Genomic DNA, 140,913 nt, shown 5'->3' on the forward strand with positions numbered 1-140,913 from the left:
CAACCCGGTTCAACATAACCTTAAGAGGTCAATGGATTGAGGATGGAACACTCCCAAGCACTGGCATACACAAACATCATGTAGCATTTGTACTTTTTCCGTTTGATACTGTTTTATTTAACCAGATAAAAAAATTATTGAGATTAAAATCTCTTTTTACTGTAGTAGAATTTAAGCAATCGGAGGCAAATGACTTTCAGAGGAATACAGTTTTATTAAGATAACAAAACCGGAGTTAATCATGCAGATAAAACCGAACAACATGAATCACACATCATGTTTTATACCATGATGTTCTGAATACACCTGCTATGAGACACAACTCTATTGATCCAATAATTGCTTCCCGTCTCTCTGTCAGTGGCTGTGTCCATTAGTGATGGTCTAGGTCTAATCTCCATTAGACTCCATTAGAATCATCGGCTGCCCCCTCCCCTCCCTGAATGACTTACACAACTCCCGCTGCCTCAACAGAGCAAAAAACATTACAAAGGACAGCTCCCTGGCTTCCACCTGTTCGACCTGTTGCCATCGGGCAGGCGTTGCAGGTGGATCAGAGCCAGAACAAACAGGCTCAGAGACAGTTTCTTCCCCAGAGCCATCACCATCCTGAACTCTAACATGCACTAATAATTCACCTTTCCCCCTCCTCCCACACTGCAACATCCTGATGTGCAATATCCACAGTGCAATACCCACCCACTACTGTCTGACACTGTGATTGTTATTTTAATTTTTTTTATCCACTTTTTCTCCTTATTTTCTATTTTTCTCCCATCCCAATTTCGTATTTCCAATTCTCCCCTCCCCTGTCTTGAACGTTGCTCGACTATGCCCCCCACTGGTCGGTTGTAGGGAGGATAGAAGCCTTACATCACGTGTCCCCTCCGGTACACGAGGAGGCAGCCTGTCACATCTTTTCACCTGCCAGCGTGGACTCAGTGGCGAGGTGTAACGCATGGGAGGCTCACACTACCCCCGCCATTTCCTGTCTCTGCTGTGCAGGCGTCCCCCAACCGACCTGTAGGAGTCGCTGTCCACAACGTCCAAATCCCCACCCATCGACTTCCACCCTCTAACTCTGCCAATTGAGTTAGTATGACGGCTGGCCCAAGCCGGAGGCAATGCTGACACCCGGATTCGAGACCGGAGTCTCTTGCATTGGTGACGAGCGCAATCTCTGCTGTATTGTTATTCTGTATATTGTTGTTATTTTGTATATTGTACAGGACTGTAATATTGTCTTATTGTATACGGTAGTATTTAATGTTTCTGTATAGTATTTTATGTTTCTTGTATAGTATTTAAGGTTTCTGTATAGTATTTTATATTTCTTTTATTACTTGTGTGATTTTATTATTGCACCTTAAGTCTCAAATCTCATTGTATGCAAATATAATGACAATAAAGTACAATATATCTATCTAATCTATGTCCTCTCTGTGTGACAGCATGTACAACAGTGCTGTATATACTGCATATATACATTTATATTTACTGTATATATATATATACTGTATATCCATATCTGTCTGAATATACCTGCATATAATCCATATTGTACATATCTGTAGATACTATATGTAGAAGCTAAAACGGACATATTGGAAGTTGTATAGGCACCCAAACATTTTTCCTAACGGAGCAATAGGGAAGACGCAAAACTGTTCTGTTCTCAACCATCATTTTCTTTGGATAATAAACCTTACAAATCAGCTGCAGCCTGGACATTCAATCTGTCAACATCCACAACTTCTTTTGTTACCCGAGTAGAAGAACATCTGAGTAGGTGCATCATGGCCCTGGGTCAATTTATTAGGGAATGACAATCGGCCACTACACTATATCTATATCTGTAAGTATCCCTTACCTACTCTTACTAGTTACACTGCTGGCCAGTATGACTACTATACCATACTGTCTTTATACCTGTGTCTCACTGTACATATTATACTACAACTCTGTACATACATCTGATTAGCACTGCACTCAATAGTACTAATTTGTATATTTTGTACCCAGTTTAATCACCTGTGCATTGTATATTGCTGTTGCACTTTACTGCTACATTTGCACTCTGGTTGGATAATAATAATAATAATATTTAAATAAATAATAATAATACTTACTTACTTACTTACGCCTGCTACCCCTTCTGGGGCATAGGCCGTCAACAAGTGATCTCCAAGCATCTCTGTCTTGAGCTGTTCTCTCCAGTTGGTTCCAGGTCATCTTCATGGTCTTGGTGTCTGCCTCCAGGTCTCTGCGCCAGGTGTTTCTCGGGCGGCCCCTTTTCCGCTTGCCCTGCGGGTTCCATGTTAGGGCTTGTCTGGTGATGGTACTTGCAGGCTTTCGCAGGGTGTGGCCTATCCAGCGCCATCTGCGTTTCTTAATTTCTTCTTCTGCTGGCAGCTGGTTTGTTCTCTGCCAGAGTTCGCAGTTGCTGATGGTGTCTGGCCATCGGATGTTGATGATCTTCCGCAGGCAGCTGTTAATGAAGACCTGCACTTTCCTGATGGTTGCAGCTGTAGTTCTCCACGTCTCTGCTCCATATAATAGGACTGCCTTGACGTTGGTGTTAAAGAATCTGACTTTGGTGTTGGAAGTCAGTTCTTTTGAGCTCCAGATGTTCCGTAATTGCACGAATGCTGTACGTGCTTTCCTTATTCGTGCTCTAATGTCAGCATCTGTGCCGCCCTGCTTGTCAATAACACTGCCAAGGTAGGTAAAGGCTTCAACTTCTTCCAAAGCCTCGCCATCCAGCATGATTGTGTTGGTGTTGTTTGCTGCATTGGTCTTGAGGATCTTAGTCTTGCCTTTGTGGATGTTGAGTCCCACTTGCGCGGAAGTGGATGCCACGTTGTTGGTCTTCTCCTGCATCTGTTGTTGGGTGTGCGACAGTAGTGCCAAATCGTCAGCATAGTCCAAGTCGTCAAGTTGCGTCCAAGGTGTCCACTGAATCCCGTACCTTCTCTGTGCTGTGGAGGTCTTCATTATCCAGTCAATGGCCAGCAGGAAGAGGAAGGGCGAGAGCAGACAACCTTGTCTGACCCCGGTCTTCATTTGGAATGCCTCTGTGAGCTGCCCTCCGTGGACCACCTTGCATGTCAGTCCCTCATAGGAGTTCCTGATGATGGAAACAATCTTGGTCGGCACCCCGTAATGTCGGAGAAGCTTCCAGAGGGTCTCTCTGTCTAGGCTGTCAAAGGCTTTCTCATAGTCCACAAAATTTATGTACAGGGGCGAGTTCCACTCTATCGACTGCTCCACGATGATGCGCAGCACTGCAATTTGGTCTGTGCAGGATCGGTCCTTGCGGAAACCAGCTTGCTCATCGCGGAGTTGTCCATCGATGAGGTCCTTCATCCTGTTCAAGATTACTCTGTTAAAAACTTTCCCTGGCACTGATAGCAGTGTGATCCCTCTGTAATTTGCGCAATTGCTAAGGTCGCCTTTCTTTGGGATCTTGATGAGATAGCCCTCTTTCCAATCTCCTGGCACGTCTTCTTCCTCCCATATCTTCATGAAGAGTGGGTGGAGCATCTTCACCGTGGTTTCTATATCTGACTTCAGTGCCTCCGCAGGGATGTTGTCTGGTCCTGCAGCCTTTCCGTTCCTCAGCTGCTTGATAGCCTTCCTAATTTCTTCCCTGGTTGGTGCGTTGCAGGCTATGGGTAGGTCTGTGTCAGCCTGTGCGATGTCTGGTGGGTTCTGTGGTGCTGGCCGGTTTAGAAGTTCTTCAAAATACTCCATCCATCTGTTCTTTTGTTGCTCCTCTCCCGTTGTTATCGGTCTTCCCTCTTTGTCCTTCACAGGTCGTTCTGGTTTGCTGTACTTTCCTGCCAGCTTCTTGGTGATGTTGTACAGTTCTCTCATTCTATTTAAATAAATAATAATAATAATAACCTAATAATAAATAAAAATAATAAACTTAATTTTTTTCCCCATTAGGATCTAACATGAATGAATGAATGAAAACTTTATTTAACAAATTGCAGAATGGGTACAATACAGTACGGCTCAATAAATACACACAATTGTTAAGGGGATGCAGACCAGAGAAAGACGTTTGTCTTGTTTACATCAGGGTCCCCCATTTTCAATTCATAGTGACATTTATGACATACACAACATACATGACATTTACGGCATAGGGACATACATGACATTTATGGCATAGGGACATACATGACATACAGGTATTTAGTACTGTTACATTTGTGACATATACGATATGCAAATATACAGTACTGTTACCCATAGATCCTGACAGAGTATATACATATGATGGGGAGGGGACTGTACATTAGGAGGGGGTGGGTGGGTGGGAGAGAAATATACATACGGTGGGGAGAGAATATATACATACGGTGGGGAGGAGACTGTACATTAGGAGGGGGTCACCTTGTTTATGGTTTGATTCAGTTTTAAATAGACAATAATAAAAAGAGTAAGATCAAATAGTGCAATAGTGCAGTGCAATAAAATAGTAGAATAGAATAGATAAAAAGATTTTTTTTTACAGTGCAATAAACTAGTTCTGGATTACTGTTCAACAGTTCAAAGTCGTCTTTACTTTCTCTGTTTGGTATCCACAGTTTAAAACTTGACAGTCTTCCTTCCTGTTTTATACCCACTTTGACCCTTCGAACCTCCCACTCAGGGCAAACCTCCCTCTCAGGGCGCAGTTCCCTCTCTCAGGGTGCAGTTCTAGGCCTGGGTCCTACACCGTTTTAAAGCCTGACAGTCTCTTGTTTGATACCCACACAGTTACCTGACAGTTTTGAACCTGTAATAAAAAGTAATAGACAGAGTAAAATAATACAGTGCAATAAAATAGTAGAATAGAATACATAGTAAAATGATGCAATAGAATGGACAGAGTAAAATAGTGCTACAGTACAATCAACAGCAGAATGTTGTTATGGTTTGTAACCGACCCCAATCGCACAACACAAGACAGGTATGAGAGTAAGCCAAAACAGGGCAAATCTTTATTATAGAACAAAAGGCGGAACAGTCCCTTTATGGGAGAACACAAAAACACTAGTCAAGGAAAACTGGAAAATGCGGCACTGTGCCTTTAAGAGGCGAACAGGCTAAGGGACTAGGGCTAAGGGACAGGGCCAGGGCTAAATGTCAAGGACCAGGACCAGGGGCACTGGAGAGGGGAACAGGGGAGAACACAAAAACACTAGAGTCAAGGAAATAAGGAAAATGCGGCACTGTGCCTTTAAGAGGCGAACAGGCTAAGGGACAGGGCTAAGTGTCAGGGACAAAGGCTAAGGGCCAGGGCTACGGGCCAGGGCTACGGGCCAGGGCTAAATGTCAGGACCAGGACCAGGGGCACTGGAGATGGGGACAGGGACAGAGGCCCGGAGAGGCGGGCTGAGACAGGGACAGAGAACAGGGTTAAGGCCTTGGACAGGGCGAGGGCCAGAGCTGCTTACAGGGAATGAGGACAGGGTTCCGACGGCGGAGGCCTGGCAAGGGGACAGGGGCCCGACGGCGGAGGCCTGGCACGGGGACCCGACGGCGGAGGCCTGGTACGGGGACAGGGACCCGACGGCGGGGGCCGGGCACGGAGACAGGGGCCCGACGGCAGAGGCCTGGTACGGAGACAGGGACCCGACGGCGGGGGCCGGGCACGGAGACAGGGGCCCGACAGCGGAGACCGGGCACGGAGACAGGGGCCCGATGGCGGAGGCCGGGCACGGAGACAGGGGCCCGACGGCGGAGGCCGGGCACGGAGACAGGGGCCCGACAGCGGAGGCCGGGGGGAAGAGACGCCATCCTCCCGTGGAAATAGGGAGCGATGGCGCGCCGGCTTGACGTCTGGAGTGGGAACACTGGCAACCTCCCGTAGAGAATTAGAGAGCGAAGGCGGTGTCCCACTCCAGGCACGGAGATCCTCTTCCTCCTCCTCGGGGGGGGCCGGGCACGGAGACAGGGGCCCGACGGCGGAGGCCGGGCACGGAGACAGGGGCCCGACGGCGGAGGCCGGGCACGGAGACAGGGGCCCGACGGCGGAGGCCGGGGGGAAGAGACGCCATCCTCCCGTGGAAATAGGGAGCGATGGCGCGCCGGCTTGACGTCTGGAGTGGGAACACTGGCAACCTCCCGTAGAGAATTAGAGAGCGAAGGCGGTGTCCCACTCCAGGCACGGAGATCCTCTTCCTCCTCCTCGGGGGGGCCGGGCACAGAGACAGGGGCCCGACGGCGGAGGCCGGGCACGGAGACAGGGGCCCGACGGCGGAGGCCGGGCACGGAGACAGGGGCCCGACAGCAGAGGCCGGGGGGAAGAGACGCCATCCTCCCGTGGAAATAGGGAGCGATGGCGCGCCGGCTTGACGTCTGGAGTGGGAACACTGGCAACCTCCCGTAGAGAATTAGAGAGCGAAGGCGGTGTCCCACTCCAGGCACGGAGATCCTCTTCCTCCTCCTCGGGGGGGGCCGGGCACGGAGACAGGGGCCCGACGGCGGAGGCCGGGCACGGAGACAGGGGCCCGGCGGCGGAGGCCGGGGGGAAGAGACGCCATCCTCCCGTGGAAATAGGGAGCAATGGCGCGCCGGCTTGACGTCTGGAGTGGGAACACTGGCAACCTCCCGTAGAGAATTAGAGAGCGAAGGCGGTGTCCCACTCCAGGCACGGAGATCCTCTTCCTCCTCCTCGGGGGGGCCGGGCACGGAGACAGGGGCCCGACGGCGGAGGCCGGGCACGGAGACAGGGGCCCGACGGCGGAGGCCGGGCACGGAGACAGGGGCCCGACAGCGGAGGCTGGGGGGAAGAGACGCCATCCTCCCGTGGAAATAGGGAGCGATGGCGCGCCGGCTTGACGTCTGGAGTGGGAACACTGGCAACCTCCCGTAGAGAATTAGAGAGCGAAGGCGGTGTCCCACTCCAGGCACGGAGATCCTCTTCCTCCTCCTCGGGGGGGCCGGGCACGGAGACAGGGGCCCGACGGCGGAGGCCGGGCACGGAGACAGGGGCCCGACGGCGGAGGCCGGGGGGAAGAGACGCCATCCTCCCGTGGAAATAGGGAGCGATGGCGCGCCGGCTTGACGTCTGGAGTGGGAACACTGGCAACCTCCCGTAGAGAATTAGAGAGCGAAGGCGGTGTCCCACTCCAGGCACGGAGATCCTCTTCCTCCTCCTCGGGGGGGGCCGGGCACGGAGACAGGGGCCCGACGGCGGAGGCCGGGCACGGAGACAGGGGCCCGACGGCGGAGGCCGGGCACGGAGACAGGGACCCGACAGCGGAGGCCGGGGGGAAGAGACGCCATCCTCCCGTGGAAATAGGGAGCGATGGCGCGCCGGCTTGACGTCTGGAGTGGGAACACTGGCAACCTCCCGTAGAGAATTAGAGAGCGAAGGCGGTGTCCCACTCCAGGCAAACGGCGACAGGTGGTGATGGCTGGCACGTCGTCTCACGCCGGAGACGCGGCAGGTGATGGTAACGTACAGGATGGTAACGTACAGAACTCCATGAACACAGAGTGAACACAGATACAGAACGACCCGACCAGGACTGGAAGGGAGGTCCAGGTATATAAAGCCCTCAGGGGCGCTAATCACAAACTATGACAGCTGCGTGATGGTAATTGAACAAGAAAGTCCAAGGGTGGGGGCTGGTGAAGAGTAGAGGAGAGTAAATCATCGCAAGGGTGGGGGCTGGTGAAGGAGAGTAGACAGGGAAAAGTTCAGGGAACAGGCGAATCCTCACAAATGTATTAGAAGGCTATGGTGAAGAGGTACGTTTTTAGCTTATTTTTGAAAATATTAAGAGATCTAGCTTCCCTAATGTCCATAGGTAGTGTGTTCCATAACTTTGGTGCATAGTTTGCAAAGGCTGCATCCCCGATTTTCCTTAGACTGTGGCTTGGAACCTTCAATAGACCAGTAGTAGATGATCGCAATGTTCTAGGAGGCACATAGTTGACTAGAGAATTTGCAATGTAGCTTGGTCCTGTTCCATTTAGTGCTTTGTATATAAGGAGGAGGACCTTGAAATCAATTCTAAATGTTACCGGAGGCCAGTGTAGGTTAGCTAATACTGGACTGATGTGGTCTCTCCTCTTGGTTCTAGTTAGTAGCCTAGCTGCTGAGTTTTGAATGAGTTGTAGTCGTTCTGTGGTTTTTTTTGGGAGGTCAGTGAGGAGTGCATTACAGTAGTCAAGTCGGCTTGAGATAAAGGCATCGATCAGTTTTTCAGCATATTTTTTATTTATAAACGGCCATACCTTAGCTATGTTCTAAGGTGGAAAAATTATGTTTTTGTCACCTTGTTGATGTGTGATTTAAAGCTTAGGTCTGAGTCTATAATAACACCAAGACTTGTAACTTCGGGTTTGATCCAAGGAGTAAGTTGCTCCATATTGCTCTGTAACATTTCTCTTTTTGTTATAGGACCGACTAGTAGGATTTCAGTTTTGCCCTCATTTAATTTTAGGAAGTTGTTCGTCATCCATTTGTTTATTGCTAAGAGACAGGCGTAGATGGAGTTAATAGCTGTGTGATCAATTTTGGTTCTGTCATAATCACGGCGAGAGCCTTCCTCACCCCTCCTCCTTCCACACCATCACGGCGAGAGCCTTCCTCACCCCTCCTCCTTACATTTACATTTACATTTAGTCATTTAGCTGACGCTTTTATCCAAAGCGACTTACAAGTTCTGTACGACAAGCCATCAGGAAGGGCACAACTCTATCAGCTGAGTAACAATGTTCATCAAAGTGTTGAGTGCTACAGTGTAGGTTAGTTTATTAGGACAAGTGCATGACAGTATGGTTAGTTAGGGTTAGATTTTATTTTTATTTTTTTATTCAGATAATGGTTGAAGAAGTGCGTCTTTAGTCGACGGCGAAAGATTGGACGTGTTTCGGCTGTCCTAACTGGGGTGGGTAGTTCATTCCACCATTGTGGGGCAAGGACTGAGAATAGGCGACTTCTCTTTGATGACCCTCCCGGAGCTTGGATAGGAGTAGGTCTGAGGCGGCCAGAAGATGCAGAGCGTAGGGGTCTTGAGGGTGTGTAGTTAGAGACCATTGACCGGAGGTAGGCGGGAGCAGTTCCCTTTGCCGCACGGTATGCTAGGTCGAGGGCCTTGAAGCGGATTCGTGCAGCATCCACACCATCATGGCGAGAGCCTTCCTCACCCCTCATCCTTCCACACCCTTATATGGGCAGCATCCGACCCCAGCATTCCCATGCTGCCAGAGGGACATCAATCAGCGTGGCTGTGAGGGATTCCCTCATCAACAAACCCCTACATCAGCCCACGGATTCTGCAGTGTTAGCCTAACAACCTAGGTACGACAACACACTCTATAGCCTTGCTGCTCTTTTTCCTTGTTGCCTGCCTTGTCCTAATCTTGTTCTCCCTGTGCCCACGACCACCACTCCCGAGACACCACCCACCTGGACGCTCCTGTGCTGCACGAGGAGTGCACCTGCTCGCGCCTATTGCACATTCCTGTAAATTCATACCTGTCTGCTTGGTGCCTTCATTAAAACCAACATAAAACGCTCCATTCTCTCTCCTCCTGTGTTCTGCTATTGGGCTCCGCCACTGCTGCCCTAACAGGTTCAGCGGAGATGTACAATTGTGTGTCATCTGCGTAAATATGGAAACATACATTGTGTTTTCTAATGATGTCTCAGAGTGGCAGCATGTATAGTGAGAATAATAATGGACCAAGGCAGCTCCACTGTGGAACTCCGAAGCAGGTGTCACGTTTCTCAGAAGAATGATCTCCAAGCCTGATGTAATATTTTCTCCCTTTGATATATGTTCTGAACCAGTTTAATACATAGTCAGAAAGACCAACTAACTTTTCTAGACGATTTATTAGGATATCATGGTCGATTGTGTCAAACACTGCGCTTAGATCTAATAGGATGAGAATTGAGACTTTGTTTGCATCAGAGTTTATTCTGAGGTCACTAATTATTTTTGTATGCCAAACTTATTTTCTTTGTACTGGACTTGTGCTGTATAATGACAATACATCTTAATCTAATTTAATTTAATCTAATCTAAACTATGTCCTCATGGTTTTATTTGATTTCCAGCAGGACATTTGACATCTTAGTGCTGAGATGAGGTCAGGTTGTTGTGTTCTCTTGCAAGTGGTCACACTAAACTGAATCACACAGATTTGGGTGGTTTTGACATAAACCAGGATATTGAACATCTCTGTGTGCATTCTCCTGACAAGCAGTCACAATTATGATGAATCACTATACAGGTGTCGTGAAGTGTAATTTGAATATATGCAATCATTTATGGATATATGTACAACTATTATAGATTTTCCACCACAATACTTACATGCATTCAATATTAGATTAGATTAGATTAAAATGTATTGTCATAGTCATAGTACAGTACAACAAAAATAAGTTTGGCATCCAACCAGAGTGCAAACGTTCACCGATCGTGAAAACCGATCGATGACACGCGCGAAAAACATGATCCAATTCTCAGCGGAGTTCTCACTCGCTGTCTCTCTTGCTCACAGCTGCTGCTGCTGCTGCACGCCTTGCCCCTCCACTCCTCCCCCTCACAGACCCATGTCAACAAATGCTCCGGAAAGTGTCGAGTGCACCTCGAGTGATACTAGCTAACTTTACTGTTTAAACAAATTTACCCAGTCAACTATTCACTTTAGTTTAATACATGAGGCATTGTCTAACGTTATCTAGCTGGCTAGCCACTGATAGCTCCTGATATCAACGTCTGATATCATAATTTTGGCAATTGTTTTCGTAGTAGTTGGCTAGTGTTGGCTAACTAGCTAACATTGTTCCGTGAGCTAACATTAGCTACCTAGCTAACGTTACTGTTTAAACAAAATTACTCAGTCAACTATTTACTTTAGTTTAATACATGAGGCATTGTCTAACGTTATCTAGCTGGCTAGCTACTGATAGCTCCTGATATCAACGTCTGATATCATAATTTTGGCAATTGTTTTCGTAGTAGTTGGCTAGTGTTGGCTAACTAGCTAACATTGTTCCGTGAGCTAACGTTAGCTACCTAGCTAACGTTACTGTTTAAACAAAATTACTCAGTCAACTATTTACTTTAGTTTAATACATGAGGCATTGTCTAACGTTATCTAGCTGGCTAGCAGTAGCTACAGATAGCTCCTGATATCAATGTCTTATAACATAATTCGTTTTTCCAGCTGTTGGCTGATTAGCTATCGTGCTTCATAGCTAACTGAACACTGAGGACATCTTATAAGTTTCAGTTCATAGGAAAATACTTTGACTATAATGGTCAGAAGTAAATGTACTTAGATACTGTTATGCTCAACACCCAGTACTATTCACTTTACTTAATTTCTAAGATTAGATTAGATAATTTAGACAGGACTTTGAGAATGCCTGTGTTAGACCTACAGTATAATACTGCCAGCTGCTATAAGAAAACCAAACGATCGGTATCGGCAGTGTATCGGCCGATATGACTCATAGACGATCGGTGATCGGTATCGGTGGCAAAAAAACGTGATCGGGGCATCCCTACCAAACACCCCACACATCAATCCCCACCACATCCCCATCCAAGACGCCCCCCTGATCATGACCAAAGAGAAACACAAACAGCCCGAATACACCCGGACCATTCACCAAATACAGACCAAACATGAAACATCCCTGTGTGCACAAGCATGTGAACCCCCGGGATCCAGCAGCCGCTGGCACCCACGGCCCCAACCAAACCCCCCCAGACCTCCCCCACGGCCCCAACCCATCCCCCCCCAGATCTCCCCCAGAGCCCCAACCAATCCCCCCCCAGACCTCCCCACGGCCCCAACCAAACCCCCCCCCCCCCCCCCAGACCTCCCCCACGGCCCCAACCAACCCCCCCCAGACCTCTCCTGCCCCGACGGACCCCGGCCAGTACTGAACAGGCCACAGAGCACACGACCCCCCCCCGCCCCCCGGCACGGCCACAGAGCACACGACACCCCCCCCCCCCCCGGCATGGCCACAGAGCACACGACCCCCCCCCCCCCCGGCACGGCCACAGAGCACAACCCCCCCCCCCCCCCCCCCCCCCGGCACGGCCACAGAGCACACAACCCCCCCCCCCCCCCCGGCCACAGAGCACACAACCCCCCCCCCCCCCCGGCACACGGCCACAGGTCATGGAGCACACGACCCGCCACCCCCCCCCCCGGCACGGCCACAGGTCATGGAGCACACGAACCGCCCCCCCCCCCCCCCCCCCCTCCTAGGATGAGAGGAGATAGTAGGATGAGAGGAGATAGTAGGATGAGAGGAGATAGTAGGATGAGAGGAGATAGTAGGATGAGAGGAGATAGTAGGATGAGAGGAGATAGTAGGAGAGGAGAGAAGATAGTAGGAGAGGAGATAGTAGGAGAGGAGATAGTAGGATGAGGAGATAGTAGGATGAGGAGATAGTAGGATGAGATGAGGAGATAGTAGGAGGAGAGGAGATAGTAGGAGAGGAGATAGTAGGATGAGAGGAGAGGAGATAGTAAGAGGAGAGGAGATCGTAGGAGGAGAGGATATAGGAGGAGGAGAGGAGATAGTAGGAGGAGAGGAGATAGTAGGAGGAGAGGAGAGAGAGGAGATAGTAGGATGAGAGGAGATAGTAAGAGGAGAGGAGATAGTAGGAGGAGAGGAGATAGTAGGAGGAGAGGAGATAGTAGGAGAGGAGATAGGAGGAGGAGAGGAGAGGAGATTGTAGGAGGAGAGGAGATGAGATGAGATGAGATGGCCTATAGAGCCAACAGGTCCACGGAGGACGCCATCGCCACGACTCTCCACTCTACCCTGTCCCATCTGGAGAGAGCGGGGGGCTACGCACGGCTGCTCTTCGTGGACTTTAGTTCTGCATTTAACACCATCCTGCCTGACAGACTAGTGCCCAAACTCATGGACCTTGGACTAAACCATCCCCTCTGCCGGTGGTCTAAGGACTTCCTCTCTGACCGCCCCCAGAGGGTCAGAATAGGCCCCCACACCTCCACAGCCATCAGCCTCAGCACCGGATCCCCCCAGGGCTGCGTGCTGAGTCCCCTTTTTTACTCCATTTACACCCACGACTTCACCGCAGTCCACCCCAACAACACCATCATCAAGTTCGCTGACGACACCACCGTGGTGGGCTGCATCACAAAAGGTCACGTATCGCGATGAAATAGAGCAGCTGTCAGCCCTGTGCAAGGATAACAACCTACAGCTGAACAAGCTAAAGACCCAGGAGATGATCGTGGACTACAGGAGGAAGAAGACCGACATACAGCCCCTGTATATCGACGGGGGATGTGTGGAGAGAGTCTCGGTCATCAAGTTCCTGGGTGTCCACCTGGAGGATGACCTGACCTGGAGAATCAACACCACGGCGATAGTAAAAAAGGCACAGCAGAGACTCTACTTCCTGAGAGTACTAAGAAACTACCATCTCAGACAAGACCTGCTTGTGTCTTTTTACCGCTGCTCCGTGGAAAGCATCCTCACCTACTGCATAAATGTGTGGTTCCTCAGCTGCACAGCCGCAGAGAGGAAGGCGCTCCAGAGGGTCGTCAACTCGGCCCAGAAGATCATCGGCTGCGCTCTCCCCTCACTGGAGGGACTATACAACTCCCGCTGCCTCAAAAAAGCAGTAAAAATACTGAAGGACCCACACCACCCGGGCAACAAGCACCTCGTGCGGCTGCGCTCGGGCAGGCGTTTCAGCGTCATGCCCACCCCGACTAACAGACTGAAGTTTAGTTTTTACCCCAGGGCCATATGTGCACTAAACTCAGCTAAATTTTAAAACAACAGCCTCCTTGCACCCCCCCCCCCCCACCACGCACACGCACACACACACACACACACACACACACACACACACAACATTAAGAGATAGTGCAATTATATTTTATACCCCCCTGTTTTATTAATGTTATTTACGCCCCACCCTGTTTTTATATTTAACACTGTGTTTAGGACTGTTTTTATTCTTATTTTACTAGCACCTAGGGTTGCATTTTTTTTAATTTCGTTGTAACAACTGTAACAATGACAATAAAGATCTATTCTATTCTATTCTATTCTAGTAGGAGGAGAGGAGATAGTAAGAGGAGAGGAGATAGTAGGAGAGGAGAGGATATAAGAGGAGAGGAGATAGTAGGAGAGGAGAGGATATAGGAGGAGAGGAGATAGTAGGAGGAGAGGAGATAGTAGGAGGAGAGGATATAGGAGGAGAGGAGATAGTAGGAGGAGAGGATAGGAGATAGGAGGAGAGGAGATAGTAGGAGGAGAGGAGATAGTAGGAGGAGAGGATAGGAGATAGGAGGAGAGGAGATAGTAGGAGGAGAGGATAGGAGATAGGAGGAGAGGAGATAGTAGGAGGAGAGGAGATAGTAGGAGGAGAGGAGATAGTAGGAGAGGAGAGGAGATCGTAGGAGAGGAGATAGTAGGAGGAGAGGATAGGAAATAGGAGGAGAGGAGATAGTAGGAGGAGAGGAAGTTTCTTTAATAGTTGTCATACAGAAGTACAGAATACTTTTATACATTTTTTGTTTTTTTTTAAACAAACACAAACAAACATGATAACATAAAATTAGATATACAAGCATTAATTAACAGTGCACATCCAATGAAATCACCATTTAGATAAATGTCTTATACAAGATATACACCTAATACCTGCTATCTAATACCCTACACACATATGCTCTCGCTCGCTCCCCCCCCCCCCCCCGGACCCCCCATTGGATAATCCATCCATTATCATTCGCTCCTAACCAGGCACTACCATTATATGCTAGCTTTTATTCTCTCCACCACTTCTAACCATATTGTCATTTTGGATTCATTGAGACTCAAAATTCTTGCTGTAGATATTTCTAGATAAATCACATCGAGATATGCAAGAATCCAGACCTACCGGCACATTTTTTCCGGTTGAAACCATCGTGATGCTATCAGCTTTTTAGCCGCTGTGATACCAGATAAAACCAATCTCTTTAGCTGTATAGGTACTGCACACTCAAAAACATCATTCAGCAGTAACACAGAGGGGTGTACAGGTATATTCAGGGTTAAGAGATTTGATAATTGCTGGGTCACTTCTTTACAGAATATCTTAACTGGTGGGCAGTCCCAGTATATGTGCATAAATGTCCCCTCGTCCCCATTTGTACATAAGGAGCATTTGGAGTCTTGTTTAAGACCCATTCTGTTCAGTCTTATAGGAGTCAAGTATGTCCTATGAATATAGTTTGATTGATTTGATTTGTTGATGGTCCGGGTTCCTTGATGCAAGTCGAACATTTGCCCAGGCTTCTTGCCAATCAAAATCTATTTCCAGGTCTGGTATATCCCTCCTCCAGACTGAGTCTAGGTGGAGGATTTCATACGAGGACGGTAGTAATTGATGATAAAAATCTGATACAAAACCTCTCGATGTCTCTCTTTCATAGAAGAATTTGTGGTATCTGTGGTGTACAATTGGTATCCTTAATGGAACACTGTGAGCCTTCAAACATAACAATAACTGTGCGTAAAAATAATATGTGGAACTGGTGAGATTACATTTTTGCTGCTTCTTACTGTTTTTTTTTATCCACTTTTTCTCCCATTTTTCCATATTTTCTCCCATCCCAATTTCGTATCATCCAATTCAACCCTCCCCTGTCACGAACGCTGTTTCTTGCCTCCCACAAGCCGGCTGCAATGTGGACTAAGTCATACATAGCACAAGTCCCCTCCGGTACTTGAGGTAACAGCAGTCGCATCTTTTCACCTGCGCAGCTCGATCTCTCAGTGTCGAGGAGTAATGCGTGGGAGGCTCACGCTGCCCCCGACACTTCCTGATTCTACTGCGCAGGCGCACCAACCGACTTGTAGGAGTCGCTTGTTCACAACGTTCGATCCCCACCCTTCAGTTTTCCCTCCCCGTAATACGGCCAATGTGTATTACTGCGGACGACCAGCCAAACTGAAAAACAATGTGGAGAGCTGGATTCGAACACGCGAATCCTAGCGTCTCCACACTGGTGGCGTGGCGCGGCACCCTGGAGTAGTTGGCCTTAACGTCCATTCACTCGTGTGTCTTAACAACGATCCTTCCCTTAACTTCCATCCACTCCCTGTTTACAAAACCATGTATTATTTTGGCCACTAGTGGCGCTGTTGCGAGTTTGTGGATGGCTGCTGCGCCGCTGTATCCACATTTAGGAGAAGAAGAACAGAAGAAGAGATCCGTTTGGCAGAGCTGGAGAAAGTAGCGTTTTTTATTCAACCTGTTAAAGTTTGAAGGTGAGTTTAAACTACTAAATAAGATCCGATTCCTAAACACTGTCACAACAGCAGTCATATTGTATATTTTCAACAATACGTTTGTTTACCAATAGGTTATTTGGTTTGTGTTGCCGCTGTTTAAAGAGACTCCAATTGAATTGATTTACCGAGTGACTGAGTTCGTTTTTTCTCAAATGTAAACTACAGTATAAGATCCAACAATGTCACAACAGCAGTCATATTGTATATTTTCAACAATACGTTTGTTTACCAATAGGTTAAACTGTTTTTTAGCGTTTGTGTTGGCAGTTTCAACAGTTGGATGTACTCTGTGAAGCTGACTGAGTCGTGTTTTGTTTCTGATCTATCTATCTCTATCTATCTGCTATGCTTTTATTTTTTACTCCGTTTATTTGATCAGGGACAGTGCATATCAATCAACAGTTATACATTTATAAATGAATACAAATTAAAAACTGTAAATATGCCAACATTAGCAGGGTTGCTAGTTTTCAGTTGTAGTCCCTGGGCCAGATGGTTAAAGCCCAACCTCCAGGTTAAACCCTACTGATCAATTATGGGTAGTTTACATCAATATACATTGGTATATAATTATATATATATCTGTACATATCTCTTACCTACTCTTACTAGTTACACTGCTGGTCAGAATGACTTACTACCATAGTGTCTTTATACCTGTATCACTGTACATATTAATACTACAACTCTGTACATACATGTAGTACTCATAGTACTAATTTATATATGTTATACCCAGTTTAACCACCTGTACAGTGTATATTACTATTTCACGTTACTGCTACATAGTCACTCTGGTTGGATGCCAAACCTCTTTTAGTTGTACTGTACTTGTGCTGCATGATGACAATACATTACAATCTGCACTGAATTAGTCACAGAATGTTTTGGGACTAGAAGGTTTACAGGGTTAACCGGCTGTCGTGTGGCAGTGAAAGGGTTAACCTTCTGTGTATTGTTGAAGGTTTAGTCCACATTGTTTATTGAACAAAAATACAACATGAAGGTTGGCCTTTAAGCCAGAAACAATAGTACTGTTACGTGACATACGATATGCAAATATACAGTAAGGAACCTGACGCAAACTTTGCCATCACAACCATTGAACTATTATAATAGTTAGGATCTATGGGTAACAGTACTGTATATTTGCATATCGTATATGTCACAAATGTAACAGTACTATATACCTGTATGTCATGTATGTCCCTATGTCATAAATGTCATGATGTCATGTATGTTGTGTGTGTCATAAATGTCACTATGAATTGAAAATAGGGGACCCTGATGTAAACAAGACAAACGTCTTTCTCTGCTCTGCATCCCCTTAACAATTGTGTGTATTGAGCCGTACTGTATTGTACCCATTCTGCAATCTGTTAAATAAAGTTTTCATTCATTCATTCAGTGAGATGCTGGAGAAGCAGCAGCAACAACAACAGCGGCGCCGGCTCCCCAAGAGGACACACACCTGCCTCGCCTGTGGTCAGCCAAAGTCCCGGTTCCTCAGAGATGGCTCCACCATCCACTTTTTTTTTTATCAGACTGGAGCGGTGAGATACTGTACTTCTACTGCTCCACTAAGGTCTTCCAGACCTATGCAGCAGAAGGACTCACCAATCCCAGGATGCCATTCCAGGACTTTGTTGAGACAGAGTTTTTTCAGAGGGAGTTGGAGGCCTGGAGGGATGTCTTTATTCTCCTTTATTTTATATATCAGAGGATTTTATAGTATGTCTGCACTTTATGTGCTCATTTCATCATTCATGTATTTTACATTCTACTAAAACTGAATCAAACCATAAACAAGGTGGCCCTAAAGGATGTTAGATCCTAATGTGAAAAACTGTGATTTTATATGTCTGCTCATTTGACTTATTTCTCCTTTTATCTTTACGCCCCACTATCTGCTGGGTGCATACTATAACCTTATCATGTTTTGTAACAGATTACAGAAGCATATTGGAACGTGAGGTTCTGATATGAATTGATTAATATATCTGCATTATTTTATCCCACTTTATGCTTTGCTCTTGCTGCTTGTTTTACACTGATTTTATGTTTTATTTCTTACTGATGTAAAGCACTTTGAACTGCAATCCCCTGTATGAAAGGTGCTATACAAATAAAGTTATTATTATTATTACTGAGACACAGTTCTTTCAGATCGTTTTTAAACCAGCTCAAAGCCGTTTTTCCAAGACCTATATGCAGCCAAGCCTCTGCAGTAATGCGTGATCCACAGAGTCAAACGCTTTAGACAGATCAACAAACAATGCTGCACAGTGTTTTTTCTTGTCTAGTGCTTCAATTATGTCATTTGAGACTAGCATAGTCGCTGAAGTACTATGGATCTGAAGCCTGACTGAGACTTGTTAAGAATATTATGGTCAGCTAGAAACTCTTTCAGTTTGTTTACAAGAGATTCAAAGACTTTGGCCATTACAGACAATCTGGAAATAGGGCGATAATTATTTAGGTCAGAGGGGTCTCCGCCCTTTAACAAGGGGAGAACCATGGCCGACTTCCATGAGCTAGGTAATTCACCAGATATGATATGAACATTTCCTGATGACGCTGCCATTTTAGCTCTAATTAAGAATGACAGTGACCTAGCTGACTATTATTTGGAAATCCAGTGGTTTGTAAACTGGTGCGACAATAACTGTCTGGTTTTAAATGTTAAGAAGACTGAGGAGATGGTGTTTGACCCCAGAGGTGTTGGGGACCACAGGCCCGTGGTCATCCACACACAGTCCTGTGCATAAATTAAGAAACATGATTTAAGTTGACAAAAACCTCTGCCGCTACAATCTAATGATAATCTAAATATGTGCAACAAGGAGAGACGGGGACAGAATTAATGAATGAAAACTTTATTTAACAGATTGCAGAATGGGTACAATACAGTACGGCTCAATACACAAAATGTTTAAGGGGATGCAGACCAGAGAAAGACTTTTGTCTTGTTTACATCAGGGTCTGCCATTTTCAATTCATAGTGACATTTATGACATACATGACATTTATGACAGGGACATACATGACATACAGGTATATAGTACTGTTACATTTGTGACATACGATATGCAAATATACAGTAAGGAACCTGACGCAAACTTTGCCATCACAACCATTGAACTATTATAATAGCTTTACTATTATAATCTAAATCTGTGCAATATTCATGTTTATTTAGTGATATTCATGTTTATTGATTCAACATAGCTGTTTATCTTTGATAATGTATGACAGGCTTTTGCCCCGACCGGGATTCGAACACGGCTGCACGAGAGCAGTTCAGCTCCTTGGACAGCGTGACAAATGCACCCATTTCATTGGCTGTCAGTCTGTTACACCTATACACGGCTGGCCGCGCCGGAGTGCCTTGCCCACTACACCACCTAGCCGCACTGCTTCTTACTGTTACGCTCCAGAGACTGTGCTAGACAAGATAAGTATGAAATAAAATAGTATAGCATGTAATAGAAGTAAAAATAGAAGTCAGTGTTCAGTATAGACATATGTACAATGTTCGATGCAGAATAGAAGTAACTGAGTTACCATACAATATACAATATACTATGCAATGTACTAATATACAATACTATATAGTGCAAAGCAGAAATGGGATGAGGTACAATTTAGGTACAATTTACAGTAAGGTGTACGAGTTGTAGTGCAAATCCTTTACCAATAAATATAAAGTGTGTTTAGGTGATATAAAGTGTGGAGAGTGGGTGCTGCAGTGTGTTTGTTTAAAGTGAGTGTGCACGTGTGGATGTGTGTGCTGTGTGCATTTGATGGTTGTTGCATAGTGTTTATTGTTCGTTGAGCAGCCTGATGGCCTGGGGATAGAAGCTTCTTCTGAGTCTTTCTGTGCTCACCATGAGACTCCGGTATCGCTTGCCTGACCGCAGCACTGAGCACTCACTCTGATAGACTGGCTTACTGTCTGATTTAGCTATGAAGAAAAGTAAAGTTAGTAGTAGGGATGGGAATCGATGGTTCCTAACTGGGTTTTGGTCATATGCTCCCGAAATTCTCCCGCTGTTTGGCTGCTTCTATGTGCAGTGAAAACTACTCGAAATGCTTTAGAACCTAGTCATTGATTTAGTTCAGGGTTAGCCGCGGAGCTAACGTGAGCTAATCAAGCTCACAGAGAGAGATAAACAGCTGACAGCAGGTAGTACAGGTACAAATACAATAAAACAAGGGGTGGGGGCTGTTGTGTAAACCTTGTACTCTTTAGTTCACATATAATAAGAGACGGGGGGTTGACTGTTTACTAGTAGGGAGCATAGATATATATATCTATGGTAGGGAGTCCTAGGGACCGTGCAACATACAAACAGGTCCGTGTAGCAACACGAGCCCATAGCTTACAGGACAGGGGCCCGGGGAGGGAGCTCTGTGTGTGTGTGTGTGTGGAAGAGAGAGGGAGAGAGAGAAACAGAGCATGATTTAGTGTATGTCTTAGAGCAGGCGGCTGTGTTGCAGTGTGCAGCAGATACTGACTATGAACACTGTTAATACTGTTATGGTTTGTAACCAACCCCAATCGCACAACACAAGACAGGTATGAGAGTAAGCCAAGAACTGGGCATTTATTGAATACAACAGAAAAGCGGCACTGTCCCTTTAAGGGAGAACACAAGAATACTAGAACAAGGGAAAAAAGGGCAATGTGCCTTTAAGAGGCGAGCAGGCTAAGGGGAAGGCTAAGGGAGAACACAAAATACTGGAAGCAAGAATTAGGGAAAATTGGCACTGTGCCTTTAAGAGGCGAGCAGGCTAAGGGGCTAAGGCTAAAGGACAGGGCCAGGGCAAAGGACAGGGCAGGAAACAGGGGCACTGGAGATGGGAACAGGGACAGAGGGCCGCGGAGGCGGGCTGGAGACAGGGACAGAGAGAACAGGGTTAAGGCCTTGGACAGGGCGAGGGACAGGGGCACTGGAGAGGGGAACAGGGACAGAGGCCCGTGGAGGCGGGCTGGAGACAGGGACAGAGAGAACAGGGTTAAGGCCTTGGACAGGGCGAGGGTCAGAGCTGCTTACAGGGATGGAGTAGGAGCGCGCAGGCTAGACGTCTGGAGTGGGGCGCGTCGGCTTGGAGAACGCGCCGGTTCGGAGAGCGCGCCGGCTCGGAGAGACGCATCCTCCCGTAGAGAATTAGAGAGCGATGCGCGTCTGGAGTGGTAGCGCGCCGGCTAAACGTCTGAAGTGGTGCGCGTCGGCTTGGAGAACGCGCCGGTTCGGAGAGCGCGCCGGCTCGGAGAGACGCATCCTCCCGTAGAGAATTAGAGAGCGATGCGCGTCTGGAGTGGTAGCGCGCCGGCTAAACGTCTGAAGTGGTGCGCGTCGGCTTGGAGAACGCATCAGCTGTAGGAGCGCGTCTGGCGCGGGGTCTGGAGTGGAACACTGGAATACCTCCCGTAGAGAATTAGAGAGCGCAGTACTGTGTCCCACTCCAGGCAAACGGCGACAGGTGGCGAAGGCTTGCACCTCGTCTCACGCCGGAGATGAAACAGCATACAGACAGATAGGGAATCTCCCGTAGGAGCTTACAGATAGAGAACGACCCGACAAGGACTGGGGGGGAGATCGAGGTATTTAAAGCCCACTGGGGCGCTAATTAGAACACACATCAGGTGCGTGAAGGTAATTGATACTTGACTAGAAGTGTGTGTTCGGCACGGACCAATCAAACACATAATGAAAGATAGTCCAAGGGTGTGGGCTGCTGAAGAGCAGACGAGAGTAAACGAACGCGAGGGTGGGGGCTAGAGAGGTGAGGAGACAGGGAATTAAAGGTCCAGGGAACAGGAATTAAAGGTCCAGGGAAGAGGCGAACCTCACAGTAACGACAACGCGAGGGTGGGGGCTGGTGAGGTGAGGAGACAGGGAATAAAAGGTCCAGGGAACAGGAATTAAAGGTCCAGGGAAGAGGCGAACCTCACAGTACTCCCCCCTCCACGGGAGCCACCGGGCGACCCAAAAATACAGACAGAGGGGCAGGGGACATAAACAAGGCAACAAACAAAAAATTGGGCCATGCTAGCGGGGAAGCTACACCAAAGTGGGGCTAGCAAAGGGACAGGGTAGCTGAGGGGTAACTAGGGTAGCTGAGGGGTAACTAGGGTAGCTGAGGGGTAACTAGGGTAGCTGAGGGGTAACTATGGTAGCTGAGGGGTAACTAGGGTAGCTGAGGGGTAACTATGGTAGCTGAGGGGTAACTAGGGTAGCTGAGGGGTAACTAGGGTAGCTGAGGGGTAACTAGGGTAGCTGAGGGGTAACTATGGTAGCTGAGGGGTAACTAGAGGAGCTGAGGGGTAACTAGAGGAGCTGAGGGGTAACTAGAGGAGCTGAGGGGTAACTAGAGGAGCTGAGGGGTAACTAGAGGAGCTGAGGGGTAACTAGAGGAGCTGAGGGGTAACTAGAGGAGCTGAGGGGTAACTAGAGGAGCTAAGGGGTAACTAGAGGAGCTGAGGGGTAACTAGAGGAGCTGAGGGGTAACTAGAGGAGCTGAGGGGTAACTAGAGGAGCTGAGGGGTAACTGCCAGGGCACTGATAGCTACAGGGCCTATGCTAGCTGTAATGCTACATTAACATAGAGGCTGCGCTAGCTGCCGGAGCCAGGCTAGCAGACAGGGCTGGACCAGCATGAGAGAACAAGCTAGCTGGAAGGACAGTCCTAGCTGTGGGGAAACTGACCTTGCTAGCTGAAGGGGCAGTCCTAGCAGTGGGGAAAACTGACCTTGCTAGCTGAAGGGGCAGTCCTAGCAGTGGGAGAAAACTGACCTTGCTAGCTGAAGGGGCAGTCCTAGCAGTGGGAGAAAACTGACCTTGCTAGCTGAAGGGGCAGTCCTAGCAGTGGGGAAACTGACCTTGCTAGCTGAAGGGGCAGTCCTAGCAGTGGGAGAAAACTGACCTTGCTAGCTGAAGGGGCAGTCCTAGCAGTGGGGAAACTGACCTTGCTAGCTGAAGGGGCAGTCCTAGCAGTGGGAGAAAACTGACCTTGCTAGCTGAAGGGGCAGTCCTAGCAGTGGGAGAAAACTGACCTTGCTAGCTGAAGGGGCAGTCCTAGCAGTGGGGAAACTGACCTTGCTAGCTGAAGGGGCAGTCCTAGCAGTGGGAGAAAACTGACCTTGCTAGCTGAAGGGGCAGTCCTAGCAGTGGGGAAACTGACCTTGCTAGCTGAAGGGGCAGTCCTAGCAGTGGGAGAAAACTGACCTTGCTAGCTGAAGGGGCAGTCCTAGCAGTGGGGAAACTGCACAAAAAGTGGAGGCCAAGCAGAGGGACCGGGTTAGCTGCCTGGGCATGGCTAGCTACAGGGCCTATGCTAGCTGCAAGGGCTGCATTAACATAGAGGCTGTGCTAGCAGCCGGGGCTAAGCTAGCAGACTGGGGCCATGCCGGTAGTAGAGGCCTGGCAAGCTGCAGGGGAGCTAACGAGGCTAACAGGGAAGCTAACAGGCTAACAGGGGAGCTAACAGGGAAGCCAACAGGGGAGCTAACAAAGGCTAACAGGGGAGCTAACAGGGGAGCTAACAGGGGAGACTAACAGGTTAACAGGGGAGCTAACAGGGAAGCTAACAGGGGAGTCAACAGGGGAACTAACAAAGGCTAACAGGGGAGCTAACAGGGAAGACTAACAGGCTAACAGGGGAGCTAACAGGGAAGCTAACAGGGGAGCTAACAAAGGCTAACAGGGGAGCTAACAGGGAAGCTAACAGGGGAGCTAACAAAGGACAAACTCAACATACACTGTCTGTGCTGGCTGGGGTCGTCGACTGGTCGGGTCGTACTGTTATGGTTTGTAACCGACCCCAATCGCACAACACAAGACAGGTATGAGAGTAAGCCAAGAACTGGGCATTTATTGAATACAACAGAAAAGCGGCACTGTCCCTTTAAGGGAGAACACAAGAATACTAGAACAAGGAAAAAAGGGCAATGTGCCTTTAAGAGGCGAGCAGGCTAAGGGGAAGGCTAAGGGAGAACACAAAATACTGGAAACAAGAATTAGGGAAAATTGGCACTGTGCCTTTAAGAGGCGAGCAGGCTAAGGTGCAAGGGAGAACACAAAATACTGGAAACAAGAATTAGGGAAAATTGGCACTGTGCCTTTAAGAGGCGAGCAGGCTAAGGGGCTAAGGCTAAAGGACAGGGCCAGGGCAAAGGACAGGGCAGGTAACAGGGGCACTGGAGAGGGGAACAGGGACAGAGGCCCGCGGAGGCGGGCTGGAGACAGGGACAGAGAGAACAGGGTTAAGGCCTTGGACAGGGCGAGGGTCAGAGCTGCTTACAGGGATGGAGTAGGAGCGCGCAGGCTAGACATCTGGAGTGGGGCGCGTCGGCTTGGAGAACGCGCCGGTTCGGAGAGCGCGCCGGCTCGGAGAGACGCATCCTCCCGTAGAGAATTAGAGAGCGATGCGCGTCTGGAGTGGTAGCGCGCCGGCTAAACGTCTGAAGTGGTGCGCGTCGGCTTGGAGAACGCGCCGGTTCGGAGAGCGCGCCGGCTCGGAGAGACGCATCCTCCCGTAGAGAATTAGAGAGCGATGCGCGTCTGGAGTGGTAGCGCGCAGGCTAAACGTCTGAAGTGGTGCGCGTCGGCTTGGAGAACGCATCAGCTGTAGGAGCGCGTCTGGCGCGGGGTCTGGAGTGGAACACTGGAATACCTCCCGTAGAGAATTAGAGAGCGCAGTATTGTGTCCCACTCGCGTGAGACAAAGGCTTGCACCTCGTCTCACGCCGGAGATGAAACAGCATACAGACAGATAGGGAATCTCCCGTAGGAGCTTACAGATAGAGAACGACCCGACAAGGACTGGGGGGGAGATCGAGGTATTTAAAGCCCACTGGGGCGCTAATTAGAACACACATCAGGTGCGTGAAGGTAATTGATACTTGACTAGAAGTGTGTGTTCGGCACGGACCAATCAAACACATAATGAAAGATAGTCCAAGGGTGTGGGCTGCTGAAGAGCAGACGAGAGTAAACGAACGCGAGGGTGGGGGCTAGAGAGGTGAGGAGACAGGGAATTAAAGGTCCAGGGAACAGGAATTAAAGGTCCAGGGAAGAGGCGAACCTCACAGTAACGACAACGCGAGGGTGGGGGCTGGTTAGGTGAGGAGACAGGGAATAAAAGGTCCAGGGAACAGGAATTAAAGGTCCAGGGAAGAGGCGAACCTCACAAATACACCGTTATCAATGAAAGAAGAAATGTTTGCAGCTGTGGTAATACGAAGTTCAGTTGGTTCATTATAAAAGATACAAACCTGACAACAAAAGCACTTAAATGTTAAATAAAAGGACCACAGTAATGAGGCAGGAGGAACATATTTTTTTGCACTATAATGGTAAAATAGTTATTTAAAAATGTGCCCCTAAAACATATTTTTTGCCCCTAAATTTCTAATTTAGGGGCAAGTGTGCCCCTACTGAAAAAGCTTAGCGTACAGCCCTGCCACTGTGTATGTGTGTACAGCTAACTTGGCTAGCGTTATCAACAGCAGAGGTGGGCAATACGGTCCAGCTGCAGCGCCGGACGGCCGGAGTGCAAGCGGTGTGACGTAATTGGCAGAATCGACTGTCAATCAATGGTCTACCTGACACGCAAACTCATAAACAATGTTTCTGTACTGGAGGTGTACAGTATTTCAATAGGCATCCCTGAAAGGATTATTTTTCTAGAAGAGCAACACTAGCCAAAACATAGGCATTGTATGCATAAAAGGGGCAAAAGCTAAAGTTAAGTGACTGTTAGTTTTGTAGCAGTAGTTTGATTTGATAGTTTATTTGATAGGGACAGCACATGTTAATGAACATCAAGTACAAAATACAAAATGTAAACATGCAGGGTTGTAGCAAGAGCTAATTTACACCAGGAGACAGCAAAACTCGTTCAATAAATAAATAGCCTGCTTAGGGTAAAAGCATTGTGACAATCAATGATAAAAACAACAATGACACTGTTAACCATTATGAGCTGCCCAGTACAACCACAGTCTGACACTGTTAACCAATAGGAGCTGCCCAGTACAACCACAGTCTGACACTGTTGACCACTAGGAGCTGCCCAGTACAACCACAGTCTGACACTGTTGACCACTAGGAGCTGCCCAGTACAACCACAGTCTGACACTGTTGACCACTAGGAGCTGCCCAGTACAACCACAGTCTGACACTGTTGACCACTAGGAGCTGCCCAGTACAACCACAGTCTGACACTGTTGACCACTAGGAGCTGCCCAGTACAACCACAGTCTGACACTGTTGACCACTAGGAGCTGCCCGGTACAACCACAGTCTGACACTGTTGGCCACTAGGAGCTGCCCAGTACAACCACAGTCTGACACTGTTGGCCACTGATGAGCTCCACTGGAGCAGTTGGGGGTTAAGTTCCTTGCTCAAGGACGGAATAGTGTTATTCATTCACTTCGCTGTCCATATTTTTCCGGCCTCTCCTTGGGATCGAACCGGTGACCTGCCGGTCCCAAGCCTGCTTCTCTAACCTTTAGGCCAGGCTGCCCCTAAATTGAATCCCACTGGACTAGCATGTACCCATAGCTTGCAGGTTTCAACAATATTCATTTTGTAATGGGTAAAGAAAAATGGAGGCTTTCTAGGGCAAGACACTTGCAGGTGGATTCAACATTGAGATAAACCAGTTATAACATATAACATCTGCGGATGGATTTCACTTTGCTGCATTTCAAGACCCTCAAGAGTGTGGCTACATCCATAGGAATGGTTTAAAGTGTATAGGCTTTACAATCTAAATGCCTCAGTGCAGAGTTCCTTCAACGGTTCCTCTCTGCCTCATCGCTTCTTTTTTTTTATCCACTTTTTCTCCTCCTTTTTCAATTTCTTTCCCATCCCAATTTCGCCTCGCCAATTCTCCCTTCAATTCTCCCCTCCCCTGTCTCGAACGTTGATAGACCATGCCTCCCACTGGTCGGCTGCAATGTGGACGAAGCCTTGCATCCATGGCCGCCTAGTTATAGTTCAAAGTGGGGGTGCATTTTTTTTTGTAATATTTTTTTTTTTTTTTTTTTTTTTTTTTTGTGACAGGTTGTTTGGAGGGGGTCCGGCACGGCCCCCTCCATAGCAATTTTTTTTTTTCATTTAATGAACCTGTACGTGCAATTTCCTGCAATATAGAGCCTTAAATCTTGACCAATAAAGGTGCTCTTTTCACTATAAAACTCAGTTTATATTGCAGTATGATAGCCAATTACTATAATAATAATAATAATATAGACTATATATAGGGGGGGGGATATATAATCCAAGTATTTGTGTCTTAATTTGTTATGTTATCCTACACTTTAAGCTGTCTGAAATGTCCATTACCTGTAACTCTTGGGTCTCTTTCTCTCCTTCTCTGCCTCCATCCCGGGTCTGCACAGTCACCATATCATTCTACATTAAGGAGAGCAATACACTTATGAATACACTGAACCGGTTTGAATACACAATCTTTATGCTAATCTGTAAAGAAAGGGAGAGAGGGGGGGGGATATATAATCCAAGTATTTGTGTCTTAATTTGTTATGTTATCCTACACTTTAAGCTGTCTGATATTTCCATTACCTGTAACTCTTGGGTCTCTTTCTCTCCTTCCTGAGTCTGTACAGTCACCATATCATTCTACATTAAGGAGAGCAATACACTTATGAATACACTGAACATCATTATGAAACATTTCTATTGCACCCTTACTTACAATTCATTATGAATTGAAAATGGGGGACCCTGATGTAAACAAGACGAAAGTCCTTCTCTGGTCTGCATCCCCTTAACAATTGTGTGTATTGAGCCGTACTGTACTGTACCCATTCTGCAATCTGTTATTGATTGATTAAAAATGTTATTAACATATTGCAGAATGGGTACAATATAGTACGGCTCAATACACACAATTGTTAAGGGAATATTTGAAATTTATTTTTTGAAATTTATTTGAAGGATAAACCCCTTGAGATATGCTATCTCGTTTTCGAGGGGGTCCTTAACATAGGATACAAAACATACAATACAATACATAACAAAACAAAAAACAAGACAACAAATGCACTTATACACTGACAGATGCTCTCCCAAGCTCACTCCCACAATCCACACTGATTCCTCCCAAGAGGATCACCAATAAATATATATATGTTCCCTTATAAAACACAAACAAAATTATAATTTGATCTGAAACGACATTTAAGCCCTCAATAACAGGTGCAAGTAGTCTGTAGATGAGTGAACAAAGATATCTTGAATAACCGGTAAGAAGTAAGAGATCTGAGTGAACTAGGCAGTTTGTTCCAATCAGCTGGTGCTTTATATTTAAAGGCAAGTCGACCGATAGCTTTAATGGTTCGAGGTATACTAAAGAAAGGAAGATCCGTGTGTCTTAAATTATAAGTTGAACTATATGGTGTTAAGAACTGCTTTAGATAGGGGGGATAATTAAAGTAAATACATTTGTAAACAAAAAGCAACCAATGAAAATGTCTTCTGAATTGGGGAGAAAGCCAGTTTAACAACTCAAACATAAGACAGTGATGGGTTCTATAAGGACACCTCAATATAAATCTGCAAACACTATTATAGGTAACATTTAAAGGACGGAGATTTGTTAGTGTGGTGTTTTGATAGACTATGTCTGCGTAATCCATTATTGGAAGTACCAGCTGTATAATGATTATTTTCCTAACCTGAAGAGAAAAACAGTTAATAGAACGATACAATATTCTCAGGCTACAATTTGTTTTCTTCATCACAGCATCAATATGTGACTTGAAGGTGAGTTGAGAATCAAGCCAAAGACCCAGATACTTATATTCATCGACATTTTCAAGAGGAGCATAATCTAAAAACTTAATCGACAACTGATTTGATATTTGCACCAGATTTGATCTAGTACCAAACAGCATACTATAGGACTTCTTCTTATTTAATAAAAGTTTGTTAATAGATAACCATTTCTGGACAGCATCAAAATGAGTCTATAAAGTGTACTGAATTTGTTGAATATCAGACTTAGAAGAATAAATCACTGTATCATCAGCATACAATTGAGTAAGACAGTCAGATGGTATCAGGGTGAGATCATTAACAAATATAGAAAATAATAATGGTCCTAAAGATGATCCTTGAGGAACACCTTTATCCATAATCAAAAAATCAGACTGTTTACCCTGATATGATACACATTGACGTCTCTGGTGGAGATAGGAATTGAACCAAAGTAAAGAATTATTAGAGACACCAATAGCACACAGTTTGTCAAGAAGAAGATAATGATCAACCAAATCAAAAGCCTTTGTGAGATCTATAAATATTGCACCAGTAACCATGTTATTGTCCATTGCTGAGTGAACATCATTGGTCAACTTCAGAAGGGCTGTAGTTGTGGAATAGTTTGAATAGAATGCAGACCAGAGAAAGACTTTTGTCTTGTTTACATCAGGGTCCCCCACTTACAATTCATAATGAATTGTAAGTAAGGGTGCAATTAACACCGTGCAATCCATTATTTGTGGAGCCCGCCCTTCTTTGAGCCTTTGAGCTATTAGGCTACTAGGGTTCTTACTTTGCATTTTGGTGTACTGAAAAATGCTCTGATGTCTGTATTTTTTCTTTTTTCTGCCATGGTACCTGGTTGGCTGGACACACACACACACACACACACACACATTTTCATTTCAGGTATTGTACCTTAAGATAATTGAAAATCTTGATTTACCGTAAATCCTCAAATATAGGTATTCTATTTACCTCAGCTGCAAAGAGCACCAGGCCTTTATTAGAGAGACTTGTTATATAAGGGGCAGGCCTTAATTTCTAAAACTGACACTCATGGACATAATCCCATCATTTTCAGACTTTTATTGCATTATTATTATTATTATTATTATTATTATTATTATTATTATTATTATTATTATTATTATTATTATTATTATTATTATTATTATTATTATTATTATTATTATTATTATTATTATTATTATTATTATTATTATTATTATTATTATTATTATTATTATTATTATTATTATATTTTTAATGCGTACATTGTCTGTCTACATTTATTTAGACTAGCATTGGTATTTAAATATTGAGTGCAGTTGAGTAATTGTGGGATTAACATAATTCACACACTGAACAGAGAACAGAGATGGAGGAGAACAGAGAACAGAGATTATTATTATTCTAGATAATATGACACGTTAGCTAGCGGCTAACGCCAACGTTATATTATTATTATTTATTAGTTACGGACTTACGGTATGACCAGATGGCATTTCGGACCGTGAAACACTTTTATTGTATTGCGTGGTAGATGTTCTACCACTCGACATGTCTAACATAATAGTTTGTTTGAACAACTGAACTTACTTAGTGGAAAATCCTGCTGTTGTTGTAACTTGTGCGTTGTGCCTAAACTAGTGTTCACGAATCACGCTGCCTGCCTGTGTACCAGCTTACTGTTACACCTGGAGTGGAGGCTGCAGGCAGCGGCGCGCTGTGCAGACTGGAGTGTGAGCCGGCAGGGCTCCACTCTGTCTGCGGGACTGGATCAAACCATATCGGGCAGGGGGGTGTCGCAATCTTTGGAAACTTAAAAACTTGCTATTAAGTGTCATTGCGTATTATTAATTTGATTGAAATTACGTAGTTATGGTTAGATAAGATTTATATATTGGGGGGGGATATATCATATGATCAAAAAGTGAGGGAGCAAAGAGACAAGTTTGCTCCCCCAAGTTCAATAGTCCTGGAGCACGTGCATCGCCTGCTCCGTTACGTAGGCGCCTATGCTTGCATCACGTGTCCCCTCCGGTACACGAGGAGGCAGCCGTTGCATCTTTTCACCTGTACAGCGCGATCTCTCAGTGGCGAGGAGTAACGCGTGGGAGGGACACGCCGCCCCCGTTGCTTCCTGATTCTGCTGTACAGGCGCACCAACCGACCTGTAGGAGTCGCTGTCCACAACGTTCAATCCCCACCCACCGGCTTTCCCACCCCTAACACTGCCAATTGTGTTAGTATGAACGACCAGCCAAGCTGGTAGCAACGCCGAGAGCTGGGCTCGAACCCAGCATCTCCTGCGTTAGTGGCGAGTGCCTGGCCCACTGCGCCACTTAGCCGCCCTTGCCTCATCGCTTCTTAAGATAAGATAAGATATTCCTTTATTGATCCCCTTGGGGAAATTCAGCCATCATAGCAGCATGGGGGGGGGGGGGGGTACAGGTAGTAGAATACATGGTACAGGTCATATAATTATAGTACAGACAGAAGTACAGTACAGTGGAGAAGTAAAAATAAAAATAGAATAAATAAAAGGCAGTGTAAACAATATAACAATATAATTAACTCTGGACATATGGGCAACAAGGTGCAAGATGAGGGTATGTATGCCCTCTCAGTAGAATCATTATGACTACCATTTATGGCCCTTTGCTCCAGCCCCAATGACATACAGTATATTCCTTAGATAATTATGGTCCTCAATCCTCCCATTGCTCTTATGCAACTTCACTTATCTTCTCACTGTAGGTCGTTACGTCAACTGAGTTCACTTCTGTTGTAATACTAATCAAGGGGTTTTTCATAGATTCTTTCCTCTGTAGGTGAAAGGTTAGCCAACCATGTTTGTATTTTAAATGGTAAGTTCAGAATTATTTTTGTATTCTATTTCCTACTTGCCAATGGTGTTGTCAATATTCATACTGGATACCCGACAATAATGGATGAAAGGAAGGCGGCTGGACAAGGCGCTCGTCACCAACACAAGAGACACTGGTATCGAATCCAGCTGTCAGCGTTGCTTCCGGCCTGGCCGGCCGTCATACTAACACAATTGGCAGTGTTAGCGGGAGGGAAGCCGGCGAGGGTGGGTCTGGGTCGTTGTGGACAGCGACTCCTACAGTTCGGTCGGGGCGCCTGCACAGCAAGGGAAGGATCTGGGAGAGGTAGTGTGACCTTCCACACGTTACTCTCCCAATGAGAGTCCGCGCTGCCAGGTGAAATGAAGTGGTGGGCTGGCTACACATGTGTCGGAGGAAGCATCTGATAGTCTCCGCCCTCCCAGACCGACGATAGGGGTAGAGTGCGCAACGACCAGGAAGGGGACTGGGAATTGGCATAACGACTAACATTGGGAGGGGAGAAGAACGGAAAAAGGAGGGGGAAAAAGATAATTAAAAATATATATATAATGGATGAAAGGAAGTACAGCGAAGTGTCCAAAATTCTGAACTTATACCATTCAATGTGCAACCTTGGGTAGCTGATTTTCTTATATCCATTTCTGAAATGGGTATTGTACAGACGGTTAACGCTTTCACTACCACACTACAGAAGGTTAACCTTTCACTACCACACTACAGAAGGTTAACCTTTCACTACCACACTACAGAAGGTTAACCCTTTCACTACCACACTACAGAAGGTTAACCTTTCACTACCACACTACAGAAGGTTAACCTTTCACTACCACACTACAGAAGGTTAACCTTTCACTACCACTACAGAAGGTTAACCCTTTCACTACCACACTACAGAAGGTTAACCCTTTCACTACCACACTACAGAAGGTTAACCTTTCACTACCACACTACAGAAGGTTAACCTTTCACTACCACACTACAGAAGGTTAACCCTTTCACTACCACACTACAGAAGGTTAACCTTTCACTACCATCTACCACACTACAGAAGGTTAACCTTTCACTACCACACTACAGAAGGTTAACCTTTCACTACCACACTACAGAAGGATAACCTTTCACTACCACACTACATAATGTTAACTTTTCACTACCACACTACAGAAGGTTAACTTTTCACTACCACACTACGTAAGGGATAATGTATAGCTACGAGGTCATTGTCGCAAAATAATTGACCGACACGGAGTTTAAAATACCGAGCCGCCTCGGCGAGGTGTTTTAAACGTCAGTGAAGGTCAATTATTTTGCGACAATGATCGAGTATAGCTATACATTATCCCGCTTATTACATGGCTAACTTACTAACAATATACCTAATTCATTTTACATCGACTCGCAACACTGGTTCTGGCTCCGCTCGTTGCTCCGCCCTGTCATCGCTGGCAGCTTCCCCAGCTGCCGGCAGTTAACCTTTCACTACCACACTACAGAAGGTTAACCTTTCACTACCACACTACAGAAGGTTAACCTTTCACTACCACACTACAGAAGGTTAACCTTTCACTACCACACTACAGAAGGTTAACCCTTTCACTACCACACTACAGAAGGTTAACCTTTCACTACCACACTACAGAAGGTTAACCTTTCACTACCACACTACAGAAGGTTAACCTTTCACTACCACACTACAGAAGGTTAACCCTTTCACTACCACACTACAGAAGGTTAACCTTTCACTACCACACTACAGAAGGTTAACCCTTTCACTACCACACTACAGACGGTTAACCGTTACAAATTTTAAAGTGAAAGTGAAAGAGTTAAAAATGTTTACAAATATACAAAGGGTCAGATTAAACCGAATATATATATTTATTACTTGAGATATATTGTATAGTATTTGTATATCGTCTGATATCCCTTGTATATTCTTTGTATATATACACGGAATATCCCTTTACCTAGGTACAGGCCAGACCATAATATTCGTTCTCCTATTGGACAGCGACCCCTAGGCGCCAACGGCCATACCCCCAATGGCAAGTTCAAAGCCACCGTCAAGACATGTCTCAACATGTCCAGGTTTGCGCAGTAATACGAGACAGAACTGAGGTTGGCACTAGATTATTCACCTTACGTATAAATACGTCGCAGGTGGATACAGAAGCACTTAGACCAAAACGTTGAAGCCTTCACCACGATACAACGTGCCGTGAAGTGGGCCTCTTTGCCCCTAAATAGAGCCTTGAGAACCGCGTGCGAATAGATAGCTAAAGTGTCAGAGTTTAACGCTGTATCGTCGAGTTCGACTTATTCTATTGTAAAGTAATAGTCTTATTTATAGTGTATTGTGCGGCTACCGTTCTACAGTGACCATCATTACCACCGGTTCGTCGTACTCTAGCTAGTGCACTTATCCAGGCTGGGCGGCCTAACTCGCGCCGCCATCCGAGGAGTCCTAGACGAGAACCGTTGGATATGTACACCGGAGAACCTACACCGACGAATGCAGAGCCTTTTCCGGTTGGATTATATTGCTTTGGTACTGTGGCTGCTGGAGCAGAGAACTGTCTACCCCACTGCTGTGTGGGATCTACCCTGTGATGAGCACCATCGAGCCCGCCTCTAGGACCCACAGAGGCTGGCTAGCTTTCATCCATGCTGACGTGCATACTGGAGTATAGCTGTTGCTTTGTCTACGGACCAAGGGATTACTGCACTGGCTCCTGTATCTGGAGCCTCGTTATTCCTCGTTGATCCAGACTTTGCTCCCGAACATTCCTCTCCCCTGCTGGCTTACAACCGGAGGGAACCCCCTTAGTATCTCCAGCTGACTACGAGTGTGCCTTATGTAATTCTTATGCTACAGGTGGCGTCAGTTATACCCATCTTATTATGCTCATGGACTTACGCTCTTGACTTACTTAAGTGTTCTTCGCCTTACAAGCGCGACCAATAATTCTCATTCTGTAACCTATCGTTGCTGCTCTAATAATAAATACCTCTAAATAGAACTTTCTTTGTCAAGCCGTATTCTTGTGTGGGTGTTCACCAGATATACCGTGTACTGTATGGCCAGTAATTAAAGTACATAACTAAGTAGTGGTTTAATGATACCATACTCTCAATACAGTCAGGGAATTGTACCCCTCAGTTACACTAACACTGGCACATTTACTGTGCAGAAATGTACATTGATGTGCATTGTCTGTAAAAATAAAACAAAAAAAGTTGAATATAAATTGTATGTATATATTTGTTCAAATTATGCCTCAGTGGTATTACAGGCAGGCTAGAGCAAGCAGTCAAAGATAGTTGATCAAAATATATTACTTAGTATATTCCCTATATAATATGAGTATACATCACTTAGATAAAAGCACCCATGAGATTGTTATGTTAAAAAGCACACATCATTTCACTTGAGTCAGAACTAAGCCACAAGAACTCCATTTAAACTAAATCTTCCTCACAGCTCTCAAAAACAAAACCCCAAAATGATCCATGTAGGAAAACAACAGATAATCGAATGCAATCAGAGAGGCTCATCACGTCCAGTGCTGACAGAGACACGTCTTTGCGAGGGTTTGTGAAACGCTTCACCTTTGGACTTTCACCTTTGGCCTGCCACAAGGACTGCTTAGACTGGAAATCAACACATTAGCATCTCCCATTGTACTCGTGCAGTAAGATGTGAGAAGTATAAAAGCCTCGACAACAGTCTTCGCTAACACAAGGACTCCTATCCACAGACTTCCGGAGCTTATTCAAACCCATCATGGGGGGAACCAAGCTCTGCCTTCTGCTGATGCTGGGCACCTATGCCTTGGCTCGTGAGTAGTGTTGTTTGTTTGTTTATTCCTATTCATAATTTTGTTGTTGTTCTTAGCTCTATTTATTTTACATTACATGTACATTCATACCAATTATTTGCCTGTTCTATTCTCCATCCATCTATCATCCATTGCAACACTATATTATCACAGATATCCAGTTGGGGGATCCCCCCTTTGAACAGCCCATCTGAGGTGTCTCTCCTCCACGCCGCCTGTAACTGAGGGGTACAATTCCCTGACTGTATTAATCAAGTATGGTATCATTAAACCACTACCGTCTTATGTACATTACTGGCCATACCGTACACAAGTATATCAGATGAGAACTCCTCCACAATGAAACGGTTTCCACACAAATACTTGTTTAGAATATTTATTACAGCAAGAATATTATATTACATTACTTAGATGCGCTTATAAGGCAAAGAATGTGCGTAGGCAAGTCAATATGGATATTAGGAATTATATCTCTGGTACTCTGGGGAGATAGCTGGAAAGGGGGGTACTACCGGTTGTAAGCCAGCAGGGGGAGGCGATGCTCTATGCAAAGTCAATGGGTTCCACAGGGACTTCAACAAGGCACCTGGAGACGGTATATTACTCCCTGCAGCAGCGGATGAAAAGGCAGCTGGTCCCAGTGTGCGCGCCGCACAGATGAAGCCGTGGAGTCTCTCCTTGAGACGGGCTCGAGTGATGTCCTCACGGTAGGTCTCACACAGCAGCGGGGTAGACGGTTCTCTGCTCCAGCAGCTTGGTCAAAGCAATGAAGAATAATAATAGTAATCCTGCCGGAAAGTGGCTCTACTGGCGCCGGGGAGATCCTCCGGTGCGCGGTGGTCCACGGTTGAACTTGACGTTACTATCCTATTAGCACGCGGCAATAAGTGCTCTATGTAGACACACAATTACCCACTTCACGTGGTCTTTGACTCGTAATGAAGGCTTACTAGTAAATAGCGAACGATACGTTGAACAAACGTAGTAGGATAACACGACTCTATTTGAGGCAATACGAGCCCTACTCTACCGCACGTTGCATAGTGGGTGAGACGTCACTTGGGTAACTGAACAAGACTGAACTTCAACTCGAACTGAAAAGGCGAACTAACTCAGTATTCACCTACGCCATATTTATATGTACGGGGAATAATCAAGTGCCAGCCTGCTCACTGTCTCGTAGCCCTGGGCAGAAGCGGGCATGTTGAGACAAGTCCTGTCGGTAGCTTTCAAGTCGGCTCTAGGGGCTCGGCACTGGCGCTGGTGGCACGCCATCCAATAGGAGAATGAAATATTATGGGCTATAGTAGGCTAAAGGGATATTCCGTGTATATGTACAAGGAATATACAAGGGATATCAAACGATATACAAATACTATTCAATATATATCAATAAATAAATATATATATTCGGTTTAATCTGACCCTTTGTAACACCGCCTGTGGTGCTTTTTTTCCCCTATTGCTAGGTTTTTAGTGAGTCGTTCCTTATCTTCATTGGGGAACGTCTGGGAGTGTCACTTTTTGGATTTTATGGTGGTTTTTGTTCTGGATCTATTGTGATGTTTCTTCTTGACTTGTACAGCCCATGGGGGCTATTCCATGTGATCGCGGGCGATACAAATACATTTGATTTGATTCATTAGCTGATTTGAAGTGGTTAGAGAAAATACCATTGGTCGGGTATCTTTAAAGGAATTGTGGGAAATGCGCTTCTCCAGAGTCAGACAAGAAGATAGATACTGTCCTCTCTGTGCGTTCAGTAGAAAGCTATCCAGCTGCAAGCTAGCCTAGTAGAAATTCAGTAGAAAGCTAGCCTAGCTTAGCACAAATGAATGGAAGTAGATACGGATCAGCCGGACTAGCTTAAAACTCCGGGAGGGGTGTTTTTGGCCAACAGCTAGTCTAGCTGATCCGTGTCCGCTTCCATTAATTTGTGCTAAGCTAGGCTAGCTTTCTACTGAACGCACAGAGAGGACATTGGTATCTATCTTCTTGTCTGACTCTGGAGAAGATGGTAAGTGCATTTCCCATAATGTTGGCGTGTCCCTTTAAAATGATGATGGTTACCGAGTTTTCTCCACACAGACCATACAAATGTAACCAACAGGTCTAAAGTGTGTCCTCAGTGGGGATGCAGTCATTGTCTGATAGAACTTTTGGAAGTTGTATTAATTACACAGATTGTTAAAACCTGTGTACAAAATAAAAATACATGTTTTTAAATTACATTTTATAGAAATTGTCTATAGAAAAACAGTGAAGCAATTTAGTATTTTACTGCTGAGATGATCATACTGCTGATGGTAAAATTAACAACAGCTTATCTGAGCTCAGCCATACAGCGCAATAACCGCAATTTAAATAGAATTTCATATAGGTTAAGTAAGTAAAGATAAAGTAAAGTAAAGATATTCAAATTGAGTTATGTGGTGTTTTAAAATCTACTTTTCTCATTTACAGAGCAAGCAGTTGGAAATGCTGATGGACAATCTCCAACATGTTTCTGTAAGTTACATATTTATAGTTCTTCTTGTGATTATTATCTTTTCTAAAGGTCGTTTATGCTTTTCATGAGAAATACTGATATTGCAAAAAGGAACAATGAATAGGGACTGATTTCATGTCCTTAAAATACAGGTAGGCATAGGAAAAGTGATTGAGATTTTCAGGATTTTCCCCAAATTTAACTTTTAAACTGAACTTAAAGGAACATACTAACATAGGCGGCTGGGTATGGGCGGCTAAGTAGCGCAGTGGGCAAGGCGCTCACCACTAATGCAGGAGATGCTGGGTTCGAGCCCAGCTCTCTGCGTTGCTTCCGGCTTGGCTGGTTGTTCATACTAACACAATTGGCAGTGTTAGAGGGTGGGAAAGCCGGTGGGTGGGGATTGGACGTTGTGGACAGCGACTCCTACAGGTCGGTTGGGTGACGCCTGCACAGCAGAGACAGGAAGTATCGGGGGCAGCGTGAGCCTCCCACGCGTTACTCCTCGCCACTGAGAGTCCGCGCTGTCTGGTGAAAAGATGCGACAGGCTGCATCCTCGCGTATCGGAGGGGACATGTGATGCAAGGCTTCTATCCTCCCTACGACAGACCAGTGGGAGGCATAGTCGAGCAACATTCAAGACAGGGGAGTGGAGAATTGGCAATACAAAATTGGGATGGGAGAAAAATAGGAAAATAAGGAGAAAAAGTGAAAACAATAAAATAAAAGGAACATACTAATATTATGGGAAATATCAATTTCCTCTCTGTGCACTCAGTAGAAAGCTCCCCGGCTGCAAGCTATAGGCTAGCTTAGCACAAATGAATGGAAGTTCAGCCGGATAGCTTTCCACTGAACGCACAGAGAGGAAATTGGTATCCATCTTGTCGTGTGACTCTGCAGAAGACTGTAAGCGCATTTGCCATAATGTCGGCATGTTCCTTTAACGAATGCGTCCTTCAAATGAAATATATTGCCCAGTCTGACTTTGCTCCCTCACTGATTAGATCTCCAGTCAGTATCAGGTCATCTTTTAGTCAACGGTGTCCTGCGTGTCGATGGCTGTGGATGTCCGATATTATCGGCCGATATCGGCAGTAAAATGTGATATCGGAAAATATCGGTATCGGTAAAAATAAAAAACAATAACAATATTTTTTTTTTTTTACATTTATTTAACCTTTATTTACCCAGACAAGCAAGTAAGAACCAATTCTTATTTTATTTATTGTCAAAAGTATGCATGTTGGTTTAATTCAACAACAAGATATATGTAATGTTAATTTTAACATGATCATATTTTGCACAGATAATGCTTACATTTAGAAAGCCTTTTGAATGCATCCAGTGAAATTATTAGTTACCCGGAAATTATTCAGTTTTTTTGGGGGGAAACCCTGCATATATCGGTATCGGTTGATATCTGTATCGGTATCGGAAATTAAGAGTTGGACAATAACGGAATATCGGTATCGGTAAAAAAGCCAATATCGAGCATCCCTACTATATACCCAAGTCCACAGTTTCTTTTCTCAAGCGAAGAGAGAGCCTTTATGGATATCAAACTTTATTATTAAAAAAAGATGTATCCTATTTCCCAGCCTTCTAATGTCTAACTCTTAACTCAACCCTCTTCAGTGGGCGAAAGGTTCCAGAACTTCAGGAGGTATGTGTACCAGTATGAAGCCCAAACCTTGAGCGGAGTGGCCGTGGCAACCGATGTCAAGAATGGTCCCAAAGTGTCCTGCAAGGTGAGCCTCGTGCCACCAGCACCCCTACCATGTCACCTTAACCCTTTCACTGCCACACGACAGCCGGTTAACCCTTTCACTGTGACAATACAGAAGCACCCCTACCATGTCACCTTAGAGAAAAGTGACAGATCTAATACCATTCCCTTTTATCATTGAACTTTTGTTTTATCCTGGTTAGTGAGATTCAAGATCTCTTTTTCAAGAAAGACCACATTAACATACCATGGATTACGAACATACACACATCTGAAAACATCCATAAAATATTCTTCACAAAAGAAAAAGAGAGACCTGTCCGAGAAGGTTAGCAGTACACATAGCTCCAAAACACAACATAAAACGTATATATATATATATCAATATAAACACTCAAGCTAATAGCGCAAAAGTATAACAAAAGTGCAAGGGGAAACAGGAATGTACTTTCTTTGTTGTACAGGTTGAAATCGATGTGCCCCGAACCTGCAGCTTCATCGTGCGAACAAGCGAGTGCTCTCTGAGCAAGGTGGTCAACATGGAGGCGGGTGCCCCAGTGTTTGGTGCCGTGGATGCTGGAGCCTTCGAGGCTGCCATGGCAAAGTAAGTCATCTTACAGTAGCTATGTCACAAGGTAGAGCTAACTCTTGGCTGAAGAGCTACTTGGAAAACAGACAGCAATGTGTGCAAATTAATGACACTGTGTCAGGATTTAGGAAGGTCACCTGTGGAATACCCCAGGGATCGGTGATAGGTCCAAAGCGTTTTATACTTTATATGAATGATATTTGCAATGTTACTGAACTGTTCAAATTCTTTATTTTTGCAGACCATACAAATGTATATTGCTCAGGAAGTAATTTAAAGGAACTTCTGTTTAATATTGAAAGTGAGCTGTAAATTCTCAACGTTTTTTTTAAAATTGTCTCTCAATATTAAGAAAACTACATTTATGGTACGAAACAAAATTGATGGGGATATCATGTAAAAAATCTGTGGTGTTAAAATTTAAAGAGTTTGAGATAACATTTCTAGGAGTAGTTATTGAAAATGAACATGGAAAGAACATATTAACTATATTCAAGGACATTTTCAAAAAAGGCAGTAGCAATCCTGTATACATGTAAGGATATGAAACTATAAGGCCTTGTACATAATTTACTGCTCACTTATACTTCCTTACATATCATACTGTGTGGAAGTATGGGGGTCGACATTTAAAAAGACTAAACTAAAACCAATAATCTTACTGCAAAAGTGGGCAAAAATAATGCAAATAATGTGCAGAGCTAAAGCAAAGTTACTCTCGGACTGTGTGCAACGTCTTTTTTTCAATACATGAAAGAAAATGTGATTTGAAAGACATTTGTAAAATTACTGTTCAAAAAGCTAAGAAAGGGATTAAAAGGAGATGTATTTCTATTGTTGGGGAACGTGTGGAACAATGCTGATGAGTATGAATAGTATGAATGAGTAATTCATTTTTGGTTTAAAAAAAAAAACGGGTTGTATAGCTATTTTTTAAGCTTACAAATGTGAATAATTCTTATTTTGTTATTCTTTTGTTTCTGTTTTGGAGGCTTCATTTGATAGGAATATTGGTCAGGCATGTATAAGCATTGCTTGGAGTTAAGGGGCCAAGAAGAAGATGTATCAGCATTATGCTTCAGCCTGTACCTTTTCAGTCACTGTAAAATCAAAGACCGTTGACAGTCTGAGATGATTGTGCCTATTGTATTGTGTGAGATGACTGAATACAACTACTACTACTACTACCCCTCCCAACAAATATTCTGGGATCTCTGGTACTGCTCGATGATCCTGGTATTCTGGGATCTCTGGTACTGCTCGATGATCCTGGTATGCTGGGATCTCTGGTACTGCTCGATTATCCTGGTATTCTGGGATCTCTGGTACTGCTCGATGATCCTGGTATTCTGGGATCTCTGGTACTGCTCGATGATCCTGGTATACTGGGATCTCTGGTACTGCTCGATGATCCTGGTATTCTGGGATCTCTGGTACTGCTCGATGATCCTGGTATGCTGGGATCTCTGGTACTAATCGATGATCCTGGTATTCTGGGATCTCTGGTACTGCTCGATGATCCTGGTATGCTGGGATCTCTGGTACTGCCCGATGATCCTGGTATTCTGGGATCTCTGGTACTGCTCGATGATCCTGGTATGCTGGGATCTCTGGTACTGCTCGATGATCCTGGTATGCTGGGATCTCTGGTACTGCTCGATGATCCTGGTATTCTGGGATCTCTGGTACTGCTCGATGATCCTGGTATTCTGGGATCTCTGGTACTGCTCGATGATTCTAACACTTGAGGCATATAAGCAGGGATGTAGAGGGTTAAACCCACCTAAACTCAGTTAACCCACCTTTTTAGGATCATATAAAATGCGATGGTTGAAATTCTATAGTATAGATATACTGTATTAATATCAGATTGATGCAAGGTATACGGAAATATGGTATTTTCTTAGGGAAATAAAAAAAGACTATTTTGAACCAAAATGTATATACTACAGGTGATTATTGGTGTTCCTGTGATCATCGATCCGAGTTCATAGTTTATCCTCGTTTCATTTTGCCGATCGATCTGCCCTCCTTGTTCAGGAACCCTAACCCTAACCCTCCTTGTTCAGGAACCCTAACCCTAACCCTCCTTGTTCAGGAACCCTAACCATAACCCTCCTTGTTCAGGAACCCTAAACCTAACCCTCCTTGTTCAGGAACCCTAACCCTAACCCTCCTTGTTCAGGAACTCCCTGAAGGTCACAGTTGAGGGACGGACAGACGTCAAGCTCTTCCCCGAGGCCGACGAGCCCGTCCACATCCTGAACATCAAGAGGGGCATCATCTCTGCCCTGGTTGTGCCCGTCCTGGAGGAGGAGAGGAACCAGCGATCCTCATTCTATCCCCCTCGTCATTGGCAGGCCACCGTGCACGGAGTCTGCGACTCCGTCTACACCGTCAACGCCGCAGAGGACATCGCCACGGATGTGACCATTACCAGAGACCTGTCTGGATGTGACCGCTTCATTGCTCAGAGGGAACACACTAGCCCCCTGGCCCTCATCTCTGGCATGGTAAGAGGGACCACACTAGCCCCCTGGCCCTCATCTCTGGCATGGTAAGAGGGACCACACTAGCCCCCTGGCCCTCATCTCTGGCATGGTAAGAGGGACCACACTAGCCCCCTGGCCCTCATCTCTGGCATGGTAAGAGGGACCACACTAGCCCCCTGGCCCTCATCTCTGGCATGGTAAGAGGGACCACACTAGCCCCCTGGCCCTCATCTCTGGCATGGTAAGAGGGACCACACTAGCCCCCTGGCCCTCATCTCTGGCATGGTAAGCGTTTACACAATGTCAGTGTTCTAACAACAACAAGTGCATTTGTTTATTTGTTTATTTATGGATCCCCATTAGTCTACACCCATGGGTGAAAGACTATTCTTCATGGGGTCCTAACACACAACCTACAACATTACAGTACATTACATTTCAGTAACAAAAAAACTATAAAAACGTAACAAACACCTAAGCCCTAAGCACATTCTCAACATCTTCAAAATCTCACCAAAGAAAACTCACAAAGGCTCCAACCACAAATACTAACTAAACTAAACTAACAATACTAACTAAATAAATCAGTAACTCAACTGTATTTCACCATTCATAACAGCATCCTTAAACTAGGTGTTACGATTGGGTAGGTGTGTTGGACTTGGACCCAATTGCAGAGTTGAACATAGGAGGCGGAATGCGATAGTTGTTCTTTCACAATTAAGCAGTTTCTTTACTGTGAACAGGAAGCATAACACGATAAAGCAAATACTTTGAAATAGGCAAATCAAAGGGAAGACGTAAGTCTCCAAAAACGAGGAAGTAGTTCTAAACTCGAACTGAGAAATGTTTGTAGGGAAAACATCCACACGATAATACATTAATTCATAAATTGAATACTAAATGTACAAAGCACGACACCACTCTTTGTATCACCATTATGCTCCCGACATGAGCGATAACAAATGCTTCAGGTACTGAAAGATAAGTGTTTCTAGTCTTTGTTTTTTTTTATATTTTTTTTATTATTGCAAAACAAAAATTATTAAAAGTCAGTACTCAACACACAATGCATAATGAAACTTTCAGTAAAGGTGGTTAAAATACATGCAAGTACAGAAACAAGATAAAACAAAAATAGTCTATAATAACATTTTAACCGTATACAGTGTATATCCAGCGAAATTACAATTATATAAATGTTAGTATAGAATATACCCCTAATACCTATTTTCTAAAACCCTACACACATATGCTCCAGCTCGAACCCCCCCCTCCCGGACCCCCTCTTGGATAGTACCTCCATTATCCCTCACTCCTAACCAGACACTACCATTATAAGCTAGCTTTTATTCTCTCCACCACTTCTAACCACATTGACATTTTGGATTCATTGAGACCCAGAATTCTTGCTGTAGATATTTCTTGATATATCACATCGAGATATGTAAGAAACCACACTTTTCGGCACATTTTTTCCGGTTGAAACCAACGTGATGCGATCAGTTTTTTAGCTACTGTGATACCCGATAAAACCAATCTCTTTAGTTGTGGATTCACTGCAAACTCAAAAACATCATTCAATAGTAATACCGAGGGGTGTACAGGTATATTCCAAGATACGAGTATTGATAATTGTTGGGACACATCTTTCCAGAATGCCTTAACTGGTGGGCAGTCCCAATACATGTGCATAAATGTTCCTTCGTCCCCATTTGTACATTGGGAGCATTTGGAGTCTTGTTTAAGCCCCATTTTGCACAGCCTTATAGGAGTCAAGTTGTGAGGTTTTGCCCGCTGCTCACTACCTTTTCTCTGTTTCTTTAAGCCTATACTGTTTATTTCCCTTCTATACTGTTTATTTTCCCTTCTCACTCACTCTCTCTAGCCCCCACCCTCTCGTTCCTTACCCTTAGTGGCCACACCTGTTCGATATTCTATTATCTCTCGCACCTATGGTGGCAGGCTAATTAGTCCCCCTGTGGGCTTTAAATACCAGGGCGCTTCCCCTCGTTTTGGCGTGGGGTCGTGTTGTATACTTGCCGAGTCATATTCTCTAAACTTCTAGACTCTTTCGGGAGATCCTCTGTCTGCCTATGCTGTTCCATTCTCCGGCGTCGAGATGTTTGCTCCAGCCTTCGCCAGCTGTCGCCGTTGCCTGTGGGGGAGACTGGTCTGCGCTCCCTGTACTTCCACGGGAGGCACCCCAGCGTTCCACTGCAGACCCCCGCGCAGCTGTTCGTCCTGACGCACATCCAGACCAGCGCAGACGCTCTCCAGTCCTCAGCGCGCAACGCGCATCTTCCAAGGACGCTCGAGCTTGGCACGCTCTCCAGACCAGCGCGCAACGCGCATCTTCCAAGAACCCTCGAGCTTGGCACGCTCTCCAGACCAGCGCGCAACGCGCATCTTCCAAGGACGCTCGAGCTTGGCACGCTCTCCAGACCAGCGCGCAACGCGCATCTTCCAAGAACCCTCGAGCTTGGCACGCTCTCCAGACCAGCGCGCAACGCGCATCTTCCAAGGACGCTCGAGCTTGGCACGCTCTCCAGACCAGCGCGCAACGCGCATCTTCCAAGAACCCTCGAGCTTGGCACGCTCTCCAGACCAGCGCGCAACGCGCATCTTCTAGACCTTCGTGCTTGGCACACTCCTCCTCGCAGACGCACCCCGAGGCGTCTCTCTGTTCCGACGCGCACACCAAGGTGTGGCGCACCACTCTGTTCTGCGGCTCCGACAGTCGGCTACCCGGTGACGACACCTTCGCCACCGCCGCCTGTTCCAGCACCACTCTGTCCTCGGCTCGGACTGCCGGCTCCCCGGTGGCGATACCCTCGCCACCGCCATCGCCACCGCCGCCTGTTCCAGCACCACTCTGTCCTCGGCTCGGACAGCCGGCGCCCCGGTGGCGACGCTCTCGCCCCGCTGCCTGTTCCTGCACCACTCTGTCCTCGGCTCGGACAGCCAGCCACCCGGTGGCGATGCCCTCGCCCCGTTGCTGTCCCCGTACCATTACGCACACGCCTGGGTGAGTTTTGATTGTGATGTCACTCACCCAGCGTAGTGTCCTTGCCCCCGTTCCCGCTGCTGTTTCCTGTACCTTTACGCATACGCCTGGGTGAGTTTTGATTGTGATGTCACTCTCCCAGCGTATTGCCTCTGTTAGTTTGTTTGGACATTTCATCTCCCAGCGTATTGCCTCTGTTAGTTAGTTTGGACATTTCATCTCCCAGCGTAATGCCTCTGTTTTTGGTTCTCACTTAGAATAGTATTTTTTGGACTTTACATCTCCCCCTGTGTGTTTGTCACACGAAGATATTATTACTTTGTTCACTTTGTTATTTGGACTGTTCTGCACCTGCTCTGTTTTTTCCCTTTTGTGCATTAACTCTCTCCTCTGTCCTGCAGAGCGGCCCAGATGTTTTCCCACCAGTCCCCAGTTCCTCCCTGTACCCCAGCCCGCCTCCGCGGGCCTCAGTCCCCTCTATCCCTAGCTCTCCTAGTCCCTAGTCCTCTTTCCCTAGTTCTCCTAGTCCCTAGTCCTCTATCCCTAGTTCTCCTAGTCCCTAGTCCTCTATCCCTAGTTCTCCTAGTCCCTAGTCCTCTTTCCCTAGTTCTCCTAGTCCCTAGTCCTCTATCCCTAGTTCTCCTAGTCCCTAGTCCTCTATCCCTAGTTCTCCTAGTCCCTAGTCCTCTATCCCTAGTTCTCCTAGTCCCTAGTCCTCTATCCCTAGTTCTCCTAGTCCCTAGTCCTCTATCCCTAGCTCTCCTAGTCCCTAGTCCTCTCTCCCTAGTTCTCCTAGTCCCTAGTCCTCTATCCCTAGCTCTCCTAGTCCCTAGTCCTCTCTCCCTAGTTCTCCTAGTCCCTAGTCCTCTATCCCTAGCTCTCCTAGTCCCTAGTCCTCTCTCCCTAGTTATCCTAGTCCCTAGTCCTCTATCCCTAGCTCTCCTAGTCCCTAGTCCTCTCTCCCTAGTTCTCCTTGTCCCTTGTTTACCTAGTCTCTAGTTCCTCTGTCCCAAGGCGTTCCCTTAACCTTCCCTTAGGCGTTCCCTTACCTTCCCATAGTGTTCCCTTTTTCCTGCCCGCCTCTTAAAGGCACCCTTCCTTCCCCTCATATTATATTCCTGTATTTGTGATTCTCCCTTAAAGGGACAGTGCCCTTTTCCCTGTTTTTCCCTGTGTTTCAATAAATATCTGTTTCTTGGCAAACCATCATACCTGTCTTGTGTTGTGCGATTGGGGTCGGTTACAAACCATAACAGTACGACCCCACCAAGTCTACGACCCCAGCCAGCACAGACTGTGTATGTTGAGTTTGCCTTTTTTTTTCTTGTCCCCTCTAGCTCCCCTGTTAGCCCTGTTAGCTTCCCTGTTAGCCCAGTTTAGCTTCCTTGTTAGTCCTGTTTAGCTCCCTTGTTAGCCTGTTACTCCCCTGTTTAGCCCAGTTTAGCTTCCCTGTTTAGCTTGTTAGTCTCCCCGGTTAGCTCCCCTGTTTGCTTCCCGTTTTGCCCTGTTGGACCCCCCTGTAGCTAGCCATGCCCTGGCGGCTAACCCAGTCCCTCAGCAGAGCCCCTGTCTGCTAGCCTAGCTCGGCAGCTAGCGCAGCCTCTATGTTGATGTAGCAGTACAGCTAGCATAGGCCCTGTAGCTATCAGTGCCCTGGCAGCTACCCTTTCCCTCTGCTAGCCTGGCTCCGGCAGCTTGCGCAGCCTCTATGTTGATGTAGCAGTACAGCTAGCATAGGCCCTGTAGCTATCAGTGCCCTGGCAGCAACCTTCCCTCTGCTAGCCCTTTCCCGGTGCTACCATGGTTACCCCTTTGCTACCCTGCTTGCCCCTCAGTTCCTCTAGACCAGTTCTCTAGACCAGTTCTCTAGACCAGTTCTCTAGCCCAGTTCTCTAGACCAGTTCTCTAGACCAGTTCTCTAGACCAGTTCCTCTAGGCTTGTTCTCTAGACCCAGTTCCTCTAGACCAGTTCCCCCAGTTACCCCTCGGCGACCCTGTTTCTTTTGCTAGCCCCACTCTTGTGGTGGCTTCCCCTGCTGGCTTGGCCAGTACCTCTTGTTTTGCCCCCTGCCACTCTGTCTGTATTTGTTTTGGGTCGCCGGGTGGCTCCCGTTGGAGGGGGGGATACTGTGAGGTTTTGCCCGCTGCTCACTACCTTTTCTCTGTTTCTTTAAGCCTATACTGTTTATTTCCCTTCTATACTGTTTATTTTCCCTTCTCACTCACTCTCTCTAGCCCCCACCCTCTCGTTCCTTACCCTTAGTGGCCACACCTGTTCGATATTCTATTATCTCTCGCACCTGTGGTGGCAGGCTAATTAGTCCCCCTGTGGGCTTTAAATACCAGGGCGCTTCCCCTCGTTTTGGCGTGGGGTCGTGTTGTATACTTGCCGAGTCATATTCTCTAAACTTCTAGACTCTTTCGGGAGATCCTCTGTCTGCCTATGCTGTTCCATTCTCCGGCGTCGAGATGTTTGCTCCAGCCTTCGCCAGCTGTCGCCGTTGCCTGTGGGGGAGACTGGTCTGCGCTCCCTGTACTTCCACGGGAGGCACCCCAGCGTTCCACTGCAGACCCCCGCGCAGCTGTTCGTCCTGACGCACATCCAGACCAGCGCAGACGCTCTCCAGTCCTCAGCGCGCAACGCGCATCTTCCAAGGACGCTCGAGCTTGGCACGCTCTCCAGACCAGCGCGCAACGCGCATCTTCCAAGAACCCTCGAGCTTGGCACGCTCTCCAGACCAGCGCGCAACGCGCATCTTCCAAGGACGCTCGAGCTTGGCACGCTCTCCAGACCAGCGCGCAACGCGCATCTTCCAAGAACCCTCGAGCTTGGCACGCTCTCCAGACCAGCGCGCAACGCGCATCTTCCAAGGACGCTCGAGCTTGGCACGCTCTCCAGACCAGCGCGCAACGCGCATCTTCCAAGAACCCTCGAGCTTGGCACGCTCTCCAGACCAGCGCGCAACGCGCATCTTCTAGACCTTCGTGCTTGGCACACTCCTCCTCGCAGACGCACCCCGAGGCGTCTCTCTGTTCCGACGCGCACACCAAGGTGTGGCGCACCACTCTGTTCTGCGGCTCCGACAGTCGGCTACCCGGTGACGACACCTTCGCCACCGCCGCCTGTTCCAGCACCACTCTGTCCTCGGCTCGGACTGCCGGCTCCCCGGTGGCGATACCCTCGCCACCGCCATCGCCACCGCCGCCTGTTCCAGCACCACTCTGTCCTCGGCTCGGACAGCCGGCGCCCCGGTGGCGACGCTCTCGCCCCGCTGCCTGTTCCTGCACCACTCTGTCCTCGGCTCGGACAGCCAGCCACCCGGTGGCGATGCCCTCGCCCCGTTGCTGTCCCCGTACCATTACGCACACGCCTGGGTGAGTTTTGATTGTGATGTCACTCACCCAGCGTAGTGTCCTTGCCCCCGTTCCCGCTGCTGTTTCCTGTACCTTTACGCATACGCCTGGGTGAGTTTTGATTGTGATGTCACTCTCCCAGCGTATTGCCTCTGTTAGTTTGTTTGGACATTTCATCTCCCAGCGTATTGCCTCTGTTAGTTAGTTTGGACATTTCATCTCCCAGCGTAATGCCTCTGTTTTTGGTTCTCACTTAGAATAGTATTTTTTGGACTTTACATCTCCCCCTGTGTGTTTGTCACACGAAGATATTATTACTTTGTTCACTTTGTTATTTGGACTGTTCTGCACCTGCTCTGTTTTTTCCCTTTTGTGCATTAACTCTCTCCTCTGTCCTGCAGAGCGGCCCAGATGTTTTCCCACCAGTCCCCAGTTCCTCCCTGTACCCCAGCCCGCCTCCGCGGGCCTCAGTCCCCTCTATCCCTAGCTCTCCTAGTCCCTAGTCCTCTTTCCCTAGTTCTCCTAGTCCCTAGTCCTCTATCCCTAGTTCTCCTAGTCCCTAGTCCTCTATCCCTAGTTCTCCTAGTCCCTAGTCCTCTTTCCCTAGTTCTCCTAGTCCCTAGTCCTCTATCCCTAGTTCTCCTAGTCCCTAGTCCTCTATCCCTAGTTCTCCTAGTCCCTAGTCCTCTATCCCTAGTTCTCCTAGTCCCTAGTCCTCTATCCCTAGTTCTCCTAGTCCCTAGTCCTCTATCCCTAGCTCTCCTAGTCCCTAGTCCTCTCTCCCTAGTTCTCCTAGTCCCTAGTCCTCTATCCCTAGCTCTCCTAGTCCCTAGTCCTCTCTCCCTAGTTCTCCTAGTCCCTAGTCCTCTATCCCTAGCTCTCCTAGTCCCTAGTCCTCTCTCCCTAGTTCTCCTAGTCCCTAGTCCTCTATCCCTAGCTCTCCTAGTCCCTAGTCCTCTCTCCCTAGTTCTCCTTGTCCCTTGTTTACCTAGTCTCTAGTTCCTCTGTCCCAAGGCGTTCCCTTAACCTTCCCTTAGGCGTTCCCTTACCTTCCCATAGTGTTCCCTTTTTCCTGCCCGCCTCTTAAAGGCACCCTTCCTTCCCCTCATATTATATTCCTGTATTTGTGATTCTCCCTTAAAGGGACAGTGCCCTTTTCCCTGTTTTTCCCTGTGTTTCAATAAATATCTGTTTCTTGGCAAACCATCATACCTGTCTTGTGTTGTGCGATTGGGGTCGGTTACAAACCATAACACAAGTATGTCCTGTGAATATAGTTCAGATTGATTTGTTGATGATCCGGGTTCCTTGATGTAAGTCGGACATTTGCCCAGGCTCCTTGCCAATCAAAGTCATTTTCCAGGTCTGGTATATCCCTCCTCCAGACAGTGTCTAGTTGAAGGGTTTCATACGAGGACGTTAGTAATTGATAATAAAAACCTGATACAAAACCTCCCAATGTTTCTCTTTCATAGAAAAATTTGTGGTATCTGTGGTGTTCAATTGGTATGAGTAATGGAACACCGTGAGACCTCAGACAAAGTCGTAACTGTATGTAAAAAAGCCATGTGGACTCGGTGAGGTTAAACTTTGTGCATATTTCGACATAACTACAGAGGCCCTGGTTATTAAAAATATCCCCTAATGAGTGTATGCCTTGCTCTTCCCATATAGGGAATCTTATAGGGCGTTTTCCCATTAAGAGTGCATTGTTATTGAATATGGGAGTGTGATTATGCCATTCTTGAGGGTTAGGATATTTCTTTTGTGTTTCCCGCCATGTTCTGATTGCATGGGTAATTATTGGGCCAAATTCTCGCTCACAATGCTTGATTGAAAGTTTAGTGTGTGCTATGTCTTTCAGTCTCTGTGGGGCTACTATGTTTTCTTCTAATTATCTCCAAGATACCAAAGCCTGGGGGTCAAACCATATCTTCAATGGTCTTAATGTGAAAGCCTTAAAATATTGTAAAAAATCTGGAACTGCCATGCCACCGTCTGCTTTATTTCTCTGTGCGGTGGATCTTTTTATGCGAGGTGGTTTGTTATTCCAAATAAATTTGTATGTGGAGGTTTGTAATCTTTTCCAGTAGCCCTCTGGAGGAGGTAACGGAAGCATTGAGCTGAAGAAATTGATTCTTGGTAATACATCCATCTTAACTATTGATACCCTTGCCTGTACTGAGTTTTTAAGTTTTGCCCACCTGTCCAGGTCGTCTTTGATTTTGTTCTGTATTTTTGTGTAATTGTGCTTCACCGTTTGTCTTATGGTGGGAAATATTTCCACACCCAAGCATCTAAAATGTTTGACCATGGGTATCGCACCTGGGAGGGTTGTGTCTTTTTTTGCACTGATGTTAAGAGGAAGAAAAGCCGACTTCGGCCAATTTATTTTAAATCCCGATAAATCACCAAAGTTCTCTATCAACTTGAGTATATGCGGCAATGTGTTGTTGGGGTTTTGCATGAACAATATTACGTCGTCCGCATATAAATAATTTTATGTTGTGTGCCCTTGATTACTATTGGTTCTATGTGTTGGGATTGTCTTATAAATTGTGCTAAAGGTTCTAATGATAGATCGAATAGTCCGGGACTAAGAGGGCAACCCTGTCTGGCTGAGCGTGATACCGGAAAGATATCGGAGATGAATGTGCCTGTTGTAATCCTGGCCGATGGGTCCTTGTATAGTACTTTAATCATATCAATGAATCCTTTTCCTAACCCCATCCTTTCTAATACTGCCCATAGAAACGACCATTCCAACCTGTCAAATGCTTTCATAGCATCCAGGGATAGCATCGCCTTAGGTGTGGTGTCCTCTTTGTCTGCATCTAGTACGTGCAGTATTCGCCTTATGTTATCATTGATCAGGCGACCTTTTATGAAGCCTGTTTGGTCCGGATGAACTAAAGACGTCATATGCTTTTGCAATCTGATGGCTAATATCTTAGAGTACAGTTTGACATCGGTTCCGAGGAGGCTTAAAGGTCGGTAACTACCGCACTCAGTGGGGTCTTTGTCTTTTTTGTGAAGAACTGAAATGAGTGCGATATTTTGATGTTTATGGAAGCTTCCCTCTTTGACTGAGTATAAGATCATATTTAGTAATAAGGGTCCAAATATGTCCCAGCAAGAAATGTACATTTCTGATGGGATACCGTCAATTCCCGGAGCCTTACCGTTTTTCATTCCGGATATGGCCTTCTTGAGTTCTTCTAATGTGATCGGTGCTTCTAACTGTTTAGCGTCGTCCTCCGAAAGTTTAGGGAGAGTAATTTGATTAAGATATGTGTCTAATTTGTCTTGATCAAAGGTCGTTTCTGAATTATACAAATCGGAGTAGAATTCTTTGAATGTATCGTTTATTATTTTGGGTTCTGTTACTAGAGCTTGTTGTTTCCTAATGGCAGTTATATCTGCAAATTTTGCATTAATTCTTAATCGCATGGCTAATAGGTGACTAGGTTTAGAACCTTGGAAGTACTGCTGTTGTCTTGTGCTGCGTATTTGCAATTCCGATTTTTGTCTGTATATTGCTTTGATCTCTGTCTTTAGAATGTTAACTTGGTTTTCTAGTCTAGTAGAGTTGTTGTATTTTAAAGAATTAAAAAGCGTTGAGTAAAGCGTTTCCATTTCAGACAGTTTTGTGCATTGATTTTTGCGCAATATGGAGGAAAATCTATCCGTGAAATCCTTGATCATACCCTTTACCGACATCCATAATATTCTGGGATCTTGCTCCGCGTCTGCATTATCCCGTAGGAATACTGTGAGAGCTTCTTTAATTTGTGTAATGAATTCCTTGTTGTTAAGCAGCATAGAATTAAAACGCCATCTTGGGGCCCGGGAAGATAGTGTACCAAATGTTGCTTTCAGGATTAAGTAGCAGTGATCTGATAGCGCATTGGGTGTCATTTCCACTTCATATTTATCAAATATTCTCGGGGATGCAAAGACGTAATCAATTCTGGATAGTGTGTTGTGTCTCGCCGAACGACAGGAGTACTTACGGGTCATGGGATTAAGTGAACGCCATAAATCAATTACCCCTGTTGATTTTGACCAATCTTTTAATGCTTTAGATGATTTTTTTTGTTCGCTGGAAAAGGCAAGGTAAGTTTTGTCCATCCTTGGGTTCCAAATGGCATTAAAATCCGCACCTATTATATATGAGTACTCGGGATGGTTTAACATTTCTCCGGTTAGTGAAGTGAAGAAACCCACTTCGTACAAATTTGGGGCATATACCGCTGCCAACGCAATTTTCCTGTTATTATGTATAATCCTAGCTATAGTTATGCGCCCCTCAGCATCCGACCATACCCCTTTCAATTCGATATTTAATTTGCGTCTGACGACTATGGCTACCCCTCTAGTTCTCGTAACAAAAGAAGAGTGACTAATATTATTGTATATGTTATCCGCTAACGTATTTATGTCTTCCTCTAAAATGTGCGTTTCGCTTAATAGAGCCACGTCCACATGTTCTTTTTTCATCAGCGTGAGCACGCTTTTGCGTTTGTGTTGTTTGTTTATCCCACCGGTGTTCCATACCATTATATTCAAACTAGCCATAATCTATGCATGTTTTTGTGTAGTTTTTGGTAATGCTTCTGGAGTGCGAAGCTACAATAGATGTACATCCAATTAATGAGGTCCCGTTGAGAGCCAAGCTTAAAAACATATATATATACAAATAAAAATCCCCTATTTTCCCCTCACCCAGAAAGTCGTACAGGCCTGTGTTCCAAAAACACATCCTCCGCGATTGACTTTCTCCCATAGTCCACCGGATTGCCCAAATTGAGCATTGTAATCCTAATCTTCCTATGCTAATTGCCATAGGATCTAACATTTCCATTCTATTGCAATAGAATGTCGCTTTTGGACTTGCACCTTCCCTTACTGTAATGAAATATTGTGATAAATGACAAAAAATAAAAAATAAAAAAAGAGAATAAACTTTCATCGACATATTCATTTGAACCCTCTACTAACGTGTAGGAAAAAAGGAAAAAAGGAAAAGATTGTAGAGCAATATTGACACCTTAATGTGAAGAACAGTGGAAAAGAACAATGTAAGTTAAAATATATATAAAAAATAGAGTAATGAGAAGAAAAAATAAACTAAAATAAAAATTAAAGGAAAGATATAGATAAGGAATGAGAGATAGAATAATAATCAACGTGGAGAAGCCACTAGAACCGAATTAACAGATTAGATAAAATAGAAAAGCAGAGCCTTTTAGAGCTTCAATGTGCCAGTCACTTCATCAATGGAGTGATTACTTAAATTGTTAGAATAACCTTGTAGTGTAGTGTGGTTAATTTTTAAAGTATTATTAAGGACTGATTGAACTTCATTCAATTGATTATCTGCTATGTGTATACACACCGGATGTTTATTGTTAGAGTTGTAGGCCTTCGTTGTCATGGTGCCTTATATTCTAGAAGGTTGTAGAGTATACTAGTGCAATAGACTATTTTTATGTTCCAGAATGATCTAAGAGACCCAGGGCATTTGAGCGATAAACCCAGAATATTCCAGATAGATTTTCTAGCCTTTGATCATTTAATCCACTCGTCACCTGCTCCTCCGTCAAAGTCTCTGATCAACGCGTCTGCTCGCCTCCGCGTTGTGTCTTAATCTAATTTACCCCGGAAGGAACTCACATCTCATAACATTCTCCCCCTAGCAACAGGGCCCCGCCCCCTCTTCTCGTTACTATGTGACACTACGTGCAATGGCTGGTCACCTTTAACACACTAAACGTCCTCTTCTATCGATGTCGAACTCTCCCCATAGCTCTGACCAAACCTCCCCACCAGTGCATATCAGTTGTTGATATTACCAGCTTGCAGACGACCTTGGAGCCCATGGCTCTATATTAGCCTGTGGCTTCCCAGTAACTTGAAAACACACACCACTAAATACTGTCCTCCTCATCTGAGATCTAATAGCAGATGCTGTCATCTCCAGATATTTACATTATATCCACATTGAAAAACAAGGGCCCTCATTGACAAGGGCCCTCATTTATCAATTTTTCTTAGAAAGTATTCTATTTTCATACGTAAGCACAGAATTTAGAATGTGTGCACGCACAAAAAAAACGGGATTTATCAACCGTGTGTACACAGGTCCTATACGCTCCTCCGTGTTGATAAATACCTCTTTGTTCTACCGTCAATGCTTGTGCATGATTATCCATATATGGTCATGAAAGTGATGAAACACCCCCCATGGGATGTGAAATAATGGACTGACCCGAGCGGAACTCTGAGAAACTTCACGGGAGATTGTTCACTGAGGCGCTGCCGAACCAAGAAGACACAACGCGTGTTATGGGATAAATAAAAGGCTGACTTGTAAACGGTGATGTCAGATATCAACGGCTCCCTAAGACCATTGCTGCAATTCTGCCTGGACAGCTCAAAATACTAATAAAGACCGTTCGTTGACCACTGTTTGGCGTTGGTGGTTTGATTGATTGATTGAAAAGTTTATTAACAGATTGCAGAATGGGTACAGTAGCCTACAGTACAGCTCAATACATACAATTATTAAGGGGATGCAGACCAGAGAAAGACTTTCGTCTTGTTTACATCAGGGTCCCCCATTTTCAATTCATCATGTGTGTGTCATTATAACCGTGCTGTAATATGAATGCCTTTATTAGTTGTGTTCGATTGGCTATAATATGATTTTTAGAGGCATCTATTTTGAATGAATGAATGAATGAAAACTTTATTTAACAGATTGCAGAATGGGTACAATACAGTACGGCTCAATACACACAATTGTTAAGGGTGTTATGGTTTGACACCGACCCCAAACGCACGACACAAGAGAGTAGGAATTCAGAGTTGCCAAAAACAAGGGCTTGTTTATTGAGACTAATTAATGAGCACAGAATAGGCAAGTCTAACAAGACAGGTACACAAGCAAGGGGGGAAATGTTCTGCTGCTCTGCAGCTTATCCCGTGGTGGTAGTAGGGGGTAGCGGATGCTGACGTCTGAACCGCTCTGCAGACTTCTCTCGGCAGAATCTCCGAGGTGTTGCGGAACCGAGAGAGAGAGAGAGAGAGGGAGCGAGTCAACAAGGGTGCAGGTAGAACGAGCAGGAGAACAGGAGAGGTGACTTGTACCCAAATACAAAGTTATCCAAGTGAACTAATCTTCGTGTAAATACACACAGTGAGCAAAATTCCAAAACACAATCCCAAGTGAATATCTTCGTGTAAATACACACAGTGAGCACTGTTCCAAAACACAATCCCAAGTGAATATCTTCGGTGCAAAAATAGACACTGAGAGTGAAGTCCAAAAAACAATCCAATGTGAATAATATCTTCGGTGTGAAACAACACACAGTGGGAGATGTAAAGTCCCAAAATATTATCCCAGTGAGAACAACAAAAAGGCGATCGCTGGGTGAGTGACTGTCTGATAAAAAAGGTGGTAATCTTCAGTGTTATAGAAACACACGAAAACGGAATTGATCAAGACAGTCAGTAAAAAACTCACCCAGACGTAGTGCGTAATGAGTGCTGGAACAGCAGCGGAGCGAGCGCGTCGCCACGGGGAAAAGGTGTCCAAGAGGAAGGCTTCTTGGAATATCCTGGAGGTAAAGCACAGAGAGCAAACAGCAGCAGCAGCAGGAACGGAGAATGCAAACAGAGAAATATCAAAACGATCCAACAAAACTAGAGTGGAGAAACGGGGTATAAATAATACGGGATTGATTGATTGACAAGCAGTGACAGCTGGGGAATGTGATTGAAAAGCGTGCGGACGAGAGAGAACCAATCAACGACGTCTCTGACGACGTCACTGGGAAGAAGCGTGTGAATGGGGAATTGAAATGATTAACAGAAACAAATGAAAACAGAGCGAGGTGGTTTAAAGGAACAGAACGAGTGAGTGAGCAAGGACAGAAACCTCACAGTACCCCCCCCTCCACGGGAGCCACCCGGCGACCAGGCCGACCCGGCTCGCCAGGATGGGCACGATGGAAGTCAGTGATCAAGCCGGGATCCACGATGAGCTGCCGGGAGACCCAGCTACGCTCCTCAGGGCCGTAACCCTCCCAGTCCACCAGGTATTGGAACCCCCGGCCCCGCCGACGAACGCCCATCAACCGGCGGACCTGCCACTGGGGGTGACCATCCACCAACACGGGAGGCGGCGGATCAGGAGCTGGAGGCATAAGGGGACTGAGGGAGACGGGCTTAACCCGGGAGACATGGAACACGGGGTGGATGTGCATGGATGCAGGAAGTTTCAGGCGCAGGGCCGCCGGACTGAGTACCTTCAGGACCTCGAAAGGTCCGACGAAACGGGGGTTGAGCTTCTTGGCCGAGGACCGTAGCGGGAGGTCCTTTGCGGAGAGCCACACCCTCTGCCCAGGGCGGTAAGTCGGCGCAGGAACCCGGCGCCGGTCGGCACCACGACAGGCGCGCTCAGATGTCCGGAGCAGCGCGGTCCTGGTGATCTCCCAAACTCGTCGGCAGCGGTCGAGGTGGACCTGCACGGAGGGAACTGCCACTTCCATCTCCTGTGCGGGGAAAAGAGGGGGCTGGTAGCCCAGGGAGACCTCAAAGGGGGAGAGGCCGGTGGCGGAACTGACCATTGAATTGATGGAGTATTCAACCCAGGGAAGGAAACGGCTCCAGGATGCTGGTCTCTCGGCTGCCACACACCGAAGAGCAGACTCCACGCTCTGGTTCATCCTCTCCGTCTGCCCGTTAGTCTGGGGATGATAACCAGAGGAAAGACTGACCGTTGCCCCCAATCCCTTGCAAAAGGCCCGCCATACCTGGGAGGTGAACTGGGGCCCCCGGTCAGAGACGATGTCCTGGGGAAACCCATGAAGGCGGAACACGTGGTGCGTCAGGAGGTCCGCCGTCTCGGCCGCCGAGGGAAGCTTGGAGAGGGCCACAAGGTGAACCCCCTTGCTGAATCGATTCACCACGGTCAGAAGGCAGGTGTTCCCCTGGGAGGAGGGCAGACCAGTGACGAAGTCCAGCGCCACATGTGACCACGGACGGCTCGGAACGGGAAGTGGCTGCAAGAGCCCGGAGGGTGCCTGGTGAGAGGCCTTGCTGCGGGCACAGACCGTGCAGGCCAATACGAACTCCTTGACGTCGTTCCGCATGGTGGGCCACCAGAAACCACAAGCCAGGAAGGAGAACGTGCGATGGACGCCAGGGTGGCAGGCGAACCGGCTGGTATGGCCCCACAGCAGTACCTGGGACCGGACAGAGTCGGGGACGAAGAGACGACTCCTAGGGACGTTGCTAGGAGCACGTTGGAAGCGTAGGGCACGCCTTACCACACCCTCGATGCCCAAGGTGATGGCTCCAACCACTCGGGCCTCCGGGAGGATGGGAGTAGGGTCCTCAGAGGGTGGAGCCCCCTTGGAGTGCATCCGGGACAGGGAGTCGGCCTTCGTGTTGCGGGAACCGGGGCGGAAGGTCAGCGAGAAGTCGAACCGACTGAGGAAACTGGCCCATCTCGCCTGCCGACCGTTGAGGCGCCTGGAAGCGCGGATGAACGTCAGGTTCTTGTGGTCCGTCCAGATGGTAAAAGGCTCCTCGGCACCCTCTAGCCAATGACGCCACTCCTCCAGCGCAGCCACGACCGCCAGCAGCTCCCGATTGCCGGTGTCGTAGTTCCTCTCGGCAGGGAGGAAGCGACGCGAGTAGAAGGCGCAAGGATGCACCTTCTGGTCTGAAAGAGAACGTTGGGATAGGACAGCGCCCAGGCCAGAATCCGAGGCGTCCACCTCCACGATGAACTGTCTCTTGGGGTCAGGGTGGAGCAGGATAGGGGCGGAAGTGAACCTTCTCTTCAGGGAGCGGAACGCAGCGCATGCCGCTGGGGACCAGTCGAACGGCAGAGCGGGGGAGGTCAGCTTGGTAAGTGGCTCCGCCACTTGACTGTAGTTCCAGATGAACCTTCGGTAGAAGTTGGCGAACCCGAGGAAACTCTGTAACTCCTTCCGAGTGGTGGGTTCTGGCCAATCCTCCACAGCCTGGATCTTGCGAGGATCCGCTCGGGTCAAGCCCTTCTCCACGATGAAGCCCAGGTAGTCGACGGAGTTGGAGTGGAAACGGCACTTCTCCGCCTTGACGAAGAGCCGATTGTGGAGGAGGCGCTCCAGCACACGGCGGACATGCTGGATGTGTTCCTCGAGGGTCCTGGAAAAGATGAGAATGTCGTCCAGGTACACCACCATGAACACCTCCAGCATGTCACGAAGGACGTCGTTCATGAGTGCCTGGAATACCGCCGGGGCGTTGGTGAGGCCGAACGGCATTACAAGGTACTCGTAGTGGCCCCTGGGGGTCTTGAAGGCGGTCTTCCATTCATCGCCCTCACGGATACGGACAAGATGGTAGGCACTCCGGAGGTCCAGCTTGGTGAAGAACGAGGCCTGGGTCAGTGGCTCGAAGGTGGAGCTCATGAGAGGTAGAGGGTATTTGTTCTTGATGGTGATCTCGTTGAGCTGACGATAGTCGATGCAGGGTCGCAGGTCCCCATCCTTCTTACCAACAAAGAAGAACCCGGCCGCCACCGGGGAGGAGGAAGGCCGAATGAGTCCTGCTTCCAATGACTCAGAGATGTAGAGATCCATCGCCTTCTTCTCCGGGACAGTCAGACTGTAGAGGCGGCTGCCGGGAAGGGGAGCCCCTTGGCGGAGGTCGATGGCGCAGTCATAGGGGCGGTGAGGTGGAAGGGCCTGAGCCCTGGTCTTACTGAAAACCTCCAAGAGGTCGTGGTACTCGGGAGGTATGGACGAGAGGTCCGGAGGCAACTCACCAGCGGGCCTCCGGGGCGGGGGACAGGACGCCGCCTGCAGACACAGGGCGTGACAGGAGGAGCTCCAGCCCCTGATGGTACCGGAGGACCAGGCGATGTGGGGCTCGTGCAGCGCGAGCCAGGGCCTACCCAGGACCACCGGGACAAGGGGGGATTGGGTGATGAGGAACTGGATTCTCTCGACGTGGTTCCCAGCGATGGTCAGCACGACTGGGCCGGTGCGTTGAGAGATGTCGGCCAGGCGGTGTTGGTCCAACGAAAAGATCTCCAAGGGCCTCACAAGGTCCTCAAGTGGAATGTTGGCTTGGGTGGCGAACTCGAAGTCGAGGAAATTCTCGTCTGCCCCAGAGTCGATGAGGGCCTCCACCGTGGCACGTTGGTCCCCCCAGGCCAGGGTGACGCTCATCAGATGGTCAGGTGGTGCGCGGCGCTGGGAATGGGAAAAACGGCTCACCAGGATCTCCCGGGGTCTCGGTGAGCCTGATCTTTTGGCCGGGTGGGGCAGTCAGCGATTCGGTGTCCCGCACCTCCGCAGTAGAGGCAGAGACCGGACCTGAGCCTTGCCTCACGCTCCGCCTGGCTCAGATGAGAGCGTCCCAGCTGCATGGGTTCCTCCTCGCGAACCGAACGGGGGGGCCTGCTACCACCAGTAGTGTTGAGGACAGGACGTCCAGGAGTGACGTCATGCGTCCGGGGAATCCGGGGTGCCTCAGGAGGTAACAGTCGGGTCCTCTCGCGCCTTCTCTCCAGGAGGCGTCCGTCAATACGGATGACGAGGCTAAACAGATCCTCGAGGGAGTCGGGCAACTCCCGGGTAGCGAGCTGGTCCCGGACTGCGTCACTGAGCCCCCTCAAGAAGGTTAGGCGAAGAGCAGGTTCGTTCCATCCACTCTCCACCGCCGCCAGTCGAAACTCCAAGACATAGTCCGTCACCCTGCCGCTCCCCTGTCGGAAAGTCCCCAACCGGGCTCCAGGGTCCAGACCTCGGGCTGGATGGTGGAACACAAAATCTGCTTCCATTGCCCAGGAGGAAGTGACCCACTGGGCAGCATGGCCTGAAAGCAAGTTCGTCATATAAGCCACTTGGGACCCACGAGCAGAAAAACGGCTTGGTTGATGACGGAAAACCAACTCACATTGCATGATGAATGTGGCACACTCCTCGGGATTGCCGTCGAACAGCCGTGGGACGGAGAGACGGGGTTCCCGAGGTGCGGGATCTGCTGGGGCTGCGGGGAATGCTCCTGAAGGTTGTGAGAGATGAAAAGCATTAACGGTGTCGCCCAGCGAGTGAAGCTGAGCGAGAATGTCGGACTGTTGTCCCGCCATAGCGGCCATTGACCCTTGCATAGGCAGGACCTGATCCCTGAGATTCTGCACCGCAGCCGCAGCTCGCTCTAATTGGAGACTGTGATCCCTGGTCAACTCGACTTGATTAGCAAGTGCGGTTCTGACCCTCTCTGTGTCGGCTGGGGTCGTCATTTTGGTTGGATCGTAATGTTATGGTTTGACACCGACCCCAAACGCACGACACAAGAGAGTAGGAATTCAGAGTTGCCAAAAACAAGGGCTTGTTTATTGAGACTAATTAATGAGCACAGAATAGGCAAGTCTAACAAGACAGGTACACAAGCAAGGGGGGAAATGTTCTGCTGCTCTGCAGCTTATCCCGTGGTGGTAGTAGGGGGTAGCGGATGCTGACGTCTGAACCGCTCTGCAGACTTCTCTCTCAGAATCTCTCTCAGAATCTCCGAGGTGTTGCGGAACCGAGAGAGAGAGAGAGGGAGCGAGTCAACAAGGGTGCAGGTAGAACGAGCAGGAGAACAGGAGAGGTGACTTGTACCCAAATACAAAGTTATCCAAGTGAACTAATCTTCGTGTAAATATACACAGTGAGCAAAATTCCAAAACACAATCCCAAGTGAATATCTTCGTGTAAATACACACAGTGAGCACTGTTCCAAAACACAATCCCAAGTGAATATCTTCGGTGCAAAAATAGACACTGAGAGTGAAGTCCAAAAAACAATCCAATGTGAATAATATCTTCGGTGTGAAACAACACACAGTGGGAGATGTAAAGTCCCAAAATATTATCCCAGTGAGAACAACAAAAAGGCGATCGCTGGGTGAGTGACTGTCTGATAAAAAAGGTGGTAATCTTCAGTGTTATAGAAACACACAAAAACGGAATTTGATCAAGACAGTCAGTAAAAAACTCACCCAGACGTAGTGCGTAATGAGTGCTGGAACAGCAGCGGAGCGAGCGCGTCGCCACGGGGAAAAGGTGTCCAAGAGGAAGGCTTCTTGGAATATCCTGGAGGTAAAGCACAGAGAGCAAACAGCAGCAGCAGCAGGAACGGAGAATGCAAACAGAGAAATATCAAAACGATCCAACAAAACTAGAGTGGAGAAACGGGGTATAAATAATACGGGATTGATTGATTGACAAGCAGTGACAGTTGGGGAATGTGATTGAAAAGCGTGCGGACGGGAGAGAACCAATCAACGACGTCTCTGACGACGTCACTGGGAAGAAGCGTGTGAATGGGGAATTGAAATGATTAACAGAAACAAATGAAAACAGAGCGAGGTGGTTTAAAGGAACAGAACGAGTGAGTGAGCAAGGACAGAAACCTCACAAAGGGGATGCAGACCAGAGAAAGACGTTTGTCTTGTTTACATCAGGGTCCCCCCCTGTTGTTGTCGGTATTAGCCTAATAATACCGACAACAAAATAGATGCCTCTAAAAATCATATACTATTAGGTAGCCTATATGAATTACATATAATAGCAGCCATAGCCTACATTCATGTGTGTGTGGGTGTGTGTGCGGGGGGGGGGGGGGGGTTTAGCCTATATCAGTTTGTGATTTTACAACTGTTATTTTCATTGGTTACTGATTAAGACTATAAAATGATAGATACTGTTGTGTTAGAAGTGATTTGTGATTAATGTGTAGAAGTGATTTATGATTAACATGCTATTGCTGGATGGGTCAGGCGGGGGTCAAATCATGTCCATTTACATGATCAATATAAGCACCTTTCAGGTGTATCAGCACTCTGTTACCTTCCCGCTTTCATGATATAACAAAACATGATATTTTTTCATCCTTCCCATCAGCACTACCCTCTCTCCAAGATGATTAGCAGCACCCAGACCTGCAATTACAACTTTGACAACCAGAAGAAACACATGACGGCTGGAACCTGCACCGAGAAGCACATCTTCTTGCCTTTCTCTCACCAGTAAGTACCTACAGGGATACAACAATGGTACAGTCCAAACCTGCCAGTCTACAAAATGGTAGCAGTGCAAACATATAGGCTGATTCTTTCAATTGTTGGAATCTTCTTGTTTTTTGTATGTATCTACCAATGGCATGGTAGAGAACCTTTTGTTATTGTTATGGAGATACATGCATTTCGTAGCTATATAGCCATAGTATTTCATAGTATGTTTCAGAATTCTGACAAATGGTATTCCACAAAAATTCAGATCAATTAAGATGTTCTGTAATATGAAATAAATTATTTTGCCTTGTGTCAACATCATGGCTATTTGCTGACATTTTGTCGTCATTTGTTCTTAAAATAGAAATGAACATGGAGTTTCCACTGAAGTGAAACAGACTCTGACTCTGCAGGAGACCAACAAAATCAAGGACAGGGTCTTTGATCACAGTGAGTATTTGTTATTGTTTGTTTAGGTCTTTGAATATGTCAAAATATGTAAAAGTGGGCGGCTAGGTGGTGTAGTGGGCAAGGCACTCGCCACCAACGCAGGAGACGCTGGGTTCGAGCCCAGCTCTCGGCGTTGCTACCAGCTTGGCTGGTCGCTCATACTAACACAATTGGCAGTGTTAGGTGTGGGAAAGCTGGTGGGCGGGTCCTGGTTGTTGTAAACAGTGACTCCTACAGTTCGGTCGGGGCGCCTGCACAGCGAGGGAAGGATCTGGAGGGAGGTAGTGTGACCTTCTACACGTTACACTCTCCCAGTGAGAGTCTGCGCGGCCAGGCTGGCTGCCGGCTAGCTGCACATGTGTCGGAGGAAAGCATGTGATCGTCTCCGGCCTACCGGACCAACAGTAGGGGGGGAGTGCGCAACAACCAGGAAGGGGGTTGGGAATTGGCATAACGACTAACAGTGGGATGGGAGAAAAATCGGAAAAAGGAGGGGGGGGGGGGGGGGGGGGGAGATAATAATAAAAAAATATATATATATGTAAAAGTTTGCAGCAAAGTCTTACTGGTTCCTGTATTATTATTCTGCAAAGATGAAGACAACCTAAAGTTCCTGCCCATGGAGGCTGTTGAGGACAAGGCCCCGGTCCAGAGCACTGAGGCTGTCATGGCCGCCATGAGGGAGCTGAACACCCTGTCTGAACACTCTATGGGTCACCAGCGTGCCGCCATCTTCCAGAGGCTCGTGTCTGAGCTTCGTGGCCTGGAGAGCCAGACCATTCGCCCTCATGCAAATGAGATGATGGAGATGTCCAACTCCCTGACGTTCCAAGCCCTGGCCCAGTGTGGTACCCCAGGCTGCAACAGTGCCCTGCTGTACATCCTCAGTACCTTCGACAGTTCTGCGTTCGACGCCGCCGTCTACGCTCTGAGTCTCCTGCCCAACCCCTCCCGTCTTATGGCCAAAGACATGCTGGACATGGCTCGGGAGAAAAGGAGCAAGCCCCTCATGTACGCCCTGAGCAACGTGGTCAGGAGGTCAGTAGAAACCAGCTATTTCCACTTGTGAGCGTCAAAGAAATCCATCTCACATCTCATTACGGTGACGGTGAACAGTGTGTTTATTTGCGTGTGAACGCCGTGCTTTGGTTTCCAGGCTGTACCGGGCCGAGGGCGTCACCCCCGAGATCACTGCCGTGTCCCAGTTCACGGCTTCTATTCTGGGCGCCGATTGCGCCGGGGAGAAAGAGTTGACCTTATTGGCTCTGAGGGTAAGCAACCATTTATGAAATCGAGCCCTAAATGCACTCCTTATAATCAAACGCTATAAGAACATATCCAGTTACTGACATGTTTTTCTGTGTTCCTATCCTATTCCATCCAATTTGCAGGTTGTTGGTAACATAGGAGATGCTATGGAGGCTGCGGATCCCAGTGTAAAGACCACCCTTCTGACGTGCATGAGACAGCCGGCCGCCGCGCTGTCCGTCCAGCTGGCTGCCATCCAGGCCTTCAGACGCATGTCTGTAACCGAGGAGGTAAATAACCAGCAAGACCCTTTTGAAGGTCAATACAGTAGGCAGTGATGTACCTGAACGTATTCAATGAATGATCGTTCATGAACTTGTTCATATTTTGGGCGAACGTCAACTGAACGTACTGTGTTTCCGCTAGATGAACGTAATTGTGAACACGTTCATTCTCGGCGCTCTATCACAGTATAACTTCGTTCAAAAGTGTGCCAGATTTGGGATGGCCGCACGGGCGCACACACACACAAACACACCGAAAGGTTTCGGTGTGTGCGTGTTGCGTGCAGAGAGAGAGACTCGTTACGCAGGCCGCCCCTTCAAGGCAATGGTCGGGGAAACACTGATAAATAATCACAGTGTGATGGAAATGCCAGTATTCTGATTGCTGTCTGTGGTTCTACATGGGTTGTGGCAATAATTTTGACAAATAATAGCTTGCAGCAACATATTGAAAAAAGAACTATAAACTAGTTCATTTTTTAAACCATGAACTTTAGTTAAACATTTTTTATTATGAACTGAACTAGTTCATTTTAAAATGTGTGAACTGTGAACTGAACTAGTTAATGTAGAAAGTGAACTTTCCCAACACTGACAGTAGGAATAAGTTATCGTTTTTAGACAAACCTCCTCCCTCCCATAATACATCAATGGATAAGTGTCTGCATGTGTGCCTCTACAGGTGCGCTCTAACATCCAGGGAGTCAGCCAGTATGCCATGGAAGCGGTGCAGAAGCGCATCGCAGCCTACCTGATTTTGATGAGGCATCCTGAAGCCAGTGACCTGGAGTTGGTGAGGAAGGTGCTCACCCAGGAGCAGGATGCGCAGGTCAAGGCCTTTGTGACCTCTCACATCTACAACATCATCAACTCCGAGGATCCTGAGACCCAGAAGTAAGAGTCCCTTGGAAGTGTCAGATGCAATTCGCTGAATAGAAACTCTCACCTTATATTATTCAGGCCTATTGGACCAACGATGCTGATTTATTTAACCAGCTAACTGACATTGACTTATTTAACGTGTTTCTTCTCAGGCTGGGTAGTAAGATCCTGAAAGTCCTGGAGGGCAATGACGTCAACGTCATCTTTGATCCTTCTAGCCAGTTGCCTAGGGAGGTGTTGCTGGAAACTACCTTGAAAGCCGTTGGCTACAATATGGATATCTGGGAGGTAAATTAAACTATGACATATATGCATAATATACATATACATATATATATTAGTGCTGTCAATCGATTACAATATTGAATCTGATTAATCGCATGATTGTCCATAGTTAACTTCGCATTAATCGCATTAAAAATCGCATTAAAAATCGCATTAAAAATCGCATTAAAAATCGCATTAAAAAAATAAAAATAAAATGTATTTACCTTAACACTTTCGGGGCCATTTGGATCCGTCTAAAATCACTGTAGATGGCCAGCATATCATAATAGACTTGCACAGTCCGTGTGGCTGTTTGTAGAGCTAAATCTATACTTTATAGTATTGCTATCTGTCCATTCTCATTGTCAATTGAGACCATAAACCGTCCCTTCAAAATGGCTTAAAGAAATAATTTTTTAATCAATACGTTCTCATTTTATAGCGTCTTGAATATAAGCGTTATAAGGGATTTCGGCTAGGATGTTTCCTGGAAGGCGAGAGACAGGCCGCTAAGCTACTAACGTTAAATCCAGTGGCATTTCGGATATACAGAAGCTACAGTTAAAACTCAAACTGCATATGATCGGTATTGATGGTCCACCATGAATGCATGAAGGGGCGGGGGACGTCGTTTCTGATGATTGATTACCAATAACCGTGTTAGCCTCAGTAGCCACATTCATTGATCGAGTGGATGGCTATCAAATCAATGCCTGATCAGCGTGTAATTTACGTGAAAAAGATCTTACCGTGGGCCGGTTGGATCCCCCAGAGCATTTCCCAGTTATCGATCGCCATCTGGTAGATTGATATGTCCATTGGCTGATGATAAATTTGTTTAGTGAAATCCGCGTCCCAAAACGTATTCCGTGCAACAGGCTATAGGCATCATAGATATCTATAAAGAACACTAGATAGCTTACCCGCGCTGCCGGCCAATGTAGAGCGACGTCGTCGTAGGGCGGCCATCTTGCTCGAGGCGGCTCAGCTACTGATAACATTAATGTTACTTTTTTTTACTTAAAGGCATTTTTTTTTTTTTTTTTTACAAACCGCTTGAATCATAGCCACGTTAATAATGCTTGTAATAAACCAAACCGTTTGTAAATCCGTCAATATTTCAGCGAGTATATTTTTGTCTGTGCAGCTCACTCACCCTCACTCAAGGCTGACTGGGGCAAGATGGCGGCGGTTCAGTGACGCTGGTGACTCCGCCTTAAGCTATCTAGTGTTCTATATATATCTATGATAGGCATCGCTTCAAGTTAGTAGAAAACTACATTGGAAATCCAGAAAAAACAAGACAACTTCTGCCACAGGGAACACTGCATTATCGAGATAGCGCCCGTAAGCTGATCTGGCCGGTAATGCACTTTTTCTAATTCAAAGAGTAGGGTACTTCTGCAGTGCCGCTCGGCGACCTTTATTAAAGGTTATTAAATGGAATAAAATCCAAAAAAACCTTGCCACGGAGATGTCCGTGGTTGGTTCTTTAAGCATGGATTCGAACCATGGATTTATCCGTGGTTCGTCCCCAATGTGTTAAACAGATATTTTTCAGGTTCCAAGTTTTAATACTCTTATCAACATGAGAGTCAACAAATGCTTGCTTTATGCAGCCATTTAACACAAAAGGATGACCCTCATGGATTGCAAATTTGCATCAAATTCAAAACAGAATGATGCACAAAATAACTTAAAATAAAATAATAATTTAAAACAATGAATAAAGTGTGCATGAAATAATAGGGGAAAGAAAACGTTACATTCACCCACACAAGGGCTGAGGACTCACACCCCACCCCCCTCTCTCTCACACACACTCCCAGCTCTCTTTCTCTCTTGCCCCTTCCTCATCTCTCTCACCCCCCTCTCTCTCTCACACACACACACACACACACACACACACACACACACACACACACACACACACACACACACACACACACACACACACACACACACACACACACACACACACACACACACACACACACACACACACACATTGAGTCAGAAACAAACATAGTATCAATGAGAGTATCAATAATACACCTGAGTGAAGAAAAAAAAATAGTGGCGTTAATAGAATCGGGCGTTAATACCACGTTAACTTTGACAGCCTTAATTATATATATATAACGCCCGATTCTATTAACGCCACTATTTATATATATATATGTATCTAAATCTAAATCTGTTTGTCTTGTTGTCTGTAGATTGTAACTCTATTTGTCTTGTTGTCTGTAGATTGTAAATCTGTTTGTCTTGTTGTCTGTAGATTGTAAATCTGTTTGTCTTGTTGGTCTGTAGATTGTAAATCTGTTTGTCTTGTTGTCTGTAGATTGTAAATCTGTTTGTCTTGTTGGTCTGTAGATTGTAAATCTGTTTGTCTTGTTGGTCTGTAGATTGTAAATCTGTTTGTCTTGTTGGTCTGTAGATTGTAACTCTATTTGTCTTGTTGTCTGTAGATTGTAAATCTGTTTGTCTTGTTGTCTGTAGATTGTAAATCTGTTTGTCTTGTTGGTCTGTAGATTGTAAATCTGTTTGTCTTGTTGTCTGTAGATTGTAAATCTGTTTGTCTTGTTGGTCTGTAGATTGTAAATCTGTTTGTCTTGTTGGTCTGTAGATTGTAAATCTGTTTGTCTTGTTGTCTGTAGATTGTAAATCTGTTTGTCTTGTTGTCTGTAGATTGTAAATCTGTTTGTCTTGTTGGTCTGTAGATTGTAAATCTGTTTGTCTTGTTGGTCTGTAGATTGTAAATCTGTTTTTCTTGTTGGTCTGTAGAGTGTAAATCTGTTTGTCTTGTTGTCTGTAGATTGTAAATCTGTTTGTCTTGTTGTCTGTAGATTGTAAATCTGTTTGTCTTGTTGTCTGTAGATTGTAAATCTGTTTGTCTTGTTGTCTGTAGATTGTAAATCTGTTTGTCTTGTTGTCTGTAGATTGTAAATCTGTTTGTCTTGTTGTCTGTAGATTGTAAATCTGTTTGTCTTGTTGTCTGTAGATTGTAAATCTGTTTGTCTTGTTGTCTGTAGATTGTAAATCTGTTTGTCTTGTTGTCTGTAGATTGTAAATCTGTTTGTCTTGTTGTCTGTAGATTGTAAATCTGTTTGTCTTGTTGTCTGTAGATTGTAAATCTGTTTGTCTTGTTGGTCTGTAGATTGTAAATCTGTTTGTCTTGTTGGTCTGTAGATTGTAAATCTGTTTGTCTTGTTGGTCTGTAGATTGGCATGGAAGGCAAGGGCTTTGAGACAACCATTGAGCTTCTGTTTGGGAAGAACGGATTCTTCCCAGACACCGTCTCCAAGGCCATGTACTGGGCTGGAGATAAGATGCCAGGCAAGATCAATGCGGTTCTTGAGAAATTGTCTCCACTCGAGGGAGCTGAGGGACTGAGGAAGGTAATTACTCATCATGAATCTATGTTTCTCTCCTACATGCTGTTTTTCAGTGTTGTTTGATAAAATATTAAATAAAAAGTGCTAATATTACCCCAATGACACTCTTTATTAAGGTGCGCGATAACATCGTAAGGGAAATTGTCCATCATTTCAACAAACTGGCAAAGGAGCTGCAGACTCAGGACTCACCAGAGGCCATGACCTACCTGAAGATGATGGGAGCTGCACTCGGTTACATCAAGGGCACCGACTTCCAATTCATCGCTCAAAACGCAGCAATGTACGCTGAGGTTCTACTGATGACTATGCCAACACAGGTACTATTTATCATTCTCACACATAATAGTAACAGCTGCTGAATTTATCTCAAGCCCCACCCCTTTTTCATGATTCTCCAACCACAACAGTTGCTGGTGATAGAGAACCTTCAATTTATCTATATATTTGTTTCAGGCCATGAAGAAACAACTGATGTCCAACACTGAAAATGAGATCTTCGCCCATTACATCTTCATGGACAACAAGTTCTCTCTCTCGACTGCATCTGGTTTCCCTCTCAAGTTCGCTCTGTCTGGTACCTTCGCTCCCGGAGCAAAGGGAGGAATCCGCATTTCACCAGACGTGGTATAATATCCTACTCTTTATGGTCAACCGTCTTACAATGTTCCGTCAAAATAACCCGTGCCCTGATTCTGAGGCTGCTTACGTGTAACACGATATCAATTTGTTTGCTTGTAGAAAGAAGTGTCCTTCATGCCCTCTGTGGGAGTGGAGTTTGTGACCCAGATGGGAGTCCACGTCCCAGAGTTTTACTCTTCTGCCGTTGAGATGCATACCAACCTGTACCACGAGAGTGCTCTCAATGCCAAGATCACCATGGTGGCCGACCAGGTCAAGCTGACCCTCCCTGCCCCACAGGGTAAAACCCAGCTCTTCAGAATCAGGTACATTTAAATAACAAGAGGGGAAACAGATATTGATATCAACATAAATATTATGTTCCATAATAGGTTATGGAGAAAAGAGGAAAGTTATTAAGCTGTTTGTTTATTCTTTTAATAGCAACCGAATGCTGACTGTCACATCTGATGGGGTCACTCTGATCCCACCAAAGGATGAGGGCAGGACTAATGTTGTGAATTGCAACCCTCTCTTCACTGGAGTCAAGTACTGCACCACGGGCAAAGTCCGGTACTCTGTTGCTGGTGTTAACGCTCCTTACTTCCCCCTCAGTGGAGAGACTAAGTACGTTTTAATGTGGACACTCAGTTTGCTCACATGATTATCATCAATGCAATACTATTAAGCGATTAAGCACTAACATTCTTAACTTGATCTTTACCCTGTAGGTTCGCTGTGGATATCGAGCCCACCGCTGAGGTCGCAGAGTACACTGCCACCATTGCTTTAAAACGCCTCAGTGAAAGCGACGAGGAGGTCGATTCTTGGACGATGATCCTGAAAGCAGAACGTACGGACATCCTTGCTCAATATACATAATACAGTATATAGTCAACGTATTGATCGTGTATATCAAACTGCGTCAACTAATGTCACGCACATCATCGTCTCGTTCTCTTTGTAGCTTTAGATGATCAGCCCACCATCAAGGCCACGGCCACCATGAAGTACAACAGGAACTGGGATAACCCGAACAGGAACGTCATCACCGCCGATATCCAGATCCCGGACTACGACGTGGAGGCCGGCATCAGGGTTGGCATCTCCATGGTCGATGACGAATATGGTGGTCGCAGGACATCCATCACTCTGGAGATCTCCAACAAGAACATCCCCCAACTGTCTCTGATCGGCCGTGTCATTACTGCCTACAGACTCGGACTCCAACTCACCATGGAGGTTCAGCTCCTGGTCCCGTCCCTCCAGACCGATGCTGTCATTACTGCCACCATCAGCAGTCATGGCCAACTCACCATGGAGCTTAAGAGTGACATCATGTTCCTGCAAACCTCCTCTGTTCTCACCTTCAAATATTGCGGTACACTGGTTGATCAAATACGACTGTTTCTGGATTTAGAAGGACGATGTCTTCAGGGATTTGTTCAAATTGAGTTTCATGGTTGTTGATTGCTAAAATGATATGCATTATTTCAGATGAGGAGCAGCAGCTTGATATTCAGCTGATGTCCAACGTGAACGCTGATATGAAGGCCCTCGTACCTTACAATGAAGGCCTTCAGGCCTGGCTGACACAGCTCACAGAAGACATTATGGACCAGCAGCTGGTCATAAGCGACATGGAACCACGTCACGTCTTTGACAAGGCTCTTGAGGTGAGAAAAATGAAGGCTTTCAGTTTAAAAGTGCCCGAAAATCCATTGTGAAAGATTATATTAAATATTATTAATTAATCAATATTGGGGAAAAGAACATATAGCTTCCACAAAATTATTTTCATGCATTTAACTTTTTCTAGCTATTATTTTGTATAGGCTGGTGAATATCTCTTTCTGAGACACAATCATGATCATTTGTTTTTAACAGGTTGGCAATATGTGGATGGACAAGATCACCACTGATGTTCCTTATGTTGAGACTCTGAAAAACAGTATGGCCGAGCTGGCAATGCCCACCATGCCTGAGGAACTGTTCATGGCATTGTAAGTAAAACTCAATGCATCCTGGTGTCATCAGTGCATTTCCCATGTGCCTCTTAGATTATAAATTCCTCATTTCATTCATCATGAAAAACCTTTAACTGTATTTCTATCTAATCACATAATATACACATATTATTTCCAAGAACAATGAAATACTCATTGAATCCAGCCATATAAAGTCTGTCTGTCTGTCTGTCTTTCTTTCTTTCTTTCTTTCTTTCTTTCTTTCTTTCTTTCTTTCTTTCTTTCTTTCTTTCTTTCTTTCTTTCTTTCTTTCTTTCTTTCTTTCTTTCTTTCTTTCTTTCTTTCTTTCTTTCTTTCTTTCTTTCTTTCTTTCTTTCTTTCTTTCTTTCTTTCTTTCTTTCTTTCAAATAGTGAGAGCACATTGAAATTCTCTTCAATTTCTATTGGGCCAGTATACTATTATATAACGATAGGTATACATTTGGTTGAAGTGTCTGCCAAGTTCAACAGCAACTATTACAACTGGCAAGGCCTGATCTCTACCAGCAACAACACTGAGGACTCTCCTAGCTACACAGCCAAGTTCAAAGTAATGGCTGACAGTCCTATCGAACTCCTCTCCTTCACATCTGAGGGTAAATTTATCTTTCTCATTACCTATATCAGAGGAATTATATAATGACTCTATAATGCTGGTGTTTAACTATATCAATATAAATATATAATGTCAATATGTAATATAATATGCAGTGTTTCATAATTTTACTAATTTGCCTTGTGTATCTTGTTTTACAGGAACTGCAGAGTTTAGTTTATCTGACACACCAGATACTCTGAAGGTTGGCATCAATGGAAGCCTGAAGCACAAGCTCATGGACACAAGCTTTAGTTTAACGGAAACCATTGCTATCTTAGACAAAGTCATGTTAACTGGTAGCTGCAATTTCCAGGCCACCTGCCCTCTGGGTGTGCAAACATCCATGGACATCACCTCCCAGTGCTCCCTGGACTCAGACATGCTCACTGGAGATACAAACATGGAGGGAAGTGTAACCATTGGCCATGCAACTGTTAGCACCTCCTTCTCCCATACATTTGCTGTTGAGCCAGTAAAGAAAGAAGCAAGAACCGAGTCCACACTGAGGCTGAAATCTCCAACCCTGGAGTTTTTGAACAAGATCAAGGCAGGGTATGCTGATGAGCAGCTTCTGATTGAGTCCAACACCAACATGGACGATGATACTGAGAACCGTGCCTACTGTTTGCTGTCTGGGTCCGTGAACCCCTCTGGCGTGGAGATTAACGCTGATGCCTCCCTAAACATATTTGAAAGCCGTGCCTCTCACAAAGCAACACTGACCCTGAATGAGGATGGCCTTAGTACCAGATGTACCACAACTGCACAGAGGAGTCAAATGACCTTTGAGAATGTCTTCCATGGAGGGTTTGACGCCTCTGGATCTACCATGGCCATCACCACTAAGGGAGCCATTGGGGAGAACACAGCTGAAGTCAATGCTGAGGGGAAGCTTGGAACATCTGAGGCCTATCTGAACAGTGTGTTCAAGGGCAACCTCTTAGGTAGCAACACCAGGAACAGGGTGAGCCTCATATTAAATGAAGATGGCTTGACCTTCTACAACAACCTGGTTGGATCTTTTGATGATGATTTGAAGACTGACAGCACACACTCCCTGACTCTCACTCTTCGATCCCTGGCCGTCCGTTCCATAACTGACAACGTCCTTTATGACAACTACTACAAGCATGACATCACAGCTGATTTGGGACATTTCACTGCCGCAGTTGTCATGAACAGTGACCTGAAGATCATGGATGTCAACTTTGTGAATGAAGCCCAGTATAATGCAGAGCCCTACAAGATGGATCTGACCGGAACATCAGTGGGGATCTTCTCTGGGGAGGAGTTTAAGCACGCCTTTGAAATCACATTCGCTGACATGACCTTCACAGCAAAGTGTAACACCAATGGTAAACTCCTGGGAACTCAAATGGCTCATACCACAGACATGGAGATTGCTGGTCTGAACATGAAGTTCAACAGTGTGGCTAACTTCAACTCGCCATCTCTTCGTCTTGACAGCACTGTCACAACGGTTGCTGAGCCCTTCACACTAAATATCGATGCTCTTTTCAACTCAAATGGAACAGTGCATCTGTATGGAGAGCAGAGTGGTGAACTGTACAGCAAGTTCCTTCTGAAGGCAGAACCCCTGGCTTTCACACAGTCATTTGAATGCATGGCTTCAACCACTCATGAATTGGAAAATGGAGACTCCGTTAAGATCCATATTGACAACAAGTTCAACAGCCTGTTGACCCCACAAGAGCAGAGTGTAACACTGAAGATGACATCCAAGCTGAACGACCACACTTACGATCAGGAAATGAATGCCTACAACAATGCAGAGAAAATGGGACTAGAGGTGATAGGAGCTGCCTCCACCAATATGTTGAACAGCGTTGGTGAGAACCAAGACTACTCCATCTCTGGATCTGTGAAGTATGACAAGAATAGCGATTTCTTCCAGATTCCATTCGTTGAGCATCTGCCCACACTTGAAGAAATGAAAGATGTAATCATGAGGCTGATGGAAGACAGCATTCAGACGCTGAGGGATATTAATTTCATGTATGCCATTGAACTTTTTCTTAACTCAATGGAAAGTTACATCACCGAAAGTTACATCACCACCATGTTCAATGTAATCCATTCCAAGATTGAAGAGCTTCTGTCCAACTATGAGATTGAAATAGTTGAAATTATGAGGCACTACCAAGTCAGGGAAATGATTCAGGCTGTGAAGGATCTGGTGAATGAGCTGTATACCTTTGACTTCCCACAAATGGTTGATGACATCGGTGTATACTTTGAAGGATTGTTCCAGAAAATTAGGTCTTTTGATTATGAAACATTCACCTTGGAGCTGAAAGAGAAATTATCTGAAATAAGCCAGATTTCCTGTTTCAGAAAACTCCACGGAGAGTTCAGAATTGTTTCACCTGACTACACTCTCAGGACCACTGCTGAGCTGCAGAACACCACCACTACTCCTCTCACACCCGAGTTCACAGTGAACCTCAACTCACGTGCCACATCTACGGTTGATCTCTTGGCACACACTCTGGACGCCAGTGCTCACATTGCTGTGCCCAAGATGAATCGTGTGTCCGTCTCTGAGAAGGTCAAAGCTGTACACACCGCGTTCAGCATCGACCACCAGGGAACGGTGACTTTGAACGGTGACTACGGCCTTTCAGTTCAGGCTTCCGGTAAGACTACTGCCGAACTGGTGGGAAGGATCGAGGGAACTCTCTCCAACTCTGTCATTGCTTTGGTCACACCCTCTGAGCTTACGTTTGACACCAAGAACAAGTGGAACATCAAGCTTGTCCTTCCATTCCAGCTGCCTATGCTGACTATGGAGGTCGACCAGGAGATGTTTGTAAACCCACAGGAAGGACTCATTGTCTCTGTGTCCTCCCCATCCACTGGACTCCTTGGATTCCAAGTACAGACTAAGCACCCAGTCCAAGTGAAAGGAAGACTCTATGGCTGCTACCCGGTAAGACTCATATATGTTATATCATATATATGAATGAATATTTAATTAATTGATTTAAATGAATTGATTACTAATCATTTGTTTTTGTGAGTTCAATTAAGCTGATCATGTCAACATAAACCGCTCCGGTATGGTCTTTATTTATCTGAATATTTTCCCTTTTTCCTTCTTTCACATAGTCCGAGCCTACAAATAACGTTGATATCTTGGCCGTGAGGATGTCTGTGCTGAGCATTCATGCAACATGGAATACAGAGCTCCCTTATGAGATGATGCTGGGACTGAAGGAGATTGTGTCAGCAGAATCCTTCCAGGAGATTGTGTCTGATCCCATTGCCAAGACATACAATGCAATCATCAGACTTGTTGGCATTCTAGCGAGTTCTTTTGAGCAGGTTAAAGAGCAGGCCATTGTAGTGTTCAGGACTCTGGCAGACAACTTTGATGATTTTAATATGTCTGATGTGACCACCAAGGTTTTAGAAAGCACCATGTTAGTCCTCAGGGAGTACCAGAAGCATGTCCAATTGGTGCTTGATGCTGCCGTCAGGTTCCTGAGAGAAATCAAGTTCCAGTTCCCTGGATTTGAAGAGAAGCTGTCTGGACTTGAAGTCTACCAGAAGTTTAGCGCCCTTGTAGCCGGTGTGTCTGAAGAGGCTATCATTAAGGTCCCAGAGTTCTTTGCCTTCAAATTCAAAACCATCCTTGACTATATCAGAAGCATTACATTCACTCTCCCTGGCTCTAGCTACAGCGTGAGTGGAGGAGAAATCCTAGATGACCTGGTGGTAGCACTGGAGAAAGTCCAGACCCAGATAATCGTCATTGTACGGAAACTGGGAGATATCCAGCTGGATGACACCATTGAGAGGTTGTCTGCATTCACGCATGTTACTGTTGAGAAAACTGAGGAACTCTTCACCTCCCTAGCATCTAATGATTTAGAGCAGCTCTTCACTTGGTTGAGTGACATCTACACTGATGCCATCAACTCCAAAGTCCTTGACGATATCACAGAGCAGGTCCATGAGGCCAGAAGAATTATTGAGGAATACATCACTGTCATCAGAGAAAAGCTCCAGGATATGTTTGCCGGTATGTCCATTGAGCAACTGATTGACTCCATGGTGAAACACTTGAATGCTTTCCACAACAAGGTCATTGAGTTCCTGAAGGAGGTCACAAAAGATGCTGAGTATTTTGTGAGAGTGAATGACAGACAGATCGACATTGTCATTCCTTTTCCATTCATTGCAAATCCAACTGAATAGCTGTATAAGGCTTTGTGTCCACCGGGGACGTTTTTTTCAAGACGGACCGTTTTGAAAAGCAAAAAAAAAAAGCTCAGAGCGTTTGCTCGATGTTGATTGGTCGGTCGAAAAAAGTTACCTTGATGAGCGGCTCTCCTCTCCAAAAGTTTAACTAGTTTCAACTTTATGCGCTGGGAGCGCTCCGCCCAAAAACGCCAGCCGCCAAGAGCGCTAAAACGCGAGGCGCAGCGCTGGGAAAAGGAACGCGCCTGTCGCGTCTGTAGCATAGAAATTAATGACAGAAAGGAGCTGACAACTCATAAAACGTCCCCGGTCGACACGGGCCCTAACAGTAATATGCTATCATTTAGTATTTTTGGAGAGATTACACTTTTGTGTCTGTGTTTAACAACTACACATATTAAGCCTAAATGATTGTTTTTCATCATGCAAAAAAACATCTTGTACTAACAAAAGTCAAGTGTGTATCTGTAATGCTTGTTTCCATAACTGTTTTTGTAAATGAATAATTTTGTTTATTATTTCACAGTAGACTGCCATCCTACTGTGGTCCCTTTGTGTCTTATTCTATTTAAATAATTTTACAGGCATTGGGTCTCATTCCCGAACGAAGTTACGACAAAAAATATCGTCTTAGTCAGATTTCGGCCCATTTAAGACATATTAGGGCTGGGAGTGGGAGTCCCCAAATTTTCCTGAGATCAGATTTGATTGTGGCTGAGAGCAGATTTAAGAGTGCTGAGGAGCAGTCTTAAATCTGCTCTCAGCCACGATCAAATCTCATGATTGATTGACTAATTTAAAATGTTATTATAACTTGACAGACTGTGTTCTCATAGTGATTCCTTCACGTCAACGCTACAGGCCTCCTTGGAATTAATTACTTAATCATAATTAAAATAAATATGACAATATTTGTACGATAAGAAATTACGCAAAAATAAATAATATGGATTCATCTGATCACAGGGCAGCTGCTTAACCATATCTGAACCAGCTATTTTGGACAAATGTATAATTACTTTAATTACTCAGATATTCAAACACAATTATGCACTTCCGCCATCCCATTTGCACACAGCTGCATCACTAGTTGCCTTATAAGGAGCTCTGGAGGCGGTGTTTTGTATGCAAATGACCTGAACGCGAACGCGCTTTCGAGTTTAAGACAGAATGCCATTCTCCAAACAGATATCAGATCATATAATTTGTGCGACCTTTTCAGCCACTTAAGACATATCTCCAGCACGTTCAGGACTCAGAGTGAACTTGTCATTGATTATGTCTCAGTGGTTCCAAGATAAGTCTTCCAGAATATATCTTTGAAACATTTTCGGGAATGAGACCCATTGTTCATAGTCCATTACTGACTAATCAGCTAATTTCTACACACTGTAGTTTGTTACACGCTAAACATCGCCCCATTTCCGGAATAATCCAGTATTTTTCCATAGATCGCGAGATATGACACAATATGCAATAAGCCCAAATCGTTCTGGTTGATCCCCTGAAGCCCCAAATACTCCCAAATCAAAGGTATATACCATGTACATATGTGTCTTCACAAAATCATCAAGGGGGGGGGGGGGTCGTTTTAACTCAAAGCTGTGATCGTGTTTGTCGAGCATGTTTTACGTCCGGTAAAACACAAAACTGTGATTGTTACAAAAAGGTTCAGTAAAATAGACATAGAATATACCTTACCTTAGCCAGAAGGTATTCCAAAAAGAATAATTCCAAGTGATCGCATTGCCAATGTATATGTCTATACTAGTTTATATGGGAAATATACTTCAGTATTAACTCATTCCGGGGCCAACCACGATTATAGTCTGGTTAACTCGCCATTGCTTCCGTGCCAATCACGAGTATAGTCGGGTTGTAATCGTTATTTATTATTATTATTTTATTATTCATTTTCATCCATCCAACCTGATGTTATCGTTGGGAATCAAATCTGGGTCTGAGCTCACAAAAGGGCAAATACCGCCGGCTATCATCTCCCGGATGGTATTGCACATCATTGGATTGGATGGGACTGTGCATCAAAAAAATAAGTCCGGTCCAGGTTTTACTTCTCGGGCATGCAGCTGGATACTATTGCATTGAGTCCCCCCACTGGGACTATAACGTTGGATCAATGGATGCAATCGATATTTGTAATGGCGATCAGGAATTGGATTAATTACATATTAATATTACTTTTTATTTTTATTTTTTCTTTCTAATGGCGGAATGTATACAACACTTTGGGTGATTTTTGCTTTGTCACATGATCATGGATAATATGTCATGTCAGTAAATAACAATGGGGATAGTACAAGGATTGTAAGCTTGAATGTAAGAGGTCTAAATCACCCAGTTAAAAGAGGTAAGGTAATGGCTCATTTAAAAAGCCTGAAAGCTGATGTTATATATCTTCAAGAGACACATATTAAGAATATAGCCAGGAACAAGTTACGCATGGGATGGGGATCACAAATATTTCAATCAAACTTCGGGGCCAGGGCCAGAGGGGTCGCTATTATTATCAAGAGGGGTGTGTCGTTTGATCATGAGTGCACAATCGCGGATGCGAATGGTAGATTTGTAATTGTATCAGGGACACTTAATTGTGTTCCTGTAACATTGATAAACGTGTATGGTCCAAATTTTGATGATCCACATTTTTTTGAGACAGTTCTGAATAGAATTCCTGGCGTCGGTAATACAAATATTATATTGGGTGGCGACTTCAATTGTATAATTGATCCTGTGTTGGATAAAAAGTCATCAAAGGTATCCGTGAACAGCAAAGCCAGTGAGGTGTTAAAAAGTGCCATGCACAATCTAAATCTGGTTGACATATGGAGGCTACGCAATCCTACCAACAGAGACTACTATTTTTTTTCTCCAGTGCATAAATCCTATTCTAGGATTGATTTCATGCTGTTAGACTCTAAACTGATATCCAATGTTGTGTCCACACAATACCATACTATCCTGATAAGTGATCATGCTCCCATTATTTCAGCATTAGATAAGAAGAAACATTGTGCTGCCCTCTTTGTTGACTTATCAAAAGCATTTGATACAGTTGATCACTACTTACTTCTAAAGAAACTATCTAACATAGGGTTGGATGATAATGCCTGTGTTTGGTTTCAGGATTATCTATCTTCTAGGCGGCAGTGTGTGAAGTTAGGTCAAGCACAATCTGAATTCTTGGCCATGACTAAAGGTGTGCCACAAGGTTCAGTTTTGGGTCCTGTCCTTTTTACAATTTATATTAATGATATTGTTTCTTCTTTGTATGGATGTCATGCCCATCTGTATGCTGATGACACAATTGTGTACTGTATTGCAGACTCTGTACAGCTCGCCTTTGAGAAATTGCAACTTTCCTTTTATGCTCTACAGGATGCCCTTGCTAGTCTTAAATTGGTTCTTAATGCTAGTAAGACAAAGTTTATGTTATTTTCAAGAGCAAGGAATATTAACCTTGATGATGTGAGGATATCTACTGTCAGTGACTCTTGTATAGAGAGAGTCACTGAGTATAAATATCTTGGCCTGTGGCTGGTTGAGAAATTAACATTTAAGTTCCATGTGGAAAATCTTGCCACTAAACTGCGACAGAAAATTGGTTTCCTGTACAGAAACAGATCCAATTTTCCTCTATTTAGTAGAAAAAGAATTGTGGAATCAGTCTTCTTATCAGTTTTGGACTATGGTGATGTAATTTATAGGCATGCTGCGGCATCAACTCTTAAACCTCTGGATTCTGCATATCACTCGGCTCTCAGATTTATAACTGGTGACAGATATGATACTCACCATTGTGTCCTGTATGATAGGGTGGGTTGGCCTTCTCTTGCAGAAAGGCGCAACAAACACTGGTATTTATTTATTTTTAAAGCCCTTATTGGTAAACAACCTGTTTATATCTCCTCACTGTTAAATTGGAATATTGGAACCTATTCAACTCGATCGAATGACTGGATGGTTCTTAGGGTTCCTCAGATTTGTTCTGAGCTAGGGAAGTCAGCCTTTTCCTTTGATGCCTCTAACTCATGGAATGTCCTTCAACTCACGCTAAAATTGGAGGTTATCCCTTCCCTTGGAATGTCTAAATGTATGATTTCAGACCATTGTGTGACTACCTGTAACTGTTTTAGTTGATATTTTAAAATTATTTTTAAACGTTTTTAATTTGTTTTACTCTGGTGTTTAAATTTCTGTGAATATTGTTTTTATTATGTACTGTACAATCGTCGTTTCTGTAAATGAGGGAAACCTCAGATGCTTACGATTTTAAATAAAGGTTGAAATGTCACTGGATGTTAGGTTCACTAGACATAGAAAGGAACGCACCTGGAGATTTGACAACACAATCCTAAAAGAGAAGAGTTTCTTAAAATACATGTCAGCTAGGCTACCTGACATTATAGACACAAATGATACAGGGGATGTGGATGACTCAACACTGTGGGAAGCTATCAAGGCAGTGCTTAGAGGTAGCATCATATCATACGTGGCAGGTAGGAGAAAACAAATGTCAAAAAGACTAGTGGATTTGGATGATTCTGTGTCTCAACTAGAACACCTGTACAGGGTCTCTGCGGATCCTGACATCCTGAATTCTATAGTCTCTCAAAGAGATGAGTACAATACTATTTTATCTGCACAGGTCAATAAGCAATTGAATATGATAAAACAGATACAATTTGAAATAGGTGACAAACCTCAGAAACTGCTGGCACGTCAATTAAGACAGGCGCAAGCTTCCCGTGCAATACTAAAAAATTAAATCAGACACAGGCACTGTTCTTACAGACCCTAAAGAGATAAATGCACGTTTTATGGAGTTCTATTCAAAATTGTATACATCAAATGGCAACCATGACATTGATGCTATTAAGGCATTTCTCTCTGAATTAAACCTACCTCAGCTTGATGGCGAGGCAGAAGCTGCATTGGAAAGGGACATCTTCATAGGAGAAATAGTAAAGGCAATTACAGAATTCCCGAACAATAAAGCACCTGGCCCTGATGGCTTTACTGCAGAATTCTACAAGCACTACTCTAAGGAACTATCTCTGCTGCTGCTTCGTATGTTTAAACATGCTGCATCGGATGGTAGACTACCTCAAACGCTGTATAATGCAAATATTTCATTAATTTAAAAAAAGGGCGGAGATGAGTTAGAACCATCATCCTACAGACCTGTGTCACTGATTCCAATTGAAACAAAGCTGCTTAGCAAGATTCTGGCCAAGCGGCTAAAAGCTCACATTCAGAAGATAGTGCACCCGGATCAAACAGGCTTTATTCCTAATAGACATATTTATTACAACTTAAGACGGTTATTCAATATACTTTATACGAAACACAATACAGAGACAGTGGTGATTTCAGTGGATGCTCAGAAGGCCTTCGATCAGGTCGAGTGGCCATATATGTATGTGACCCTAGAGGCATTTGGTTTCGGGAAGGTATTTATTGACTGGATACGGATTTTGTATGCTCATCCCACAGCAAGTGTAGTTACTAACCAGGATATTTCTTCTCAGTTTCCACTATGCCGTGGGACAAGGCAAGGAGGTCCATGCTCTCCTTATCTTTTCGATTTAGTCATAGAAACACTAGCTACAAAAATTCGACAAAACATCCTAGAATATCACCTGTCTCCATTAAAGGGCAAAAGCATAATTTATCAATGTATGCAGACGACATTTTGTTATACGTATTTAACCCACAGTAGTCCCTTCCTCCAATTATGGAATTGTTTAATTATTTTGGCTCTCTTTCAGGTTTTCAAATTAATTGGGATAAAAGTGAATTAATGCCAATACAATTAAATAAGGATAGCTCCTCATTGAACTCTGTCCCCTTTAAGATTACCAAAGATAGATTTACTTACCTAGGAGTGACCGTTACTAAAAAACCTGAACTCTTACTTGAAGAGAATTGGAAATTAAAAATAAAACAGTTGAAACAGAATATAGATTTTTGGAAGACCCTCCCACTGTCATTGGTTGGGAGAGTAAACGCTATTAAAATGGTGGTTCTTCCGAGATTTACATACATCTTTCAGTCAATTCCAGTATTCATACCACAGCGGTATTTAAAAAAGTTAGACTCGATTATAATCCCCTTTATTTGGCAGAATAAAGCTACACGTATTAGCAAAAAACACTTATGTAAAACAAAAAATGAGGGTGGCTTTGGTCGTCCAGACTTTAAATGTTACTACTGGTCTGCACATTTAAACAATATGGCTTTCTGGAGAAGTGCTAACCTTACGGAGGGCATGGAGGAGGTCACTCCTGCATGGCTCTCAATGGAGCAAGCAGCTTGTCAGGGAACCTCTCTCCTAGCCCTTTTGAATAGCCCTGTCAAGATAAACAAATCACTATATGAAGGGAATTTTATAGTACATAGCTCCTTGAAGGTATGGAAACAGATTAAAGCATACTTGAAAGCTCCAAATATGTATACAGACACTCCAATCGGTAATAACCATGCCTTTAAGCCATCCACTATGGATCAAGGATTTGCACAGTGGAAGGTGAAGGGTATAGGGAGCTTGAAGGACTTGTACCAAGAGGGCCAGTTTCTATCATTCGAGCAACTGAAGGTCAAACACGATTTACCGTCAACACATTTTTTCCGCTATCTACAGATACGGAACTTCGTAAGGACTCATGTAGATACATGGTCAGACATTCCTCAACATCAAGCACTGGAAAATATAATTAATGTTAGACCAGGTAGTAAAGGGGCAGTGTCAAAAATATACCAGACACTTTTCAATCAGGTAATAGTTAGCACAGAAAGATATAGGACTGAGTGGGAGTCAGAACTGGGGATACCCCTCAATGAGGAATTCTGGGAAACGTGTCTTACAAATATTCACCGGTGCTCTGTAAATGTTAGAATCAACTTGATTCAATTTAAAGTGATACACAGGTTGCACTACTCAAAGGTGAAAGTGAATAAGGTGTATCCTAGCGTATCAGCACTGTGTAACAAATGTAAAAATCAAGATGGTACCCTTACACATCAACTCTGGTCTTGTCCCAACTTACACACGTTCTGGTCTGATATATTTGACTTTTATTCAAAAGCTTTTAATAAACAGTGGGAACCCTGCCCCTTAGTGGCCATTTTGGGCTATAGCGACGATGTCACTAAGTACTCTGACAATGAAAAAAGGACGATATATCTAGGTGCTGTGTTGTCTAAAAAGCTCATTTTGAGACTTTGGAAGTCTGATGCAGCACCCTCATTTGAAATGTGGATGAGAAAGCTGGGTGAGACCCTCTACTTAGAGAGGCTTAGATTAAAAAATACAGGACGGAGAAAGGTGTTTGATACGACATGGGGACCGGTGTTGGATTACTTAAAGGGTCTGAGGGAGGATGAAGAGGATATAAGCTCAAAATGTTACTCATATTACAGTAATTTCTCTGTTGTGTCTTGGCTTTTGGCCTTTTTCTAATGATATATAAAATGAAATATAAGTTCAAAATGTCACTCATATTACAGTAATGTCTGAACTGAAGGTATATTCGCTGTTGTGTCTTGGCTTTTGGCCTTTTTCTAATGCTCTGATTTTTATTTATTTTTTTGGTCTCTTTTTTATTTCCCAGCAAAAATCTAGCTTATTTAACTATCCTGTTTATATGTATGTATGGACCCGCCAAAGGAAAGAAAGAATGTTTGTTTTTACTTTGAATCTTTTTTGTTATATGCCGCTGGACAATTGTTTTTGAACAAGAAAAAAATAAGATTGCATGTGTGCATCAATATGGAATGTAACTAAAGTAATGTGCAATAAAAATACTTATAAAAAAAAAGGAATTGGATTAATCTTTTTGCATGACATCAGATGTGAGGTAAGGCCTTTATGTTACGAATCTTGGGGTAATCAGATGTTCCTATCACCGCCATCGGAGCGCGTGTGTGTGTGTGTGTGAGGTTTGCGCCGACCAAAGTACGGAGAAGAGACTTTTCAGACCCCGCTTCTCTTCGTACATGAGGACACATATACTATCAATAATCTAGCGTTTATTTGAAAACGATTCATAAATCAGCCGAAAAATTACAACGTGTTTTGTGTATTCCACTAAATTGCTATTATTGTGTCTTTCTCTGGAATTACTAGAAATCTCCAAAACTATACTCGTATTCAAAACGGTATAAAACGGAAATGTACAGATGAAAAAACAATCCGTTTCGTACATGTTGACTGGAAGCAACTCATTGACGATCACTGTGTTATTTAGATCTATTGCTATTATATTTGATATGTTTTATGCACTCGCAAATAAGTCCTATTCTCCATTGGATATAGCATTGGCACGGAAGGGCCATCAGCAGAGGGCGCTGTTGGCCCGGAATGAGTTAAAGTATTTCTATTCTATTCTATTGACGGACACAGGCCTCTAACCACTGCAGAGCGCTGTGACCCAGAGACCAGTGGACTCTAACCACTGCAGAGCGCTGTGACCCAGAGACCAGTGGACTCTAACCACTGCAGAGCGCTGTGACCCAGAGACCAGTGGACTCTAACCACTGCAGAGCGCTGTGACCCAGAGACCAGTGGACTCTAACCACTGCAGAGCGCTGTGACCCAGAGACCAGTGGACTCTAACCACTGCAGAGCGCTGTGACCCAGAGACCAGTGGACTCTAAGCACTGCAGAGCGCTGTGACCCAGAGACCAGTGGACTCTAACCACTGCAGAGCGCTGTGACCCAGAGACCAGTGGACTCTAACCACTGCAGAGCGCTGTGACCCAGAGACCAGTGGACTCTAACCACTGCAGAGCGCTGTGACCCAGAGACCAGTGGACTCTAACCACTGCAGAGCGCTGTGACCCAGAGACCAGTGGACTCTAACCACTGCAGAGCGCTGTGACCCAGAGACCAGTGGACTCTAACCACTGCAGAGCGCTGTGACCCAGAGACCAGTGGACTCTAACCACTGCAGAGCGCTGTGACCCAGAGACCAGTGGACTCTAACCACTGCAGAGTGCTGTGTGGTGAATGGACCTGAGGAACATTTAGTAATAATAATAATTTGTCATATTCGTAGTAGTAATAGTAGTAAACTGTATATTTGTAAATAGGATACAAACTTAACTGTTAACACATTCTGCGCCACGCAGTATGCCCATCTTATACCACTCTCTGCCAGTGCTGTAACCCTATGGAGTCGCTCACCTTCTTTGCAGGGCTATAACTTTTTAAATAGTATAGCTATATTGACATTACTATGGCCCATTCAACATCGGGTATCTATCGTTCCCGATGTGGGAACGTTATATGTTTCCATTCATACATTGTCGTGTTAGTACCATCGTGAATATAAGTATGTTTTTAGAGTGTACAGCAGTAATTCCTAGAACGCGAGTTATAGGCCCCGACGCGTATTATACATAATCCGATTGGCATTTCGTTCCTATACACGCTATATTTGCTCCATCAGGCGTGAAGGAAAGGGGGGGGGGGGGGGGGGGCGTTTATGATTCCTTGATTGTCACTAACGGCTTTCTTTAGTACGACATGTTGATCGGATAGATTGCAATGAAATAAATGGACAATCGAGCTGGAATTAACGTTAGATTCCTCTTACCTGTGGCCGATGCGTCTGGAGATTTTTTTTTCAATTATTTGATGTTGATCTGCTAGATCCATTTTCCGCTTGTATGATGCAATAGACGCCGAAAGCATATTCATTCTTGCGTCTTGAAAGCGATCCCATGCACTCGAGTGTGTATCTTGATCCACGTTACAAGATATCTCTGCCGGAGTTTTTTCCCCGATGCAGAGAGCGCCACATCCGGTTTAGAGTAGAGTGCAACTCGCCCGAAATCCACCAGGTGGCGGTATTGAGGCGTTGCAATATCAGACAGGGTCCAGCTGGCTCCTGGAGCCTTCCTGGATGAATTATGAATGGCAATAGCGAATAAAGAAAATAACTATCATAAAAACGAGTTAACTCGTTGTTGGCGCACAACGATTGGCGGGCAATAGCGAGTAATCTCGTCTTTGGCGCACAATGTGTTAATATCAGTAGACGGGGGACTAGCACGCAATTCTGGGCCTTGTGCACATGTGTTTCTGAGGACCATTTTACCATTTTGGGCTTTTAAAACAAATCTTGTAGTGTTGTGTCATCTTATAGTATGTGTTGTGTTGTGTCACCTTATATTATGTGCTGTGTTGTGTCACCTTATATTATGTGCTGTGTTGTGTCATCTTTAAGGCTGTCAAAGTTAACGCGGTATTAACGTGTTAACGCACGATTCTATTAACGCCACTGTTATGTGTGGGTCTATATGTTTGTGCCCTGATCAGGCGCTCCTAGTGTGAGATGTCTTGTCTAGCTGTAGTTCTCTCTCTGTTTCTGGCTGCTGGACACACTGAAGGGCCGCAAACAAGTAGTCCTCTACAATAACCACACCTCTCTCCCTCTGACCACCAACATCGGAGTACCACAGGGGTGTGTTCTTTCCCCGTGGCTTTTTTCCCTCTACACTAACAACCTCCGATCAGCATCCCCCTCAGTCAAGACCAGTGATGCCACTAGCGCGTTACTAAGTAACGCGTTACTGTAATCTGATTACTTTTCCCCGAAAATAGTAATCTAACGCGTTAATCTTTACAAGCTAGTAATCTGATTGCAGTTACTTGTCCAAGTGGCTGTGCGTTACTATTTTGTTACTATCTCATCATAATGCAGGCGGAATGCAGTATTTTCTTTCGTTTTCGACAGTCAAAAATACGTTTGGAGCTGTTTTCCTTGTTTTGGGGAGTGACGTCACAGCACGCAACCTCAAGTGTTGTACCATGCTGGTGGGCGCGGCTGTTATTGTTATTATCAGGCTGACCTAAACATAGCGAGCTAGCAGGGAGACGCTCACGCTGGTAACGCTTTCTTGCACTGGAAGTTCAGTCACTAGTCTACTTAACGTTTGTGTCAGCTAAGCCGGGTGAAAAAAACATTATACTGTCTACCGCATCTGGAATATACAGCACAGCACGACCAAACGGATAGAAAAAAAACCAAAGCCGAAGCATCGACTTCTACAGGACTCGGAGGTGCACCAGCCAAACAGCAAAAGCTGGATTTCTTTACTGGATTTAAACTTTACTACCCACACTTGAAGTGCTGCTGATGCACTCTGAAGGACACCCTGCAGGACACGACTGCAGGCCTTCCAGATGCCATAGTGCAGGTATGTTCCACCTTTGAGTTAAACATCTTTTGCATTGCACTATTCATGAACATGGAACACCATACTGCAGTATGTAGGTTGTCAGTAGCACACAATAATAAATAATAATAATAATAATAATAATAATAATAATAATAATAATAATAATAATAATAATAATAATAGCATAGGAGGAGCAGTACCGTTTAATAGACTGTTTTTTAAGAGCATGAGCTTCATATACTGGATAGATCTTCAAACATAAAGAACATTTTCTTGAAGTATAACACTCCAACCCATCAAGTGCTCCTGTGGAACGGCTTTTTAGTCTGGGAGGGTTGGTGCTCACGCCTAGAAGGAACAGACTTTCTGACAAGAGGTTTGAGAAGATTCTGTTACTGAGATATAATCACTGGTTTACTCACTCATCTTGCGAGGGTCAGCTCGGGTCAAGCCTCTCTCCACGATGAAGCCCAGGTAATCGACGGAGTCGGAGTGGAATCGGCACTTCTCTGCCTTGACGGAGAGCCGATTGTGGAGGAGGCGCTCCAGCACACGGCGGACATGCTGGATGTGTTCCTCGAGGGTCTTGGAGAAAATGAGGATGTCGTCTAGGTATACCACCACAAACTCCTCCAGCATGTCACGAAGGACGTCGTTCATGAGCGCCTGGAATACCGCCGGAGCGTTGGTGAGGCCGAACGGCATTACCAGGTACTTGTAGTGGCCCCTGGGAGTCTTGAAGGCGGTCTTCCACTCATCGCCCTCTCGGATACGGACCAGATGGTAGGCACTCCGGAGGTCCAGCTTGGTAAAGACGGTAGCCTGGGTGAGAGGCTCGAAGGTGGAGTTCATGAGAGGAAGAGGGTACTTGTTCTTAATGGTGATCTCGTTGAGCTGGCGATAGTCGATGCAGGGTCGAAGGTCTCCGTCCTTCTTCCCAACAAAGAAGAAACCGGCCGCCACAGGGGAGGAGGAAGGCCGAATGAGTCCTGCTTCCAAGGACTCAGAGATATATTGATCCATCGCTGCCTTCTCAGGGACGGTCAGATTGTAGAGGCGGCTGCCGGGAAGGGGAGCCCCTGAGCGGAGGTCGATGGCACAGTCGTAAGGCCGGTGAGGCGGAAGGGCCTGAGCCCTGGACTTACTGAAAACCTCCTCGAGGTCGTGGTACTCGGGGGGTATGGTCGAGAGGTCCGGAGGCGGCTCACAAACGGATCTCCGGGGCGAGGGACAGGACACCGCCTGAAGACACTGGGCATGACAGGAGGAGCTCCACCCCCTGATGGTACCGGAGGACCAGGCGATGTGGGGCTCGTGCAGCGCGAGCCAGGGCCGGCCCAGGACTACTGGGACAAGAGGGGATCTGGTGATAAAAAACTAGAGTCTCTCAACGTGGTTACCAGCAATGGTGAGCAGGACAGGACAGGTGCGTTGAGTGATGTCAGCCAGGCGGTGTTGGTCCAATGCGAATACCTCCAATGGCCTCACGAGGTCCTCTAGTGGAATGTTGGCCCGGGTAGCAAACTCGAAGTCTAGGAAACTCTCGTCAGCACCCGAGTCAATGAGTGCCTCCACCGTGGCCCGTTGGTCCGCCCAGGCCAGGGTGACGCTCATCAGACGGCTAGGTGGTGCACGGCTCTGGGAACGAGAAAAACGGCTCACCAGGATCTCCCGGGGTCCCGGCGAGCCTGGTCTTTTGGCCGGGTGGGGCAGTTGGAGATACGGTGTCCATCCCGACCGCAGTAGAGGCAAAGGCCGGACCTGAACCTTGCCTCCCGTTCAGCTTGGCTAAGATGTGAACGTCCCAGCTGCATGGGTTCCTCCCCGGGCACCGAACGGGAGGGGAAGGAACCACCAGTTGTGTTGGGAGCAGGGCGGACCGCAGTACCGTCACGAGTACGGGGGGTCTGGGGAACCTCTGGAGGTCCCGGTCGGGTTCTCTCACGTCTTCTCTCCTGTAGGCGTCCGTCGATGCGAATGGCGAGGCTGAATAGGTCCTCGAGGGACTCAGGTTCCTCACGTGTCGCGAGCTGGTCCCTGACAGCGTCGTTGAGCCCCCTCATGAAGGTGAGACGAAGCGCTTGATCGTTCCAACCGCTCTCCGTTGCCGCCAGTCTGAACTCCAGCACGTAGTCGGTGACCCCGCCACTGCCCTGCCGGAAGGTGCCCAACCGAGCTCCAGGGTCCTGGCCACGGGCTGGGTGGTGGAAAACCCTGCGGAGCTCTGCCACGAAGTCTGGGTAGGAAAAACAGAAATCAGCCCCCATTGCCCAGGAGGCAGTAACCCACTGTGCTGCCCGGCCTGATAGCAGGTTAGTCATGTAAGCCACGCGGGCTCCCCTTGAAGTGAATCGGCTGGGTTGATGACGAAAAACCAACTCACATTGCATGATGAATGTGGCACAATCCTCGAAGTTACCATTGAACAACCGTGGTTCGGAGAGACGGGGCTCCCGAGGTGCGGGATCGGGAGGCGCGGGGCCTGCCACGGCTGCGGGTGATGCTCCGGCCGAGGCTCCTGTAGTAGGTGGGGTTACAAGCAAGGTGTTAACGGCTTCACTCAGCACTTGTAATTGGTGGAGAATATCTGCTGATTACCCTGGGCTGTCTGTAGGCTAGCCAGAGAGCCAAGGGACTCCTGAATAGGCAGGACCTGGTCTCGGAGCTCCTGTACAGCAGCCGCAGCCGCACCTAGCTGTAGGCTGTGGTCGTTGGTTAATTCAATCTGGACCGCCAACGCTGTTCTGACCCTGTCTGTGTCGGCTGAGGTCGTCATGGTCGGGTCGTAATGTTAGGGTTTGAAACCGACCTTAAACGCACGGCACAGACAGGAAGTTCAGAGTTAGCCAAATACTAGGGCGTATTTATTTACAGAGTCACAAAAGGGGTAAAGTAACAATTATGAAACAACAAGGGAGACTGCCATTGGCAAAGTTCTCTGGGGCTCTGCAGATCCTCCTGGTGATAGCGGTGGGGAATCGGTATTTGACGTTGTAGCGGCTCTGCAGATACTCCCCGCTTTAACTCAAGGTGGGAAACGGAGAGAGAGAGAGATATCAATAACAGTCCAACGAAACACAGAGGCAGTGTGGTTCCCTCCTCCCTTAGCTGTGTCCAGAACCAATGAACAGTGACAATCTTCAGTGTTCTCCACAACACACAATTTAGCTGAGTTTAGTGCAAACAGAAATGATATCTTCAGTGTCTCTTCTAAACACACACTTCAACTGAGTCCAGTGCAAGCAAAAATGATAATCTTCTGTGTTCGTCACACACACAGACAGAATAATCCAGAGGGGCTTGGTTCCAACTCACCAAAGCGCAAACGCGTAAAGCGGGTAAACGAGGCGCAGCTGCAAACGGGGAACAAGGTTCTCATCAGCGGATCTCCACAGAAAGTCCTGGAGGGAAAGTAGACGAGGCACAGCAACGGGGAAAAGGCAGGCAAAAGCAGTTGTATTCCAAAACGACCCGACATCGATAGAAAGAAGGTCCAGGTATATAAAGCCCTCTGGGCGCTAATCACAAACTATGACAGCTGCGTGATGAAATTGGCAATCGCTCAAAAAGCGTGTGGCGGGGAATGCACCAATCAGCACCGTACCTCAGAGGAGCGTGTGGCGGCAACGAACCAATCCTCACAATGTGCGTGCGAGGGCCAAGACCCATTACCACCATTACCAGCTTATTTTGGGAAACCTGAAGCTTCTTTTTTATGGTCACTGTCAGGCCATAGTCAAAGTGGCAGAGTACTAGGCTATTTGCTAGTAGCCTGAGGCTATCTCTGCCAAGGAGGTTGGCTTTCCTAGCTAGGTACCTGGTGCGGGCGTTGACTTTGCCCAGTACTTGGGAGGCCATAGCCTCCCCATCTAGGCTCCCGTCATACAGCCTAGATACTTCACTTTTTTTAGCTGTTTTAGGGTTACAGCTCCTAACTGGATGTTAAACTCCCGTGCTTTCCTGAGCTTGGGCTTGGAGCCCAATAGTACTGCCTCTGTCTTACCTAGGTGAAGAGAAAGCCTGTTGTCCGAAAGCCAACTGCTGACCCCTGCAAGTTCTTCACCTAGCATCTGTTCTAGTGTGTTCTGATCCTTGTGTGAGACTAGCAGGGCTGAGTCGTCTGCAAATAAAAACAAGTAACATGAGCATGCTGCTGACATGTCATTTATGTACAGTAAAAAAAGGAGCGGTCCTAGCACGCTTCCTTGTGGGACCCCACATACTATGGGCTTGGCCTCTGACATAGTGCCACTGACCTCAACCCGCTGCACCCTATCAGAAAGGTAGGAAGAGAACCATCAGACCACTGTCTCAGACATACCCAAGGCCTTAAGTTTGGAGAGCAGTAGGTCATGGTTCACTGTGTCAAAAGCCTTATGTAGGTCTAGAAGAACTAGCCCACACAGCTTACCTGAATCTATCTCCCTCCTGATACTGTCTGTAAGATAAAGAATACATGTTTCAGTAAAGTACGACTTCCTACTTTAGGTGCTAAGATGCGAGGCAAGATTTGTCGTGTTTCCTCGCATCACGTTTATTTTCTTGCTGCAAATGCGGCACACTGCCTCATCTAAATTCTTTGGCTTTCCCTCTTCATCAGGCTCAAAGCCAAAGTGTTCCCAAACAGGTGAAGTAACATTGGGTTTCGCTACAAGATCCATCTTCTTAGCAGAATTCAAAGCGAAGACCTTCTGTTGCAGCAAACACATGGCGTGAAGAAAATAGGCTATACACAATTATAATAATAATTATTATTATTAAAAATGTAAAAAAAATAATTGTGATTCGGCCCCATAATTACTCATGCGATCCGGATATGGCGTGAATCACAAAAAAAAAATCCTAACCCACAAGAATGGCACAACCATACTCCCTTATTCAATAACAATGCTCTCTTAATTGGAAAACGACCTATAAGATTCCCTATATGGGAAAAGCAAGGCATACACTCATTAGGGGATATTTTTAACAAACAGGGCTTTTGTAGTGATAAAGAAATACGCAAAAAATTTAATCTCACCAAGTCCACATGGCTTTTTCACAAACAGTTAGAGCTATGTTTGAAGTCTCACGGTGTTCCATTAGACAGACCAATTGAACACCACAGATACCACAAATTCTTCTACTCAAGAGAGACATCGAGAGGTTTTGTTTCAGAATTTTATCATCAATTACTAACGTCCTCGTATGAAACCCTCCAACTTGACTCTGTCTGGAGGAGGGATATACCAGACCTGGAAGATGACTTTGATTGGCAAGGAGCCTGGGCAAATGTCCGACTTACATCAAGGAACCCGGATCATCAACAAATCAATCTTAACTATATTCACAGGACATACTTGACTCCTATAAGACTGTGCCGAATGGGGCTCAAACAAGATTCCAAATGCACCCAATGTACAAATGGGGACGAAGGGACATTTATGCACATGTATTGGGACTGCTCACCAGTTAAGGCATTCTGGAAAGATGTGACCCAACAAATATCAAAACTCGTATCTTGGAATATACCTGTACACCCCTCGGTATTGCTGTTGAATGATGTTTTTGAGTTTGCAGTGAATCCACAGCTAAAGAGATTGGTTTTATCGGGTATCACAGTAGCCAAAAAGCTGATCGCATCACGCTGGTTTCAACCGGAAAAAATGTGCCGTAAAGTTTGGTTTCTTACATATCTCGATGTAATTTACCATGAAATATCTACAGCAAGAATTCTGGGTCTCAATGAATCCAAAATGTCAATGTGGTTAGAAGTGGTGGAGAGAATAAAAGCTAGCTTATAATGGTAGTGTCTGGTTAGGTGCGAGGGATAGTGGAGGTACTTCTCAAGGTGGGGTCCGGGAGGGGGGGTTTCGAGCTGAGCATACGTATGTAGGTTTTTTTTTTAGATAACAGGTATTATGGGTATATCTTATATAAAACAACTAACCAAAATGTGATCTCATTGGATGTGCCCTGACAATTAATGCTTGTATATCTTATCGTGTGTTGTCATGTTTGTTTATATGTTTGTTTTAAAAAAGAATAAAAAAATAAAATACAAAAAAAAAAAAAAAAAAATTGTGATGTGGTGATCAGCTTGACTCTGCGGTGAGCGTGATAGCGATACCGCGATAATGCGGGAACTGCGGCAGCTCTACTTCAGGCTGCCAAGACCTGTCTTGATGGAGCTGTGCGAGACGCTGGAGCCGGACCAGATACTCGAACCCTTTTGAATGCGAATGAGTGAATGAAAATACGTTCTTGTTCTATGGAGAGGACTTTGAAAATCAAATTACTCAAAGTACACAGTAAAAGTAGTTCATGTTATTTGTGCAAGTACCGTAAATCCTCAAATATAAGACGGGTCTTCTATTTACCTCAGCTGCAAAGAGCACCAGGCCTTTTTTAGAGAGAGGCAAAACATCAGGGAAGCCAACTCGCTAGACATCTTTAAAAGACAACTTAAAACCTCTTTGCTCAGGCATTTCACTGATAGATATCTGCTACCACCTAGTGGCAAGAGGAAACATCAGGGATATCCTGACTCAACTTGTATTTATTCTTACCCTGCCTACTCTTTTACACTGCCTATCAAATTCATGTGTCGGTTATTGCACTTTTTACTTCTTACTGATGACTATTTTTAAACTGAATCATTTTAAACTATTCTTATTATTTGCTATGCTCGCTCATGCCTGTATGCTGTTAGTAGAACCAGGTTAACTGTGTCCTGGCTGTAGTAGAACCAGGTTAACTGTGTCCTGGCTGTTAGTAGAACCAGGTTAACTGTGTCCTGGCTGTAGCATTGTATAACCAGGTTAACTGTGTCCTGGCTGTAGTAGAACCAGGTTAACTGTGTCCTGGCTGTTGTAGAACCAGGTTAACTGTGTCCTGGCTGTATTAGAACCAGGTTAACTGTGTCCTGGCTGTTAGTAGCTTATGGCAGATCAATCAGCATGGCATTGTACAACCAGGTTAACCGTGTCCTGGCTGTAGTACAACCAGGTTAACCGTGTCCTGGCTGTAGTAGAACCAGGTTAACCGTGTCCTGGCTGTAGTAGAACCAGGTTAACCGTGTCCTGGCTGTAGTAGATTGTCTGTAAACTTTCACTTGCTTATGGCAGATCAATCAGCATGGATTGTCTGTAAACTTTATGCATTGTTGTCACTTGCCATATCTTGCTATGCTCGCTCATGCCTGTATTTTTTATGTCCGCTCTATTTTATAATTTTTATTTTATTTTATTTTATTTTTATCTTACTATTTTTAAACTGAATCATTTTAAACTATTTTTACTATTTGTGTTACTGAAAACTGTAAGCGGAGAGCCTATTGGGATGCTAGATCCTAATGTGAAACACTGTGATTCTACCTGTCTATCTTTTTATGCTCGCTTATGCCTGTATTTTTTACTGTTGTGAAGCACTTTGAACTGCAACCTCTGTATGAAAAATGCTATACAAATAAAGTTATTATTATTATTATTATAATCCCTTCATTTTCAGACTTTTATTGCATTATTATTATTATTATTATTATTATTATTATTATTATTATTATTATTATTATTATTATTATTATTATTATTATTATTATTATTGTTACAAAGGATCAGATTGGACCGAATATATATATTTATTGATTGATATATATTGCATAGTATTTGTGTGTCGTTTGATATCCCTTGTATATTCCTTGTACATATACACGGAATATCCCTTTAGCCTAGTACGGACCATGATGTTTCGTTCTCCTATTGGACAGCGGTCCACAGGCGCCAGGGCCATGCCTCCAGAGTCAGGTTCGAGGCCACCGTCAGGACATGTCTGTACATGCCCGGCCTTGCCCAGGGATACGAGACAGAAATGAGGTTGGCACTAGATTGTTCGCCGTGCATATAAATATGGCGCAGGTGGATACAGAGGTAGAGTTACCCAATAAGTTGAAGCCTCACCCACGATACAACGTGCGGTGAAGTATGGCCTGTTTGGCCCCAAATAAGAGCATTGAGACCGCGTGCGAATTAATAACTGAATTGTCAGAGTTTGGCGCTATACCGTCGAGTGCGACATATTTCTATTAAGTCAGTAATAGTCTATTTGTGTATAGTGTATCGTGCGGCTAAAGTTCTACAGTGACCAGCATCACCAACGCTTCCTCGTATCAGCTAGAGTGCTTATCCAGGCTGGGCTGCTTTCATGGCGCTTTCACCCGAGGAGACCTAGACGAGAACCGTGTGGACATGTACACTGGATTAATCTACCCGACGACTACATAGCCCTTTGCGGCTGGATTATATTTGTTTTGGTCCTGTGATTTATGGAGCGGAGAATCGCCGACGCCTACATGTGTGGGATTTACCCTGTGAGGAGCCACGTCGAGTCTGCGCCTCAGAGAGCCTGAGGCCGGCTAGCTTTCTTCACTGTGGAGCTAAAGTCTACGGAGAACAGCTGTATTCGTCTGTGGATCAAGAGACTATTGCACCGTCTCCTGTACTTGGAGTCTCCTTAGTCATCGTTGACCAGACTCTCTACTACCGACAGATCCTCTACCCCTGCTGGCTTACAACCGGGGGGACCCTTCCAGTATCTCCCGCTATATATTACTAGTGTACCATAGATATAATTCCCTAAGATTCAGGTTGTATAATTACCTCCTGCGTAACCAGAGAATGGACGTTCATTATTTATTTGCCTACGCACATTCCTTTGCCTTATAAGCGCATCCAAAGTAAAATAGAGAAGTATATTATGTACCTTTTGCTGCAATAAATACTTGATTACACCTTTGTGTGGAACCGATTCATTGTGGGAAGTGTTCATCATATTTATATATCATGTACTGTATGGCCAGTAATTAAAGTACATAAAGCGGTAGTGGTTTAATGATACCATACTTATCAATACAGTCAGGGAATTGTACCCCTCAGTTACAATTGGTCCTTCGAGCCGGAGGGTAACTAGTGTAATATTAATATAGTGGTATTAATATTGACATGGCCAATGATGAACACTCCACAAAACGGTTCTCCTAAAGTAGATCGCCCGCAGCGTAGACGGCAGACACCTCAGTACTTAGAGGATTACGTTGCCAATATACTACCTAGCTTTCTACAGACGGTAAACGCGGAAAAAGTAGATAGTAAAATTATGTCCGACCCTATCGACCAGGCTACCCCGCCAATAGAGGCCCTAGTGGGTTCTAACGTAACTGACCAAGCTCACGGTAGGGACCAGGAGGGACCCGACATGACTTTACCCCCCGCCAAGACCGAAGAAGTAGTCCCCGGAGAGCTCCAGGATAAAGACAGCCCTCCAGGGATGGAACTCTACCCGCTACAAGAAGAGGAGAGCACCCCGGAGATGGATCTCCAGGACTTGCCACAGGAGAACAGATCTCCAACGAGTACTGCCAGGAGCGGATCACCTCAACCAGCGTCTTCCCCCAGCGAGGCGGACAAGATGCTGGCACAGGCATTCCTCGCCAGCCTAGCAGCCTCAACAGAGCGCGATCGACTCCAAGCACAGACGCTTAGTGAGCGCGAACATTCTTCCATGGAAAGAGAACGCCTTCAGGCGCAGCAACGGAGCGACGAAGATCGTATACGTCTAGAGATTAGACGCCTTCAGACGGAAGAGAATATGGTAAGGGACCGGGCCGAAGCCCAGCGCACCGCCGCCGAAGCCCAGCGCGCCGCTGCCGGTGCCCAAAGAGAAGCAGAGCGCGACCTCGCTCTCACCAAGCGCGAAGCCGAGCGCGACCGATTACAAGCGCAGATAATGGAGCAGCTGATCACCAGGGCAACACCCCCTCCCTCCGCACAGGGTTCCAGGGCCTCGTCAAGACAAGGGTCAAGGGCACCCTCCCCTACCCGATCAAGCGACCCTGAGCCCGACCACCAGAGAGAGCCTATACCCCCCTCCGAACCCCTTCCCCGACCGGTCCAAGTGAGACCCAGCTACAAGGAAGAAACGGTCTACACCGCGGAGAGGCTAAATAGACGACTACAGGATCTAGAGGACCTGTCAGAGGAAGAAGAAGAGGGAGAGGAGGAGAGTCAAGCCCGACAGCAGCACAGTACTCCACAGGACCAGGAGGTCCAGTACAGCCCAGGCTCTACCCCCGCGGCTCTGCGCTACAGACCCCCGACTCAATTCACGGGTGAGCTTGACGCACGACCAGCCCCGAGGAACAGCACCTGGATACGCGGGCCATGGTACCCAGCAGGTACCAGCCCACCAAGAGGCGTAAGAGGAGACTCGCCTAGGAGGCCTCTCTTCCAACGCTCACCGATGTGCCAGCCATCCATCATACATTGGCACACCGACGTTTCCGGACTTCACCCACGAGAACAGAGCACAGTACACGGAGCTACGAATGTGCTTAGAGACAATGATGTCCGATGTAGCTGATGAACCGTACAAGTATGCTATCCTACTGAAGCACCTCAAGGTGCCCCGAGCGCACAATATAGCGCTGGCCTATGCCACCTCTACTACCCCATACACAGCGGCTCTAGCAGCACTCGACCAAAGATATGGACGCATATGGGACTACGTAATACAAGAGATAAGGCATATTGACCGCCTACCCCCAGCCACAGACAATCGCTCACTAGATGACCTGTCTATCAAGGTACAATCCCTGGTAGGGATGCTGGGGGCGCAAAGAGAAAAGGGTATGCACGAACTGTACGCAAACTCTAATGTCGAGAGGATTTTAGAGAAGCTTCCGCCCGCCCGACAAGAGCGCTTCAGGCGGCAAAGAGACCACCGTGATCCTAACGGTCCCGAGCCATCCCTCCTAGACCTAGCCGACTTCCTGGCGAGAGAAGTCAACAGCCTACGGCTGGATACGTTCATGCGGAGCACACCAAGCTCCAGAGAGGGACCTAGGAGAGCAAACGATGGCCGCAGATTGGTGACCGTCATGCACCAATCAGAATCAGTACCGAGCAGCAAGAACCACAGTACCCCCTCGATGAAAGAGAAGTGGAAGATGGTGTGCCCGTACTGCGAAAAGGAACACTGGTTGTCACAATGTGACACGTTCAAGAAGATGACCGCCGACGAGGTGAGTCAATGGATAAAGTCCAACCGACGCTGTTACCGATGTGCGCGCAGTCACATGGCAGCCGATTGCCGCTTAAAGAGGAGGTGTAGTCGGTGTGACGGAGCCCACCTAGATGTCCTACACGACAGTAACAGAAGAAAGCCTGCACCCTCAAGCAGCACAAAGGCAAGTGTTATGTACATTGACCCCGCCAGCAGCGGGGGCGCCCGGGTGCTCTTAAAGGTGGTCCGTGTAACACTGAGTTACCAAGATAAGGTCATGGACACTTACGCCGTCCTTGACGACGGGTCAGAGAAGACCCTTCTCCTCGCGTCCGCTGCGGCCCAGCTGGGGCTACGGGGGAGCGAAAACCAGATGACGATTCGGACAATAAGAAGAGATCTAAAGACGATAAAGGGCGAGAATGTCTCCTTCACTATCGCAGCAAGCGGGCAGCCAGAGAGACGGTATAGGATTACTAACGCTTTCACCAGCCAAGAAATAGGCCTGTCGCAGTACACCTACCCCATCGCCAAGCTGATGGATAAATATGTGCACCTGCGTCAACTACCTATACCGCTCATAGACGGTGCCACCCCGACCCTGCTGATAGGCTCCGACCATGCAGACCTCATCGTCCCGATAGACCGGGTCCACACAGGGCCCAGAGGCTGTCCTGCAGCAGTCGAGACCCGCCTAGGATGGACCTTACAAGGCCCCCTCGCTAAGTCTCTTAACCGAACAGCAGCCACTAACTGCCTCCACTCCAGAGTGACAGAAGAAGACACCACCCTCCTACAGCATGTCGAGAGGCTATGGACACTAGAGACAATGCCCTTTTAGAACGAAAAGAAGGACATTCGTTCCAAGGAAGACATTTACGCTATAGCCCTCCTCGAGCAGGGGACAAAGAGAGTCAAAGTCAACGGAGTGATGAGATACGCAACTCCACTCCTGAGGCGAGAGGGTATGCCTACCTTCCACGCCCCAAAAGAAGCGACGGAGCGGTATCTATTGAACACAGAGCGGCGCCTAGCCAGAGACCCCGCTCAAGAGACGGTGTACCGCGCTGAGATTAACAAGCTAATCACAGCGGGACACATAAAGAAAATTGACATTAAAGAGGCCGATCAGACGACCGAATCATGGTACGTGCCGCACCACAAAGTCCACCACAACGGCAAGGATCGTATTGTGTTCAACTGCAGCTACCAGATCGGATCACAAAATCTGAATAAAGATCTCTTGCCCGGCCCAACACTCGGCCTCTCTCTACTAGGCGTGTTACTACGTTTCCGCCAAGACAAGGTGGCCATCAGCGGCGACATCAAAGGGATGTTCCTGCAGGTGAGACTAGTGGAGGAGGACAAGCCCCTGCTGCGGTTCCTATGGAGAGAGAGGATCGGGGATGAGCAACCAGCCATCTATCAATGGGAAGTCCTCCCTTTCGGAACCACATGCAGCCCATGCTGTGCTACGTTTGCACTGCAAAAGCACGTCGCAGAGGACCCAGCAGCTGATGAAGAGGTCCGACAAAGTGTAGGAAATAGTTTCTACGTGGACAACTGTCTGCAAAGCGTCTCGACGCCAGAAGAAGGCCCTTCTACTCAAGCTCCGCGCCTCCCTGATCAAAGGCGGCTTTGATCTCAGGCAGTGGGCCAGCAGCGACCCGCAAGTATTGCGCAGCCTCTCCCCCGAGGACAAGGCAGCAAGCAGCGAGACCTGGATGGCGACCATCCCAGGAGAAGCCCAAGAAATGACATTAGGACTAGTCTGGCGTTTCAAAACAGACTCGCTCCATTATAAACACACACCCCTGACCAAGGAGCAGGGAAGGTCGACTGCACTACCGACCACCAGACGGAGTGTATACAGAACACTCGCCAGACAATATGACCCGTTGGGATGTATTCTACCTTACACCACCAGGGCAAAGATGATTGTAAGAGCGTTATGGGACAAGGACCAGGGCTGGGACGACCCCATACCCGAACACCTTGCATCCACATGGAGAGAGTGGGAGACGGAACTCAGCTCACTCCCAGGTGTCAACATACGCCGCAGCTACTTCCCACCCACAGTGAGGCCGGAGACGTGCCAGATGGACCTGCACGTCTTCAGCGACGCCTCCGAAGTAGCCTACGGTTCGGTGGCCTACTTGCGTGCCCGAGAGGAGGGAGGAGAAATACATACTGCTTTCATCCTGGCTCGCTCAAGAATAGCCCCACGAAAGCAACAATCTATCCCGCGTCTAGAGCTCTGCGCAGCCCTAGCAGGAGCGCAACTCGCCACGTTAATCCAACGTGAACTCACCATTCCGGTGCAAAGAACAATCTTGTGGTCAGACTCCACAACAGTACTCACATGGATCCGGTCTGATTCGTGCAGATACAAGGTCTTCGTGGGAGTCAGAGTCACAGAGATTCAAGATTTAACAGAAGTAGCAAGCTGGAGGTATGTGGACACAAAACACAACCCAGCTGACGTCATCACCCGGGGAATGTCCCTGGATGACCTCACCCGTCACAACCTATACAGTGAAGGGCCAGAGTTCCTCAAGCTCCCGGAAGAAGAGTGGCCTACACCCACCCCACGGGAAGCGAGTAAAGAGGAGGCCGAAAACAAGAAATCTATGTTCTGTGGATTGAACACACTCGTCTCCACAGACCCCGACATAGACGATTGCCTCACCCTAGAGAGTGCGCAGCTAAAGACATTCCTGTGGCACCACCCAGAGGTTCAGCTCACTACTGACATTACAGCAGCTGACTACGAAGAAGCAGAACTTCTTCTACTACAACGAGCCCAGAGAGACTCGTTCCCCGATGAGCTAGACTGTCTACAGGGAGCAAAGCCCGTCCCATCAGACAGCAGACTGCTCCACCTAGCCCCCGAGAGCGACGCCCATGGTCTCATCAGAGTGGGTGGTCGTCTGCGGAGAGCTCCAGACTTACCGGATGACGTCAAGTACCCGATAGTCTTAAACAGCCGACACAAGGTCACAGAGCTGATCATAAAGAAATACGACGAGGATGTGCATCACCCCGGGGCAGAGAGAGTCTTCGCGGAGATCAGACGTCGTTATTGGATACTGCAAGGGAGAGAAGCAGTGCGGCGCTTCCAGCGAACCTGTCTAGACTGTCGTAAGTGGCGAGCGCAGCCCAGTATACCCCGGATGGCTGACCTACCTCCCTGTCGCCTCCGACTCGGCGACAAGCCTTTTCACTCCACCGGTATGGACTGTTTCGGCCCGCTGTATATAAAGAAAGGAAGAGGAACCGAGAAGCGGTGGGGTATTGTATTCAAATGCATGACCACCCGAGCGATGCATATAGAACTCCTTCCAACCATGAGCACAGACTCATTCCTTATGGCCTTCCGAAGATTCACATCGCGGAAAGGCAAACCGTCTATATTATTGTCTGATCACGGGACAAACTTCAAAGGCGGAGAAAGAGAGCTGAGAGAGAGCTTCCAAGCTATGGGCCCAGAACTTAAGACCCACCTCGCTCCATCCCAGATTGACTTCCAGTTTAATCCCCCGAACGCATCTCACTTCGGTGGAACTTGGGAACGAGAAGTACGTTCAATAAAGACAGCCCTGTACGCCGTGCTTGGGGCCCAGAACGTGGCGGAAGAAGTCCTAATGACAGTCCTCACGGAGATCGAGGGAGTATTGAACTCAAAGCTCCTCGGTTACGTCTCAAGTGATGTAGCAGATGTCGACCCAGTCACCCCCAACACACTCTTGATGGGGCGGCTGGACCCCGCGCTACCACAGACAATGTACAGGCCTGAAGAAGCGAACGGCCGAAGAATGTGGAGGTACAGTCAAGTATTGGCTGACAAGTTTTGGAACAGCTTCCTACTCCACTATCTACCGTCTCTACAGACCCGCCAGAAATGGGTGAAAGAGAGAGACAATTTGACAGAAGGGACAGTCGTCATGATTATCGACCAGTCACTACCCCGAGCTATGTGGCCGGCTGGCCGCGTAAGCAAAGTGATCACCGGTGCCGACGGAAAGGTCCGAGCAGCCGAAGTGCTCGTCCAAGGACGGATCTACACCCGACCCGTGGCGAGGCTAATAGAACTGCCAAGGCTCCCCGATACTATCGATGACGACCATGACCCCATGACTTTGTGAACTGCCCGACCCCTCACAACAGACATTGAGTAGTGGACAGTGCGGTTAATCTGTCTCTGCTTAGCTAATTAGGTGGGACTAATTAGGAGGCGGCTGTTACAAAGGATCAGATTGGACCGAATATATATATTTATTGATTGATATATATTGCATAGTATTTGTGTGTCGTTTGATATCCCTTGTATATTCCTTGTACATATACACGGAATATCCCTTTAGCCTAGTACGGACCATGATGTTTCGTTCTCCTATTGGACAGCGGTCCACAGGCGCCAGGGCCATGCCTCCAGAGTCAGGTTCGAGGCCACCGTCAGGACATGTCTGTACATGCCCGGCCTTGCCCAGGGATACGAGACAGAAATGAGGTTGGCACTAGATTGTTCGCCGTGCATATAAATATGGCGCAGGTGGATACAGAGGTAGAGTTACCCAATAAGTTGAAGCCTCACCCACGATACAACGTGCGGTGAAGTATGGCCTGTTTGGCCCCAAATAAGAGCATTGAGACCGCGTGCGAATTAATAACTGAATTGTCAGAGTTTGGCGCTATACCGTCGAGTGCGACATATTTCTATTAAGTCAGTAATAGTCTATTTGTGTATAGTGTATCGTGCGGCTAAAGTTCTACAGTGACCAGCATCACCAACGCTTCCTCGTATCAGCTAGAGTGCTTATCCAGGCTGGGCTGCTTTCATGGCGCTTTCACCCGAGGAGACCTAGACGAGAACCGTGTGGACATGTACACTGGATTAATCTACCCGACGACTACATAGCCCTTTGCGGCTGGATTATATTTGTTTTGGTCCTGTGATTTATGGAGCGGAGAATCGCCGACGCCTACATGTGTGGGATTTACCCTGTGAGGAGCCACGTCGAGTCTGCGCCTCAGAGAGCCTGAGGCCGGCTAGCTTTCTTCACTGTGGAGCTACAGTCTACGGAGAACAGCTGTATTCGTCTGTGGATCAAGAGACTATTGCACCGTCTCCTGTACTTGGAGTCTCCTTAGTCATCGTTGACCAGACTCTCTACTACCGACAGATCCTCTACCCCTGCTGGCTTACAACCGGGGGGACCCTTCCAGTATCTCCCGCTATATATTACTAGTGTACCATAGATATAATTCCCTAAGATTCAGGTTGTATAATTACCTCCTGCGTAACCAGAGAATGGACGTTCATTATTGATTTGCCTACGCACATTCCTTTGCCTTATAAGCGCATCCAAAGTAAAATAGAGAAGTATATTATGTACCTTTTGCTGCAATAAATACTTGATTACACCTTTGTGTGGAACCGATTCATTGTGGGAAGTGTTCATCATATTTATATATCATGTACTGTATGGCCAGTAATTAAAGTACATAAAGCGGTAGTGGTTTAATGATACCATACTTATCAATACAGTCAGGGAATTGTACCCCTCAGTTACAATTATTATTATTATTATTATTATTATTATTATTATTATTATTATTATTATTATTATTATTATTATTATTATTATTATTATTATTATTATTATTATTATTATTTTTTTTTTTTTTTAATACGTACATTGTCTGTCTACATTTATTTAGACTAGCATTGGTATTTAAATATTGAGTGCAGTTGAGTAATTGTGGGATTAACGTAATTCACACACTGAAGTTGGAACCGTCTATACTAGGTTGTGGGGTCCGGGGACGGTTTAGCGTGTGGTACCTTCTTGACTTCCTCAGTTGAATAGAGTTGTTTACATGCAGTAGCTTTAGCTACTAACGTTATCATAGCATCATGGTCTGTAATGTGTCAACTGGACAACGCCAGCCTCGTCTGCCAATGCCATATAGATAGCGAATGTTAACGTCATCCAGCTGACACCACAGATCTACCATATTATGACAACGTTAGCTAGCGGCTAGCGCTAAAGCTAACCAGAGGGAGCAGCACTTGATTTCCATTAGCAAGAGTTTATCTCATTCTATAGCACGGCACAAAAAATAAAAAACACTTTTTTTGGCGACCTTATAATAAGACAGGCCTGTGTGTGTGTGTGTGTGTGTGTGTGTGTGTGTGTGTGTGTGTGTGTGTGTGTGTGTGTGTGTGTGTGTGTGTGTGTGTGTGTGTGTGTGTGTGTGTGTATATGTGTGTGTGTATATGTGTGTGTGTGTGTGTGTTGGAGCTAAGTATGTAATTGGACGGCCTCATACACCATCTGGTGTATCTTTGCTTGTAGCAAAATACACTCTTTTGGTGGCAACATGCGCATCAAACCACCAATTGAGTAAATAAATTGGCCAACTTGATATTTTGCGCTTGTCTGCAAGTCCGCAAGCAGCTGCTCCCTTTCCCCCGGTCTTGGGTAAGCTGTTGTAGGCGTTTGGCGAAGGGGTCATCCTCAGGATTGCCCTTCCTGCTTCTCTTCCTCTTTGGGCTTGAGGTCAGGGGTTGGCTGCCCAGCTCTTCTGCGTTGGTAGCCGATGAGCCAGGACGAGGGTCTTCTCTCTCTGGGCCTGATGACACTACGTCTGCCTCTGGTGATGGCTGGTCTTCCTGTAATGACAAGAATGTATACAATACATTACTATAACTACACCAAAAAGAAAGTCATGGCAAAATACGTTGTTGATGTAATGTAATTAGTGTGTAAATAGAGATTTATTATCATTTATTTATTATTGTAGTAATTTATGCCGTCAGACGAGGTTCATTGTAAAAAGTTATGTTACAGCTGTCCTCGTGTCAAGTGCTGAACCCAGCTGTCCTCACTTCAAACTACCGTATGTTAATACATTCAGAATGGCATTTGGGTATGTTAGCTAGCATGATAGTCCAGACAAACAAAGCTATTTAGTTAGCTTGCGCTATCGTTAACGTTCGCGCTAGCTAACGTTGGTAATAAAAAAAGACGTTGGTAAAAGTTGTATAACGTTGCCTCGGGATAATTGGTCTCCGTCTCCCGGTGTTTAATAAACACCTCTAGCCAGGACAGCATGATGTAGAATGTCGGCAACTGACTTTCACCACCTTTTTTTGGTTAGCATCCTTTTAATTCGGACAAACTTGTCCCGGATTTTCTTCCACTCTTTCGCCACATCAACCCAGTCCATACCCATCGTTTCCCCAATCTCCTTCCAAGAATTCATGGTCATGTTACTATCCTTATAGTCTTTAGATGCACTATTATATAAATGCTGGTACTTTCGGACCTCCTCTGCTATCCATTCCTGTGTTTGATTCATTTTAAACTATCTTATAAATGACAATCCACTCTGTAAGCTATCGAGCTATTAATTAAGTAAGGTTATTTTTGGGTCTCAAGCCAGGAACACTAGCAGTGACAGGCAGCCCCGCCCCCATTCACTACCAACCAATCACTGCTACGCAACAGCATCGCAACGGTTGTTCCGATTAGATTTTGGGGAGAGGTACGTAACATCCTCGCAACACAGTCTACAACACCTAGGGGTCCGCAAAGACGACTTCAAACTAGAAATGGTAACAACCGATGAGGTACTCAAAAAACTGAGCGCCCTCCAACCTAACAAGGCCACTGGCCATGACAACATCCCCTCCAAATTCCTCAGAGATGCAGCAGCCGCCATCACCCCAGTCATCACACACATAATAAACCTCTCCATAAAACAGGGACACGTCCCCGAGGACTTCAAAATTGCGAGAGTGACCCCTCTGCACAAAAAGGGCAGCAAATTAGACCCAGGCAACTACCGCCCTGTTTCTATTCTTACCTCCATCTTGAAAGTCATGGAGAAAATAGTCTACGAACAGGTTGAAAAGTACCTGGCGGAAAAAAATCTAATCTACGAATTCCAAACTGGCTTCAGAACATCCCACTCCACTGACACATGCCTTCTCTATTTGAACGACCACATCAAACAAGAGGTGGACGCGGGCAAATACTGCGGCATGGTCATGCTGGACCTACAAAAGGCCTTCGACACTGTCAATCACTCCATTCTGATTGACAAGCTAAAAGCAATTGGTTTTACATTTACATTTACATGTGTCGGAAACATGCACAGAGACAAAATGTTCAATTAAGATTAATTAGCTTTCAATATGCACATTTATAGCCTGTTAAAAAGGATACGTCTCGTGTCACCACCACTCGTGTTCGTTTTTAGTCGTCCGTCCAGACTTCGTCACACAGCCAGCTCAACTTTTTCCTCCCGCAGAATCTCTAACGGACATTCTAATAAAAAGCAAAAATGCTCACCTTTGTTATTTTGTCGACACCGCCAGAATTTCTACGGAAGAGGTCCGGAGCTGGCCGTGTGAGGGGCCCGGCAGGGCGATCTACAGGTCAAGGGTCACCAATTGTTGTGGCTTGGTTGTCGTTGACACAGCAGGAGACGTTGTTTCCAATTTTAACAAGTAGGTAATTTATTTAAGAAAAGAAGTTTAACAGAAGAGGTTGAAAGAAGGTAGTCTATGGATTACCAGACGGTCACCATAACGGAAAAAACACTCTGCCTCCCCAACTCTACGTGCCCCGAGATAATACCTTCCCCAGCCCCGCCCCGACATGACAGATATAATGATGTTTTCCACCCATCTCCCTTTCCCGGAATCATCGAGGTCCTGCACAACAAGAGAATAAAAACAGAAGATAAGTCTAAAGGTTTGTCATCCCTGAGACAAAACTGGAGTCAAGATTAAAGAAGAAAAGAACAAGATGCGATTTACTTGAAAATGTCTATCTGTCCTATACCCTTGAGGCTTGAGGTTGTTTTAAGAAACATCAGCCAGACTGTCGCCCTAGTGTCTTTGAGCTCTGCTAGTTGACCTATATTAAACTAGTCAAGGCTAACCCTTTCCTACCTCCCCCCCCCGTATACACATTTTCCACAACAAGAGTATATACATTTGAGGGGGAAGAAACTGTACATTGGAGGAGGTTGGGTAGGTGGGGTGGGAAACTGTACATTGGAGGTGGTTGGGTGGTTGGAGTGGGGGGGGGGGGGGGGGGGTTGGGTAGGCGGGGGGGAAACTGTACATTGGAGGGGGTTGGGTGGGGGGGTTCGGTAGGTGGGGTGGGAAACTGTACATTGGAGGTGGTTGGGTGGGTGGAGTGGGGGGGGGGGGTTGGGTAGGCGGGGTGGGGGAAACTGTACATTGGAGGGGGTTGGGTTTAGACATTTGCAGGGGCCAGTTTCGAATTGCAGTCTCCCGTAGGTTCTCTTTGAGAGTGGTTTTGGAAGTGGGTAGTGATTCACATTCCTTTACAGCTGTGGGTAGGGCGTTCCACATTGGCATAATTGCAAAACGTGTTTAGTCCCTTGTTTGAGCCAAATCTGGGTTTAACATGATTTGTGGAGCTCCCTCTGGTGTTGTGGTCGTGGTATTCATTCACTGACCTTTGGGAAGTATTTTGACATGTACATGGGTACCTTAGTGGTGTAGTATATCTTGTAGACCAGGCCCATTGCAAGTTGCTGTACTCTGTCATCTACTCTAAGCCATCCTAGGTTGTCAAAGTGGGCAGGGGTGAGGTGGGTTCTAGGAGTAAGGTCAAGTAGTAGTCTGACCAGTTTGTTTTGTGATGTTTTTAATCTTGTTTTTAGCGCCTTTGAGGTGCTTTGGTACCATGAGGTGCAAGCATAGTCGTAGTACCCTTGAATGAGTGCTCCTGCCAGAGTCTTCAGGGTATTCTTGTTTACCAGAGAGGAGATCCGGTACAGGAATCTAGTTCATTGGTTGACTTCTTTGATTACATTGGATGCCATTTTGTCACAGGAAAGATTTGCCTCTAGGATGGAACCCAGGTATGTAATTTCATCTTTCCTTGTGATAATATTGTCACCCACTGTAACTGAGAAGCCGTCGGCCTTGCTGAGTTTGTTATTTGAACCAAAGAGAATGGACTCTGTTTTACCCAGGTGTAATGATAGTTTGTTATAAGCGAGCCAGGTGCAGATTCTGCCTAGTTCCGGGCTGAGGTTTTCTTTCAACCTGTAACTTGTTCTTGTCAGAGATAAAAGATAATGTATGATACTTTACACTGTACCAGAAATAAAAGGTAGGTTCCCCTGAATGATCAAAAGTATACAACTTGATACCCACTCAAAGAATAAGCTCATAAAATGTAACACTACTGTATTTCCAGATGAACCTTTGTCTATGTAGGCGTTAGAGGGTTAAAGGAAGTCACATTCAATCCAGCAAAGGTTTTTTCGAACCTAATATTAATTGGAAATGCAATTGTTGTGCCTTCAAAGCAAATCGATTTAATATTGGCAGATAATTAATTATGAATATACATGTCTACCTTCTCATACTATACTTGTCATCTGTACAGTATGTGTGCTCTCTATCTATATATATTTATTTTTAACTAAACTTATGAACAGCAGTCCTACAGGTAGTTTTGATGTCAGTCCTACAGGTAGTTTTGACAGAAATCAATTAACATAGACTTAGTCAAGTGCAACAGAGTAATTAGAAAACATTCTTGAGCATTTAAAATCAATAAATCCGTTAAGACAGCTGTATTACACCAGATGGCTGATGTGAATTGCTGACAATGCATTAGCCTGCGTGTGGATTTGCCAGAATAATGAGACCGTACTAAGGTTGCCGCGGTGATGTGAAATTTCCCATGACTAATAAACTCATGACAACACCGGTATTACCATTACCAGTGACATAGGACATTTGACATAATGACGCTCAATATGTAAAGTGGCTAAATTGATCCGCTGTGTCTAGTCTGTTTTTAATTCCTTTTCAATGTATCCATTTGGTACTACACTCTGCAGACATGCTCTGCTCTCACTCTCTGTTTCTGACTATTTTTTCTCTCTCTGACTGTGTGTGTGTGTGTGTGTGTGTGTGTGTGTGTGTGTGTGTGGGCGCGTGCGTGTAGAGTCTGTGAGGCTTGTGAATGGATCTGGTCTGTATTCAGGCAGAGTGGAGATGAAGTCTGATCAGGCGTGGAGGTCACTATGTGAAGCTGACTTTGACAAGCAGGATGCAGAGGTGGTCTGTAGGCAGCTTGGCTGTGGGGCTCCTTCAGCCCTCCAGGTGGCGCTCTATGGAGAGGGAGACGCTTCAATCGGGACCAAAGAACTCCAGTGTAAAGGCAGCGAGTCCAGCTCACCTGGCAAGACTGTTGGCCTCACCTGCTCAGGTATGGAAAACATTATGAATTACTCATTGGTTTAATTAGGATTTACACTTTTAATAATGATATAACTGGTTTAAGTATAGTATTTTCATTTATTTATTTACTGACTGTATTCAAAACATTATTTCATGTTTTTTTAATAAAAACAGTATGTCCCAATCAAGCTGATTTAATAAATCAAATAAAATCAAATGTATGTGTAAGGCCCGACAACACACGTTAATGTCCCCATGGGCTGGACACGTCTTCTTTAAACAATTCAAGAAGAAACATCACAATAGGTCAAGAACAAAACACCATAAAGTCCAAACAATTTCAAATAAATGCAAAATAAATGCAACACTCCCAGACATACCCAACGTGAAGGTAAGGAAAAACTCACTAAAACTTAGCAATAGAAAAAAATGCACTACAGGCAATGTGGAGGAGAGAAACCTTAGAAGGGCCGTTCAAGGGGGGGATCTCCCTTCTTAGATGTCGGTGATAGTAGTGTTGCAGTAAAACAGGCGAGCAGTTGGTAAAGCATGCACTCACATGTGTGAGTGAGTGCATGCGATAGCAACTGAACATTTTGAAAGATTAAAGATAGAGCTGATAGAGGATCTATTTGAGGCAAAGGGGCGGCGCAGAGGGTCACATCCTCCCGGTCATCATCACGGGACGTCCAACACTCCAGTCATCACTCCAAGACAGCCAGAGACAGGGAGACAGGGAGACAGGACAGGCGTTAGACAGTTCGCGTGATTGTGATGGGCGGACATAGCAATAGATACAAGTGGTAAGCATATATGTGAATAGAATATATGTATTAAGCATATTATGTGAATAGAATAGAAGTACTTAACCCAGCAATGAACTCCACGTCTGAACCACGTTGACAGACCACGGACAGAAGATGGTAAGAAGCTGATCCATGGCCTCCGTGGTGCACGTAGAACAGTCACTGCAATCTTGGCCAAGACCCTGAGACATCCACCACCTTAGTCAGCACTACGAGACAACCACTCAAAAAGATGGGGGGGGGGTTAGAGAGTTCCCATGTTTGTAGTGGGCGGAGATGGAGCAATAAATACATGTGGTGAGCATATGCATACATGGTGACAGTTGAATCATAGTATATAAGAAAATAGTGAAATTGAGTAATAGATAGAACTACTGCAAGCGTATGGATACAGGATGAGATACAAGACAATAGCGCAGGGCCGTATGCCCCGGGGGGCAGGAGAAGCCGCTCAGAAGGTTCAGCACTGCAGGTCAGACAGAAGGCGGTATGAAGCTGTTCCATGGGACCGGTTGAGACAGAGACAGAGGTTAAAAAGGTTCTCCCATGTCTGCAGAAAAGCACCATTTGCATATTCTTGGTATCTAGGGACATCTGTGGACCTCAGTGAATGTATTCCAAGTGTCTAATATTGTGTATATTACTAGGCTTGCTTAAATTGTGATGAACACCATGCTAATAATGACCAAACATTAAAAACTGCCACTGATCTCGTTCAGTACCTTCTTGAGATCATGTGTACAAAAAATCGAAGGAAATGAATAAAGGGAAGATGATTAAACAGAAGGTTCTGTAGATACAGTACTGAATTCTCATATCCGGACCAATGCAATTTGAAATATTATTATAGAATATAGAATAGCAGGCTTATAAATTACCTTATTATAGCTAATTCGCACATTTATATATATACATATATTATCTTTCAAATAGCCGAGTTCAATTTGGATTTAGTATCACCAGGCGTGCAGATAATGAAATCGACTGTACTTTTTTCGAGACAGGGGAGGGTAGAATTGGACGATACGAAATTGGGATGGGAGAAACATTTTAAATGGGAGAAAAAGTAGATACAAAAAATATGTCCACTACAAAATGGCAGCAAAAAACTACAATTCCCATGATTCAAGGTTTTCCAAAATGGTCGACAGATATACAGACATTTCGAAAAGGAAAATCTATCTAGTAACACTTTAACCTATTCTTAAACTAACGTATTTATGATAATATACATTATACATGCTGTTGTGACATGGTTATGATGTTTATACTTGAATACGTTTGAAAATAAAATCGCTACTTTTATAGAACAATCTGGAGATATTGATTTATGATCAGATGTAATTTGCGGCCCGCCGACGGACCGCACGGGCGGAAAATGTTAATCTACGGGTCAGTCCCCGACCAGGTGAGATCAGGGTAGGTTGAAGGAGAGAGAGAAAAGATGGGTCTTAAGCAGGGATTTAAAAGCTTCGTCAGAGCAGGCGCCCATGACGACGGCAGGTAATTTGTTCCACAGGTAGGGAGTGCGGTAGACAAAGGCTCTGTGGCCGGCGGATTTCTTTTTAACCCTAGGAATCGATAGAAGCCCTGCATTTTGTGAGCACAGAACACGAGCGGGCGAGTATCGAGATATGAGATCGGATAGATAGAGCGGTGCAAGCCCATTTAAAATGTTGTAGGTGAGGAGTAGCACTTTAAAGTCAGATCGGGCTTGAATAGGAAGCCAGTGTAGGGTGGACAAAACTGGTGTGATGTGATAACATTTTCTAGTTTTAGTTAGTATCTGTGCAGCCGCATTTTGCACGAGTTGAAGATGTTTGATGCTTGAATTAGGTAAGCCTGAAAAAGTGCATTACAGTAGTCTAGACGTTAGTCTGGTGCTGATCCTGTCTGTGTAGTATGTGTCCTTGTCTGTCGTTACTTTAGTTTATTCTTCATTTCATCCATGGTAATTATTTCATTAAATATTTCTTATAAAACTACTTTGACTGCCGTCTCCTTGTTGTGTTGCATTGACTCTACATCAAGCTTAAAGAATGTCAATGGCTACATAACAGGGGTGAAAGTTGATGCAGCATTATGCCGGCAGCAGGTATAGTGAAATTCCCAGGGTTGGTTTGCCCCAGCGTCTGTGTGAATGGGACTACCTGGCATTGCAGCACAAAGGTGTGATGCTTTGTAATGTAATTCTGTGGTGGTTAGTTTGTAGGTAATATCATAACCACAACTATTTTCATAACTAATGATGTGGTTCATTCTGTAGTGGTTAGCTTGTAGGTAATATCATAACCACAAGTGATGACGTGGTTCATTCTGTAGTGGTTAGCTTGTAGGTAATATCATAACCACAACTATTTTCATAAGTGATGATGTGGTTCATTCTGTAGTGGTCAGCTTGTAGGTAATAGCATAACTATTTTCATAAGTGGAGCGCTGCCCCATGACACTATCCTGTGCCACCAACACACAGGAATATGGCCCTGTCTAGCGACCAGTTGTCACATGAAAGGTGGTAACAAAGACTGATAATAATAATGATAACAATAATAATGATAATAGGCTACATGTTTTAGGTCCAATTAATATAATATGCAATGTGAGAAGATGCAATCTTTATCTTAGAGAGATTTTGTATAAAGCTCACGGTACCTCACCTGGCTGCCCTGGACTCGTACATCAGTCTCCAGAACAAACCACAAAACGCGGGATAAAGGCATTTTTGGCAGATGGAAATGTAGAAATGTACCCACCCCAGTTAGGACAGCCGAAACCCGTCCAATCTTTCGCCGTCGACTAAAGACGCACTTCTTCAACCATTATCTGAAATAATAATAATAAAAATATATATATAAATAAATAAATAATTCAAATCTAACCCTAACTAACCTCACTGTCATGCACTTGTCCTAATAAACTAACCTACACTGTAGCACTCAACACTTTGATGAACATTGTTACTCAGCTGATAGAGTTGTGCCCTTCCTGATGACTTGTCGTACAGAACTTGTAAGTCGCTTTGGATAAAAGCGTTAGCTAAATGACTAAATGTAAATGTAGGCTACATGACATGACATTTAATGGTGGCAGAGGTAATGCCTGGCATGCACTAGAAGATATTCCATGTTTATCACCTCGTGCTTCCCTCCTTGGAGACCTGTTTCAGAACCACAACCCGAGATGCTTCTATCCACCTACGACTCAGGAACATGGCGTTTTGTCTGAATCTACACACAGTGGTGGCATTGTGCCGCCTTTGCTGGGTTCAGTGTAAATAAGCAAAGCCGGCAGAATGAGGGGTCTTCTTTGCTGCATTATTATTTATTGCATTTCTGTGTAAAAAAGGCTTGTGTCTATCACTATCAGATAGCATTAAAACGCTCTGAGGTCAACATAATTTCTTCCTATTTTGGTTGTAATTGGGTAATGGTAGATGTATAACCTGAACACTGTACTTATCTGTTTTCAGGAAACACTGGGCTATATAAATATGTATGCTGTGATGCAGTGGCCGCTGCTGACAATTTTTTTTGGTGAAGCACAAATTATTATATTATATATTAAATTATATTTTTAAAACATCCCCCACTGTGTGTGTCAGTGGTCAGTGGACACAGATGAAAACATATTAACATTAGGTGACGGCGCACCTGACCAGACACAGATGCAAAAGATTACATATTCGGTGACGGCACACCAGACCAGACAGATGAAAACATATTAGGTGATGCGTGACGGCACACCTAACCGGGCACAGATCAAAACATATTAGGTGACAGCTCACCTGACCAGATCAAAACATATTAGGTGACAGCGCACCTGACCAGATCAAAACATATTAGGTAACAGCCCACCTGACCAGATCAAAACATATTAGGTGACAGCGCACCTGACCAGATCAAAACAAATTAGGTGACAGCGCACCTGACCAGATCAAAACATATTAGGTGAAGGTGACAAGGAAGCCACAGACTCATACCCCCCGACACTCAACTAACCGCCTCGGACAGTCCTTCATACCAGCGGCCATCAGGCTCCACAACAGTGGGCAGGGACTGCTGCCAGACATCAACCTAGAACTAATAGGAACCCAAGTAGGACAATAACACTATACCTTATGCATACTGCACCTTATGTGGATACTGTGAATAATGTATATTTCAGTTAGTTAGATAGTAAATTATAACACTACCTTATGCATACTGCAGATTATGTGACACTGTGAATACTGTGAATATATATTTCAGTTAGTTAGATAGTAAATTATATTGACCCATTTGTTTACACTGCTTGTGTTTTTTTCACTACCTGTACCCCCCCTCCTTCCCCCATGCTGCTATGATGCCTGAATTTCCCCAAGGGGATCAATAAAGGAATATCTTATCTTATCTTAAAAGGAAAGATGAAATTATGTACATGGGTTCCATCCTAGAGGCAAATTTTTCCTGTGACAAAATGCGATCCAATGTAAAGTCAATGTTGAAGTTGGTAAGTCAACCAACGAACTAGATTCCTGTACCAGATCTCCTCTCTGGTAAACAAGAATACCTTGAAGACTCTAACAGGAGCACTCATTCAAGGGTACTACAACTATGCTTGCACCTCATTGTACCAAAGCACCTCAAATACCATGTGCATGTCAAAATACTTCCCAAAGGTCAGTGAATACCATGACCACAACACCAGAGGGAGTTCCACAAATCATGTTCAACCCAGATAAAATCATTTAATAAAAAAAATCGTCATAACTTAGAAATGCATTGCATTGCATAGGTCTATGAATCGATATTGCGATTTTGTTTCGATTAATTGCCCAGCCCTACTGTGTACAGTAAGTTAGCTTGGTGATCATCATTGTGATGTAATATAAGCTAAGCTAAAGCAAGGTAGCTAACAAATTGTCTAGCTACTGTTAGCATACAAGCTTTTATAAACACTGTACTTACTTTTTCAGCCACAACTTTTTTTCTGATCCATATTCATAAGTCCTCTCCATGTTGCTGATTTATACTTTGGGGGACCCTGATGTAAACAAGACGAAAGTCTTTCTCTGGTCTGCATCCCCTTAACAATTGTGTGTATTGAGCTGTACTGTATTGTACCCATTCTGCAATCTGTTAATAAAGTTTTCAATCAATCAATCAATCAATCCTTTGGTGCAAAGTTTCATTTAGCCTACAGTGCTAATGTTACTGACTGGGCTCTCCAAGCCCTCTCAAAGCAGGAAATAGGAAATGGTGTTCTCTGATTGGTGTAAAAAAAAGTGTCAGAACTGTCAATCATTCAAGCCCCATTCAAATGTATGAGTGAGGTTTAGTCTCACTAACCGCCTTTTTTAAACTCAAATACCCTATTTTGATTGGATAATTATATTCTTAAGCCCAACCTGTGCACCTATTTTAGCACTGAGTGATTGACATCTGGTCATTACTGCAGTTATGGGATCAGGCCATATCACAGAGCTCAGAGCTGTCACTTGGACATTTTTGAAGAAGAAAAAAAATTCACTGGCATTGTTTTTTTCATAGAGGAAAACATTTAGAATAAAAAAAAAATAATAATAATAATAATAATTAAAAAAATATATATATATATATATTAATAATACTAATAAAACAAGTCATTAGAATAATATAAGCCTACTGCGTTCATTCATTACGCACGTAGACTATACAGTACTGCAAGCGTGTGTGTGTGTGTATGCGTGTGTGCACTGCGGAAGGTGGCCATGGGCTGTAATAGCCTGTATATATTTAAAAAAAAAAAATGCTATAATATTTTTTTTGTACAGTACAGGCACGGGTATCAATAGTTAAGATGGATGTTTTACCTAGAATCAACTTCATTAGCTCAATGTTACCGTTGCCCCCTCCTGATGGTTACTGGAAAGAATTACACTCCACCGCATACAAATTTATTTGGAATAACAAACCTCCATGTATAAAAAGATCCACTGCACAAAGAAATAAAGCCGACGGAGGTATGGCATTTCCAGATTTGTACCACTATTTTAAAGCGTAGGCTACTCTTTAAGACCACTGACAACCTGGTTTGATTCCCAAGCATCTGTATCCTGGAGAAACTTAGAAGTAAATATAGTAGCATTAGACTGCAGGACATAGTATACACCATATTATCAATTAAGCAATGCGAATTGAAATTTGGACCCCTTATTACTCATGTGATCCGAATATGGCGTGAAACACAAAAAAAATATTCTAACCAACATAAATGGCATAGTCATACTCTCTTATTCAATAACAATGCACTCCTGATTGGAAAACGACCTATAAGATACCCTAAATGGGAAAAGCAGGGCATACACACATTAGGAGATGTTTTCAACAAACTGGGTTTTTGTAGCTATAAAGACATACATAAAAAATGTAATCTCACCAGTTCCACATATTATTTTTACGCACAGTTATTGGTTTGTTTCAAGGCTCATGGAGTCCCATTAAGGATACCAATTGAGCACCACAGATATCACAAATTCTTCTATGAAAGAGAGTCATCGAGAGGTTTCGTATCTGATTTTTATCATCACTTACTAACGTCCTCGTATGGAATCCTCCCCCTAGACTCAGTCTGGAGGAGGGATATACCAGACTTGGAAATACATTTTGATTGGCAAGAAGTCTGGGCAAACGTTTGAATTGCGTCACGTAACCCGGACCATCAACAAATTAATCTTAATTATATTCATAGGACATACCTGACTCCTATAAGATTGAACAGAATGGGACTTAAACAAGACTCCAGATGTTCCTTATGTACAAATGGGGATGAGGGTACATTTATGCACATGTATTGGGATTGCCCACCAGTTAAGATATTCTGGAAAGAAGTGGCCCAGCAATTATCAAAATTCTTATTTCTGAACATACCTGCACACCCCTCTGTATTGCTGTTGAATGATGTTTTTCAGTATGCAGCCCCTATACAGCTAAAGAGATTAGTTTTATCTGGTATCACAGCGGCTAAAAAGCTGATAGCATCACGATGGTTTCAACCGGAAGAAATGTGTCCGAAGGTATGGGTTCTTACATATCTCGATGTGATCTATCTAGAAATATCTACAGCAAGAATTTTAGGTGTCAGTGAAGCCAAAATTGCAACCTGGTTAGAAGTGGTGGAGAGAATAAAAGCTAGCATATATGAATTGTAGTGCCTGGTTAGGAACGAATGATAATGGATGGATTAGCCAAGTGGGGGTCCGGGGGGGGTGAGCGAGCGAGAGCATATGTATGTAGGGTATTAGATAGCAAGTATTAGGTGTATATCTCGTATACTACATTTATTTAAATGGTGATTTCATTGGATGTTTACTGTTAATGCTTGTATGTCTAATTTTATGTTATGTTTAAAAAATAATAAAAAAAATAAAATACAAAAAAAATATTTTTTTGTATCCCAATTTAGTTGTTATGCCAATTTCCTTCCTGGTCGTTGCGCGCATTTCCCCACTGTCGGCCTAGGGAGGGTGTAGACTACCACATGCCTCCTCCAATACATGTGGAGTCGCCAGCCGCTTCTTTTCACTTGATAGCGAGGACTCTCACTGAGGGAACGTAACACATGCGGAGGTTCACGCTATTTCCCCCCGATCCCCTCCCTGCTGAACAGGCGCCCCGACCGACCAGTAGGAACTGCAGTTTACAACGACCAGGACACATACCCCACTGGCTTCCCACCCGCTAACACTGCCAATTGTGTTAGTAGGGACGACTGACCAAGCCAGAGGTATACCGCTGACAGCTGGATTCGATTCCAGAGTCTCTGCGGTGGTAGGCGAGTGCAGTCTCCACTGCGCTACCCAGCCGCACCTGTAGCCTGTATATATTTTTTATTATCATTTTCCCCCTCTTCTTTTTTCCGATTTTTCTCCCATCCCACTGTTAGTCGTTATGCCAATTCCCAACTCCCTGGTTGTTGCGCGCCCGCCCTACTGCTGGTCCGAGAGGCCGGAGACTATCACATGCTATCCTCCGACACATGCGCAGCCAACCGGCAGCCAGCCTGGCAGCCAGCCTGGCAGCTCATGTTCTCACTGGAAGAGTGTAACGTGTGGAAGGTCACACCATAGATATCTATAGAACACTAGATAGCTTAAGGCGGAGTCACCAGCGTCACTGAACCGCCGCCATCTTGCTCCAGTTAGCCTTGAGTGAGAGTGAGTGAGCTGCACAGACAAAAATACTCATAACTCGCTGAAATATTGACGGATTTACAAACGGGTTGGTTTGCTATAAACATCAAATATGTAGTTATGATACTGCATACTTATAAAAAAATTTTTTTTTAAAGATGTTTTTTTTTTACAAACCGCTTGAATCATAGCCAGGTTAATAATGCTTGTAATAAACCAAACCGTTTGTAAATCCGTCAATATTTCACAGAGTTATGAGTATTTTTGTCTGTGCAGCTCACTCACTCTCACTCAAGGCTGACTGGAGCCAGATGGCGGCGGTTCAGTGACGTCGCTCTCCATTGGCCGGCAGCGCGGGCAAGCTATCTAGTGTTCTATAGATATCTATGGGTCACACTACCTCCCTCCAGATCCTTCCTTCGCTGAGCAGGCGCCCCGACCGAACTGTAGGAGTATTTTTCTGTTTACAACGCCCAGGACCCACCCATCAGCTTTCCCACCCTCTAATACTGCCAATTGTATTAGTACGGACGACCAGCCAAACTGAAAACAATGTGGAGAGCTGGATTCGAACACGCGAACCCAGCGTCTCCAGCATTGGTGGTGAGTGCCTTGCCCACTGCACCACCTAGCCGCCCTGTAGCCTGTATATATGACAATACATTAATCTAAAATTATTATTTTCTTTTAAGTTATTTTGTGCATCACTCTGTTTTGAATTTGATGCAAATTTGCAATACATTAGGGTCATCCTTTTGTGCTAAATGGCTGCATAAAGCAAGCATTTGTTGACTCATGTTGATAAGAGTATTAAAACTTGAAAAAGAACCAATTTAAGGTAGATTTAGAAAATAATATTTTTTTTGATTAATTTGCGATTAATCGTGAGTTAACTATGGACAATCATGCGATTAATCAGATTAAAACTTGAACCCCCGAAAGTAAACAAATGGTTAGAAACTGTAGAGGACATATATATTATGGAAAAGGTAACCTACAAAATCAATAAGAATGAAAATATGCTGGGAAAAAGATGGGGTCTCTTTAAACTATGGAGGGGTACTAGTTGACAGACAGATCAGTCTTTAAGGAAGATTTTAAGTAACATGAAACAGTGATGATCTACTGATCAATTGTTGGGGAACACCCCTTAGGCCTACAGCTATACCTACAATGACAATTCAAGCCTTTTTACTTATTATTATTATTATTATTTTATTTAAATTTTTAGTTTTTTGGTTGGTTTCTTTTTTCTATTAATTTCTTATTTGTTTGCTGTTATTATTGTTGTTGTTGTTTGTTGTTTTTCTTGTGTGTGTGTGTGTGGGGACGGGTAGGGATGGATGTTGGATGTGTGCCGGTCCGGGATCTATGCTGGTGCTCGCCCCTTTGTTTGTGTTTTTGTCTCTTGTTTTTTGTATGGGGGATGGGTACAAAAAAAAAAAAAAAAAAAAGATTAAATATTTGAATCGAGTGACAGCACTAATATGGACATATGGATAAATGACCACACAAGACATTCACAGTTGGATTTTTTCGTTTTATAAAGTCTCCTAAAAGAAAATGCTTTTCCATGCTGGATTACAGAGCTTCTGAAAGGGCTATGATCATCACACCCGGTGGCTCTTTGGAAAGCTACAACAGTAAGCTAATGTATCTACCATTGTAAGCAGCTAGCATGCAGCGTTGCAGAGATATTCAACATTTTTGTAATGATAGTAATGTGAGTGCTCCTGCAGCGGGATGCAGAAGGGGTTCCAGCTCCAAGGGCCGCACCTCTTCTTTTCAGAGGCGGAACCCTCAGAAGGTTCCGATGGGGACCACGGTCCTCTCCCGGATTTATGACAGCGTCCGTTTTTACATAACAAAAGCACAGGTAGTCATAGGCTGACCAAACGTCCTCTTTTGCCCGGACATGTCCTCTTTTCACGCCCTGTCCGGGGCGTCCGGGGGGGGGTTTATTAATTCATCGAAATGTCCGGGGTTTCACTGTTTTTCAGTTTCAGTTTCAGTTTCACGGCCCTTTGCGAGCATCTGAAGGCTCGGGGCTGCATTTTTCGCCGAACATATAAATGACCGAATAAAGCGATATTCGTTGCCGTTCGAATGCCATCTGGATCGCCAAAATCCGTGCCTCGGTTCTCGAGTTACATGCCGATATGTCAGGCATGCGACTTTTTACATGGCATTATCCAACCGGACTCCCGGAGAAGCATGCAGCTGCAGAGCCGCAGAGCCAGCGGCGCTCTCTGGGCCGCGCGCTGACGGCCGCGCTGTGAGGCAATAGTATCCAGCTGCAGGACGAGAGCACCAACACTCTCAGGACCGCAAGTCCGCAACACTTTAAGGACCCACACTTTAAGGACCCTCGCTTCCATTGGCTGATTTGGGTCACATGACCGTCCCACCCAATGGCTGAATTGATTGATTGATTGATTGATTGATTGAAAACTTTATTAACAGATTGCAGAATGGGTACAGTACAGCTAAATACATACAATTGTTAAGGGGATGCAGACCAGAGAAAGACTTTCGTCTTGTTTACATCAGGGTCCCCCATTTTCAATTCATCATAACATATATGACATACACGACATACAGATAGACAGTACTGCTACATCTATACATTTATGACATATACCAGATTTGCAAATACAGTACTGTTTGTGATACAAAAGTTTCATACGCTGCTACCTTTTTCAGCTTCTCTATTTCAAGGCAAAAAAAAAAAAAAAAAAACTGTGCCAAAAAAAACTGTGCATGCGCGCGCGCGTGTGCATGCGCGTGGAGCGTTTGACCTACTGTCAATTTGCCACTGCACCACTGCATGTCATGTAGCCTACATTTCATTCTGCCAAAAATTTCTTTATCCCGCAGTATGCGATGCAGTTAATTAAAAGTGTTAATGTTGACCGGAGTGTCGGACGTCCCGTGATGAAGACCGGGAGGATGCGACCCTCTCTGCGTGCCCTCCTGTCTCCGGCTGTCTCGTAGTGATGACCGGAGTGCTGGACGTCCCGCGATGATAATGGGGAGGTTGCGACCCTCTCTAAGCCGCCCCCATCTCCCTGTCTCGGCTGTCTCGGAGCGCTGACCGGAGTGTTGAACGTCTTGTGATTAAGACAGTGAGGACGTCAGTGAGCTGGATGCAATCCTACCTTGAGGGGAGGGAACAGATGGTGGAGGTAAACGGTACCCTATCCCCCCCTCTCACAGTGAGCTGTGGTGTTCCACAAGGAAGCATACTAGGACCGCTACTGTTCCTAATTTATGCAAATGACATGTCGTCAGCTTGTGACTGCAACTTGTTCCTGTTTGCGGACGACTCAGCCCTGCTGGTCTCTGACAAGAACAAGTTACAGGTTGAAAAAACCCTCAGCTCGGAACTAGGCAGAATCTGCATATGGCTCGCTGATAACAAACTATCATTACACATGGGCAAAACAGAGTCCATTCTCTTCGGTTCAAATAACAAACTCAGCAAGACCGACGGCTTCTCAGTTACAGTGGGTGACAATATTGTCACAAGGAAAGATGAAATTACCTACCTGGGTTCCATCCTAGAGGCTAATCTCTCCTGTGACAAAATGGCATCCAATGTAATAAAAAAAGTCAACCAACGAACTCGATTCTTGTACCGGATCTCCTCTCTGGTAAACAAGAATACCCTGAAGACTCTGGCAGGAGCACTCATTCAGGGGTACTACGACTATGCTTGCACCTCATGGTACCAAAGCACCTCAAAGGCGCTAAAAACAAAATTACAAACATCTCAAAACAAACTGGTCAGACTACTGCTTGACCTTACTCCTAGAACCCACCTCACCCCTGCCCACTTTGACAACCTAGGATGGCTTAGAGTAGATGACAGAGTACAGCAACTTGCAATGGGCCTGGTCTACAAGATACACTACACGACCAAGGTACCCATGTACATGGCAAAATACTTCCCAAAGGTCAGTGAATACCACGATCACAACACCAGAGGGAGCTCCACAAATCATGTTAAACCCAGATTCGGCTCAAATAAGGGACTAAACACGTTTCGCAATTATGCCACATCAATGTGGAACGCCCTACCCAAAGCTGTAAAGGAATGTGGATCACTACCCACTTTCAAAACCTCTCTCAAGAGACACCTACGGGAGACTGCAATTCAACACTGGCCCCTGTAAATATCCTAACCCAACCCCCTCCAATGTACAGTCATTTACCTAGTATGGTTTTGTCAATAGTCCAATGTACAATTTTGTTTGTTTGTACAGAGTCCCCCCCCCCTCAATGTACAGTTTTGCTTGTCTATACAGTGTGCCCCCCCCCCCCCCAACCACCTCCAATGTAAATTACCCAGTATGGTTGTCAATATCCCAGTGTACCCAACCCCCCCCACCCAACCTCCTCCAATGTACAGTTTCTACGTCAAATGTATATACTCCCTTTTCTTGACTCCTTCTGTATCACAAACAGTACTGTATTTGCAAATCTGGTATGTCATAAATGTATAGATGTAGCAGTACTGACTATCTGTATGTCATGTATGTCATATATGTCCTGATGAATTGAAAATGGGGGACCCTGGTGGAAACAAGACGAAAGTCTTTCTCTGGTCTGCATCCCCTTAACAATTGTGTGTATTGAGCTGTACTGTATTGTACCCATTCTGCAATCTGTTAATAAAGTTTTCAATCAATCAATCAATCAAACGTGACCCTCTTTGCACCGCCCCTCTGCCTCAAATAGATCCGCTATCAGCTCTATCTTTAATCTTTCAAAATGTTCAGTTGCTATCGCTATCAGCTCTATCTTACATTTTTCAAAATATTCAGTTGCTATTGCATGCACTCATCTGTGTTTCACTACACACATGAGTTCATGTTTACCAACTGTCCGTCTGCAACACTACTATCACCAACATCTAAGAAGGGAGATCCCCCCTTGAATGGCCCTTCTAAGGTTTCTCTCCTCCACAATGCCTGTGGTGCATTTTTTTTCTATTAGGTTTTAGTGAGTTTTTCCTTACCTTCACGTATATGTCTGGGAGTGTTTGCATTCATTAATTTATTTTGCTTTATTTTTTTTTAACCTTATGGTGTTCTTGTTTTGTTCTTGACTTATTGTTGTTTCTTCTTGACTTGTTTAAAGAAGACGTGTCCGGCCCATGGGGACATTAACGTGTGTTGTCGGGCCGTATAAATAAATTTGATTTGATTTACAAATACATTTGATTTATATTATAGTTTAGTTAGCAGTGTTACATAGCTCTATATTATAGTTTAATTAACAGTGTTACATAGTTGTATAATTATTATAGTTTAATTAATAGTGTTGCATAGTTTTATATAGTTTAGTTAGCAGTGTTACATAGTTTTATATTATAGTTTAATTAACAGTGTTACATAACTCTATATTATAGTTTAATTAACAGTGTTACATTGTTGTATATTATAGTTGAATTAGCAGTGTTACATAACTATATATTATAGTTTATTAGCAGTGTTAGCCCTAATGATACTAGTGATGTATTCAGGTAAACTTCTATATAAAACCCTAATAATAATAGTGATGTATTCAGGTAAACTTCTATCTAAAGCCCTAATAATAATAATAATAATAGTGATATATTCAGGTAAACTTCTATCTAAAGCCCTAATAATAATAGTGATGTATTCAGGTAAACTTCTATCTAAAGCCCTAATAATAATAGTGATGTATTTAAGCATTACATCATGCGCAGGAGTGTGTTATACTCATTAGATCACACCGAGGGGTGGTTGTTAGGACCGACGCGCAGTGGAGGGGCGTTAGACCCCCCTAGGACTGATCTAATGAGTATAACACACGACTTCAAGTTATGTAATGCTTTTACACAATGGCCCAATTCACCCAACCTTATTGCTATACAATAAACACACAGTAATTGAAGCATAATGGAGATTTATTCACAAAACCATCCACAGAGAAAGTAGATCCAATAGTAGATCCAATGGTCTGACAAAAAAAAGAAAATAAAAAAATCGACTGCCATTTTTCTTAAATTTTTTTAAAGTCCGCGATTTTTCTTTTGTTTCACAATGGGTCATGACAAACCAATTAGATAATCCAACATATGTGTAACGAACCTACATATTCCAGTTGACTATCTTTTTTGGAGGATTCGTTCAAAGGCTATTCATACTTCCATTTGTCTATCTATGGCGTACACATTAAAAAAAAAAAAAAAGTAATTCGGTTGTGGGAGGGATATGGGGTCACGTGAAGTGTGTTATACAATATAACAACGTCTAACTTGACTGTTTCAGCCAATCAGAATCAAAATATTTTCATGCCATTGTATAATCAGGTACATTTCTATCTAAAGCCCTAATAATAATAATAGTAATGTATTCAGGTAAAACACTATCTAAAGCCCTAATAATAATAGTGATGTATTCAGATAAACTTATATCTAACTTATATCTAAAAAAAAACGCATGTACATATACCGATATGCCCTACTCTGATTACTTGTATTATTGCACAATGTCGTTCTATTGGATTCTTATTATATTATTATTATTGTATTATGCACGATCTTTGCGGGCAAGACCCCCCGCATTTCACTGTATACTTGTATGCCGTGACAAATAAAACTCTTGACTTGACTTGATCTAAAGCCCTAATAATAATAACAAAATAATAATAGTGATGTATTCAGGTACATTTCTATCTAAAGCCCTAATAATAATAGTGATGTATTCAGGTAAACTTCAATCTAAATCCCTAATAATAATAGTGATGTATTCAGGTACATTTCTATCTAAAGCCCTAATAATAATAGTGATGTATTCAGCTAAACTTCTATCTAAAGCCTTAATAATAATAGTGATGTATTCAGGTAAACCTCTATCTAAAGCCCCAATAATAATAATAGTGATGTATTCAGGTACATTTCTATCTAAATCCCTAATAATAGTCATGTATTCAGGTAAACTTCTATCTAAAGCCCTAATAATAATATTAATAATAGGTATGGATACATGCATAAAATACACACAAGGAGGCCAGATACCATGCAGTTCAAAGTGACAAATCAGTAGGTAACACTAAGATATTCCTATATTGATGCCCTTGGGGAACTGAGGGCATCATAGCAGCATGGGGGAGAGGTTCACTGTGTACCACTAAGCCTCTTCAACTCATTCAGAACGCAGCGGCCCGCCTGATCTCAAACCTACCGAAGTCGGCCCATGTCACCCCACTTCTTAGGGACCTGCACTGGCTCCCCATTGCTGCACGAATCCGCTTCAAGGCCCTCGACCTAGCATACCGTGCGGCAAAGGGAACTGCTCCCGCCTACCTCCGGTCAATGGTCTCTAACTACACACCCTCAAGACCCCTACGCTCTGCATCTTCTGGCCGCCTCAGACCTACTCCTATCCAAGCTCCGGGAGGGTCATCAAAGAGAAGTCGCCTATTCTCAGTCCTTGCCCCACAATGGTGGAATGAACTACCCACCCCAGTTAGGACAGCCGAAACACGTCCAATCTTTCGCCGTCGACTAAAGATGCACTTCTTCAACCATTATCTGAAAAAAAAAAAAAAAAAAAAAAAAAAAACCCTAACCCTAACTAACCATACTGTCATGCACTTGTCCTAATAAACTAACCTACACTGTAGCACTCAACACTTTGATGAACATTGTTACTCAGCTGATAGAGTTGTGCCCTTCCTGATGGCTTGTCGTACAGAACTTGTAAGTCGCTTTGGATAAAAGCGTCAGCTAAATGACTAAATGTAAATGTAAATGTAAATGTACCTTCACTGTCTGCCTCCACCTTGTTTCATTTATCTCTTTCGAGATTAACCTGATTTATTAAATTCATGTCTTGATTATGCTGGATTTTCTTTTTACAGACATCACATTTGATCACAAATAGCACTTGTATTCATAAATTTGATCTAGAAGAAACATTAAGCATATATCTATATATATACATATATCTATTTTTGAATTGTTATGGATTTATTGTTTTAAAATCCCAATATTGTTGTCGTTCCACCAGACCTATGAACTTTGGGTGAGTAACATAAATGCAAACACCATACAAGGGTTAATAGAGATCAGACGTTTTAAATATTATGAAGATGAAGGTGGTCTTTGATGTGTCAATCAAATGAGAGAGAAGGATGAAAATCAGTTTTATCAGCATTTAGGAGCAACACATTTAATGACATCCCATTTTTTATTACAGATAAACATGCCTCTAAATGTAGTCGTTTCTCTCTTGTTTCTGTGCAGAGCCTGATGATGTGAGGTTGGTGGACGGAGGCAGCCGCTGTGCTGGGAGACTGGAGACCAAACACCAGGGAGACTGGAGACCTGCTGGAGAGCCCAGGCCGTCAACATCATGGACCATGAAGACAGCAGCTGTAGTGTGCAGACAGCTGGACTGTGGCTCTGCTGTTTCAACAGAACAGAGTGATGGTTCTAAACAACCTGCATGGTTGTTTAGATCTGACTGTTCTGGCTCTGAGTCTGCACTGAGGGAGTGTAGAGGACCAGTGAGGTCTGCTTCTTCCACTGTCAGCCTGAAGGTGAACTGCTCAGGTAACTCTAAACACTAACATCATATTCAGCTTGTTGTGAAGGATCAGATTAAACCGAATATATATATTTATTTATATATATATATTTAATTGTATTTGTATATCGTTTGATATCCCCTGTATATTCCTTGTACAATATGCACTGAATATCCCTTTAGTCTACTAAACAGCCCATAATAGTTTCATTCTACCATTGGACGAGAACCTGGCGCCAGGTTGCCATACCCCTAGGTCCAAGTTCAATCGTGCCGCCCAACATGTCGTGGCAAGCCCCGGTTCCGCGCAGGAATATGTCGGGCGAAATACGAATGGTACTATTTGTTCATAGCGCATATATATATGGCGCAAGTAAAGTAGAACTTTCTTTTAGTCCAGTTCTTTACCCTCCAACAGAGTGACAGACGCAAAGCCTCCCCACGACGCACGTGTGGTGTAGTAAGGCCTACTTGGCCTCAGAATAGGCATTGAGATATCGTGTAGATTAATAGTTGAATAGTCATAGTTTGGCACTATACCGTCGAGTTGGACGTATTCTATTAAGCTAATAATAGTCTATTTATGTATGGTGCATCGTTCGGTTAGAGTTCTAAAGTTATCAGTACCCCCATCGTTCCTGACGTTATCTGGACGCTTAACCAGGCTGGGCAGACCCCTAGTGGTGCTTGCATCCGAGGAGCTCCGGGCCAGGGCGACTGGACCTGTATATTGGATTACTCTACCCGGACGACGGCGAGCCTTCCACGGCTTGGATTATGCTTTGGGTGCTTTGATTATTCCATGGAGAAAGGCCAACACTGCGGAGTGTTGGAACTACCCCCCGGAGAGGACTCCAGGTGAGACGGCGCTCTACACCAGTGAGGTCGCCTCACGTCTCTCCGTTGTGGACCGGCAGCTACCGTCCACAGAGGGTCCAGCTGTATTCGTCTGCGGACCGAGGTTCTGTGGGCACCGTGTTCAAGACTTTGAATTCTCCCAAGAAACCGTCGGCCAGATGGGATACCGCCAGCGGCTTCTCTAACCCCCCCCTCCTACTGTCTTACAACCAGCGGGACCCCCCCCCCCCTTTAGTGTATCCAGCTATAATCATTTAAGTACCATCGCTATCGTTTCCTAAATATTCCAGGTTGTATACTTACTCCCTGCGTAACCAGAGATTGGACATTCAATGTTGATTTGCCTACGAATACTCATTTGCCATAAAAGTGCATATTTCAAATCATAAGTGTAAACAAGTGAACGTTGTATATACCTTTTGCTATATTAAACCTTCGATTTGGTACATTTGTGTGGATTCGTTTCATCAGGTGGGAAAGTGTTCATCATACTTATATCATGTACTGGATGGCCAGAAGTTAAAGTACAAGAGGTAGTGGTATTAAATACCATATCTAACAATACAGTCAGGGAATTGTACCCCTCAGTTACAATTGGTCCTTCGAGCCGGAGGGTAACTAGTGTAATATTAATATAGTGTTATTAATATTGAAATGGCCTATGATGAACACTCCACGAAACGATCCTCCTAACCTAGAACGCCCGCGGCGCAGACGACAGACACCTCAGTACTTAGAGGCTTACACTGTCAGTCAACTACCTAGCCTTCGACAAACGGTAAACGCGGTAAAAGTAGAAAGTAAAACTACCTTAACGACCAGGTTTCCCCGACCACAGAGGCCCTAGTAGGTCCTAATGTAACTGACCAAGCTCACGGTGGGGACCAGGAGGGAGCGGACATGCCTTTACCCCCCGCCACTACCCAAGAAGTAGTCCCCGACCAGCCCCGGGAGGAAGACGACCCTACAGAGAGAGAACTCTGCACGGAGGAAGAGGAGGAGAGCGCCGAGGAAATAGAGCTCCAGGACTCCCCAACGAGTACCCCCAGGAGCGGCTCACGCAGGAGCGGCTCACCTCCACAACCGCCTTCCCCCAGCGAAGCGGAGAGGATGCTACAACAGGCGTTCCTCGTCAGCCTGACAGCCTCTACCGAACGCGATCGACTCCAAGCGCAGACGCTTAGCGAGCGCGAACATTTTACCATTGAAAGAGACCGTCTCCAAGCACAGGCGCTTAGCGAGCGCGAACAACTCCAAGCGCAACAACGGAGCGAAGAAGAGCGCACACGCCTGGAGATGAGACGCCTCCAGACAGAAGAGAATATGGCAAGAGACCGGGCCGACGCCCAGCGCGCCGCTGCCGGTGCCCAAAGAGAAGCAGATCTCACCAAGCGCGAAGTCGAGCGCGACAAGTTACAAGCGCAGCTAATGGAGCAGCTGATCCGCAAGGCAACACCCTCCCCCTCCGCCAGGGGTTCAAGGAACTCGTCGAGACAACAGTCAAGGGCAGCGTCCCCTCAACGAGCAAGCGACCCTGAACTTGACCAACAGACCGAGTCTAGACCCCCCGCAGACCCCCTTCCCAGACCGGTCCAAGCGAGACCCAGCTACAAGGAAGGAGCGGCATACACTTCGGAGAAGCTAAATAAACGATTACAGGATCTGGAAGATCTGATAGAGGAAGAAGAGGGAGAGGAGGAGAACCAAGCCCGACGACAGCACAGTACTCCACCGGACCAGGAGGTCCCATACAGTCCAGGCTATACCCCCGCGGCGCTGCGCTACAGACCCCCGACTCTATTCACGGGTGAGCACGACGCACGACCAGCCCCGAGGAATAGCACCTGGACCAGCGGGCCATGGTACCCTGTCAGTACCAGCCCACAGCGAGGCGCAAGAGGGGACTCGCCCAGGAGGTCTCTCCCCCAACGCTCGCCGATGTATCAGCCATCCACGGCGTCATACATTGCCACGCCGTCATTCCCAGACTTCGCTAATGAGAGTCGAGCACAGTACACGGAGCTCCGGATGTGCTTAGAGACAATGATGGTGGATGTCGCTGATGAACGCCACAAGTATGCAATATTACTGAAGCACCTGAAAGTACCGCGAGCGCACAATATAGCGCTAGCCTATGCCACCTCTTCGACACCATACACAGCGGCCCTAGCGGCGCTGGACCAGAGATATGGACGTATATGGGATTACGTAATCCAAGAGATAAGGCATATTGATCGCCTACCCCCAGCCACAGACAATCGCTCACTAGACGACCTGTCAATCAAAGTGCAGTCCCTGGTAGGGATGCTGGGAGCGCAACGGGAGAAGGGCATGCATGAGCTATACGCCAACTCTAACGTCGAGAGGATTTTGGAGAAGCTGCCACCCGCAAGACAGGAGCGCTTTAGGCGGCAGAGAGATTACCGGGATCCCAACGGCCCCGAGCCATCCCTCCTTGATCTAGCCGACTTCCTGGCGAGAGAAGTCAGCAGCTTACGACTAGATACATTCGGGCGGAGCACGCCAAGCTCCAGAGAGGGACCCAGGAGAATAAATGATGGAAGAAGATCGGTGACTGTCATGCACCAATCAGAGTCAGTACCGAGCAGTAAGAGTCACAGCACCCCCTCGAGAAAAGAGAAGTGGAAGATAGCGTGTCCCTACTGTGAGAAAGAACACTGGCTGTCACAATGTGACCTATTCACAAAGATGAATGCAGAAGAAGTGAGTCAATGGATAAAGTCCAACAGGCGCTGTTATCGATGTGCGCGGCCCCACATGGCAGCCGAATGCCGCCTAAAGAAAAGGTGCAGCCGGTGTGATGGAGCCCATCTAGATATACTACACGAAAGTAACGGAAGACGGCCCCCACCTGCACCACGGAGCGGCACCAAGGCAAGTGTCATGTACATTGACCCCGCCAGCAGCAGCGGCGCCCAAGTGCTCTTAAAGGTAGTCCGTGTGACATTGAGCTACCAAGATAAAGTCATGGACACTTACGCCGTCCTTGACGACGGGTCAGAGAAGACCCTTCTGCTCGCGTCCGCTGCGGCCCAGCTGGGACTGCGGGGGAGCAAGAACGAAATGACGATTCGGACAATAAGAAGAGATTTAAAGACGATAAAGGGCGAGAATGTCTCCTTCACTATCGCAGCAAACGGGCAGCCAGAGCGACGGTACAAGATTACAAATGCTTTCACCAGCCAAGAAATAGGACTATCGCAGTACACCTACCCTGTCACCAAGTTGATGGATAAATATGTGCACCTGCGCCAATTACCTATCCCGCTCATAGACGGCGCTACCCCGACCCTGCTGATAGGCTCCGACCATGCAGAACTCATAGTCCCGATTGACCGGGTCCATACAGGCCCCCGAGGCTGTCCTGCAGCAGTCGAGACCCGCCTAGGGTGGACCCTACAAGGCCCCCTCGCTAAATCTCTCAACCGAACAGCAGCCACTAGCTGCCTCCACTCCAGAACGACAGAAGAAGACACCACTCTCCTGCAGCATGTCGAGAGGCTATGGACCCTAGAGACAATGCCCTTTAAGAACGAAAAGAAAGATATTCGCTCTAAAGAAGACATTTACGCCATCAACCTACTCGAGCAGGGGACAAAGAGAGTCACAGTCGGTGGAGTGATGAGATATGCAACTCCACTCCTGAGGCGAGAGGGAATGCCCACCTTTCACGCAAAGAAATACGCCACGGAGCGCTATCTATTGAACACGGAGCGGCGCCTAGCCAAAGACCCCGCTCAAGAGAGTGTGTACCGCGCTGAGATTGAGAAGCTAATCACAGCGGGACACGTAACAAAGATTGACATTAAAGAGGCCGATCAGACGACCGAATCATGGTACGTGCCGCATCACAAGGTCCATCACAACGGCAAGGATCGCATTGTGTTTAACTGCAGCTACCAGATCGGATCCCAAAATCTGAATAAAGAGCTCTTGCCCGGTCCCACACTCAGCCCCTCCCTACTAGGCGTGCTACTGCGCTTCCGCCAGGACAAGGTGGCTATCAGCGGGGATATCAAAGGGATGTTCTTGCAGGTGAGACTAGTAGAGGAGGACAAGCCTCTGCTGCGGTTCCTATGGAGAGAGAAGATCGGAGATGAGAACCCAGCCATCTACCAGTGGGAAGTACTCCCCTTCGGAACCACATGCAGCCCGTGCTGTGCTACATTTGCACTACAGAAACACGTCACAGAGGACCCAGCAGCAGATGAAGAGGTCCAACACAGTGTGAAGAACAGTTTCTACGTGGACAACTGTTTACAAAGCGTTTCGACTCAAGAAGAAGCCGAGGCTCTCCTAATCAAGTTACGCGCCTCCCTGATCAAAGGCGGCTTTGATCTCAGGCAGTGGGCCAGCAGTGACCGCACGTATTGCGCAGCCTCTCCCCCGCGGACAAGGCTGCCAGCAGCGAGATCTGGATGGCGACAATCCCAGGAGAAGCCCAAGAAATGACACTAGGACTAGTCTGGCGCTTCAAAACAGACTCGCTCCACTATAGACACAAACCCTTGGCTCCAGAGCAGGGAAGGCCGACGGCGATACCGACCACCAGACGGAGTGTGTACAGAACACTCGCCAGACAATATGACCCGTTGGGATGTATTCTACCTTACACCACCAGGGCAAAGATGATTGTACGAGCACTATGGGACAAGGACCAGGGCTGGGACGACCCAATACCCGCACACCTTGCCTCAACATGGAGAGAGTGGGAGACGGAACTCCGCTCACTCCCAGGCGTCAATATACGCCGCAGCTACTTCCCATCCACAGTGAGGCCAGAGACATGCGAGATTGATCTACACGTCTTCAGCGACGCCTCCGAAGTAGCCTACGGATCGGTGGCCTACTTGCGTGCCCAAGAGAAGGGAGGAAAGATACACACTGCTTTCATCCTGGCCCGCTCAAGAATAGCCCCACGTAAGCAACAATCTATCCCACGTCTAGAGCTCTGCGCAGCCCTAGCAGGAGCGCATCTAGCCACGTTAATCCAACGTGAACTCACCATTCCGGTGCACAGAACAATCTTGTGGTCAGACTCCACGACAGTACTCACATGGATCAAGTCTGATTCATGCAGATACAAAGTCTTCGTGGGAGTCAGAGTCACCGAGATTCAAGAGTTAACAGAAGCAGCGAGCTGGCGGTATGTGGACACCAAACACAACCCAGCTGACGTCATCACCCGGGGAATGTCTCTGGATGACCTAACCCGTCGCAACATCTACAGTGACGGACCAGAATTCCTCAAGCTCCCGGAAGGAGAGTGGCCTACGCCCATCCCGCGGGAAGCAAGTAACGAGGAGGCTGAGAACAAGAAACCTATGTTCTGTGGACTGAGCACTGTCGCCTCCACAGACCCCAACATAGATGACTGCATTACCCTAGAGAGTGCGCAGCAAAGAACATTCCTGCGGCACCACCCAGAGATTCAGTCCACCACTGACATGTCAGCAGCTGACTACGAAGAAGCAGAACTTCTTCTACTACAACGAGCCCAGAGAGACTCGTTCCCCGATGAGCTAGACTGTCTGCAGGGAGGAAACCCCGTCCCATCAGACAGCAGACTGATTCACCTGGCACCAGAGAGTGACGCCCATAATCTCATCAGAGTGGGTGGTCGCCTGCGGAGAGCCCCCGATCTACCGGATGATACTAAGTACCCGATCGTCTTGAACAGCCGACACAAGGTCACAGAGCTGATCATGAAGAAATACGACGAGGATGTACACCACGCAGGAGCAGAGAGAGTCCTCACGGAGATCGAGGGAGTATTGAACTCAAAGCCCCTCGGTTACGTCTCCAGTGATGTAGCAGATGTCGACCCAGTCACCCCCAACACACTCCTAATGGGGCGGCTGGACCCCGCGCTACCCCAGACAATGTACAGGCCTGAAGAAGCGAACGGCCGAAGAATGTGGAGGTACAGCCAAGTACTAGCTGACAAGTTTTGGAGCAGCTTCCTACTTCACTACCTACCGTCTCTACAGACCCGCCAGAAGTGGGTAAAAGAGAGAGACAATTTGACAGAAGGAACAGTCGTCATGATTATTGACCAGTCACTACCCAGAGCTATGTGGCCGGCTGGCCGCGTAAGCAAAGTGATCACCGGTGCCGATGGCAAGGTCCGAGCAGCTGAAGTACTCGTCCAAGGGCGCACTTACACACGTCCCGTGGCGAGGCTCATAGAACTGCCCCGACTCCCAGATACTATCGATGATGACCATGACCCCATGACTTTGTGAGTTGACTGACCCTTACAGCGGACCTTGAGTGGTAGACAGTGCGGTTAATCTGTCTCTGCTTAGCTAATTAGGTGGGACTAATTAGGGGGCGGCTGTTGTTAAGGATCAGATTAAACCGAATATATATATTTATTTATATATATATATTTAATTGTATTTGTATATCGTTTGATATCCCCTGTATATTCCTTGTACAATATGCACTGAATATCCCTTTAGTCTACTAAACAGCCCATAATAGTTTCATTCTACCATTGGACGAGAACCTGGCGCCAGGTTGCCATACCCCTAGGTCCAAGTTCAATCGTGCCGCCCAACATGTCGTGGCAAGCCCCGGTTCCGCGCAGGAATATGTCGGGCGAAATACGAATGGTACTATTTGTTCATAGCGCATATATATATGGCGCAAGTAAAGTAGAACTTTCTTTTAGTCCAGTTCTTTACCCTCCAACAGAGTGACAGACGCAAAGCCTCCCCACGACGCACGTGTGGTGTAGTAAGGCCTACTTGGCCTCAGAATAGGCATTGAGATATCGTGTAGATTAATAGTTGAATAGTCATAGTTTGGCACTATACCGTCGAGTTGGACGTATTCTATTAAGCTAATAATAGTCTATTTATGTATGGTGCATCGTTCGGTTAGAGTTCTAAAGTTATCAGTACCCCCATCGTTCCTGACGTTATCTGGACGCTTAACCAGGCTGGGCAGACCCCTAGTGGTGCTTGCATCCGAGGAGCTCCGGGCCAGGGCGACTGGACCTGTATATTGGATTACTCTACCCGGACGACGGCGAGCCTTCCACGGCTTGGATTATGCTTTGGGTGCTTTGATTATTCCATGGAGAAAGGCCAACACTGCGGAGTGTTGGAACTACCCCCTGGAGAGGACTCCAGGTGAGACGGCGCTCTACACCAGTGAGGTCGCCTCACGTCTCTCCGTTGTGGACCGGCAGCTACCGTCCACAGAGGGTCCAGCTGTATTCGTCTGCGGACCGAGGTTCTGTGGGCACCGTGTTCAAGACTTTGAATTCTCCCAAGAAACCGTCGGCCAGATGGGATACCGCCAGCGGCTTCTCTAACCCCCCCCTCCTACTGTCTTACAACCAGCGGGACCCCCCCCCCCTTTAGTGTATCCAGCTATAATAATTTAAGTACCATCGCTATCGTTTCCTAAATATTCCAGGTTGTATACTTACTCCCTGCGTAACCAGAGATTGGACATTCAATGTTGATTTGCCTACGAATACTCATTTGCCATAAAAGTGCATATTTCAAATCATAAGTGTAAACAAGTGAACGTTGTATATACCTTTTGCTATATTAAACCTTCGATTTGGTACATTTGTGTGGATTCGTTTCATCAGGTGGGAAAGTGTTCATCATACTTATATCATGTACTGGATGGCCAGAAGTTAAAGTACAAGAGGTAGTGGTATTAAATACCATATCTAACAATACAGTCAGGGAATTGTACCCCTCAGTTACACAGCTGCTGATGGACATTCCCTCTGTCACAATGACTGTCAGTGGTTTACATCTGCATTGTTAATTTATTAGGTGACCTAGGTCACACACACTCTTGTCATCTATCGTATATATTTACTACTGAGTAGTGCTAATCAGATGTATGTATATAGTTGTAATATTAATATGTACAGTGATACATATAAAGCCAGTATGGTCTTTATCAAAATGTGGGACTATTACCTTTTGCCAGAGTACTATTTTATCTGGGTATTTCTACTGTGTACCTCTTCCACCACTCCCCTAATCCTGATCCTTAGATTACCCATAACCCCAGTGCAAATACAGCAGCTGGTTCATCATAAAGGCATCCGTTTCTTAAATGTGACAATCCCAAATGTAATTGATATATGTTTAGGAATCTTGAGTGAAGAGCTGTTGAGACCTAACAGGAAAAACACCATTTCATGAGTCACTCTCCTCTACCAGTCGACCTGGTGAGTGTAAATATTGTGAGGATTGCCATAGGAACCCAAACTGGGGGACACCCATACTGTACATACTCAAACAAGTAGGAATCCCTTTTCGTCTGTTGTTCCGTAAGGGAACTCCCTGTTATTTTCCACCATCTGTCATAACTGTGCTATCCCAAGTCAGAAGTGGCTAATCGATTGCGGAGCGTCTGGTGGCTTTATTTCCATAGCAGTAGAGAGGGTTTCATAATTCTGCACTGTGGATAAACATCTTCTGGGTCCCTATGGTAACCCGTGGAAACCCTCTTTCAGTCATGTGGGCTGAATGATCTAGCATCACTCGAAGGTGGGTTAGGCAATTTGGGAGAGGTGAGCAACAGTGAGCAGCTGAAATAGAACAAGGGTCTGCATCGCTTTTCAAGCCCGGCACCGTGTGCTACGCACGCAAAAAACAAAAATTTTCCACATACTCCCAGAGGCACAGGCAGCTTCAAGCTGGACTTTCCAAAAGATGATAAATAATATTTCCTGGCCTCAGATCGGCAGGCGGTTTTGATTAGTCTGGATACTTTTCAACGAGGAACACGATGGTGGTGTTAGTTTTCCGATGCAACGGCGTCAATCACTTGACAGGCCAAAGAAATCCGATTGGTTTAGGCCACCCTGATATTTTGGAATGTATATAATTACAGACCAGATTTCTCTCTCACTGCATTTGATTTATTGGTAGCTGTTGGCTATAATAATATTTGTATTTGTCTACCCCACGAACCCTCTGAGACACTGTCACTGGAAAAACTGCCATGGCCATTTTCAAAGGAATCCCTTGACCTCTCACCTCAACATATCTGAATGAGAATGGGTTCTATGTGTCGCCACAAGTCTCACCTTTACATACTGTCCATGGGCCTGGTCTACAAGATACACTACACCACTAAGGTACCCATGTACATGTCGAGGTACTTCCCAAAGGTCAGAGAATACCACGACCACAACACCAGAGGGAGTTCCACAAATCATGTTCAACCCAGATTCGGCTCAAACAAGTGACTAAACACGTTTCGCAATTACGCCACATCAATGTGGAACGCCCTACCCACAGCCGTAAAAAAAAATGTGAATCCCTACCTGTAGTGATATGCAGTAGGTACCATATAATGCCGGGGTGCGACCCGGACGATATATAAGAGTGCACCAGTATGTATGAGCGTCTATGTCAACCAAGTAAACTTGAGTCCAGTCTTTGTGGTGGTGGGGGAGACTTGCCTCTTTGGCTTTGACCGAAGCGTTGTTGTCCCTGCCGCCTGCTTTTCCTGCGGCACTTCGCCCAGTGGCCTCTGGTACCACAGGCAGAGCATTCATCGTTGAATGCAGGACATTGACAGGGTTTATGGCTCCTGCCACAGTTTTGGCATATTCGCCCTCTGTCCACTGCATGGATTTTCTCACCATGTGACATACCCAGTTGGTGTAACTGTTCATTGCCTGCTGATAGGGCATAGAGCTAGATGAGCGCATTGATGGAGTTGATATGGAGATCGAGGATCTGAAACAACATACCATTGCATTAATAAACTTCTCCCCTGAGAAACAGGACGCTCTCCGTACAGAAACAGTGAAGGATCTCAAACTTAATGCCCTCAAAGAAGTAATTCACCTAGGATGGCCAGAGCACATCAAAGACCTGCCGAAGGACCTGCGTGCTTACTGGTCCTTCAGAGATGAGCTCGCAATGGAATCAGGAGTCATATTCAAAGGTAGACAGGTACTCATCCCAGACTCCATGACTGATGACATCCTGAAACAGTTACATGTGGGCCACCAAGGGATTGAGAAAACGCGTCGCCTTGCCAGAGAAAGTGTCTATTGGATCAAAATGAATGATGACATCGAAAGGGTGTGCAGATCCTGCAGAGTGTGTGTGGAACATCAAGATGCAAACCCAAAAGAACCTCTCCACCCACACCACATACCATCCAAACCATGGCAGTCTATCGCTTCTGACCTATTCGAGGTCAAAGGTCGCCAGTTCCTTCTGACTGTGGACAGGTATTCCAAATATCCACTGGTGGATGAAATGCCTAACGTGTCTAGCCATGCAGTCGCACAAAAAATGCAGATGTACCTGTCACTGTTTGGCCGAGTAGACGAGATCCTAACAGATAATGGGCCACAGTACACAGGGCAGGCCTTCCAAAGGTTTGTAACAGACTGGGGAGTTAAACACATCACAAGCTCTCCCCATTACCCAAAGAGCAATGGGTTCATTGAAAGGCACGTGAGACACATCAAATCAATTGTGACCAAAACCCTGGAACAAGGAGGCAATCTACAGATGGCATTACTACAAGTCAGAGCAACGCCCATTGACAGTAAACTGCCATCACCAGCAGAATTGATATTTGGGAGACCTGTCACCACCCTGCTGCCAAGTCGGGCAGAGCCAGGCAGGGAGGAGCATAGGATTCACATGGAACAGAGAACAGCGGACCTAAAAGAGCATCACGACCGCAGCTGCCGCAGAGAATTACCCCCTCTGCCCCGGACAGCATGTGACTGTGCTGAACAAGGATAGAGGAACATGGCATCCAGCTATCATTGTTCAAAAATGCAATGAGCCAAGAAGCTATGTTGTACAAACACCAAATGGCAACCAGGTCAGGCGGTGCAGGAGCCACCTGCGTGAGCTATACATCCCACAGATGCAGAGAAGTCCAAAACAGACACACTTTGCTGTACCACAGCTTCAAGAGGACACCCACGAGGGCCCACCGGAAACACCTACAATGCAGAGTGACCCACCGGAAACACCTACAATGTCACCCTGTACCACACAGGTGCCCAATAGCCCAGGACCAAGACGCACAAGATGTGGGAGGGTTGTAAACAGACCTGATTATTTCAAAGACTATGTGACATGAGCACACAATATTGCACAAGAGATGCCCACTACAGAGGGCCAGAACAACACCAGGAGCACAAGGCTGGGTCATCATGGGGACTCTGTTGCTTTGTTATCATTATGGTCTTGGAGGGTGAATGTAAAACTAAATAAGGGGGGGGGGGGATTTGCACTTGGTGATGTGATTCAGTGGACTATTGACATAGTGTTGTTCTAGTTCTGCTAAGGGAGGTTCGGCATTCTGGGAAAGTATATGGGGCGATGCTGCTAAATAGGGGGGATGTAGTGATATGCAGTAGGTACCATATAATGCCGGGGTGCGACCCGGACGATATATAAGAGTGCACCAGTATGTATGAGCGTCTATGTCAACCAAGTAAACTTGAGTCCAGTCTGCAACTCATTGTCTTCATTGTCTC

The 140,913-nt window shown here is 45.6% G+C and overlaps 1 protein-coding gene across 1 annotated transcript; it reads left to right on the plus strand.

Annotated features, from left to right (window-relative positions):
* Window positions 1–12,751: 12,751 nt before the first annotated feature.
* Window positions 12,752–77,525, plus strand: LOC311240491 (apolipoprotein B-100-like; the record flags this gene model as incomplete). The annotated part of the gene is made up of 24 exons (XM_084329070.1): window positions 12,752–13,160; window positions 35,745–35,825; window positions 39,953–40,065; window positions 40,508–40,647; window positions 42,818–43,145; window positions 63,441–63,565; window positions 63,915–64,000; window positions 64,594–65,038; window positions 65,157–65,271; window positions 65,392–65,538; window positions 66,215–66,426; window positions 66,567–66,702; window positions 69,906–70,082; window positions 70,196–70,399; window positions 70,536–70,706; window positions 70,821–71,026; window positions 71,145–71,327; window positions 71,432–71,553; window positions 71,668–72,081; window positions 72,198–72,376; window positions 72,588–72,703; window positions 73,214–73,302; window positions 73,463–76,254; window positions 76,434–77,525. The coding sequence occupies 24 exons, from the start codon at window positions 12,752–12,754 to the stop codon at window positions 77,523–77,525; spliced, it is 8,082 nt and encodes a 2,693-aa protein (XP_084185196.1).
* Between the last annotated feature and the right edge of the window lie 63,388 nt (window positions 77,526–140,913).

Source organism: Notolepis coatsorum, assembly GCF_963971535.1.
Source record: "Notolepis coatsorum genome assembly, chromosome: 14".
Lineage (NCBI taxonomy): Eukaryota > Metazoa > Chordata > Actinopteri > Aulopiformes > Paralepididae > Notolepis > Notolepis coatsorum.